Consider the following 123,948-nt stretch of genomic DNA (forward strand, 5'->3'; position numbering starts at 1 on the left):
CGTTCCGTAAGCAAACGCAATTGGGGAGCGGTGGCCAGGGAGCGGTGGCCAGGAAGCAGTGGTGTAGTCTAGATTTGACGTTTTCGTGACTGCAAGGATTCATAATCTTTGGTTTTTTCAGCACAAGTCACGTAGGTAAAAAACTGGAGCAGTTACACCTGATGACGGAGGCTTGTGTTGCTTCCGAAACGTCGTGATTTAATTTATTTATATTTTTTACCTACGTGACCAAAGAGTAGTGGCGTAGTCGTAACGACATCATCGGCTCAGGGGGTGCGGCAGTCGGTCAGGTGGGGCCCCGGTATTTGATTTGTCTCGCAAAGTCGCTCCTGGCGAAACATCGCGGCTCCTCTTGCCGAATCGCATCATTAAAAAATTTAATAAAAAAAACGAATATTAAACTTCGCTTTAAATAAGTGCTGTTCTTTAATACTGTTGTTGAGAACATACCTCACGGTGTTTGTCAGGGGGTCCCAACTCGTAGCTTTGGCCACCACCCTCGTGACGCGCCGTCCCCGCGTCTTGCCAGGAAAAGGGGAACGTGGATTTGGAACCCGGGAACACCGCGACCCCCCCCCCCCCCCCTTCACTCGACATTGGGACGAACATTGCATGCGTGATGCATCTCGCGAGCATCTCAAGGGCATCGCGTTGGGGTTCGCAAGAAGTGCGCAAAGTGCACTGAGCACATTCGTTTAGGCCCTGGAAATCGTCGGTGGGGCCCAGGACCATCTCGCAATAGGAGCCCAGCCTTGCGATGTTAGGCAAATTCCGAGAGAGAAAAGAAAAGCCCCTCGCGAACGCGAGAATAACACCGAACGTCGCCAGAAAGATCCGTAACCTACTTGCTCTACTGTCCACAACGTCTCTCTGTTTGTCGTGTGTAGATGGGTCTCGCGCACATTCTCTGCGCTCATCACGAACCTCGCCTCCTCGCCGCAGTGACGATGCAAAAAATGACACTACCACGAGACTTATCATCAACACCATCACGTATTCCCCATCGTCAGCTGCGGTATCATTATCCTCAATGAGCTCAATAGCCCCATTAACTGGCCGGCACTCGCAGCAGGAGGCCCGAGGCCACTGTGCGAGCCAATTAAGATGAGCCACCTATTGACCACTCGACACTCGACAGTGGAGAGATGTTTCCAGATTTCACGAGAGACGAGAATATTGTCACCCGAGGGTCCGGGCTTAAGCATTCTGGGTCACGGGAAGAATCGGCGTTATCTGTCAATTACCTGCTCGTACACACAGCACTTACCTCAAGACCGTTGTAATAACATCACCCTCCCTCCTTTGACGGCCTTGTAACCTAGCTGTGCGCTGCACAGGCTAATCCATACATTGTCAGATAATGGCTCATTAGCGGCATTGTCATTTCCGGGCCGTGTCACCGACGTCTCTCTGCCGGTGGGCGCCGCGTGGGCGCTGCCACGTGCAAACCGCTCGCAACTTGGTGATCAAAATGCAAACGAGGGAAAGACAAAGACGGTCGAACCCTTCACAACTGCGCGGGGCAAGACCCGGGAGCCAGGCGTCCGTCCAACGAAATTAAAATCCCGGCAACAATAACCCCCCCCCCCCACCTCTACTTAATCAGATTGCAGCCGCCTAATGAAAAGGGATGGCGGTTTCATTAAAATCGCAAATGCGTTTCGTGCACGGGGAGTGTCTGCGCAGTATCTGATGGCAGACAATGTTTGTGAGCGTTGATGGAGAGAGAATCAAAGCGCGATCCGGGTTGCAAGATTGGAATACTTTTTTTGTATTTTTTTTTCTCTCCTCTGATCTCTTTTAATTTCCTCATTCGTCTCAGCTCATGCAAATTGGGGAATCCATGCTTTTTGGCGCATCCTTGAGACCCTCCGACAGGCGCGTTTGCAGGTGATTAATTAAGAGCCCTTCTGGGAAAGAGGAAGGCCGGGTCGCGATTCCTTCTCCGCTGGGAGACTCCGGGCTGTGCCCTCTGCTCGGAACGGACGTCTGTTGGACGTCTGTGGGATCGCAATGCGAAAATCGCGCGCGGTTCCCAGCGAAAAACAAAGCGCACGTCGATTAAAATGTACCTGGGAGAGAGAATCGGCGCAAGCGTGCGTCGGGTTGCCATAGTTTTCTCTATCGGTTCACGTTGCAATGCTGCACTTACCGACTCTGTAATGCATTTTATTTGCGTCGGTGAGAGCGGATGAGGCGCGGTGAGTGAGTGGGGATAACGCCATCAGCACCGCGACACTGCCTGGGCTTGTACACAGCGGGAGGATTTCATTTTGTTTGCTTTGTGCCTTCGTTGACTGGAGCAATACCCTTGCTAAGCCCAACCGGCTGACAACGATTTCATGATTTTCCTCTGCTTCTTCTGATCTGTGGAGAGAAGGTCGTGAGGCGTGAGTGAGTCGGCGAGGTGGACTCAGGAATAGAGAAGTAGCGCTCACCGACTTCGCCGGTGACAAAGCGACAGCAATCAGGAAGGAATGGGCAGGAGGACTCGGGATGAGAACCGCTGATGAGAGACGAGAGAAGAAGCACGGAGTGGAGGCCGAATCGAGAAGGGAAGCGGAGGGAGACGGCGGAAGAGACGACATCGCAGAGTTCGGAGGTCACGACCGGGCAGGAGCGATTCCAGGAATGGAAGGAATGGAACAATGGGTGGAGGCTGTTGCCCAGTAGTAGGAGGTGACGGGCAGACAACAATAACAACAACATCAACGTGGATTACGTAAACCGCTGGAAAACACCGTCCATAACAACAACTGGGAGAAGCTTAGTTTGCACGAGTGTGGATTCTTAACGATGACCTTCATACAGGCATGTTTCATGGGAATTCCACAACTGGAGCCTCATCAATTAGCGGCACGGGTAACCGAGCACGTGTCGGATAAAAAAAACACACGTGAGCTCGCTCTGCCTCGTGTACCTGTGAAATGCGACGGCCGCCGTCAATTGGCTCCAAGACGCGAATTACAATTCACAGCCACGAGTCCTCTGCGAGCACGCGTCACCCACTCGCGCGCGTGTCACCCACTCGAGCGCGTGTCACCCACTCGAGCGCGTGTCACCCACTCGCGCGCGTGTCACCCACTCGCGCGCGTGTCACCCACTCGCGCGCGTGTCACCCACTCGCGCGCGTGTCACCCACTCGTGCGCGTGTCACCCACTCGCGCGCAACGTGCTGTCGCTACAAACCGGGTTTTCTGTGTCGGCGAGAGCAGACAATATTTCCGCACCCGGCACACCGCATCCAGAATACCTCTCGCTATGGCTGTGGCTACGAGTCACGTGCCGGCTACTCCAGCCTGGCAGCAACCCGGAACCTTTTCAGTGAGAAACTCAGCACTGCTGTCAACCCGAACGGTAACTGTAGCCCAGCGGTAGCCATGAACTCACTCACGGATTCCCCCACCGGTGTGTCAGGACTTGTGCCACTGCCAGCCCCTGACCGTTTAGTCTCATCCACGCTGTGTTCAAGCCAAGTTCTTCTACCGACCTCGCTCGACTCGGCAAACCTATTATCTCTTATCTACCGCACCCACTACAGTGCTGTTTGTTGCTGGTCACTTGGCATTTTGAGCCTGCGCTCCCAAAACGAAAATCTTCTCCTGTGAGTCACCCCCGAGTTCATGGCATTGGCATAATTTTCCACGCGGCATAAAATGATGGACTGGCAACAATGACATTGACAACATCTAGATAAATTCCTTCCTGTTCCGTGCCAGCTGACAAATGGTTTGATGATGCCGTTTCTTTCTCGAGTGTGACGTGCACACTGAGAGTTCGCGCGACACGCCTGCTCTTATCTGTGCGTGAACAGGGTGGCCTCTCGTGCAATCAGTGTGTGTGAGTGGTCAGTTGTGTGCAGTGCCGCCTTCGTCGCCTCACATGACACACACTCTTGCTTAGATTTGTCAACATCGCGCAGCAACTCATTACTCTTGGCTTCGACTATCCCGAGTTCAACGGTCTGTGCACCCTCCTGTTTTGAAATGCATTTCCATAAAAGTAAGCTCATCGTCATGCAGTTGTTTTATTCGATGCGAGATGAAGGCCTCTCGTCACGGCTCAGCGCTAACCAAAGCCCCTCTCGCCGCTGCACATGGACGGATGTCATCGCTCGGTCTCATTGTTTAAGATTTCACTTTAAATCCTGAGCACGCTTTGTCTTCGTCTGTTTCCGGAGCAATCTGTGCGGTGTGACGCACGCGCGCTTGCTTCATGCAGAAACTATCTTGCATAGATTGTGTGAGCAGCACATCAATATCCGACGGTGTGGGGAGAGATTACGAGCAGGCTTTCTGCAGGATTGCGCCTGCAAATGTAAAAGTTGTTATTTTTTTTCGGCACCGTGACGCATCATGACCTTCAAGTTCCTGACGCTACAAAAGAGAAGTTGCGGTGCAAATAGGGAAATGTTTCCACGTGAAATAATAATCAGGTGAGCTACATGGCGCATTCTGATACCGAAGAGCGCACGGGCAGAAATGTATTTAAGGGAAAAACAAACTTCGCATCTTTCAAAATTGAGTTCCGTGGCCTCTACCCGTTTGAGTTCCGCCGAGCATTTTTTTGCTTTCTTTTATTTGTCCGTAAAAACAACCAATGTTTTCCGATGCCGGATGCTTCTTGGATTTTGGAAATGACAAAATGATACCCCCACTGTCCGCCCTGCAGGTGTCATGCGCGCACAATGCCGCCCCACGTGACTCGCGCGCCAAGCGGGAGAGGAGGAGGAGGCGGCTGGAGTGGTGAATATTCTCGGCCCGACGTAGCCCCCCCCTACCCCCACGTTCGCCGCCTGTGATTCACGGAGCTAGATATTTGGGGGCCGGGGGGGCGTCTGTTGAATAAAACCGAGTCGCTCGTGCCCCCGTCAAATGAGCGCGGAGGCGTTGCTCGCGCACCGGTTGTAACCTTCGGCGACTGCAAATTCCACATTCCCATGGCGGGGGCGAGTTTATAAAACAACCACTGTTGACTTAATCACAACATCGTACCTATTTTATCGACCCCGAAGGAATGATGGCTAACTCCCAAACCGGAAATTGAACTCAACATTCCGCTCACTCAGAGTTAAATAATATTAATAATGCCGCCCTTTTGTCAACATACTGCTGGATGAGGGCCTTCCCTCGCCGTGAGGGCTATTTGACTAAACTTCACGCAGGTCAGCGCGAGTTGGTGAAGGTGTGTGGAGCATAGCAGTGCAGCACAACAATTGATGTTTGCTGCACTGCCTTCTGTCCACCACTTATAGCAACCTGTCTGTGTGTGTGGTGGCCCTCAATCCCTCTGCAGACTCAAACCTGCGTAGCTGTTGAGATCGGGACCCATCTGGCTGATTCAGTCATCGTATTTAAAATATATATTATTTTAAACAAGCAAATATTAAGCGAGCATGATATCATATTGTAGCCCTCCATAGGGCAATGGATTTAGAAACATGTGTTTAGATTATTGGCTGCAATACATCTCCACATGATAAGCCACTTGGTTAAGCTATCATTTGTGGCCAGGTCGCTTCTGAAAAAGAGCGATGTAGCTCAGTGGGCCTTACCTGGTCAAAAAAATAGTTCAGTTTTAGTTTAAGAGATCTAACAGAAAAAAAATAAGTGGATGTGGACAGGAGGTCCGTTTTTACCAGAATTATTTTCCTGGATCTCCCTCCTGCCCCACCGTCGCTTTGCTGTCTCGCGACTCCCGGGGTCTCACTGCTGTCGGGCCCAGCGAGGAGCGAGTGGCCACCACGCCAAGTGACCTCACGAAGGAGACCCGAGGGCTCTGGACGGGGCGACATCGATGGGCCGCAGGGGACATCGCGCCGGTGCCGTCGATTGCCGCCAGAGATTTTGCGCTCAATGTGACAATTTTGCAATTACAAGCCATCAGTGAAAGGTGGCTTCTGTGTCACCCCTCCCCTCACTACGCCCCCCCCACCCCACCTCGGTCCCATTCTCTCTCCCTACCTCCCTCCTTCCCTCCCTCCATCACCCGCTCAGATCTCGCTGCCACCAAATGCTCCAGAGGGCGAGTGCGAGTTGGACACGGAGCTTTCTCTGACACCGCCTGACGTGTTACAACAACTGGACTGATCTATCGTGGGAAGAAGGATATCGCACACTGCTAGGCGAGGGGAGGCTACGTGTAGATGAATGTGTCCTGAGACGTGTGTTATACTGGTAGGAACGAAGTGGACCAGACCACCAATAGATTAATGTGTCCGTCCGTCCATCCGTCCGTGTATCAACATCGCCCCCTACTGCAAACACTTGGCATGACCCTGTCCGACAAGATGGCCGCCCGCTCCCCCTGCGATCTGTCAACTAAACAAGATGGCCGTCGCTTCCGGCGCCTCACGGCAAAACTTTAAACTTCGCTTCAAAATTACTTTACTGAAACGCAGCACGTTTTAAAAAAAATTTACTTTACTGAAACGCAGCACTTTTTTAACAGACAAGAAACATTTATTAACACAGACGAGATACATTTAATCGCCTTATTTGTGCACGAAAAGCACGGCGCGAGGCCTAGTGCAGAAGGCTTCGCTAAGTCTACTGCAGAGAAGGCTTCGCAAGGCCTAGTGCGGCAGGCTTCGCGAGGCCTAGTGCGGGAGGCTTATTAACACAGACGAGATACATTTAATCGCCTTATTTGTGCACGAAAAGCGTGGCTTGGCGAGGCCTACTGCAGAGGCTTCGCGAGGCCTAGTGCAGAAGGCTTCGCTAAGTCTACTGCAGAGAAGGCTTCGCGATGCCTAGTCCAGTAGGCTTCGCGAGGCCTAGTGCGGCAGGCGTCGCGAGGCCTAGTGCAGAAGGTGGTGGTGGGGGGTGGTGGGGTTGGGTGGTGGTGGGGGGTGGTGTTGGGGGGTCTTTAAATCTCACAGCGTTTCTTGTCAAAACAAACACTTTTAATTAACGTTACACTAGAATACAGTTAAATTTTTTCTTTAACTCCTCTATACCCGGTCGATATCCCTGTACCGGTACTAAGTATTATTCCTACCAGCCCACCCCGCAGGGTCCTGTTATCGTCCGTCCGTTTGTCCGTCCGTCCGTGTAGCAACATCGCCCCCTACTGCAAACACTTGGCATGACCCTACAAAAACCTTTACACTCAGTGATGCTTTCCTGGCTATACAAGTGTAACATTCCCTTATAATTCCCTCAGATAGCTTTTAATTAAAATATTTAAATTAATGAGGCTTTCCTGGCTAAACACGTGTAACATTCCCTTATAATTCCCTGAGATAGCTTTTAATTAAAACTTTGAAATTAAATAAAAAAAACTCCCAGCGCCCTAAAGCCTACAGCTAGGCCTAAAGCCTAGAACTAGGCCACACACTCTCCCTTCGTATCGTACCCCCGCGTGTGTGAAAGGGAGTTAATGTTTAACAATGTTACTACATTCCCTCATGTTTTAAAAAGAAACATTTAAATTTAAAGCTTTTACATTAATAATTAAAACATTTAAATTACAAAATAACTCACAGCGACCTAAAGCCTACAGCTAGGCCTAAAGCCTAGAAATAGGCCTCAAAGTCTCCCTTCGTATCGTCCGATTAGGTGTAGCAACATCGCCCCCTACTGCAAACACTTGCCAGGACCCTACAAAAACCTACAGTGGGGCTTTCCTGGCTAAACAAGTGTAATAATACATTATGTTTATATTCTTTGGTTATTCGTTCCTACCAGCCCACCCCGCAGGGTCCTGTTTGGGGAGCAAAATAGATGGGCAACACACACATCTCTTTTGCACGTGCCCATTCTCTTGTTTACATTCTCGCTCATTATTACAACGGGTGCCGAACGAATACGTTATAGGGTCTAACTCACTACACAACGTGCTTGGCACAAATGAACCACGATACCTTGCTGGTCTCGTCACGGAGCATAAACAATCACGGGAGCTCCGGTCATCCTCGCAGTGGCTTTTGGTTATCCATCGAACAAAGATATTCACTGTATCACGCACTTTCACATGCGAGTCTGCGGCCGTCTGGAACGCTCTTCCTTCCGATATTAAGAAGCCACTGGAGCTATACACATTTAAATTATCTAGATTTAAAACAATTTTTTTAGAACTGTGTGTTGTGATTAGTTTGTGCATCTCCCGCACCTCCGATTAGTAGGGTTGGCTAGATACGATGCGAAAGAAGTTCAAAAGACAGTAATAACCAGAGGTGGGACAAAGTCATTGTTATGCAAGTCCAAGTCGAGTCGCAAGTCATCAAATTCATGACTCGAGTCTGACTCGAGTCCAAGTCACATGACTCGAGTCCACACCTCTGGTAATAACCGTGTTACTTCGGTGACATGGTTTTTCCTCCGAGTGCTTTGCAGCCCTGGCGTGGCACACTTGCCACCCGCTGTGCGCGCACGGTATTGCAGGCCTCGTTTATTCCCCATCTGCCACGACCTATCCACTGTTGGATAAAGGCGTAACAAGTCACTTCGGTTCCCCCACTCAACACCAGTGTAAGGCGGTGCTCGTGTTCTGTTTTTAGTGCAGAGTCGGTGGTGGAAATTCCACATTCTTATGGTAGAGGTAAGTGTATGTACGGTATAGGATACAACCATGCAGTGTTGGCTTCCCGCAAAAGGCTAATTCGTGTAATTGGCCACTAAGAGATGCAAAGCTGAGTTGACGCCCCAAGCAGGACCCGTAAGAGTTAACCACGCACGGAGACACTCTCACCCTGTCCGGTAATGCCATACTCGGGGAAGATTTTAAACCACTGATCCAGCTTTTAACGATCAATGATTTTTTTTTCTCCTCCCAAAAGCCTTTTTTTACAATGCAACTATTACAAGTCAATTTGAGAGGCGAGCACGTGGCTCTGGACTCGGAGCATTTGAATCTGGGAATCGGCCACCGCCCGTGAATGACGCCGCATTCTCGAGCGTAGCGAGTTGCCTACGCTTCGTTGCAGCCCGGGGCACTAATGACTGCACGCAAAAACATCCATTACGTTAGGTTTTATTATAATGTTGAATAAATTATATTGACCAGTGGCAATCCAATCTTTTTAGAGATTACACAAGCGGTGAGGGGCACTGTGGATAAAAGGGTCTACATTATTTGATTCTCTTCAAAAGTAATTACAACCACATTTGGTCATGTGATTTGTAACTTTGATTCTTACCCATGTATCAATAGTTCAATTTTAATGCGTGATTTTATTTAGGGACTGTGCGTTGTCTTGGTGTGGTCTGGGACTGTTTTGTGTTGCTGCCTTGCCCAAGATGGTATTTGGTGTTGAACAATCGGAAGGAATGTACGTACTTGTGCAAGTTGTACGCGTATACTTTATTTAGTGACTTGCGTCGCTTCCCTTTAGTTTGCACTCCTATCGGTTTTTTGTATTTTTATATTTTTTGTGGTAACCTTTTCACCCCTCCCTACTGGACATATGTGATACACTGCTAGCCAGCTCCGAGACTTACGTCTCGTGAGTTGACACGGAATACACAATTAGAATATAGTTTGTAAAACGTATTTAAGTCAATTAGTGTCGAGTCATCTTAACCTCGGCGTTTCCTTATTGTAATTCCAATCAATCGTCTTTAAACAAAGTGAGCCGAGTTTGATACCCAGCGACGGCTCACGCTAGCGGCGAGTTAGTCCTGGACGCCTCCATCGCCAACCCGCACTGACCAGCGTGGTGAAGTACGGTCAGACAACTCTCACGACCGACGGCGTGGGGAGGGAGGCCTTCACCCGACAGTGGCTTGGGAGCGGTGCTACTTCACCTTCGGTGCGTCGCGCTCGCAGGAAGATCAGAGACTGGGTCCGTGTCGAGTGTCGCGATGAAGTTCATCAGACAGCTGCTGAGTGACAGCAGCCGAGGCGCGAATGGCGTTGGGGCCAACGCGGCTTGAAGATGATCACCAGGGGGCCTCAGTCGCCCCCTGATGCTCGCTCTGCCCACGCTGTGTGGACCCCGCACGCCAAAGGGCCTCCCCGTGTAGCCGCCCGGTCGTCGTCTGGCGACTCGCGTGCCGTGCCCCCCCCCCCCCCCCCCCGTGTTGCATTCTGTTCCGACCGAGTACCAGAGGTGTGGACTCGAGTCATGTGACTTGGACTCGAGTCAGACTCGAGTCATGAATTTGATGACTTGCGACTCGACTTGGACTTGCATAACAATGACTTTGTCCCACCTCTGCCGAGTACCCCTCTCTGCCTGACCCCACATGGTTCCGAGAATTAAATGCGTGACTAATGCACGTCAATTTAACCAATTGTCCATTTGACTACTGCAGCCCCCCCTCCTTCTTCCCCACTCTCACTTTTACTGGAATAGCGACTACGCATGTGTTTCAACCCGTATACAATCATATGTCAGCTCTAACTATGCTATTTTAGTTGCACCGTGTATTGGGTTCAGGGGAAGACGGCAGTTTCACAATGAGCCTATTCATAACAAGATTTAAAGGTACAGTACGAATCACAATTAAGTGACCGTGCGTCTTTGCTGTCATGGCGAGGATGTCCTCAAGGGCGCGAGGTCGCGCTGCTGCTGCTGCTCTCTCGGTGCCAGAACTAGAAGCGTGAGTCGGGCTTGGCACGCGGTAGACCGCGGGTTATCTTTAATGAATCACTTTTTTTTCTTGTAAACTTGTTTCGCGTGTTTACCTGTTGATTCGCGGTTTCACGTGGGTGGCATCACGCTGCCCCCACGCCGTCCGCGCCCCTGTCTGCACGCGTGACGTAATTTACTCTCGCTCGTTGGTTACTCTTGGACACCCGCATTGTTTACGATAAATAAGTTGATAAAGATATTTTATATCGATCTAGGTTACCGTATGGATTCCCATTTGAGCATGGCACGTGCGGGAGGCGGTTTCCGAATGTGCCCGTCGACGCGTTGCTTCAAATCGCGACAATTGGCGCACGGCGACAAACGTATAAATAAGTATGTTTACAAACTTCTTTCGCGCCGTACGTAGCCAACCGCGCTAATCGGAGGTGCCGGGGGAAGGACAACGAACCGAACACAGAGATAATTTCTGAAGAAATGAGTTTTCAATCTAGATGGTTGAAAAGTGCATCATAGCTCCAGTGGCTTCCTGATGTCGGAAGGAAGAGCGTTCCAGACGGCCGCGGAAGTGCACGTGAAAGCGTGTGATGCATAGACCACCGTCTTTGTTTGATGGATCGCCAAGTCCGCTGCGAGGATGACCGCAGTTCGCGTGATGGTTTATGCTCCTTGACGAAATCATTTGTGGTAACCACTGTGATCACAACGCAATACAGCATTTGTTTAAACATCACAAGGGTTTTGGCCAATTCCATTAATGAGTTCCTTGTCGTGTGTGAGTTCCTACAACACCTTGCAAGCCCTGCGTGTGGGCATCCTTCCAGTACTGACCAGGAGACCTCACAGTTGGGCTCATTCAGGCCGGTTTGGTCGCAGGCAAAGCAATAGTCGCTCTATCCTTCCCTCTGCAGCTGCTTTCAAAAGTCAACGTGAGCTGTATGGTTTGTTAAAAAATGTAGATAATGCCATATTGTAGAGTGTTTACAAATTTTCACACTTAATATCTCCATCGTATTTCATTGCGATTCCTCATGATGCTGTAGCGGTCGGTGTTATGCTAAAGAGTCCGAGACGCTGGCACTGCGGCGGCCAGCAGGCAACCCAAGAGGCGAGGCGACGGGCGAGTTGCTTTACTCTCCCCGCTCTCTGTAGAATTGTGGTCGGGTGAAAATCGTGGGGGTTCTCCCACCTCTTCCAAGACATCTGTCCAGCATGGTAGACGATGCCTAAATAGCTTCTGGAAGGGCTCTCGGCATCACCCGCTGGTGGAGGCCGTTCCAGCAGCAGCCGCGTGAGCCAAGTCATTGCAGGGCTGCACCTTCACCTTTCTACTCAAAGCTACAGATTTGTTTTTCCAACCTCGATTTCCACTTATAAATGACTTCGCTGGGTCCTTGACTCGTCGAATCACGCTTCGCCGTGTGAGTTATCGTGTTTCACCGACTCGTTGCGTCTTCCCACAGCGTAGGAGGGAGGTGAATCTCCCCAGGCGTAAATGAGCGAGCTGAAGCACTAAGTCGGCTTCCCATCACGCGTCCGGGTACTGTGCCTTACGCTCGGCCCGCCGGTTGAGACGGGGGTGGGGGGGCTCTACTGTCCTCTCATTGCCATAAATGCTCAACCAGCGCTAAATATAACGCATTAACCCAGCGGCGGCGATGGTAGGGGGGGGGGGCATGGACACGGAGCCAGAATTTAAATAGCACGGCCGCACGGCCGCTGCCTCTGGCCTGGCTTTTATAAGTCAACTCCCCTGCTACCAGACGGCACTGCACAGCGGGGGTGGCATGATGGTCGCTGGTCGCGTGGCTGGAGGCGAGACCGCGGGGTCGGCCTCGCTGCGCCGTCCTCCTCGCCCCGCCCTCTGTGGGGTGTCGGCTCGTGGCGCGCGCGGTCGCCGCGATGCCCCCGACGTTTCGCTCCGCGTGCCGGAATTCCGTTGATCGGTTGAGGGAGAAAGTGAGCCGCTCGATTGCGTTCCCGAAGAAGCTCCCACAGTACGTGGAGCGGAACGTCGGACATAGTACCGGTTAGTTAAATAATTTACGCGATCTAACCCAAAAACCTCTGTTATGGATAGTGCCGGTTGCCGAACGAATAGATTATAAGGTCGCACTTATTACACAGTGCTTTCTAGCACAATACCTTGCTGATCTGGTCAAGGAGCATCAACCATCAGGGAACTCCGGTCACCCTCGGAACGCCTTTTGGCTGACCATCGACCAATCGACCAAAGACGGTCACCGCATCGCTCGCTTTCAGATGCGCTGCTTCTGCAGCTATCTGGAACGTTCTTCCTTCCGATATTAGGACGCCACTGGAGCTATACACTTTTACATCGACATTGACAAACTCATCTCGTAGGATTCATTTTTTTGTTTAGTCTTTGGTCGTTCCCCCGCACCTCCGATAAGCGCGGTTGGCTACGTACGGTGTGAAAGAAGTTCAACGTACTTTACAAACAACACGCGCGGCACGAGAACGCGTCTGGGAGCCGTGCGAGATCCCCCCCAGCTCATCCGTGAGTCGAGCGGTCGACCGTGGGACATTTCTTAAAGCGTCCCCCCTTGTCTAACGAGTGCCGTGCATTGCGCATTTCTTGTGCATGAGTGTTCTGAACCATTACCGGGAATTCAGTACTAAAAGATTAGTTTGTGTAACACCAGTTGAGAGCTGGGTCGAAATAAACATGAGACGAGACAGGTGCAAGTTAAACATGGCGACATGTGTGTTTAAACATCGTGACGACGTAAGGGTCTCGAGTGTGTCCGATCACAAGGGGACGAGCATTGTTGAGTTTTCATCCAAGAGGTTCAGGACCTCATCCCTCCATCTGTGCAATGCCTCCGGCACCCGCAATTCTCTTATCTCAGCGCCACTTAAAACCTCACCCGTGCCGTGATCTCGTCTCTCTCACAGGGCTTCCCCAAACCGTCACCTCCACACTCATTACCCTCGCACTCCGATCCCTCCACTGGTCCCCAGGCAAATTCGGTCTCAAATTGAAGATCACACACAGAGTCTTCAAAAGCCGACATGGGCTTGCACCTTCCAACCACTCCTCTCTCATCTCACTCTCCTCCACACACACTCCTACCTCTCCCCTCTCATCTCACTCAACTCATCTCCACACTCTCCTACCTCTCCCCTCTCATCTCACTCTACTCCCCTCTCATCTCACTCTACTCTCCAACGCACTCTCCTACCTCTCCCCTCATGTCACTCTACTCCTCTCCACACTCTCCTACCTCTCCCCTCTCATCTCACTCAACTCATCTCAACGCACTCTCCTGCCATTCCCCTCTCATCTCGCTCAACTAATCTCCACGCACTCTCCTACCTCTCCCCTCTCATCTCACTCTACTCCCCTCCACGCACTCTCCTACCTCTCCCCTCTCATCTCACTCTACTCCCCTCCACAAACTCTCCTGCCTCTCCCTCACGCGCTCTCTCTGTCCCACTACCCAGGCTTTCAGTCGAAATCCTTCTGCTGCCCCCATGGTCTGGAGCTGCTTTCCCTCAGCCCGCTGTGTTCTCGACTCCCCCTGTCAAGGTCAAGCTCAAGGCCATTATTTGCCTTTGCCAATGACTGACTGCCTCTTTATAAACTAAATATCCACGCTGTTTCAGTACGGCGTCCTGGGATGCGGTCACGTTTAAACAAAGCTTTTATACATCCACATTGTGTTATATAATGTTGCCCTGGGGAGATATTCCTGATGCCGGCACTCAGCACGTGAGCAGAAACGGGACATTTCAATTCCAGCGACAAACTCTCACGACCAACCATACAGTACTGTTGCACTGAAACATAGATGTTACATTTTTGATTCATATCACATTTAAATGTAAATAGTCAATTCTTAACAAAACACAACCTCTTACATAACCGCAATGCTAACATTCCTTAGTCAGGTGAAGAATCAACGCCCCGTACATGAGTGGTGGGATATTACTCTGGGTTGGTTCAGAATTCTTTGGTTGTGAAATGCCAATCACATTGCAGCACCGAACAACTGAGTCATCACTGTGTAACCGCAGTTGTTGAGTGCACACTCAAGAGCAGCCGTCGGCAAAGATCACGACTCGTTCTGAAGCAGGTTAGAGGAGCCTGGGAGGAGGGGTCGTGGGTGGCGCTCGAAAGTCGCGCAATGGAAGGCGAAGAGGATAATATTTGACCTCCTACAGGGGAAGTTGATTGAGCTCGGCACAGATCGAGTCCTTGAATGATGACGGCTCGAACGCAGCGATTTTGTTTTTAAGTGGGACGAGGAAGTGAATGGGAAGTCAACGACGACGTTGACACAACATAGGGGGGGGGGTGGCGTTTACAATTTGACTTTGAACTCTGCTGTGCTCGAAACACGGCGCCGCTGCGAGGACGAGGTGGGGGTCGAGGTAGAGGGGGTCGAGGTGGAGGGGGTCACGCAGCTCGTGGTGCTGCCGCGTCTCCTGGCGTGACGGCACCGCGAGCTCAGGTGTGAGGAGGGCTGCTCGGCAGCCTCCAGGTGCGGTCACGGCTCCACGACTGAAGCCTCGGCCGCGTCCCGCCTGCACTTGACGTGTCGCCTTAAACAACTCGCTCGGGGCGTCTTCTCACGAGACGCATCGCGGCCGCCTCGACGCAAGGTCTGAGCGTGACCTCGAGTCTTGACGGAACTCGCGATTCGGAGCTGCGCCGCGTGTGCGCCAACGCGCGCGGTGTCTCTCCCACGTGGGCAGCGCGCCACCCGCGATGGGCGTCTGCTGCGTCGCTCGCTCGGCAGGGTGAGCGAGCCCCTCGGCAGGGCCCCGATGGGCCCCGCTTCTCACGCCGCGTCCACTCCGCCTCGACGCCTGCGTTGTTTTAGACCCCAGAAAACACTCGGCGGGGTTTTGTCGGATTGAGTTTATCGAGGACTGTGGGTGCTCAAGACTTTCCCGTGTCGGGGTACTTTACACGATTGACATATAGGGAGCACTGAATACTTAACGCGTGGCCGTAAGGGTGGACATCTGTTAAAAAGTGCTGTAGAGCTCATAGGATTCCTCCAGTATACATCAATATTCTGATTGTGTGCATCTTTGGTCACGTAGTAGTTTGCGAACGAGCCCCTCTTGTTGACATTCCGTTGAGGCGTTTCCTTCGGTCCGGATGAGAACATCACGAAGCCGCCGCGCCTCACGCACCCAACGCACAATTCTCGATCGGCCCGCGGGTGGCACCGACACAGGTCACGGCGAGCGCCCTCGAGGTGCCGTGATCTGTGCCCAACGAGCGGCAGGAGGGGCAGCAGGAGGGGCAGCAGGAGGGGCAGCAGGGGCAGCAGGGGCTCCGTCTCTCTCTCTCTCATCACCCCTCAGCCGGGGCTATATCAAGGTGTTGCATCTGTTCGTGTCCATCACTGCGCGAGTGGCGGGGGGTGAGGGAGCCGCGGGTGGGGGCGGCGAGGAGGGCGCGATGTGAATGGTGGGGAGCTGCGGGTGGGCACTGTTTGGGAAAATGTCCCGGCAAAAATACTCCGCGGGCAACCTCAGCGGCAGGGCGAGGGGAGGATGCACCGCTCGCAGCGACATCGCCGAATCGCTCGACGATAAAATTTGATTTTGCGCGTGCGTGTACTCGCAAGCTTGCATCTTCCCGGTGAGTAATTTACAGCAATTGCCTCCCCCCTCCTCTCCCTACCAACTGCACCAGCAGACGTCGGACGGAAACCCGTCCGAGAGTCGCGGTCGTCCTCCATCGTCGCCGCCTCAGGCCACATCGGCACGCGTCGCGGGACTCTGCCCGCCGCTGATTTGACCGCTGCGGGCAGAGTCAGGCGAGGGCGTCCTGCACGCCGCACGCCGCCGGGGTATTTATAGGGAGAGCCGATGCCGCAGTGACAACGAAAAGCGTGCAAAGTGTCCCGAAAATCATTCCCGACACGTTTCGAGTGCAGGGGGGGATGAGTCGGTCGTTGTCTGCTGAAAATCCCCCCTCGTTGTGGGCTCTCCTCGTGCGCTCAGCGAGCGCGTTGAGAAATCGCCTGATGGGCGCGTGCAGGGATTTGCCGCAGAGCGTGGTGGTGGTGGTGGTGTAGATTAGTCGTTTTTTATCTTCTGCGATGGGGCTTATCCCTTGTGGCACAGCAGCAACGAACACACCGCGTGATTTCTGCCCTTTGCGGTAAAACATCTCCAGTGTTGATCTTGTGAAGTTATTGTTGATTTTCTGTTTTTATGTGTTTTACATGTTCATCTGTTAATGGATATCTCTCAGGCTATAGGCGAAAAGAAAGGTAGTTGTTTGTGACTTGTTTCCGATAAATTATTGATGACCGCATAATGAGGCAAGCGCCAGAATAGTTTCGGATCGTTATGGACAGCAGAGGTCAATTGCTGTACTGTACTATGCTCCCACGTCAATGCTCCCCCCCCCCCCCACATTCACAGACGAGCGTGGTGAAGTATGGCCATATCGTGACGCCCTCACGAATCGCAGTGTGGGGAAACCCTCACCCAGCGATGGATTGATGAGGGGGCTTTACGCGTAGAGATATATACTGCAGCGCATTACTTAATTTGTATAATCACGTTGTTTGCAATTGCAAGGTGTGGAGGTAATACATCGTGAGCTCTGTGATAGTAAAGTTACGTGCAGACGCAGAACCAGCCCTATCAAATGATACATTTCTAAATTCGTCCGTACTATTTGTGTATCTCCATGGGCATACATTCTAGTAATGCATACAGTACATCTTATACACATTTGTGCATATCTGTAGAGATATGTATCCTCGTATGTTTAGACTAACTCTTCAGAGAGGCTTAACCAGGCGTGAACTCAAACTGTGGCTCATTTATGGAAGAGTTTGACATTCGTCACGAACAATATTCACTATATTTAACGTTTTAAAATGTCCAGTGGATAGTGCGCTGCGCCATGAACTCTGTGAACCTGAGCTGGATTCCCAGCAACGGCTGCCATCGCAGCGAGTGACTTGTGAACCGATTCTGGACAGCCCCCTTCACGAACCTCAAGTCGCCAGCGTGGTGACGTGTGGCCAAACACTCGTCCTTGACCGACACGGCCTGCGGTGGCATTCATCCGGCAGTGGATTGAAGAAGGGCTGCAATTGTTATTATTATAATCGACACTTCCATTAAAACAATGTTCTTTTTTTAGCACTTGGATAAAATCTCTTTCCAGTGTACTCAGTCCCACAGAGTACAGAGGCCGCTGGCTATCCAGTTTCATGTATTAGGTACGGCCCTGTGAGCCACGCGGCTCTTGACTCGGGTGCAACCGCAACAAACTAAAACATGAACAAGAACAGCTTAAAGTGACGACGCGCAACAGAAACATCCAGGAAAAACCAGCAAAGTCTTCCAGAAAAAAGCACCGTGTATCACTGAGCCGTGCACCCCATTCGTTCGACGGGACTGGAGTGGCTCGCCGACACAATGCTGAGTGGCTCTGGGGACCGTGACCGGAATCCACAAAGTCCGCGCGCCGGTCTTTGAAGGTGCCAGCGCGCGCCCGCCCGCGTGCTATTCGCGTGGCTGATGGATCGGCTGTGCGTGTGCGAGTCTGTAAACAGCTGATGGCTCGATGCGTCTCGTATCGTCGTCTCGCTATCATCGGCAGCACCCCCGGCAGCACTGTGGATTTTGTAGATGCCCCCTCCACCCCCCTTATAAGGGATTCAGTGAATAACCTCTTCACCACTGAACATTGCTTTTGAAAAAAGCCCCGTTGCGTGGTTTGAATTGTAAGTGGTGGGCTGAAAATTTGTTCTACAAATGTTCTTTGTTTCCTTTCGTTCGTTCTATCACGGCAAACAGAATGTGTTTTTATAAGTTTGGTTGACTCTTTTATGTTATTTAAATCCACACCAAATTTCACAAATGTTTACGTTTCGTGCCCGGCCGCTGACAGCCTGAATCTACTTTGTTCTGGCAAATTGTCGATTCCTGTCAAACACGTGGAGTTGTGTGGTGCGCGCGCAGGACGCGGTGCATCTGGCACACAAACGTCGTCTTCACGCGCACGGTGCTTGCTCACGCGCGCCTGTGCGTTGCCCAGGCCTGGCCTGCACGGCTCTTCCCTTCGGCCACAGAATCCTACCTTGAGTCGACGTCAATCGCATTGCATTTGTAACGTAAAGGGGCAGCCCTGCAATTGCGCGCTCGTGTCACTGCTGGCAGAAAGGCCTCGACTAGAGGGGGCTCTCGAGGATACTCGGCCTACTCTTCCACGCTGGCCAGTACATCTGGGAAGAGGCAGGAGTTATCCACACTGTACCCCCAACTGTACCCATTGATACCGCTGGGCGGACAGATGTAGGAGGGATTTAAGAAACCTGCACCTTTGTTTTAGCGCCACGCCAGGGGATTGCACCGGCAATCGGAGACCCCTGGATTGCAAGACCAGCGTGCTAAACAATAATCCACGGCAGCAGCTGCAGCAGCAGCATCACGTACAGTTGCACGTGACCGGTATTGGTGTTTACACCTCACCCTTTGCCTGTGCTGTAAATACTTTCATGGCTCTGCCGAACATCGCCCCATCTCCTCAACGCCTGACTTCACTCGTCTTATCGTCTGTAGATGATTAGAAAAACTGATCATTGCCACTTGTTTCCCAGTTGACTATTTCATCCGTGGTTGTTGAAGAATGTTACTATTCATTATTAGTATGCAGACACTTTATAAATCACAATTGCAAAACACAAGCATACCTGTAGTCAATAATAAGTCTTGTCAAACATCGAGTCATATGGCCAGAGATTGGTTTTGTGTTTAGAGGAAACAGCTCACGAACAGAAGGTCGCGAGTTCAAATCCTTCCACAAGGTCAACTCAGAGATTCTACTTTCAGTGTCAAAAATATATATACCTCTTTGTGGGAAGCTAACAGTGGCTGTCCACTCAATCGGCTGGTCCCTATGTATGTTTGTTGAACTTCTTTTACACATACGTAACCAACCGTGCTCATCAGACGTGCAGGGGAAGAACAACAAACTAAACACAAATAACAACTGTAAATAAATAGGTTTTCAATCTAGATTTAAAAGTGTATAGCTCCAGTGGCTTTCTACTTTGAGGGAAGAGCGTTCCAGATGGCCGCAGAACCGCATCTGAAAGCACATGATGTGGTGCCCGTCTTTGTTCCATGCCTAGCCAAAATCCGCTGCGAGGATGACCGAAGTTTGTGTGATGGTTTATGTTCCTTGACGAGATCAGCAAGGTAAAAGGTCCCTGCCATGGGAATGTCGAATTTGCACCTCTGGCTTAAGACCTGCGATGACCGCTCTGTAAATCTCTCTTGAGCAGCAGTAAGTAGAACTTGCCTCCTTTCTTTTGACTATATGCTGCAGTGTACGTAAGCCTGCGACCAAGTCTCCCTGGACGCTGCCGATCTCATCAGATCTCAAAAGCCAAGCCGTACAAATACGGGGCGAGGACATGGTCCTGCAGTCGCGCGTTTGCTGCTCGTTGCAGAGATTTGCGGTTCGATCTACACAGCCACCATGGTTAATACTGCTGGTTTATTAACCATACAAGACACGCCGTCTGCTTCACAGTGGCATTTAAATATCCCACGACGTTATTCCAAAAAGAGTTGTGCATGTGTGGCGGCAACATGTTCCAAATTTGCAAAAAAATGTAAATCAAACGCATATTACTCAATTTCGAAAGGGCCACTTAACGGCATTGCGAACTCACTGGCAGATCAATGGCCACTTGCAGGCGGGGTGCTGCGTTCACCTCGTGCCACACGGGGACCGCTGCCCCGTGGGCCAGCCCCTGGGCCAGCCCCTGGGCCAGCCCCTGGGCCAGGCTGCCGCAGGGGCAGCTCGCGGTGTGTTTTACGCGACGGTGAGATGACCACGACCACGACGACGACGATGATTCTCGTCCAGTAGCCTCGGAGGTTCCATCCGTAGCAGAGCGCGAGATGCTGTTGCGATGACACAGGCCGCGCCGCAGGGGCTGCGAGTCCCCGCCGGGAGCCGTCGGAGCCGCCGTCTGCGTCCGTGTGTCTCCGTGGCGCCGCGGAGGAGCTCGCCATGGCTGCAGCGCTCCCGCGCGCCGAGCTGTGCGCCTACGCGGGCGTGCTGGGGGCCGCGCTGCTGTGGGCGGCCAGCTGGGTCGCGGCCGTCTCCGAGGGTGCGGCACCAAGGCGCGCGCACGCACACACCGATGCACAGACAAAGATCCCCCATGTAGCCCGTAACAGGCTGTTGGGGCAAGTGCTGACAGTGAACGCATATGAAGGCCGGCACAGTGAACCTATATACACGAGTACATGCATACACGAGCACGTGTATACACGCGCACACACATACCTGTGTATTTACACTATGCAGGTAGACTAAGACAAGATCCCCTGTATAGATGCACAGAGTGTTGGGGCAAGTGCTATCAGCGAGGAGAGAATATGAAGGACGGCACGTTCCACGAGGGGGTGGGTTGGCCAGCACGACACCCGGCCGCCTTTCAGTTCCCCGTGCTGATGTTTACACACCGCTCCAGATACTCATTTAAGGCTGAGTCGACCTGGGGTAGTGAATCTTGTGAACACCAATCCCAGCCGCACTGCAAGCACAGACCAAACTGTTAGCTTGCCAGGATGTGGTTTAATGAGCGGAGGGACGCTGTTGATTGTTCGAACTGGATTCGTGTCTCGTCTCAGAACACGGGGGACACTTCAAGGAAGGTCTGCAGGATGGATGGTCCTACTTCGGAAGGAAGAGGGTGGGTATCGCACGGCCGCACAGCCACACGCCCACGTGCCCTTGCGCCGGTGGGTGGGTGGGTGAGTGATTGGATGCATGGGCAAGCAGTTTGGTGAGTGGGTGAGTAGATGCATGGATGGGTGAGTAGATGCATGGGCGGGTGTGTGGGTGATTGGCTGGGGAAATTATTTGGTGGGTGGGTGGATGGGTGAGTGAGGGATTGATTGGGTGCATGAGTGAGTGGGAAGGTAGATGGGAGTAATGGTCGGTTGGGTGAATACGTGAGTGCATCAGTCATGGTGTGAGTGAGTGGATAGATGATTCACTCACTAACTTAGCATTCGCTCATCCATTCAGCTACCCACTCACACCCTCATTTATTGCACTCAATTATAGATGAGTTCGTAGATGGGTGAGTGAGTGAGGACGTCGTTGGGTGCATGCGTGAGTGGGGAGGTGGATGGGTGAGTGAGTGCATAGGTGAGGAAGTTCGTGAGTGCAGAGGTAAGGGAGTGAGTGAATGAGTGAGTGGTGGTGGGTGGGTGATCGAGTCCGTTTTTGAGAGAACGAGTAAACCGGCAATCGCGGTGGCCACGAGCGAACCATGGGAGAGGGAGCGTGGAGGAGCCGTCCCTCGTCACCACCCCGGACGTGCCTGCGTGACGACGACGTCTCCTGTCCCCCGCTAGGACATCGCGGACTTTGAGTGGCTCATGTGGTTCTCCAAGTGGCGGAACTGCATTCTGCTCGCCCTGTCGGGACACGTGCTCTTCGGGAAGTTCGCGTCGCTCCTCTTCCCCGAGGTACCCGGCACCTGCATCAGTGGGGGGGGGGCATGTGGGCAGGAGTTGGGGGGGCGGCAGCAAGTCACGTGTGGAACTACTCAACATGTGCAAAAATAGTTTTACAGCTCATCCGATTCCTCCAGTATAAATACAGATTATGATTCTATAAAGCTCCTTTAAGATGCTTAGGGTTCGTTTTAATGCCCCAGTTCTCACAACGCCAAGTTTTGGGAGTGGAATAGCCAATGGGAAATTCCTGATTCCCATCTGCTGCAATGTAGATTTTCCGGGTTGGACCCAGCTGAAATTGAGCTCCGAATAAGTCGTCAAACGTCGTTGATGACACGTGGGTGGCCTCGTGCCGAGCCAATTTTCATTGTGTTTAGTTTGTTGTCCTTCCCCCGCACCTCCCAATAGCACGGTTGGCTACGTGCGGTGCGAAATAAGTTCAACATAATGAAGAAACAATAGGAATAGGTTTTACCCTTTTCTGACAACAAAACAGTTTATTTCAGGTGTTGAGATGTTCAAACACCTAATAGATACCTATTGCAAAGCACCAAGTCTGCATTAACCACACACATTTGTGGCAAAACATGCAAACAGACATGCTCTGATAATATAATATAGACATTGTCTTCAAAACTGATTATCCTCCACCGAGACAGCCTTCTTCATGGGCTTGTCGCACCAGTGTTACCACAAGTGCGTGTGGTTCATGCAGACCTGATGCCTTACAAACGGTATTTATGTGGTGTTTGAACATCGTAACACCTGTTTTATTGCCCGAAAATGGCAACCCCTATGCTTCTTGTTTCATCATTTTGATGCTGCCAAAAAGGCCCCGTAGATCGAGTTCCCCGCCCGTCTGGTGTCCGCGTGCTCCGCAGCGCCGCTCGCTGGTGTACATGGCCTACGGCGTGCTGGTGGTCACCGCCACCATGGGCCTGCAGTACGTGCTGCTCGTGGCGTCGCACTGCCTGCTGCTCTACTCCGTCGGACTCGCCAAGCAGCGCTGGCTCTGCTTCCTCGCCGGACTCGCATCGCTCGCCACCTTCAGGGCCGAGCCGTTCAACAGCTGGCAGGTGCCACGGGGGGGGGGGGGGGGGAGATGTTAACTACCTCGCCCGCTATAGAGGAGTCAATCGTGGGTTCCATCCAGACCCTGACGCTTGTATACCTGGAGTTTTCGTGTCTCTCTGTCTCTCTCCACGGTCGCGTGGATTGTTCTCCAGGTCCTCCGGTTTCCCATCCACATTTAGAATCAACACGTATTTCGCTGTTGTAAATGTCCACATGATGATCCACTTATTTAGGATATCATTTGTGGACAGGTCGCTTCTGAAAAATAGCTATATAGCTCAGCGGGCTTTTTCTGGTCAAATAAAACTTTGTATATATAGTTCAGTTCGAATGGGTGGGATTGCTCAAAAGAGTCAGGATGCTCTCGGCGGTAGGAAGACTGGATGACGGGAGAAATACACATTCATGGTCTGGAGTGGTATCGTGTTATTTTTATGCAACTACGACAGAAGGGACTTTAAGTGTCTCGAGAAGACTTACATATTTAACAGGGCAGCTATTTAAAATAATAGGACGATCCTGGGGAGACCAGGACAAGGTTTAACGTTTTGGATTATTTTGTGTAATCAGGTGAGAACTGAAGAGACGAGGATAGGTCTCGTTTGCAAGGCTGGCCTGTGTCACAAGAATTACCAAAGCAAATAACATAAAGTAAATTAAAATGATGAAACATATACCAATCGGAGCAAAAACAATCAAAAAGCAATCAGAGCATAAACAATTAGAAATAAATGAGTGGCAACTCTGTGGATCGAGCTTGTTCATGCATGTCTCGTAAAGCTGTGACACCCTGTACAAGAGGATTACACGCATTGAATATTAATCCACTTGAGGTAAACAAGATTTTAAAAAAAATTAATGCGAGAGGTTAAAAGTGAGATCGTGTATATTAATGATGGAAAATGTTACTTTCCCGGTGATTTAAAGAAATCGTCACAATTCAGAATCGTGGTTCAACTCAAGAATCCATTGATTGACATTGCGGTGAATGGGCCACGGGGGTGACGTGAAACCATCACGTGACGCCGTGCTAATCAAACGCGCCTATTCGTACACAAAATATTAGATGTATGTAATGCATATTAATGATTCGATGCATCGTTCCCCAAATCAATCAAATAGGGAAGCCCCATATCACACATCAGCTCTGTGACCGTGAGCTTAATATAGAAACCCGCAGCTCCAGCTGCCAGGCCGAGTTCCTGTACCCACGCTGTGGCTGGAGGGGCCTGAGCCCCCTCCTGAAGACTCGGTTCCACCTCCTAAATACAACGATCCTTCGCCAACCGCGGGGGTTACGCTCCTGAAAACCGCCGTAGTTGGAAACCCCCCCCCCCCCCCCCCGGTTGGCAATTTCTAAGGCCCTATGGGAAACATGGGGTCAGGAAAACATGGGGTCAGGGCAGCCGTGGCCACGGTCACACTCGTCAAGGCCTAACCAGGTTGCCTGTTCCTTCACTCAACGCAAATAAAATAAACGGTAACAAAATACAATTTCAAATGGCATAATCAATAAAAACAAAATAATGTTATTTACCTTTCATACTGAGGGTTGAAGTTGACGAGGTAACGTGGTAGGTGGTTGTTAAAGGCACGAGGAGCTCTGCCCACTCTCCAGCTCTACCTGGTGGTGGGAGGAGAGCGGTGGCCGGGGCTGGAGACGAGGCGATGCATGGAGCGGACACCGCGATGTGGGAGATTCTCAATGACAAGTCGCAGTCGCCGTGATCAACCGCGGATATGCGAAACTCCATACCGCGGTTAGCAAATTGGTATGCCGAAGGAAAGACGTGGATACGTAAATACCGCGGATGCGAAAAACTCGGTTGGTGAGGGATTGCTGTACTGAAAGTCAAGTCAAAATGTTTATACAATATGTCCTCTATACACATCGGGTGAGAGGCAGCGGCATGCACAATCAGCAAGAGTGGTCCTTATCATTACTCTATTCAGCGGTTGGCTTTTGTTTAAATTGGTTTAATTCTATTTAACACGTAGGCTTTCGCGACCAATAATTATTCATAATAAAGGTTTCTGGGTTAGATCGCGTAAGTATAAACGACACATTTATTCTTAAGTATAAACGACACATATATACTTACGCGATCTAATATAAACGACACATTTATACTTACGCGATCTAACCCAGAAACCTTTATTATGAATTGGTTTAATTCTGCCGTGATCGCCATCCACCCTGGCTATGATTGAGAGCTTTTGCCCATGACGTCCGGATCTCTCTCCACCCCCCCTGTGTTTGATGCGCGGCGCAGAACGGCTTCGTGTCGGGCGACTTCCAGCTGCAGGACGTCCTCTTTGCGGGCGGCTCGGCCTTCACCATTGTGCGCTGCCTGAGCTTCGCGCTCGACAACTGTGATTACAAGGGCGGCAGCTACTCCTTCCTGGACCTGCTCAAGTACAACTTCTACCTGCCCTTCTTCTTCTTTGGGCCCGTCATGGTCTACGACAAGTTCCACGAGCAGGTGACGCGCCCCGACATCTGCCGCACGCCGAGGCCTCCTGCTTAGTGGCCGTGTGGCTCAGAGGTGCCACTGCTCGGATCTTGCGTTCGAATCCAGATTTCTGCCGCCTGCGATTTAAAACCAGGTACTCGGGTACAGTGAGTTAAATATTTTAGCCCGTCACCATCGACTGCACATTTACATTTGCCTTGTTAGATTTGGTTCTGCACTCTATATGGATATTAAATCATATAGGTTTGAATGTTGTGCCGTGAATTTAGCACTCCATAACAGATCGAGTTGAAAAGTGCTACCCACTCGTGTGGTGCACCAGAGGTCACTTGCAGGGATCTAAGAGGTAGTTTGTGATTTTCGCTTCCATGGGTCGTTCTCTAACACTCATCTTGGTAAACAGTCACGCGTTTAATTAGTCTGCAGCCCTTTGTCAATCCACTGCTGTGTAGAAGTCGGCCCATGCCATGGGTGTTTTTTTTACCATTCTTTGCCACGCTGGTCATTACGCATTGGTTAACGGTGCGCACAGGATGCATTCATTAATCAGCTGCAGTTTCATCGTATCTTGTTTTAGTAACACTTCCCACCGATGGTTTGTGCCCGCGAGGGCATTGGTGCGGCCGGAGGGAATGAGCACTGATCCCACGCGGGTCCCACGGGCAGGTGAACGACTCTTCGCTGGCGCGCAAGGAGCACGAGCTGTGGGGGATCAACGTGGGCGTGTGCGGACACCTCCTGGTCGTGCTGCTCGTGGACATCCTCTTCCACTTCCTCTACATCGTCACCATCCCTGCCGACCTCTCCCTGCTGGAGGACACCTCCGACTGGGGTCTCGGTACGGCGGTGACGCACCCTCCCTCCCCCCCTCCCTGCAGACCACGCGGGCAGCAGTAGAGAAGGAGCGATCCTTTAAATAGGATCGCAATTATTAATAACAATGCAATTGCAGTGACACAATGGTGCTTTCTTTTAAATTATTTAAATCATAACAAAACAGAGTCCATTAGAGTGTCTCCTCATTGAAGGAGGCCTGTCTGAAATGAAACGCACTCTGGGCTTCCCCCGCGTGTGGGTTACCCACGAGCCCCGTGTGGGTTATTTACATTCCCGTTGCACCGATTGAAACAAAACGCCGCCACAGTTGTCATAGTAATCAGCAGCAGCTGTCTATCCAATGGTGGATAAAGAACTCCCCATGCTGGCGCCATCCCTCGTGAGCCGGTGCGGCTGCCGTCCATCTCACTCCTGCACATAAATTGATCTCATCGCTTCACCTCCTCGGTGTACATCCCCATGGACACATTTCTCTGTTTTGACCGCCATTCTGTCCACCAGTTTTGCACATCGGCCATCACCCCATCTAGCAATGGGCCCTGCCCAATCGCACTTATTATTGTGCATTGTCAAAATGATGTCACGACCTGCATCTTCCACCTGATCGACGTCTTCCTTTTTCTGTGTCCCCGTTTAATTGCGAGCATGGATCCCGTCACAGTGCTGACGGCTAAATTCCGCCCTCTTGCTGCGAGCCGATGACCGAGCAGGGGCGGTTTCTTCATTAGGGCGATTGGGCGACGCACCACCAATCTCAGCCGTTACTGTGCCTCTGGATATAGTCCAATCAGTGTCTTGTCACGTTCTGTGGAGTACCGCCTCTTTTTGGGCGATTTCACTCTGGCTGAGAATCGCCCCGAGTGGTCCCATAGACTTACATTCAAAGATGTGTTTTTTCGAACGGCGGGCGCTGCAATGCATTCTCTATGGCTTCCGGGAGGGCTCGCACTAACGTGCTTACGTCATCATACGTAAGCACGTTTCAGTCAACAATATTATTTGTCGCCACCTAGTGGAATCTTTAATAAAAGAAACTGAGTGGATTGCAATAATAGTGAGATAGAAACAAACAAGATGTATTGTAAGAGTCACTTTATTTTTCATTAATATTAAAGAAGTGAAGTTGCCTTTACATGCTTAAGCTGTTAATTTATCCATTGCATGGGTGGACCTTATCCTTATCAATCATCCAGACATTTGCCCCCCCTGAGAGATTTTGCAGGAGCCGCCACTGTGACTGAGTCGTGTGCGGTGGGGGTTTCTGTCTGTCCTTCAAAGCGTTCCTGGCGTACGCAAACCTGGTGTACGACTGGGTGAAGGCTGCTATGCTGTTCGGCGTGGTGTGCAGCGTCGCCCGCCTGGACCACTTCGACCCCCCCAAGCGTCCCAAGTGTATCACCATGCTCTACGTCTTCGCCGACACGTGCGATACACCGCGCGCACACACGCACACACACAACAACACAAGGTCCCCCGTATAGCCTTTAACAGACTGTTGGCAAGTGATGTTAGCGAGCACCTACGAAGGCCGGCACGGCACACAAAGGGGTGGGTAGCCAGCACCACGCCCGGCCGCCCTTGTCTCCCGAGTGGCGATGTTTACACACCGCACCAGGTACTAATTTGAGGCCGAGTCGACCTAGGGAAGGCCCAGGACCACGTCAGATAATCGTCACTGCACACACGTGTACACACACATATACATGTAAACACTCTCACACCTATACACATACGAACATGTGTGCAAATACTTGTACACGCTCACACACTGATACACACATTCAAACAAATGCACGCGTACACACTCACCAGCATACAACTCAAATGAAATGATGCAGATGTAGTGGTGGTACGCGCTGGCAGGGGGGGATCGTGTGAGAGCGCGTCGGGTGTGGCTACATCGCGGTCCGCAGGCAGATGTCCACATCGCGGTCCGCATAGGCCTCGCCCCCTGGAGCGGAGGACTATTTAGGGCGATGTGCAGCAGCACTCGGGGAGTTGGTAACCTGTGAAGACAGAAGACGGAGGAGGAAGTGATAGGGCCCTGAGACCCCTAGCCCCGCTGTCCTTGTAAGGGCCGGGACCCTGTGTGGTTCAGAGGCGAGACCGTGGGACCCGGGGCCGGACGTCCTTGTGAGGGCCGGCTGTGGGACCCAGTGGTCGGGACCCATACCCAAGCCGGGGTGGGTCTGTGAGTTCCCCTGGAAGCTACGGGGCCGGAGAGCCCGTGTGTGTAGCCGGGTGGAACGCGTAGCGTAGGCTGTAGTTGGCTACACGTGTTATTGTGGCTAAGTGGGTGTTAATAAAAGTGTGCTACCCGTCAAGTGGTCTCCCGCCGTAATTACTATATTACACATTCACAAGAGCCAGAGATCCCCATATAGGCCAAGCAGGCTGTTGGGTCAAGTGCTCTTCACAAACGCCTCTTTAGGGCCAACGTGGTGCACGAGGGGGTAGCATGGCCGGAACTATGCTCGGCCGCCGTTTTCCTCCCCAGTAAATGTTGTATGTATGTAGCCAACCGTGCTAATCGGAGGTGCGGGCAAAAGACAACAAACTAAACACAAAAAGCAATGTTGACACCGCCACATCAGGTGTGAATTCGTTTTGAGGCCGAGTTGACCTAGGGGAGGTCCAGAGCAGAACTATGGCGGGGGCAACCTTGTAGCGACGTGCGCTGTCACTCGACCCGCACGAGTGGCGGGTGCCGCGCGTGACGAGCGGTGTGGGAGGTGTCGGGAGGATCGGCTGTGGAAACGCGCGCAGGCATGCTCCAGGTCGCAGCATGTGGGCACCGCATGTTGCTGCTTTAAAAAAGCGAATCGATAAACGTTGCTCCCTCAGCAGCAGAGGCATAATTATGAGACTACCTACTCTCCTTACACTTCGCGATTTATGGGGTAGCAACCTTTAAACACTGTTTATTTAAAAGAGTTAAATTAATCACAATTCTTATTTGTGTTGCAGTCATTTTGACAGAGGAATCAACGACTTTCTTTGCAAGTAAGTACCATTGTTATTATTGTTGCGGATAACTGATGGAGTATGATTTATGTGCCTAGTAAATTACCTATTTTTGCACAAGTTTTGTAAATCTTCCATATGAGGTCAAAGTGAGAGTCAAACTTGGCAAGGAGCTGCAGTAATTACATCCAAAAAGCAGTTATTGACTGAAGGAAATAATTAATTGGCACCTTTCCATTTGCCCCATAGCCATTACAAGACACATATCACGTAAAATGCCTGTGACCGAATAAGGTGGAACGTGCCCGGTCTCATCAGATCTTGAGAGTTTCAATGGGGGTGACCGCCATGCATAAGACAACCGGTGTTGTCGACTGGTGCGGGACTGCATTGTTACCAGAGGGCAGTGCAGCAAGATCCATTGTACTGTACTGGAAGGTATTGGCACTCGAAATGCATTGCGACAGAAGGATACTGCTGCATGTAAGCTGGACCCAAAGAGAAAGCAACATAGAAGTAAGAAAACGGTTGCGCAGAGAAGAAGACGACCTGATGATGCATGCAGTGATGAGAAGGAAACTGACACTATTTGGACACATATGTAGGATATATATATGTAGGATGGACATATGTAGGATGGACAACACCAGGAATTTTAAAAGTGTGTTTGGAAAAATGTAAGTAACTGGAAAAAAAGAAAGACCTGACAGAGGATGACTTGATGACAGAAGAGATTAGTGCCAGAAAGATGTACACTACTTGAGCATATTGGTACAAGACAGAGGAAAGTGGAAACAAATTTGGAAATGTGCAGTGGACACCTACGGCTGTCTGCCCAGGGATTGTGTTGATGATGATTGTGCTCCAACGTCTATGCTGAGGCACGATCAAATAACCTCCACGGCCCGTGTGGTATTGGAATGGTTGAGATGAGACATTTGGCACATTGAGTTGCTGAGGCATTAAAGCAAGTTTCCTCTCTCTGCACGCAAATCCTTATCCTCAATCCTGCGCTTCCCCAGATACATCTACGACCGCTATGGAGTCAACCACGACAACATCCTGAGGGAGCTGCTTGGCACGGTGGCGACGTTTGCCTTTGCCACGCTGTGGCTGGGCCCGTGCGACGTCGTCTACCTGTGGTCCTTCCTCAACTGCCTGGGCCTCAACCTGGAGCTGTGGGTGCAGAAGCTGTTTGCGCTGCCTGCCCTCACCCAACTCGAGGTAATTGCCCTCGAACAATGTTCACGTGATTCATAATTGATGTTTGTGTTTCCCCATGTAATGATCTTGACTAGTTGTTGTGACGTAACCCTGCACCAACCGACAAAGCTAAATAAAATTGTCATGTGCACAAGCGATTAACACACCAGGTATTATTGTTTAAGCTCACCGGTGAGTTGAAGAACAGTTCACAGAAGCAAACCTAGTGATTAGATGACGTTTCACTTGCAAATGTGTCAAACACCTTTAGGTAAAAAACTAGGAAGTCAGAATTACCTCCTGGAGCTGTGGGTGCAGGAAGGCAGAATTGTTTTCCTTGTATCTAAAGATCTTTCATGATATCGGGTGGTGGAGGGTTACACAACATAAAAAGTGGACAGTTCATTTGAGGCCTAACCCAACACTCGGTAATGAATTGCAGTTGAGTTGACCTGATCATATACATGGCCAAGGCTTCGAAAATCCTTCCCGTTAAGTGTTAATGTAGACGGAATTTTTTTAAAAATCAGTGAGAGTTATAGTCTCGTCAACATCAACCTGTGGAATATTTATGTGTACACCCGCGCGTGTGTTCGTGCGTTCCCATGTGGCTGCGCCCCCTAGGGCAAGCGGCTTACGCTGGAGTGGTCTCGCCGTGTGCGTGCCATTTTTGGGGCGGCCAACTACTGGACCATCATCCTGTACAACGTGCTGGCTCTCAACAGCACCGAATTTGCTGAACTTGTCTCCTGCCGCATTCTGCTCTACGGTCAGAGTCTACGCACTGCCGCACCGCAGCATCACAGCACCTGCACAACATTTCCCCACCACTCTGCATCTCTGACAGTTAACTGAATAAAATCATATGCAATTTGAATACTTATACAGAATCACGTTTGACGCAACTACATGTCGTTTAGGTTGTACTGTATAGCGACCCGATGTGTAATCGGGTTGTACCGCGTTTTGTAAAGTGTGATGCCCAACATTTTGCTCGACGTTCTGGTGGCTTCTACAAGTTCTGACAAAATTCTCGAAAAAGATCCCAGCAGGTGGTGAGAAACGTCGGACATCATACCCAGACAATACACGTTACAACCCTAAAACACATCAGATTAAAAAAAAATTAAAGGGTGAAGTGGCCACAAAATGCCCGTACACGCCCGTATTAATTTCCCCTTGCGCTAAGCACTGTCACATACTTTCTTGCTTGCACTCGGCGTTGACCACCACAACCACCTTTCTTGTGTGAGCCATACTCTGCGCATTGGCATCCTATTGCACTTACAGCCTTGCAGTTATGTTATATAACTCAACTGAGATTAAATGAAGAATGTAGGCATGAGGCACAAAACCTTTTAGGTATCTATGGCGGGAGAGAGGGCATGGTAGGTGAGACAGTTTGCCCTAGGCCTCCGATATGGAAGGGCCTCAGATCTGAGGGGGCCTCATCTTGCATTCTGCCCCAGGCTTCCATAAACCTTACAGCGGCCTTATAAACGGCGTCAGAGGTCTCACGTGACGAATCTCCATCCATCCATTCATCAATGACAAAGGCCTGTTGATGCTGTTTTGTAGGTTTTCCCTTCACCACCATCATGGTGTGGTTCATCACATACTGTGGGGTACAGCTTGTCATGGAGAAGGACCGTCTGGATGCTGTGAAGGAGAAGACTGAGTGAGGTGCCCCCATGTTTGAAGGACGCCGTGCCATTGTATGGAGTTCGTCAGGAAAGACTGACGTTCAGCTTGTAAATCCCAACTTATGTTGCCGACACTATACTGTCATGAAACCACGCGTAACATTTTATTTTAGTTACTCCACAATTGTATCAACAAAATATTCCTTGAAAAATGCAATGTCATGCCCCATGTCAAGTATAATTTTAATCTATTACCAAACTGTATGGTTAAACTCATTATTTAAAGAGGAAAATTTAATAATATTTAATCAATTAAATTATACCTTGCGAGTTGAGTTGTGGATTATCGCCAACTGTGGTTACTTTGTCCATGTTTATGAACATTAATAACACTCAGCAATGCACTGTGAAGCATCTGCGTGGCCATTACCTGCCAAACGTACCTGTGCCACTGTGTAATTAAACATTTGTAACTGTGTAGCTGTGTAACGCATTGCCATACTTAAAATTATTTACTGGTGCATGTGAAGCTATGAGAGATGAGAGTGAGGGGCTGGGGTGAGTGGCGAGTGGTGTGGGATGTTGCATTTAATTGCGTGTGACCACTGTCCACCATGTACACAACATATATGCAAATGATATGGTAAAGGTGAACTCTGGCTAATGGAGAGAGGAAAACTGTTCAATATGACAGTACAAATTCTTTAGAAAAAATTAGACGGTGAAAACACGACAAAAAAATAATGTATTGTGACCATTCAAGTTCATACAATAATTGCGGGGTGAATAGTTACATGTCTATGCATGAAACCGCGCGTACAATTTCTCCCTGAAGTCAAACCAACCCCACTCAAGCTGCACCGCTTGGTGACAAATCAACAGTGGTTGTTTCTACTCGGAAATTCACAGACAATGTGGAATTTCTAAAACTGCCTCCGGATTGCCAATAGATTTGAGCACCAATAAGCAAAAATATAAGCATTTCCCTTTTCCATTAGCATTCTGTAATGGACCCCCCCCCCCCCCTGGTCAGTTCTGTGCGACTTTTGCATTTGCCCCAGATTTTGCACAGCCTTCGTGAGGCCCCAAGGACGGTTCTCACGCGACATTTACTCGGGCACAATTTGCAACTCTACAAGGCGTCTTGCCACCTCCTCCCTCCAGCTTCTACCAGCAGCAGAAAGCAACGACAAGATCTCCACTGCCACATTGCATGTATGAATACATGTAAATTAAATACTTAGCACGCCACGGAGGTCTGCTAAATGTGGAATAGATATATTGTATTCCACATGGAAGCAGAGACGTAAAAGGAAAATCCCCAAGGGACATTAGCTTTTTAATCTTTTACAGGATATTATCATGTAGTGTAAACATAAGTAAATACTCAAGGCATGGAGTGCGATGTGATTGTGTGCAGCCGAATGGCCTTGCAGTGATAATTTTTGGACAATTAACCAAATCAACCCATACTGATCATGGATGCTGTGGGAATTCATACGGATAAATGCAATGTCTTATCTGAGTAAATATATGGAATGCAAGATAGCTCAGTTCACTCACTTCGTGGAAGATATGATGAGGGTTTTTACTTAGTGGTTCGTCCCCCCCCCCCCCATTTTAGTGGAATTAAACAACCAACAACCAAATATATATTCTCGACGTACGTGGAAGCAAGTGTTCATCTGGATTCATCCAGAAGTGGAAAAATGAAAGTGCTGGCGAGACAAGAGCATGAGTGGTGTTACAATTGGTGTCTCTCTTTATAAATTTGGCTTTATGAAGGATATATAAATACTGTACCGTGCACACAACAGTCCCCTATACCAAAATTTGTACAGTATAGAAAATTCATTTGCATATAAAATACTATAGATATTTTTAGACAGCACAGAGAATGTATAAAGTGCACTCAAAATCATGGGAGGTGGTGGTGGGGTAAAGTGTGAGTGCCCCCATTATTTCCAAATGTCTGCATGATGGTCGAATGTTTTGCACTGTCTAAATTTTGTGTTTATATTTACAAAAATCTGCATTACACTTCTGTATAGTGTACTGTACATGGAAAGAAGGTCCTGCATATTTATGTGATAACTGTTTCTATTGAATAATGGAGAGGCAATTGAAGAGACGAAAATGAAAAAGGGGCCGTGATTTAAATAGGTCAGCAACAGATGCAGTGGTCGATCTTACAGCTGGGAGATTTTGCAGCTGGCGTATTGGTCAAGCAGATAATATTGTTTCGCAGGCCATTACAATAGTGGTTATCATTATCGTGAATTAACTTAAGTCTGCCACACTTACATGTTTTGCCTCCGATTAGCATGGTTGGCTATGTACGGCGTGAAAAAAGTTCAACATACATACAGTATCCTGGACACCGGGAAGGAGACCGGCACTCTCCAAAGTTTAAATTGATTTCACGGTGTAGAATTTGACAACTAACGCTAAGCTTTTAAGTCATAGCTGGCATTGAAAACCAAAGGCCAAATCGACAGCATGTTGAATGTTACAGATATGAAATGACATCCGTAGAATTTAAGATTATTTTGGAATTAAGGCTAAATGGTGACATGTAATAACACGAAATCCGTTTTGAGTTGTAGGAAAATGAAACTTAATGGAGAATTATATTAATCACCAGGATAGTAGCTGCAAGTAGAGTGCATTCAGCCAGGTGGATCAGTGTAAGATAAAGTGGCTCGCAACTGCAAGGTTGCGAGTTAAAATCCTGGTTGGGGGTTGACTCAGCCCATCATCCCTCTGGGGTCAATAAAATTAGTGCCCCTCCATGTGGGGAAGTCAACAGCGGCAGTCTCTTTGGAGAGACCCACCTTGCCATAGGAATGATGAATTCCCACCACGAACTCAAGGCTATAAACAGATGAGCACGGCCTCATTTCTGAATTGAGCAGAAAATCGCTATTTTGACTTTCACCCGGTTGACCTGTTGCCCCAGTAAATAAGCCATGTTTCTCACATGACGGGAACATGTTTCTGCATGTCGGGGTGTAAACCCTGGTGTGAGACCACTTGGTAAACATCCCTGCTACGGCGGCCTTCTCAAGTCGGGGTTAATGAACTTCTGGGAGGGACACAATCACCGTGGCAGTCGGTACACTATCGGGGCTGTGAAAAGTTAAACATTCAAACAAATTTGTGTTCATATATTTTTGCAAATACATTCTTGGGTTGTGCCCTGGACTGCCTAGCTCAGGTTTAAGGCTTTGTTGAATGAAACAAACACATTTAAAGTCACGGTCAGGTGTACCATACGTGCCCCTGTGATGTCACTTTAATTCCATTACAGTATTTACATTTAGGGTTATGTTGCAATGACGTCTTAGAATGACTTTAAAGCTTTTTGTCTGATTATTGTTCTCTGGTATGAAGGACCATTGCCCGAAACGTCGCCATTTTACTTTTAGGATAGTGTTGCTGACGAATGTAATTTATTCTTTTAACTGGAGCTTTTCAAATGCTGAGCTCCGGAAAATATTCCACGAGAAAATGAGTCTTGGTTATGAGCAACAATGTTGCTGAAAATCTTCACCATTTAATTCGACTTAATTTAATCACCTCTGAGGGGAAGAACTCGGTTTTGGCGGGAAAGTCGCCACTTTTTTTGTTGTAACCACGACCTCAACGGCTCGCGGCGCGCGCCGCCGTCGCGTTCAAACGTCGCACTCCGATTGGTCCGCGGCGGTGACGCGTCACGCTCTCGTCGCATATAAAAGGGCGCAGCCACGAGCGCACGTGGAGCCTCGTAGCGTAGCTCAGTGGGGAGGCTTGCACAGATCTTGCAATGCTCACAACAGCAAAAATAACAACACAATGCCACGAAAATAACGTGCAAGGTGTTTGTTTCGACACGTCCCAAATGCCAATGAAATAAACGATGAGACCATCCACCATATGTACTCGTAGAGAAATTGTGCATCGAAATCGTTTCCACGACCACCCCCCTCCCGCGCCCACCCCGCGCGTTGGCTCCCGAGTCCCCGGCGCTGGAGGCGGCTGCGCGGCGCGGTGCTCTCGGCGGCGAGCGGGGGCGCACGCGGGGTGACACACGGGACGGGCCAGCCCAGCCAGGCAGGCGGCCCCAGCCTCTCAGCCATCCCGGTGAGCCCGCCCGATAGAAACGCCCGCCCGCCCGCGCTCCCCTCCCGTCCGCTCTCCCGCCCGCCCGTCCGCCCGCCCGCACACCCTGCCCGCCCGCTCGCCTACGCGTCCGCCCGTGCAGCCATCGCTTCGCACGCATCGCATCTCGGTAAATTCGGAACGAGAAGGCGGAGAGGAGAGAGGGAGTGGAGGCGAACGTCGCTTTAACGTTGCCGCGCGTGGTTTTTACAACGCAGCCGCGCCAATTGTTTTACAGTTCCGCGTCGTTGAATGCGATTCGCACATAAGAGTGGAATGGTCGTCGTCGGTGCGGCTTTGAGAAGAGATGCCCGTGAGTTTGTCGTGAATGTTCTCGCTGTAATTTAATTTTAATTGTAGCGAGGCGCGCGGCCTGGTGCAGCGCGGGAGCCTCGGAGTTTCCTGACCGCCATTCCGCCTCCAGCGACCTTCGGGGCCGCGGCGGCTCCGGGGAGCTCCCCCACAGCTCTCGCAAATCCCCTCCTCACAACATCCCGGCACAGATTATACACCAAGTACATGGGAAATGTACTACAAATACAGTGACTATAACATCAGCGGGACGCGTCGTGATCGTGGAGCGCGGCGTCGTCGTCTCGGCGGTAACGAAGCGGCAGTGGCGGTGATGGTGGCGGCGGTGGTGCGGGAAATGGAGGCGGCGGCGGCGGAGGGGACGCGGCCCCGGGGCGGCCGCCTCCGCCTCGCTCGCTCGCACGTTTATACCACGACTACCACCGTCGTGCGCGTGTCTCTGTGCGCGTGTGGTGGACGTCGTCGTCGTGGTGATGTTTGTGGTGGTTGTTGTTGCTGGAAGGTTTTTGTCGCGAGTGCGCGACCGAGAGGTTTTGGCCCCGCGCCGCGCGCCGCGGTCTCCTTTGGGCGACGGCCGCTTCCTCTCCCCCGTCTCGCTTCGGCTCTTGTGTATCCGTCCATCTTTGCCCGTGCCTATACTAATAGCATCAATAGCCTATACTAAGAGCATCAACAGTATATACTAAGAGCATCAACAGTATATACTAAGAGCATCAACAGTATATACTAAGAGCATCAACAGTCTATACTAAGAGCATCAACAGTCTATAGACCGTGTTTGTGCAATGTCCACGGTGGTGGGTTAGAGCGAGGCGTGGGGGAGGCTTTTGTTGTTGTCCGATGGAGTCGTCCCACTCGACCGCCTCCATCTCCCCGCAGCTGTTTCTGCTCCAGTCGGCCTGCATCACGTGCGTGTACATAGTGGCACTGGGGGCATGTGTATAGTCTCTCACACACACACAGGTAACGCGTGTTTGTAGGATATTGGCGGTGTTAGTGTGTAAACACGGCTGGCTTTATACACGACGGGGAGGCTCCGCGTAGCCGAGCTCCGCGGCAGTGGCGGGCGCCTCCTGTGCCACGCTGCTACGCCCGACGTTTCTACGTCTCGTGTTTATATTTACCATGTGAGTGCATGCTAGATGTGTGTAATACACACTGCTCTGTGTGTACACGAGGCTGGGTTTAATCGCGAATGGGCGCAAGCAGCCATCTCGCCGGCGTGGCGAAGTCTCCGCGGCCTCCCCCCGGGCCCCACTCACGGCGGCTTGGGCGGCTGTCTTTGTGGTGTTTTTTTTGCATTTTTTTCCGCTCCCGTTCATTTCCTTCAATTTTTTTGCTTACACGGCCATTCATTTATTGTGTCCAAAAGTATTTCGCTTACTTCTAACCGGTCGCTACTTATTAAAATAGAAAATGTGTAAGCATTCGCTTAATCGATTTCCCTGCGTTGCGATGGTTTGCGTGCGCGCACGTGTTTCGCGTTGTGTTCAGAATGGTTTCAAACTCCAGACTAAAGTAACTCAATAGTTGAGTGTTGTATCTCGACGTTTTGATGTAACGTTTTCAAATGATGGGGTCCCTGCAGAGGTGAGGTTTAAAACGTGTCTACTTTGGCCGTGGGTCGTATTAAGGTAAAGTTTCTAAGTTTCTGCTGCCTCCGTGTTTAGCGGCCACTTGTAAGCGCCGAGCTTCAACGCCGCGTGTCGGAGCGGACAGCTGGGACATCGGGCAAGTTCACGTCTCGCCTTTTAACCCACTACGATTACATCAGGATAATTAATACCTTGTAGATAAACGTATCAATTTGCATACATCGGGTCAATGTTTGGTTATCATAAGCTTTGTGTCGGTCCACTGCTAGATGAATGCCCTCCCCAAGCACGTGTTGTTTGACCATACTTCACGCTGGTCAGTGTGGCCCAAGACTGATTAGCATATCCACTCGCCACTGGCGATAGCTGTGGCCGGGATTGTCACTTAGTTCGCCTTGCTCAGAGTGCAGTGTGCTAACCACACCGCCACCGGTCCCTAAAAGCGATTCCAGTACGGTTCTTAAGAACATTACATACGAAGACACGTGCTTTAACTTGCGTACCAGACGGATACATGACGGGGTCCTGCACACGTCCAGAGTAATAACTCAAACGACACGACATTGTAATTGGTATTGAGTGTAGGGGGCTTGTGGCCCCGCAATTTGGACACCACGGTACGTTAATTACAAATCGGGAAGAGAAGAGACCTCCTTCACCCACCACCCCCATGGCCCTGGCCCCATTGTTACCTTTGGAGTGCAAGGGCTTGAAAATCCCAACCCATGTCATGTGCACCTTTGTATGCAGTTATGTAAAACAGCAGACAAGTGTGTTGGACATTGCTGCGTGCATCAGAACGGGCGTATTTTGCAGATGTGCCAGGGCATCCTTTGAGCATTCATCATATCATGGTCACTAACTCACCACCTTGGGCCTATTTGTTCAGCTCAGAGTAAACTTAAGTGGATATAGAGCTGTGAAGTGGATCAGATTAAACCATTTCCGAGGAATATGCATTAGACAGTTAAACGTTAATCATGCCACATTACTGTACAGCCAGCAAATCTTGATAAATTATTCCTTGACAGTTTTTGAATCTTAACAATTGGCAAAATAAGGAGTTGTCACTGCGAGTGATGATCTGCTGCCTCTAACATAGTGCAGGCAAAACGAGGCCTTCGCGGAGTAGCCACACTTTGAAGATTTCTGGGAATTTCCTTGTTATTTGCAGCTTGAAAAATATGTTGTTGCCACTCCTGCGAGTACACGAACATCTGCTAATTGGCAAGCAGAGCCGGCCCGGGCTTGGTATGCGGCATTCACATGCGGCGGCGCACTGCTTGCTGGCTGCTGCTGCTGCAGCCAGCAATGACGGCGGCTCCGCGGGGTTGACGCCGCCGAATGAAACGCTTCACCCGTTGCAAATTCACTCCACCTACCCCCACAGCCACCGCGACCCACGCCCCCACCACATGCGGCGGGCGGCAGCAGCCTTGGGGCAGAGCGGGGGCAGAAGAGGGAAGGGGGGGTAGGCTGCGAGCTGCAGGCGTCCACATGGAGCCTGCGTTGCCCCCAGCTCGGCTTGCCTCCACTGCAGCCGCAGCCGCCTCTAAAGGGGGGGGGGGGGGCACCGACCGTGCTCACACTAGTCCAGCGAACGCGTGCTGCGAACGCGCTTGTTTTTGTTGTTAGATACGTTATGCGCTGTTGAAGTATACTCGAGTGTTAGGCTTTTTTTGTGACCAGGATTATCCATAATAAATTGAAAATGTTGCGGGTGTACTTTCCGACACACCGGTGTGTGCTGTGCTAGTAACTAATTGGCATGTTTGTTTATGTGACAAACCTTACTAATAGGCTGTATCGGGTGGTGGCGGGTTTAACGAGACATATTTACGCGATCTAACCCCAAAAAGCTTCATTATATCAGAGTGGTTAATTTGGTTGTAAAAAAATTGGCAGCTGCTTCGTCTGGTGGTGCGCTTGTAGGAAATGCTGAAATGCTTGGTGGAATTCAACACTGCGCGTGCAATGAGGCACTTGCAGCCCGCACAGAGCAGCAGCAGCAGGTGGTGGTGGCCTCTCGCGAGAACAATGAGAGGCCTCTCGTGGGTTAAAAAATAACAAAAAAGCTATTTCCTCGTCAAATAATTTAGTCGACTATACGTTAAGCAATTAATGAAAGTGTGTTGCTATATTTGTTTAGTGGCGAGTTTTATCCTTAAAGTTACTTTTTAGACGAGGTTTAGTTGTGGCTACTTCTTGCACTGGTGGTTAAAATGGCTCTTAACATGGTGTGCATGAAACTCGGCCAACTCACTTCCTGTCATGGAGTTTCCTTATGTTTTTCGGAAACAAAATTCGCCCCTTTATTTTAAGAAAATAACCTTTCCCTTTGTTCTCTTAATGTTCTGTGTAGCAGAATATAACATGACATCCAAGTCGATGGTAATAGTTGTATATTTGCTTCCTGCTTCATTCCTGTGCTGTTGATATTGCTACAGTGCTATTTACTTCCTCAATGATAATTGCAGCACAGCCTCACTGACAACCCATTCCAATTGACGATTAGAGGAAAGTGACAAGAGTCTTGGTCTAATCCAATGTTGACGTTTATCCAACTTGCAAAAAATTTGACCATTAGCTAATTACAGCCTAGATAACTGCCCCTCGCAGATGGGAACTCGCCAGTAATAAAAAGCGGCTGTAACACAGGCGTTATTGATAGTACACTTTTGTGCATGACAGCTGCTGCAAGTGCAGCATTTGTTCGAGTCACAGTAAGCCACCAGATAATTATTTACCATTGAAGGAGTTATAGTCCATTGCACTGCTTGCTACTGTTTAGAGGTGAAGATGTATGAATGAGGATTTTGAGCATTCCTGCATGCGCTGCTCAGTTGGCAGTAGACGTCACCTTGTGGTTAAGGGCTGCCCCCTAAAGATATCAGCAAGACTGCGTCATCCTGTCTGAATTTCTGATGGATTTATTACGACGTTTAAAATGGATTACTGGTTTCCAGTGGTTTGTGATGTCAGAGTATGTTTGGTCGTAAACATTGGTAAACAATAATAATGGTGTATATTATTACACATTGCATCGAGCCTTTTGTGATGTTTGGTCTGAAACCTTGGCACTGATGAAAATCCTAACTGCTCATTATTTGTTTTAAAAAATCACACATTGGGATTCAGCCTTGGACCACAGCCTCTTTTTGGTGGTGGTGATGGCGACAATGGTGGTAAAAAGTATACAACAGTTTTGGTATTTGCCTTGTTATTTGTTGCGGCTTTGTGGCCGAAGATGGATTGTGACAACCCGTAGCAGCAGCAGCATTGTTTTGTGTTGAACAGACCTCGAGTGGAGTGACGCACACGGGGCCAAGAGAGGCTCAATCCCACTGGGCAGGATGAATGGCGAGATGAAAAACGAGGCAGCCGGAGAGTCCCCTGCCACCGCTGACAAGGACGCTGGTAGGAAGGGGTTTAACCCTCTTCAAGCGGGACTGTCATAACAGCGAATGCCCCAATACATGCAGCACATGAAGATTGAGTGTATGCTGTGTTTGGTGTGTTGTGTTCTTGGATCTAACATTGTGGCTTTAAAGCAACATGTGAAAGCCCTTTAAATAGTTATTTATCAATGAAAGCCTCAGGGTCTCCATACATTTTAAGGAGGGTGCTGGTTGGTAATTTGCACCAATTGTAACATATATTTATTACACAGTATAAATATATTTTATTTGTCATACATTTTTTAAACTTTACTTTCAAGTCATAAGATTGTTGTGGGTCAAGAATTTTTTTCCCCCATATTACATGTTATTCGTCAATTTCCGCTATGCGGCTATGGATATGTTTTATTTATCATAAAAATTACAATCCTTTACGCCACGTTGGAGGCCATTGATTGTTATTCATTATGTTGTTCAGAAAAGGCTTGTGGCCAATTCTATAAATACCTAAAGTGGCTTTTCCCTAATTATTTTATCTAAAGCAGTGTAAACTAAGCTTGTGAACAGTGTTCACAGTAATTGAAAATACATGTTCGCGTTTGTTGGCACAGGCACTGAATACAACAAAACATTTAACAAAAGTACAAATATTAATACTGCTTATGGTTAGGCTCTACTCAAGCCGGAAATCGGGGTATGCCGAAAAGGCTGCCTGAATTGTTTGTAAAAAAACATCCTGTCAAACACTATTCTCATGCTAAGGAATCTGTACTTGCAAGGATACTGTGATCTGCAGGCATTCCAGGTGGGGCCCCTGAGGGCATGAGGCTACCCCTCGGTGCCTTGGTCTACTACGTCTTGTGCCTGTGGAAACTCAATGCAAATTTTTGCACTTTAATTGTCTCAAGTAAATTTTTGTAAATGTGAAATTTTGTTAAATATTATGCATTACATTATTGTGTAAATAAAATACCGGAAACACATTTCGCAAAACATGAGTAACTAAATGTGCTTTTCTGACTGCAACAAGACCATACCATGTCCAAGTAACAGGAAAGAAATGTGTGGCTCCGGTCTGAAGAAACATTTGTCCACTGAATGCTCTCAGTAATGGCGATGACATTATTAAAATTAAATGCTTGAAGTGTATTAGATTTTATTTTATATCTACGTGACTTTACCGAAAGAACCAAAGAGTATGGATTCCTGCAGTCACGAAAGCTTCAAATCAAGATTGTAATTAGATATTAGTTTAAATTGTCAATTAACAAAGTGTCAGGTGTAAACTACAGCACATATAAATGGGACAATTATGTAATTATTTAAAGTATGATGGACATCCTTTGTCAGAGAAAGGCTCTTCCCCCAATTAGTCCAGTGCAGAGGTTGTATTGTGTGTACATGTGTACACACACTCAAGTGTGTATGCAGCATATAAATGAGCAACTCACCAACCTTAACCTCTACGAAAGCAGACTGGACCACGTCCAAATGTGTCGTTTGTGAACAGGAACATATGGTCTACTACGTCGGCCTTGAATGCAACCACTGTTCAAATATATAAACTTTAGAAATGCATCAAAAACAGGTCAGGTCACAAACCATTCCAGTAATGTTAATTGGACATTTGGAAGTGATTTACACTTACCTGTGAGCATTATGTGCTTTGGAAACATTCTTCCAAGTATTTTGTTGCACAGTGGTGAATGTTTGGTGCATTACATAATGGCACAGTAATTTAAGTAACATTTTGTCCTTATTTTTGTAGTGCAGCACAGTGATATTAATCCTATTCAGATCCAGGTCCAGGACGCAGGCACTTTGTTCATAACTGCAATAAGATGTAGCCTTTTGGTGTACATTCCAAGTAGGATGAATTGTATAATGAGTAAAGGTGATAATATCAATAATAGCAATTGCGGTAATTTTCCTGGTATTGTGCTTATCATTGGCTGAACAGTTTATATAATTGTAACAGTGTGTGATATGATAAATGTAACAGAGGTGGCCATGCATCCCAAACTATGGACCATAAAGTAAATCACTGTAGTCTGCACTCATTCAACGGAGGATAATTAGCAGAACTACACAAACTCTCTCCTGAAGCCCTCCCCGTCATGGCTTACAGACCTTGACATTATCATCTATCACCTGAACATTGCCATATGCAAGAATAGAATGGAATAGTTCATGGTTAACAACATGAACAAATCCAGATTGGTATAATGGGGTTTATTGGACAGTACAAGTTTTTGTTTGCATAATTTTTAGATTTCTTTTTGCAGTTTGCACAATCGTCACCGTCTTCCGAGGAAGTTTTGGGTTTTTGCTTTAGTTTCACTGATTTCCCCATTGTCTGAATGCTGCACCTGCTCCCGGTGTCTGGTGTCCGATCCCCCAGAGGATGTCTGGTCCAAGCAAGACTTGTTCATGCTACTGGAGCGCATGAAGTCTGTCATCCCAGAGAATGACAGCATGAAGTTCAAGACAACGGAGCAACACCTCGATTGGGAGAAGGTTAAATTCTCCAACTTCACTGGGGACATGTGCAAGGAGAAGTGGCTCAAACTCTCCAGCGAGGTCTGTGATTATCCCTGGACATTTTTGTCAGTTTTCAGTATTGTTAAAATTGTTTATTTGTATGGAAAAAAAACTGTTAAAATATCACTTACTAATAGACGAACTCCCTGTTCTAAAGCCACAGTGGATAGAACTCTTTAAAGCCTCCTTGTTAGGTATGTGTGTATACATTTTATAAAAATATCGCTGTGGGTTAGTACCTTGGAACAGGGACAGAGGGTAATAAGAGACTGCTATTTGTGGTTTGTTGCTTCAGAATTTAGAGTCTTGGGCTCAAGCAGTGCCACAGCTCATTAACTTTTTGATGGATTGCTTAGACGTAGCCAAAACGACTGCTGTAGTTTGTGATTCAGTGTCATGTATGCTGGCAATTGCCCAGGTCAGGCCCCATGCACTTGCAGACTGTAAAAAGTGTGAGGGTGTGTAAAGTATTCCTGAAGTATCTTTCATTTTAGTTTCCTGTTAACACTCCTCCAGGAAATGAATTTGCTATCACAGTATTTTGATAATTTAATGTACAAATTGGTACCGCTATATTGCTGCAAATGTAATTTGGAGAGAATATTGCACTACATTTCAGGAAAATTTACATGCTTTTTTTTATACATGTACTTCAACCAAATTCAGCTAATGTCGAACCATGCGTGATCTTATTGTAATCAAATATTTTTCACAATAGAACCCCTTTTGTAACTGTATTGATATAAACTCTGATTAATGGACCTCAAGGACAATACTTGTACCTATTAATCAATGGGTTGGTAAAAAACATGTACTTGCTCTTAAATGCATAAACAACATTCATAAATATAAGGGCAAGGATCAGTTTTTACATTGCACCCCTCTTCAGTACCCAGGCCCCCTACTGAGGAAGCTAATGATCCAACCAGCGGACATAATTCTGCGAGCTTCAACTCTATAAATCCTGATCTTGCCACCACCTGCAGCTCTCTAATGTAGTGCAACTTCCCGTTCCTTGCTGCTGGTGCCACGATTGAAGGTCTGCGCAGCTAAGCACAGTTAATCAGCATTAACACACACACTAATAAATATATGCATTAACAAATCTAACACATTTAGGCACATGTGTATATAGGTGCATGCAGTATTCATTTGAATACAGTTTGTTTTATCGATACAGTATACTGTGACTGATTGTTTCCCAAGGGTTATGTTGGGCAGCGTAACACACTAAGGATTTGATGAGCATGCATATCTTGCAGATTCGTAAATTCCGCACTCTCACGGAGCTCCTGGTGGATGCGAAAGAGCACGTGAAGAACCCCTACAAAGGAAAGAAAATCAAGGTATGCTACGATGCAATGCACCTTCCTCCTATACACGGCTGATTTCATTGCTTCATCTCCGCAGTGAATATTCCTCAGGCGCATTCTGTCCCTTGACTACCATGTTTATTATTCTTGACTACTGGCCATCATTCCTTTTAGTGGCGTGACCTGCTCAAGTCCACTATTCTTAATCGGCAATATGATGTGTCTAACTTTTATATGTTCTCCGATTGATGTGTTTCTCTGACATTTTTATTTTTGTTCCATTTATTTGTCAATCCTCATTGATGACCTGTATGTCATGAGAGGTGAACTTGGACTTCGGTCACCTTTTTAATGCATTTGGGACCCATATTATAAATATGTCACTGTGCGTGTGTTCTGCAGAGCCACCCAGACTTCCCAAAGAAGCCGCTCACGCCATACTTCAGATTCTTCATGGCCAAGCGTGCCAAGTATGCCAAGATGCATCCTGATCTCACCAACCTGGACCTCACCAAGATCTTGTCTACCAAGTACAAGGAGATGACAGAGAAGAAGAAGGTGCTGACTTGTGCTATGTAGTCACTGACTGTTAATGGGTTGGTGAGGAAATGTGAGATGGAGTGGTTCTTAGAGACTAACTATATGCTGAAGGAATTGTTGTCATTCTAATATTTGTATTTTGGGGGCACAGGCCTCATCTTTAACGTAGGGGACACCTCATGCTGTTTTTAGTTACCCTATGTTTTTTAAAACTTCAAACCCATATGCATAATATTCCAATGTTCGCAAGTAACTGGACAATACACTTATAATTTTAGTTACATTTGTGGATTTGCATTATTGTCCACGTGGCCGTAAAAAATTGCTGAATTTCGTGGCATAGTGCAATAAATTATTTGTATATCAGGTTAAAAATAACCCCCCTTTTTTGTTTTAATTTACAGTCTTAAAACATGAAAGATAATTAAACGTACACATACAGTATTGCTAAATTTCACTTTTTGTTCCTAATTCTTACCTTGTAAGAACACGGTAATGTGGATGATTTAGGCAACGTCATGACAAAATACTTAATGTTAATGTTTAATGTCCATTTTATATTATATTTACGAATAGCCTTAACTCCCATACCGTAACATTTGAAATTTGTTTCTAATTCCAACAAAACAGCAAAGCAAAACAGAAGTGGACAAAACAGGATGCACTTTTTATAACTGTGTAATCATTGAATATATATAAATATTACAAGTTAAACGACAATTCACTTGAGGCAGTGTAGTTTAATGTTGCGTGAGTTATCCGGAAATCAAATAGGAAACAAAGTCGTACATTGAGGTACATTTTACATATGTGGTTGAAATCCCCCTTATAACTGCATAAACACATCTATACATTAAACACTAATGAATACAAGTTAATCATAAGATATGTGCCATGTCAAACAGGCACAATGTGAGAGTGAGCTACACATGACTGAAAAGGACTCCCTCGAGATTCTTGTTGGGTATAACTCATCGAATGTAAAAAATGACATACAACAAATAGTAGGTGTCCACCCTGCCTCTTATGCTCAGACAATTACAGACAAGTCACTTCATGCTGAATCCCCATTATAATCCATGCCCTGAGGCCTGTTGGTCATATGAGGCAGTAAGTGTTGAAGTGAAGCCTCTCAGGCTTAAGTACTTTCAATTTCACAAATCTATACATGTCCTTCGCTGAGAGCCTATGATTTGGGCTGCTTAAGCTGTCCATTGTTAAACATTGCAGTACATCAACCGACATGGTCATTTAGCGGGGAGAGACATTTCTGGAACCTAGTTTTACTGTGAAATATCCTGTGTATTTCATCAATATATATCTTATGCTCATGGGTATATGGAGCTAGTCTTTTGAATGTTGTCCTCGTTTTGTTTTGTACAGCTGAAGTACATGGAAGATTACCAGCGAGACAAGGAGGAGTTTGACAAAGCTATGGCCAAGTTTAGGTGAGAATATAGTTATAGTTATTTGTGAATGCAATTGCTTGTAAATATAATTGTTAAAGTGGCTGTGGGCTTGTTTGTGTGTTTTATGGATCCTGAGGCACCACTCACAATATAATATATAGATTGGTGTCACTGCATTGCATAGTTTTCCAGTATTAATGGTAATGTGTGTGTTTTTTAACACGCATGATGCAGTCATGTGTACATTAAATGTCTATGATGAACTTAGCTACACTTAACTGTAGATCTTTTCCTGAAAGGTATGAATAATTATTGTATCAGATTGTTAAATGTGGCAATAGTAGGGCCCATAGAGTAAAACTTACACAATTTCGTTGTGACGCTTCGCATCAGGTATTTAGTGAACCTAATATGGGGAAGAAATCGATTTAAAACGTCTGCAGCAGTGATGTCTCTTGACTACAGAGCTGCCTTGTGTAAGTGTCTTATCTCGAATCTGGATATGTGCATGTGCATCCCGCTTGTTCTCGCAGGGAGCAGCACCCAGACCTGGTGGAGGTTGCCGTGCGCAAGTCAGACGTCCCCGAGAAGCCCAAGACACCGCAGCAACTGTGGTACCACCACGAGAAGAAGGCCTACATAAAGCTTCACCCCGAGGTAAACGAGCCAGCCTTTAGTTAGGGTTCACTTTGTTCATGGATGATGAGATAAGAGGTCTCTAGAGACCATCTGGGCCCTTCCAAATGTTGCCACCACGAGACTGGCATTAAAAGGTTCTTTACCTAATGCTCGCAGTCCCGTTAATGAGCCTTTCCTTCCATTATTAGGAGAGTAGTTGAGGTGGGATGATGCTATGGATATATTCTTATTTGGCTGTGCACTTTGACACTTTTAAAAATGTCAATATTAGATGTGTTAATATATGTCATATAAATTTTATTCAACTTTTGTAATTTTCTGCAGAAATTTCTAATAATCTTACATGCATGCATGTTAGCACCTTTTTCGTCGAATCTTGGAAATTGATACAACACTAAAGAAACGTTGCATACCAAGCACTTGCATACCTAATGTTGTTTACCAAGCAAAAGGTTTAATTTTAATACAGGTAGTCCTCTACTTACGATGGAGATGCGTTACGATGACCCCATCGTAAGGAGAAAAATCGAAGATGGCCGAGCCTACCCAGGAGTCTTAAAGAATGGTGATAATTTAGCAAAACAGCAATTTACAGTACCGTACTCTATAAACTATATACTGTATGTATTTATTAATTACAATACTGTATTGCACAGTAAAATATAAAGTAAAAAACAAGATAAATACCTCGTACGCTGCTGCGTTTGCCTGCCGCGCGAAATTTGTAATATTTTACAATTTTGTTGTATCGCCATCGTAAGATCGAAATATCCTAAGTCGGACCATCGTAACTCGGGGACTAATCTGTAATTGCAGCCCCTTTTGTCAATCTGCGGCTGAATAAATGCCTCCATTCCTTGTCAGTCGTCCGAGTTGTCACCATATTCACCACACTGCTCAGTGCAGGTGGGGGGAGGTTCAGGATCCAGTTTAGATATCATTGTCCACTGATATAAGCTATGGCTGTGAATCTAAATCGGATACTGTATATATATTTATAAGTGTATGATTGATCGCGCAGTGCAAGAATCACTGAACCACCGCTCCAGTCTGGGTTGCGTTAAGAACCCGCTTTTTCTGTTCTTTCTTTTGCTTCAGATGAACCTGAAGGAAGTGAACGAGACACTCAGACGCCAGTGGTCGGTGCTTCCTGATAAGAAGAGGCTCAAGTGGATCGCCAAGGCCCTGGAACTCCAGAGACAGCACGCGGTTAGAGCAACCCCCATGCTAAGCAGCGAGAAAGATGCACTGAGCGTGCTCAACATCTGCTGAAAACAGTTTCGCACTCATTTTCTAAAAAAATAGCAGCCCTGCACCTACCTCCCTCCCTCCCAGCGAGCCCAGCCAAATCTTTTTTTATATGATAGTGAAAGTTCCTGTCGTTGAATGATGGTCCTCCCCCACTCCTGGGTGCCCCCCACTCACATGTAACAACCCCCAGGTCACCCCTACCACCCGCATTTCACGCTCCTCCTCGCGCACTTACCCCCCACCTTTGCTTCCCGTTGGTGCCGCGGCCCCCACCATGCACTCCCACCCACGCACCCCCTCTCCTCTGCACGCTGGGTGGCGCATGGCCTCCAGCCGGTCAGAACATGCGCCGGGCAGTATGTGGCCAGCCAGAAAAACTTTTTTTATAACATACTATCATGCATAAGTGTGCCTATTTGTTAACTATTATGGTTGTAAAACGTCATTTGTGCTTTTGTCTTGGAAATTTGTGTTGATCAGTCTGTTCACTTGCTGATGGTATATACAAGTAGCTATGTCCTTGCAGGCGAGATGGAAAGTAGGTGAGTGTGCTGCGTATGGCATGATCTAATATACATGTTGACCGCATTCCTTTCCCAGTTGGAGCTGAAGGAGTACATATGCACACACCCAGAATATGTGCCCAACGACGCCAAGTCTGTCCTCTCCAAGGCTGAGTGGCTGCTCAAGGACAAGCACGATGGACGGCCTACCAAGCCACCCCCGTAAGCACGCACTGACCCACTCAATCGCCTGCCTGCCAGCTCTACACCGCAATATCTGCTTTTATTCATTTTCGGTAAAGTCACGTAGATAGAAAAATAATCCAAAATAAAGTGAATATAAATATTAAAAACACATAAAACACTAATGTAGACTGTAGCCTGGTTCTTAAGTTTGGTGAGTGTACTGGCAGTCTTTAATGTAGACTGTAGCCTGGTTCTTAAGTTTGGTGAGTGTACTGGCAGTCTATAATGTAGACTGTAGCCTGGTTCTTAACCTTGGTGAGTGTACTGGCAGTCTGTAATGTAGACTGTAGCCTGGTTCTTAACATGAGTGAGCGTACTGGCAGTTTATAATGTAGACTTATTCTTGGTTCTTTCAGTAATTTAAATATAAAATATAAAAACAAAAACCACGACGTTTTGATCGCAACACAAGCTGTTGTCATCAGGAAAAGGGGGGTTATCCTCTAAAGGCAAACTGTTTATAAAGGTTTATAGATGGGCTCTCTCCACCCCTCTCGCCCTGTGTCCAACTTGGGCTCTTGTTTTATTTTACACAAATGCATGCTGCAACAGTCCAATTTTTGGAAAATATCTACCAGCGTCACTGTGAATATACTTGGTGTGAGATTCACCTCGTATTTTGTTTATTCACGCAAAGAGTTTTAATGTAGGCTGTAAACTAAATTCGGTTCAAATGACAGTGCCTTTGCAGACTATAACCTACGTCACAATAAGTGGCCACTTTCTTTGAGGGCTGATTTCAAGCTTGGAACAACTATCGAGTTGTATGTGAAATTATAGCTTGTGAAAATATCAACAAGTGTCCTGCAATTAATACACTACATTTGCACGTATTTTAGCTGATAGTCTTACGTAAACATTTGCAAGTTATTGAGAACTTTGCATACAGTGGTTGCTGCCGCTTATACACCCACTCAGGAACGGCTACTCCCTCTTCTGCGCGGAGCTGATCGCGAGTCTCAAGGATGTCCCCAGCACGGAGCGCATGCACGAGTGCAGCCGGCAGTGGAAGGTGCTCTCGCCCAAGGAGAAGGATGCATACCACAAGCGCTGCGAGCAGGTGAGACCTGCCAACCACAGCCCTGTCGATCATTTTTAACAGCGCCGTACTCCTGTGCAGTTAGGCCTGCTGCTGTCGAGTTTATAAGTGTGCGATGACACCTGTGTAGTGACGTAGTATGGTTGGAATGGACCCAGGTACAAGAAATTATACCGGGCCTTGTGTCCCAATTTCTCTCTGCTTTGTTTTTCAACGACTACTAGAAACTATTTTAAATCATTACGAGTTAAGGCCCACTGAGCTATACATCTTTTTTTCAGAAGTGACCTGGCCACAAATGATAGTTCAAAGAAGTGGATTATCATGTGGAAATGTATAACAGCCAAATACTCTAAGCGCATGTTTCTAAATGTGGAGGGCAAACCCGGAGAGAACATGCAAACTGCAAATATACAGGCGTCAGGGTCAGGATCGAACCCACACACCCTCTTGCATACCAGGCGAGACTTTACCGAAAAAACAGATAACATCTCACCTACCGTGGTGAGATGCCTGGGGCCCCCTTCTTTCCGTGGGCCTCAATGCACCTATAACACTGCCAACACACTATAGCTATGCCGTTGTGTTCCACTGAGATGAAAAATATTAATTACATTCACTGTACATGTTGACCTTTATTTCCATGAGGATGAAAATAATGTGAGATATACCTTGTCTGTGTATATGAATCTGGAAGTGACTTGAAATCGTTGTAGATATTAGTTTTGAATCCTTTGTCTGATGTGTTGTGACTTTGTTTCTTGCAGAAAAAAAAGCAGTATGAAATTGATTTTCAGAAATTTGTTGAGGTAAGGATTACCCATTGTGTGCTAACTGCTTTCTATGTGTGGTGGTACATGCTTCATTCTGGCACTTTTGTAGTGCAGTAGAACCATGCGGAGACGAGGAATTCTATAAGGGCTGTTGTCGTTTAATCAAACACTGTCACACTCGACATCCTACACTCACACCAGTGTCGGTGCACTCTATCTCGCTCCTTCACCCCGGACACTGAATACTATTTGGACCCTACCCTCGGCTACCCTGTGGGCTCTCTCACTCGTCTACCCGGAGCGGGTGTTCAGCCAACACCGCTCCGCAACGAGGAGAGAGACCCTCTTCCAGCCGATTCCTAAGACAACCCCGCCTCACCGCAGAGAACTGTAGTGTTACGACCGCACTCTATGATAGCTGACACCAAACTGCTACACGCCCTCCCGCATGGCCTTGTGGGAGCCTTGGTACCGATAAAGTTATTTTATTTCTAGTTTTTCTTCAGATTCGGCTCTGATGACGTACACATACATGTACGTCATAGGAATGGGAAAGGGTTAATCACACGCCTGTCCCACCAGATGCCACATCGTTGTTCTGACTTGTCATGCACCCATCCACCGCTGGATATGCAGTTTGTGGAGCACATTGCATTGAGCCCTGTTGCCTATGGAGTGTTTCTAGAAGGACTTCTTGCCACATTGTGCAGAACCTGACTGACGAGGAGCGCGAGCGAATACAACTGGAAGAACGGGCCAAGGAGGGTGGCAAGATGGCAAGTCTCGCAACAGCTGCCGCCTTGGGAAAGGACATAACCAACTCCCCGGGACCCACTGTGAGTCGGCAGCTGCATGAGGAGGCACCTGGCAGTCACGCTTATTGAAATAAATTGCAAGCAGTTGCATGTAGCTGTTATTAGCTCTTCCAACTAATGTTGAAAACGTTAATGTATTTTATCTATGGCGGAGAAATACATTAACTCTCGTAAACATCCAATTTAAATACATTTCAGTATGATGTGTTGCTATTTAGGACTTACCTTTGAGAAAACTGGCTAAAATAAAGGGTTTTCTCAAAATTAGAAATAAAAAAACCAGCATATAAAATGGATTAACCTCTTCGGCCATAGCATGTTGACTTTCATCAATATGCTTGCCTCCCCGTGGCGTTATTATGTGTGACATAATCTCGCAACGTCATGCGCTGTGTGACATCTCGTGTGGATTTAAGTGTAACATTATTGATAATTAAATACTTAAGAGTACAGACCCTTGTTCTAAAGTGTTACAGGATCCACGCATATGCAAGATGTTTCTTCCTTGTTTGCTGTTGCAACAGAGCGCTGTAGATCGGCCTCAACGCCCCATCTCGGCCATGTTCATTTTCTCGCAAGAGAAGCGCAAGAAGCTGAGGAAGAAGAACCCAGACCTCCCAGAGAGCGAGCTCACACGACTGCTGGCTCGCCTCTGGAGCGAGCTCTCGGAGAAGAAAAAGGTAAAAGGGGGTGGAGCTGGGCTGCAGGTCCGTGAGCTTGTGAGCTGCTGTATAACCAGGTACATTGGCTGTAGTGTGGATGCATGCTCACGATATGATGCACATTTCCAGGCACGGCGTCATTGTTGAGAATTGCCAGATTTACCTGTACATTGACTTTTGCGTAGCTGTGTAGGGGTAAACCAATAGGTGGCGTCGCCTGGATGTTTGCAGGTTGAAATGTGCCCTTTTAAAGTTCTCGTAGGGAAGCCTTGCGTAGCATTTATGGCTCGCTTGAAATACAATCTTAAACCAAAATTGCAAGGGTTTGTTTGGCATCTCATCTAGTAAAATCAAGGACAATCAATTCGTATATAAGTAATGCACAGCTAAGAACCAAGCATTTTAGTGGACTACAAATTGACACAAGTTTTCATTGTATTCCTGACATCGTTTCATGAACATACAAAAATCCAGGAGAAATACAAGAAGCTGGAGGCAGCCATGAAGGCAGACTACGAGCAAAAGATGCAGACGCAGCTCAAGGAGAAGAAGGATTCTGCCAGTAACAGCAGTGCCCGACGTGGCCGCATGCCTGATCCCCCCAAGACCCCTGAGGAGCTCTTCCAGATGAGCAAGCTGGAGGAGTACCTGGCACGCTTCAAGGTAAGGGCAGCGTCGTAACTAAAATTGTATTTAGGCGGTATTGTGGCACAGTGGTGACAGTCAGAAGGGCCTAGGTTTAATTTCTGACTCGGGCACCTTTCTCTGCATGGGTTTCCTCTGGGTGATCCGGTTTCCTCCTATAGCTTAACAAAAACTTACAATATAACTAGTACTGGACAAACATCCTAATGTGCAAAAAGTTTACCTGCAAAATACTCTATTGGGATTACATGGCAACGTCACCCCCTCCTGTAAACACTTGGCAGGGCCCTTTTGGAACAGTCTTGAGACTCGGTGAGCCTTTCCTGGGTAAACAATTCACATTGGAATAATGCACAAAATATATCATCCTGAAGAGGTGCATTGACGTGACTTCAGAAGTAGTTCTGTGTTGTCATCTTCCTGGTCTTGTCTGTCAAACAGGATGGTCATCTGTTTGCTGCGAGAGTTCTGAGTGGTAATTTCGTTTCCTCATCATGCGGCTTAAATGGTACTCAGTTTAACACGTAGGCTTTCGCGACCAATATTGTTCATAATCAACGATTTTTGGGTTTAGATCGCGTTATTTATAAATGTGTCGTAACCCTCATTTTTAAAATGTAAAATATGAACAAACATGTCATCCAACAATCAATTACTTGCCAAATAAGCCAACAGATGATTCCCAAGTTCTTAAAGAAGCTCAAAGGGATTGCAAGAGACTGTGGCAGATTTTTTTATAAAAAAAATGCCCTCTTGATGTTTTTGAATGGCTTGTGGTAGAATGACCGAAAGAAGACGACTCGGGCACTTGAGGTGGAGTGGAAGGCTCTTGAGAAGAAGCAGAAGATGCCCTGGATCAAGGCGGCGGCTGAGAGCCAGAAGCGATATGATGTAAGTCCGAATATATATATGAAAAATAACTCAACGCATTTGTCAATAACAATGGCTCAAAAAGAAAAAGTATTTAAGAATATTTAATAGGTGGCATTTTGGTCATTGACCCTTAACAGGACATAGACAGGCCAGAGTGGTGGAGTGAGACAGTGACTCTGCCTCTCTGGTCCTCTCTGTGCGCTTTGAAGGAGAAGGGCCATTGCCTGAAATGTCGTCTGTTATGTACCTGTTTTTTTAAGGCAGTGTTATTGAAAAATGTGAGTTTTTGTTAGTTGTACTTGTACACCACTTCCAATGCAGTATTATCACGAGTAGATGCAAGTCCATACTTTTTCCTTTGAGCATCGCATTGACATACAGTGACAGCTGTGGACCACATACATTAAAACAATGAATAGCATCGAGATGGGTTAGCGATGTATTCATGAGAGAGGAGAAATGTTGAAAAGAGAGAATTACGAGATAGTTTAGTAGAAATATAACATATATAGAGGAGAAAACATTTAGAAGAGAGAATTGAGAATGATTTAACAGATTTAATCGAAGGAGGAATATCAGATATAACTCTTTATTCAACAGTGCTATAAGAAAGGCACATTCAGAAGAGAGAAGTTATTGGAGAGATTTGTTCAGAATAGACTTATGAGAGCTCAGAGAATATATTCAGATGGGAGATATGACAGAGATAGGTATATTCAGAGGAGAGATATGAGAGATCGGAGATGAGAGAAGAGAGATCTATTCAGAAGAAGGAGATGGAAAACGATGTGATCAGCAGACGCAAGCAAGAGGAGAGTGATGCACAGTAAGGGATGAATCGGTGGTTCCAGCTTCCGTTTCACCCCCACATGCCCACGTCACATCACGAAAGAGCCTATTATTTTACACAACCTATTACCGGATTTGTTATTTTAGACAGTCATGTGAAATAATTAACTTCGTTAATTAAATTTCAAATCTGCGGGGGAAACCGCTATTAATAGTAAGTTGGAGTGACGCCATGGACTACATTAAATGTGTGAGGGCTGGATTTGTCCAGTGGTTACGTAGTCTTGATAATCCTGACAAATAAGCTTCTCTTTGCATAACGCCGGATGTTTAAAAAAAATGCTTGAATGTTTACATGAAAGGTTGTCGACGGTCCAGGTATTTATTTTACAAACTTGTGAATCTACTACTGCATGAAGACCCTCCCGGACACCGTATTGGCCATGGAGTTTGTTTGACCACACTGGTCAATGCAAAAGAGATATTAATTTTTGAACGGGTTTAAATGAAGTGACTGTTTATCAACAGAAACAAGTTGCTGAAATGAAAACTGCCCCTGCAAAGAAAGCACACTTTGAAGGGGAACCCAAGAAGCCACCAACGTAAGTCATCTCCAGCCACCATCTCGACTGAATTTTCTCTGTTCCTTTCGGGAATGCCGTTTATTTCAGTATCTGCTGCCACCAAGTGAGACTCGGCGCTAATGAGCCACGTGCAAACTTGTCTGCCGTGTGCAGGAGTGGCTACCAGATGTTCTCACAGCAGCTGCTGTCCAACGGGGAGCTGTCACACATCACGCTGCGTGAGCGCATGATGGAGATCGGCCGTCGCTGGCAGAAAATTGGCCAGGGGCAGAAGGACCGCTACAAGCAACTGGCAGAGGAGGCTCAAAAGAAGTACAAGGCTCAGCTCGAGGCCTGGATAAAGGTAGTGCCCGTAATCCACTGACATTTTAATTTTATAATAATATTGTGGCAGTGTTGGGGGAATTGCTTTGGCATTCCCACTGAATCTGCCAAATAAAAGCACCTCAAAAAATATTAACTGGAAACAGCTAAAACTGCACTATTGATCATTTCATACATGTTTACAATTTTGGATTGTGAAAGCAGTTACGTTGAGAATATATCGAATGATAACATAAATAAACTGTTATTTTGGTTCTAGACGCTGCCCGCAGCTGATAAAGCCCTGTACAAGGAGTTCGTCACAAATGTAAGTATTTGATGTTAGCCTTTACTTTGAAAGTGGTTGGAAGGGTCATTGTTTGATAACATTTTGGTCAGGGACATGCTGCAGTAAGTCACTCAAGATGTAGTTTGTCATGTTCTTTTCATCTTGTGTTATGTGTTTTGCTTTCGTTTGTGATTTGCTTTCCTTATGAAGAAGCGAAAAGGTTCAGCAAAGCCCTCGGCCGTAACCGCAAAAGCAAAACCGGCGAACAAAAAATTGAAGAAAGAGGAGTCTGTAAGTAACCTTCTTGGGTGCCTTTCACTACATTGCAGTGATCCACCATATTCAAGGCTCAGACACCATCACCCTGTATATTCTGGCCATCATGGTACTTTGTTAACCTTGTATATCGTTGCTGGACTATTTTGTTTTGTTATAACAACAAAGTTGCACATACTTAATGATAACAAGTAAAATAATGTGCACTTGCCACATTTGTTTCTAGCCCTAGTCTGGCAACATTTTTACCTTTCTCACCTCATTCCCCCCCACCCTATTCTCTGGCAGTCCCCAGCATCCACAAGAGTGGGAAGTTGGCACCCTAATATTTGGCAGCTGTTTTATTATATTTAATTGTAATTACCTGCAGAGAGGTCACATGTGAATGTTTAGGACATGGTTACTGTGTGCATGAGGCTACTATGCTTGGAGGAGTTACTGTGGACACTTAAGGCAGTGAACTTTAGGTCAGCTAAAGTGGCCTTCGAGTTTGTAGCCACAGTGCATTTGTGACCTAGTTAATCACTTGTATTTGATACAGGAGGATGAAGATGATGAGGAGTCATCAGAAGATGAAGACGACGATGATGAGGAGGAAGGGGATGGCCAGGAGGAGTCTTCAGAGGGAGATAATGACAGCGATGATGATGACGATGATGATGACGATGAGGTATACATTTTTCACTTTTACCAAAGTCGTGCTCCTGTACGTCAAATGTGTGCTTTTGCTTCATGTTCTCTGTGGTGTGTGTGTGTTTGTACTCTAGAATGAAGACGATGATGAAGAAGATGGGGAGGAAGGCAACAACAACAGCAGCGACAGCGAATCATCGTCCGAAGAGGGATCCGATTCGGACTCTGACTGAACCCAGAAATGTTGGCTGAAATGTCATTCCTGGCAGCGGTGCTCCTCATAGTAACAAAATGAACTTCAATAAATGTAACTGACCAGGTGGTTTAATTCTTGTCTCATGTGGAGCATCAGTTAAATGTCACTTTATTTTACTCGCCATGTTTCAATTGATTTTGGCAATGCTACAGGACAGCAAAGTCCGGCAACATGACCAGATGCCGATGTTTAAGGAGTAATTTATAGAATGGCTACCCAATTGCAGCCATTGTCATTAGTCTTTTATTTATGGTCAACAGGGAGAAATAATCCCCGAAAACCTCTTTTACACATGACTAGTTGGCCTCTGGCCGCATCTGGCACGAAAGGTATGGTGCCTGCTGGAGGTATTTAACTCTACGCTTATATTAAATTGGGAGTTCAACCTCTGCAGTGGAACTGTCTCTTCACGGTCATGCCCTTCCTCGTTATGCCCCCTTACTCCTGAGGGCCCAACCTCTTTCTATTTAGGCCCCAGCTCTTCCTCGTTTAGTTCCACGCCTTTCCTTTACAGGACCCACCCCTTCTTTAGGCCCTGCCCCCTTCCTCCAGACACAAAGCTTCGGCTGGATTTGGGAAGTGGTGGGGGGGGGGGTGGAAGGACTGGAGGGGTTGTGCCGTGGTGGGTGGGGACAGTCAGGGTAGGGGTAGGGTGCCTTCACTAAGATGTCCAACATCCCTCTTCAAACATTATAATAGATAAGTTATCTTAGCATCTATTGTATATCTTGGCCATTACAATTTTAAATTTCGCCTAATAATGTCAAATATTGTTACATTGAAAGAATAGGAAGAAAGTGTTGTATTGTGTTTGAAATACACGAGACAGTGGCATGATTCAAAGTTTGTGGTGTGTTGGTGAAGGGAAGGCCTGACCAAGACACGTCATTGGACATTTGTCATCATGCATTGCTGAAATCTGTTAAGTGAGCTGGCGGCTGATGCACCATACTGGGTGAAGGTTTATTATCCACCCTCCGAGTATGCGAAAGGTTCGGTGTCAAGTCCTGCCTGCCTGCAGGCTTGGTTAAGTTAAAATACTGTAGATCAAAATGCAATTTGTTTCCAGAATACTTTTACATTTAAGCGAAAAGGTGAATTGGTGATTTCCTACAGCGTGTATAGCATGCAGGTACGTCTGTTACCGATCAACACCACCTGGTATACGTTAATTGAAATTCATAAAACAATCAGGTTAAATTGTAGCGGTGTTTTTATAATTGTTTTCATTCCCCTTCGCTTTTGTTTGTAAGGACTGTGAAGCTTTTTTTCAAGCTAACAAAACAAGGAAAACTCATTTTGAAAGTAAAATACACGAGCTTCGCAACAAGTTTTTGATCGTACATCAGTCCAGAGTATTTCCTTTATAACTGGGTTGTTAATTGGTTCTTTACCCTTCTATCTGGCAACAAAACTGACACCTTTTTACAAGGAGTCATGTTTGCATAGACTGCAATACCTGCAGTCATAATACAAACAAAAGAACATAACTCTGATAATGTGCACTGTCCTTAAAGTTGATTGATCCACACCCGAGACAGCTTTCCTTAGAGCCTAGTCTCATATGGGTTGGACCAGATGACGCCAAAAGGCGCACAACTCAAAGACAATGCACCATCAGGTTCCCATAGTGTAGATGCTTGCCCCGAGCTCTCATACTCTGATGGTGCATTGTCTTTGAGTTGTGCGCCTTTTGGCGTCATCTGGTCCAACCCATATGAGACTAGGCTCTAAGGAAAGCTGTCTCGGGTGTGGATCAATCAACTTTAAGGACAGTGCACATTATCAGAGTTATGTTCTTTTGTTTGTATTATGACTGCAGCTATTGCGGTCTATGCAAACATGACTCCTTGTAAAAAGGTGTCAGTTTTGTTGCCAGATAGAAGGGTAAAGAACCAATTATCATACTTTTACTGGCAAATGAGGTTCCCATAGTGTAGAAACTGGGTTGTTGCTTGCAGATGGTCATTTACGTTGTTACTTAATTTGTATTTTTTGTTGCACATTTATTTTACATGTGTAAATATTTTAGGTAAATAAGTTCAGTTCGTTTTTTTAAACAGTGTAATTTGTATCCTTGGTCCCTCCGTTGAAATGTGGGTGGAACCACAATAGTTATTCACATCTAATTTAGCTTATGATAATGGGCCAATGTGTTTTTTATTGTTTATCATTAGAAGTAAAAATCTCCTGACCAAGCAAAACAACTCTTTATATTCGCTACCTGTTTAAATAAAACAAAAAGTGAACTATTAATTATTTTTGTTTAAAGCAAGGGCCATGTTTATAAATATTTTTTAAGATTTTTTAAATCTTTGCAAACTCTTTTTGTGTGTGGGGCAAGTCACCTTGCACATCTTTTTCCTGACCTGTACGTAAAAGTGGTAGCACAGTAGGTGGTGTCAACATGTTCGGCGTTCCTCAGTTTTATACATACAAAAAAAGGAAAAATATTGGTGTTATCATTTTATTAAAAATGTTATGTGATTGTAAGATATAGAAACATGTTTGAATACTTGCATGCTGATATGTAAGAAACGTAAAATAAATAACTAAAGGTTACATTTTACAACAAGTCTGTTACTGTTAAGGCTCGCTTTTAGGAAATTAAGGCGCTTGTTAGGTACAGGTGTGTCCGTTCAGTAAGAAATTTCCCCTATCACGAAAATTACTCCAGACCTCACTCATTCAATGACCTGGCTGCAGCTGTAGCTTTAGGCAATAACAGCGTTAAGTTTAATATCTTCCTTTTTAAGTAAATGGAGGCTGTCACTTCCATTATTTTAAGAAAGGCTTGTACCAACATTCACAAAGGTTGGCTGTGGCAATATTCTAATACTAAATAACCAGTCTCAAAATGTATTGCTCACAACAGAATGGCATCAGTCTCAACAGCGGCATGTTCAGATGTGGAATTTCCGTGTTCCATTTTTATGCATCAGTTATTACATTTAAAACCTCAGTCTTGGCTCATCTATGAACATGTCCACTCTGCCTACTTTGCAAGCCCTGCATTATCTCCCCACTTATGGTTTTCTCATCTGTTGACTTTAAAATAAAAGTGAACAAAACATAGGTGGTTATCTCATCTGAGGAATGGTGCGCAATCGTGTAATTCCATTATAAATCCAAATTGTTAAGAATATTTATGAGTTATGTTTTACTTGGAAGTATAACTTTAATAGAATGTAATCTATGCATTGGCAAAGGTAATCTTTTAAACGTGACAGGGGTTAATGACAAGAATTTTGGCATGAAACGTATACATGGCCTGACCCAAAACGTAGGGGGTCATATATTGGAATGTTTCATTCACTTCGTTGTTGGCTTAAATAAAGGGACTACATTTTTGTGTCTGACATTGCAAGGTTTGGACGCAAGGTGTGTTTTTCCTTTGCAAGTTTAAACAAACGCTTTTAAGAAGTTGTCAGCAGCTCCCATTGGCTGCGTTTCCGTTAATTTTCTAAACACAAGTAGGGCCCTGCCTTTTGTATTATGTAATCGAAATGTTTTATTGCCATTTTCACTGTGCTCATGAAATTTAAGATCAATTGTGAGTCATCACATTATAGATGTGCATTTTACGTCTTCATTTAGCTTATTAAAACTTACATCTTAGTGGACGCTGTTTTGCTTCTTGGGTGAGTTGTATAGGGAGCTTAACTTTTGACAAAATCTACAGGAATTGCCACACGAACAGATCTTTGAACATGGATTCAGGGCTTCTGAAATATGTGGGCATTTGTATATACAGTAAATAAAGCCAGAACAGTTTTCCATTTATTTGAAATGTGTTAATTCTTTGAAGATCTCCGCCCTTTCAGCAAGTGTTTCATTTGATGTATGGCTTTTCAGAATGTTGGTATTTTGTCTGAGGGCTTTGCATACATTTTACTGAGATTTTGATAATACCGTAATTGTAGATTTTATATACAAAAAAAATCTGCCTTTTTCAAGTTTTCTGTCTTATCATGTAGACTCTTTTTTTGACTGGAACTGTAATACCGACTTTAAAATAAAAGTGAACAAAACTTCAAATATCGTCACACTTTTTTAATGCTTTTCTACTTATGCTAAGTGGTGTTTTTTAACGTTTGCGTTTGTTTGTGCACAAGGCAAAGTGACGTTTGAACTAACGTGGTAGTAATTACCACCAACCCCAAATTTGGTGTTAATTGCACAAGTTTAATATGCATGTGCACCCCTGTTGTCAATCCACTGCTGGATGAGGGCTACCCCACGTCGTGCAGGTAGTGAAATGTTATTTGACCATTCTTCACCTTCGTGAACAGAACCGTTGGGCCAATGTTGGCCCAACGGTTCCAATCTCATGCCCAGCGTCGCATGTTTACTGGGACGCTGGTCAGTGCGGCTTCATAAAGGTGTACAGCATAGACATGGGGACCCAGAAGTGCAGCACAACAATGGACTTTGCTGAATTAGCCTCTGTTGCCCACTTTGTAGCCCTGTAGTAACCTGTAACAACCTGTTACGCATGGTGGTCGGTCACCCATTCATCCACGAACTATCCAGGCTTGCTTGGCTTGGTTCATTCCTGGTGCTAACACTGTAACAATTTATTTTTAGTTCCTGGGTAGTAAGTGTTATGTCCTAATTGCTTATGCCTCAAAAGTACAAAAAATGGCTATTATTCCCCACAAACTTTGCTTTTGTGACCAGGACAGTGATATTTAGAAATTTACATATTTTCAATCCTAAAACGGGGGAATTTGTGTCTTAGTTCACATAAAGTCAGAAAAAACGACATGAATGAAAATGAACATGTATTTATACTAAAGTAATAAAAAAATGACTACAAAAGATTTAGAAGTGAGTAGATGGAAACATCACAGCCAGTTATGACTTAAACTGGTTGATGACGTCCTTTCAATGATTACCGTATTCGTCGTCCACATAAGGCAGATTTTAAACACGGGAGGACCCCAACACTTCAGCCGTAGCTGATCATTGTTTTAATGCGGTTGGCTCACGAAATTGATTTCTCTAAGACGAAGGTACGTTGCAAGGCCACTGGCTATCAACAGTGATTCGTTCATGAAGCCATCCATATTTACAGACATACACAATTTCAACCGAGAGGATGGGTACAAACTCAGCGATCATTGGAAGGACGTCAACTACCAGTTTAAGTAATAAATGGCTGTGATGTTTCCATTTAGTCACCTTCCAATGTTAGTTGTTATTTTACTAAAGATGGGATAAGCAATTCCAGTCCCTGCGGTGTCGCCCCTGCGTTGGGCGTACCACAAGTTGTTAAGTTCTCCACGGCTCATGCGTCTACCCTTTTCTTGCTATCCGATCTGACATTTACATAACCATCTCCGCTTGTGCTGGCCCCAGGGCACTTCTACCCATCCACTTCGTTCTGATACCAGGACGCTTGGGCTACGCCCATTATAAACCTTGAAAACAGCTTCCCTTTAGTGGCTCCCCCCCCTCCCCTTTCTCACCTGATGACAATTGCTTGTGTTGCGATCGAAACGTCATTATTTTTGTTTACTTTTTACTATTTTTTTACTTATCTGTAGTGGTTTAACGCGCGCCAAGGGGGGTAATTGTACACACGTGCGGGTTGGGAACAGTGGGGTCGAATCGGGACATGCTGCTGTTGCTGGGGGCCAACGAGTGAGTCAGAGACGGCCGGTTTGGCAATTATAGTGCAGGGCAGTGATTGGCCGGTTGTTGTTGTTGAGTACAAAGTGGCGCCTCCAAGTCTGGGAATAGAGACAGGTGGCAGCAGGGGCCGGGGGCGCGGGGGGGAGGGCAACTAATTAATTGGGAATTAATGAGGAGGGGGATAAATAAGGGAGCGTCAGAGAAAGACGGGGAGTTGTGCTGGGAGCTGGACGCAGTTGGTCGAGGCAGAAGAAGAAGCATAAAGTAGCAGTAGAGAGAAGCATAGAGTAGCAGTGGAGAAGAAGAAGCATAAGGTAGAAGTGGAGTAGAAGAAGCATAGGGTAGCAGTGGAGAGGAAGAAGAAGTGTAGGGAAGTAGTGGAGTGGAAGAAGACGTATAGGGTAGCAGTAGAGACGGGGAAGCCGAACGAGAGTGATAGTCGAAGTGAGACAGGGAAGCCGAATGAGAGAGACAGACGGAGAAGCCGAGAAAGAGCGACGGCTGGAGTGGGACAGGGAAGCAGAGAAGGGAGTCGGGAGAGAGGGAGAGAAAGAGGGAGGAATGGAGCGAGCGAGGCCCGGCGGGGCGTGGCGAGCGAGCGGAGATAGTGTTAAAGAATGGCGGCGAAATGTACTGTGTTGGACAAATAAAGTGATGACAGAAACGAAAGAAGTTGTCTGCGTAAAGTTCAGCACTACACCTATCTACGTGACTTACCGAAAGACCCAAAGAATATGAATTCCTGCAGTCACGAAAGTCAAGATATAATCTCTAACACATTAGCCATGGGTGAAATAAATTTATTTTTGTAGGATGGTACAGAGTCGAAAAGAGAGCCATGAAGTTCGCTATCCCAGGAATTTGGAGGGAACCCACTGACCACTCAAGCAACTGCTACTTCTGCATGGTGGACCCTTCCAAACGTCGGACTGGCAAGAATGCACCTGCTATCACGTATCCAGACCTTCCTTCATCCATCGCCCCGGTGCCACACTGGCATGAGCTCCCCGTACCCAATCCACCGGAGAGAGAGCAGCCATCTTTAGAAGAGAGCAGCAAGTCAGAGAGCGAGGAAGATGTAGATCCAGATGACAATTTCAGAGGTGGAGCTGAGGAGAGAAACCCATACTACCCCCAACCAAAAAGATCTCAATGACTTGATCAGAGATCTTGGTCTCAACAAGTGCAATGCTGAGCTTTTGACGTCTAGGCTCAAGCAGTGGAACTTGTTGGATGAAAGTGTTTGCAACTTCTTCACCCGTCAAGATGGGCTCTGCTTCTGCCACAATGTGACCAGTCTGTTTGAGGCCATCGGAATCACCTGTAACCAGAATGAGTGGCGCCGTGCTGCTCCATAATGGTAACAAGGACCCATCTCTTCCCATGGCTCACTCGGTGCACCTCAAAGAGGATTACAACAGCATCCAGACCTTGCTGGATGCCTTGAAGTATGATGAGTATGGCTGTGAGGTCATCGGAGACTTCAAAATGGTGGCATTCCTGATGGGTGTCCAAGGCGGTTTTACCAAGTTTCCCTGCTATCTTTGCCTTTGGGACAGCAGGGACACCAAGGTGCACTACCACATGCGGGACTGGCCACAGCGGACCGAGTTCTCTGTGGGGAGGAACAACGTCAAGTGGGAGCCACTGGTGGACCCCCGGAAGGTGCTGATGCCACCACTGCACATCAAATTGGGCCTTATGAAACAATTTGTCAGAGGTGTAGATAAGAAGTCGGCAGCCTTCAAGTACCTTCAAGACTTCTTCCCTAAGCTGTCTGAGGCAAAGGTCAAATACGGTGTCTTCGTCGGACCACAGATAAAGAAGATCCTGGAGTGCGATTAATTTTCTAAGAAGCTTACTAGTAAGCAGAAAGCGGCTTGGAACAGCTTTGTCGCAGTGGTTCGTGGCTTCCTGGGCAATCACAAGGTCGAAAACTATGTGGAGCTGGTTGAGACTCTGGTGAAGAACTACGGCACAATGGGCTGTAGAATGTCCGTCAAAGTCCATATCCTTGATGCTCATCTTGATAAATTCAAGGAGAACATGGGAGCGTACTCGGAGGAGCAAGGCGAGCGCTTCCACCAGGATATACTGGACTTTGAACGCCGCTACCAAGGACAGTATAATGAGAACATGATGGGAGACTACATTTGGGGGCTGATTCGTGAAAGTGATTTACAGTATAATCGTAAATCTCGAAAAACTACTCAATTCTAAATCTTTTGTAGTAATTTTTGTTACTACTTTAGTATAAATACATGTTAATTTGGATTCATATGTTGTTTTTTTCTGACTTTATGTGAACGAAAATACACAAATTCGCCCGTTTTCTCATTGAAAATAGGTACATTTCTAAATATCACTGTCCTGGTCACAAAAGCAAAGTTTGTGGGGAATAATAGCCAATGTCTATGCTTTTTAGGCATAAGCAATTCGGAAATAACACTTACTACCCAGGAACTAAAATTGTGTACCAGTGTATTTGCTCAGAGGTCAAAGTCAATTCCTCTGCTGCGGAACGTGTGCAGACGATATGACGTCACTGCGCATGTGTAGAATGACGTCATGCAACACTATGGGGTGACGTCATTCTGCGGGATTTTGGCGCGAATCTCACATTTTGAGAAACCGCGACGATGATGGAGTCAACGACCCTCTCCTGGGGAGCCACGGCGGGCGCGCTCGCTCACCTCGAGGAGCTCTTGGGATGCGCGCTCTGGTGAAGTCGCTGAGATGTTCAGTATTCATTCGAATTTTGACCGAGGCGTCCAAATGGCGAGTTGTTTTGGGGCGGGGAGGAATCGCGGCGTGCCTTCTCGCCTAGTTCTCCCGCGGTGTTTGGTCGCCCCTTTCCGGCTAAGCCGTAGACACCACGTCGGTGTAGGCCTGACCCGTCTCCCACTACAACACAATCGCTGCGTAGCAAACCTCTATACTGTAATTAGCACAAATGCTCACAAGCCTATTGCGAAAAGTATTGTTGTAAATAGTGAAATACGACTGTTGTGTTTAAGTATGCATAACTCAAACCGCAATACGCTGACGTTTTACCACTTAAGCCCACTTTAGAAGTTAGTGCGATGTCTATGAAACGCAAATTACATTTGTATTAATTTTTGACTCCACGATTAAAGCCCACTGGGCTACCCAACTTTCGTCATTCTCATCCCCACTGACCACCGTGTTGTCTAATAACCTCTGGCCAGCACGGTGGAGGAAGGCCGCCACCCAGCAGTGGAGTGACATAAGAGCTGTACGGTACATGTACTCGTATAACATACCTCAGCACATTGAGAGTATCGATATCGTAGGTATCGCTGCTATTGCTGTAACTTGCGACACGCATTCACCGCACCTGCTCGTGGTTTATGTTGATGTCTATTAATCAGAATGCATTTTGTCAAACATCCCAATGCAAGACTCCTGAAAACGTCTCTGACTCATTGAGGCCTTTATGGATATATCAATGATAATACAAATTACGCCCAACTTACGATTAATGGGGTTTGAATTGCATTAATTGTACTGTCCATTGATGGTATACGCAATAACGGTAGCGTAGTGACGTTTGCATTGTCAATCGAGCTTAACATTTTACCACTAAGTTATGTTTAAAGTAAGGGGTTTTAAAAGCAATTTTCCGTATCTTATCACCAATGCCTTCAACACCAGAGTACGTCACTTGCACAACTATAAGCGTGACATGTCAACTTTGGACGCTGTCACTATCTCTACAAACTTTGCTATTTAAAACTAAATGTGTTATTGCGTTGTTTAACAGTTGAATGTGTTCTTGTATGCTGCTAAATAAGGCTAATATTTGGCATTTTACAGGACTGGAATTCATTACGAACATTTTACCAATTCCTTTTTAAGGATTGTTTTGCATGACAAATCCGAGACCCCCCCCCTCCTGGCTGTCCTGTCTCCTGTCCACCTTGCAGCTCAACTTAACAGATTTGGGAATCTCATGAATCCCCAATTCCCAAATCTTGTTTGCAAAGCGTTGGATTGCAGGCGTAAATTAAGTACCGTACTTAACTGCCACCCTGGCAAATATTTCATGATGAAACAGGGAAAATGCGATCCCAAATAATCTCCAACTCAGCATCAGGGCTTCTTTTTGTGCAGCTCTTTATGTTATCTTCGCGCAAGTTTGGTTGCATTAAAGAGCATGCATTTCCTACGGATTCATGCTTTAACTTATGTCGTGTCGCCCGTCTGCCTTGTGGCTTGCCAGTGGAGGCACGCTGTGTGAGCCGTGCGGCTTGGGAGGCTGTGAACACGTTTTCTGCCGGTGAGTTTTATTGATTTCTTACACGGCTTCATTGACACTACTTTTGTGCCTCCCATTGAACCCAAGCAAAGAGCAATGCCTATGCTCGCTTCCATCTTGTATTTCTTCCATGTCATTGTTATAACGTGATATGGTAGCATTGTTTTGCCTTTCATTATTTTATTCCGTATTGGGATGTATTGTTACTCTTATGATGTAAATGTTATGTTAGTTTAACACGTAGGCTGGTGAATTGCCCGATGATGCTGGATGCAATTACCAGCGAAACGTCATACTAAAAAATTGTAAATGTTGTGGTTTCACGCTTCAACACACCGGTGGGCTAAAGTAGTGAACTATTTGTCTTTTGTCAACGTGACACTTTTTTGCTGATTGGCCGTGTCGGGTGGTGGAGTGTTACGACACATTTATAAATAACGCGATCTAACCCAAAAAGTTGATTATGATTATGAAGTTTAATATGTTCTCAAATGCCAGTCATTTATAAGTTGATCTTTACCTAATTATTTGTATGTTAAACGACTATCTCGTGACTTGTATTAATTAATTACAGATAAAGGAGAATCATGTTTTGCATTAACCGGTCACCACGTGAAAAAATGGGAAAAAACAGTTAACGACTTGCAGCACATTAAGAAATGTCGATCAACAACATAACATTTTTACCTTTTCAACTCCGAAATAAAGGAGCTTCTGTGGTGTAATGGTTCACACCAATGCATTGAACCAAACTGGTTTTCACCGCTTAATTTTTGGAGCAAAAACTGGACCCCTCTATCTTTTCTTGTCATCCTGGTAATAAGTAAAAAAAAAGTCTGCAATCTCTAGTGCAGTGGTTCTCCGGTACCACCAGTGAACGCTCCGCGACGGTCCTCCACATGGTCCTTGGGTTGTGATGCAAACGCAAGTTGATTCGGAAATAATTACAACGTTTACCTTTTATTTCAGACATTCATTAATTTTTTACTTTTGATTTTAAATAAATAAAAAATGAAGTTGTGTAAACTACTCTAATAATAGCCCTACCATAACCCATCTTAATCCCCCCCTTCCCCCAGAAAAAATTATGGCTGCATTTAAAAAATAGTTTTATGTTCCAGTAATATGCATTATTTGGTATTACTGAAATGTATAGAGATCAGTGAATGCGTTTTAACACCAGTGGTGGGGGACTGGGTGGTCCGTGGAAATTTTGGGATCGGCTGAGCAGTCCACAGGCCAAACAAGTTTGAGAAGCACCACTCCAAACCAGTGACACTCGAGGCCACCTTGACCATTATCACTCAGTCACGAGGTGAAACGTCTTATGCACAGCTACTTACTACGGCTGTAAACGAATCTGCACGTCGTCGAAGCAAGGGTTGAGGGTGAGAGGGTTACACGGAGAGTTGGTGATATAAACATAAAGTCAAGATGCACAAAATTGCAATTTGTAAACGTGAGTTGTTAACTAGCGATAAGTAGAGGCGACTACACAAACATTGAAATAGTCCGTCAAGTATATATGAAGGATGCTGAGCAATGTGTATTGTTGTATGTTATTGCTGACCATGTTTGTATTATTTTTTGTACTGTGCTTTAGTGCTTGCAATTAAACAAACATGACGACCAATAAAACATAGCAATACACACTGCACAGAATTCCTCATTCTTTCATGATTATTTTATTGATTAACATGTAAGAAAGACAGCAGTTAATTCTATAAAATGAACATTAAAAAAATATTTATAATATAAAATGTATGCCGAGTGTCTGCTGCTGCTGCTACGTCCTGTACAGCGCTTTGAGATCCTTTATGAAAAGCACGATATACATGTAATTATTCTTATTATTTAACTAACTATTTTAGAGTTACATTTTACAGTTTGTCATTGCGTCTCCATTTGTGTCTCCATCTAATCGCTTCTTGCAAGTTGCAACAAGCGTGAGTACAACACAGGCCTCAAGTTTATCTATGGGACCTTTTTGCCAGTATCCAAATGATGAAAAATATGAATTGGGGTTTACACTTTCTGGCACTGAAACAGGTGTTAAGATGTCACACATTTAATTGGTGTTTGAACATCTTAACACCTGTTTTATTGCCAGAAAGGGTAAAACCTATTCCTATTTTTCACCTAAACTGTAGCCTACATGGTTGCATGAACTATAAACTACACGGGAGCTCTTTTTTTCGAATTTAATATCCAAAAAAGGCCATTTTTATCTAGTTGCACCGTATCCAGTTCATAAGTTTGATTCCCAGGTTTGCACGCTACACTTGCAATCCAGAGGTCGCCGATTCATTTCCATTGCCTGTTGCGGCAGTGGAGACAATGGATGGATGCCACAACTCAAACTCGGGTTACTATGTTCACGGCACAGCCACTCCCCACATTTAATGTGTTATCTTGGATTATTTGCGTCATGATGTACATGTGAATGTTGGAAAACATGAAAAATTTAATGGAATAAAAATGCACCTCTGCAGTCGCTTAAAGCCATGTCCCTTCCTGTGTTCATGAACGAATTCCTCAGGGGTTGCGTGAGCGATCATGTCGGCAACAGCTGCCCCATCTGTCAGGCGCCGTCCTGGGTCAGAGATCTGCAGGCAAATCGGCAGCTTGCCGGCATGGTGACCCTGTGCCGGCAGCTGCGTGAGCTCCTGGCAACCGACACTCCACCCTCTGACAAAGCGTGTTCATTCTCCCTACAGCAACCAGGGCCACGTGAGTGAAACATGCATATATACCCATTTACATGGAGATACAGTGGGGTTATTTTGCTGGGCGGTAGAGGGCAGGGTAGAAACATCTGTTGTACTGAACTAAATTAATCCTGCGCTCGCTGCCTTCACCAACCCGGACTGACCAGTGTGGTGAAGCACGATCAAATTATCCCAAGACCTGCACGGTGTGGAGAGGCACCTATCCATCGTTGGTTGACAATGGGCTGTATGTGTACTCTTTTGCCTAAAATATTTTATTTTATTCCATAGTCTTTTTAATCAAAGAATTCTGTTGAGTACATTGAACAAATACATTTAACAACATTGACCCAGCAGCAATTGAATGTAAAATACAGATATTTGAATCAGAATGTTAACTGTAAGAATTTAAGTAAATTGAGATTACTAAGGGGAAGAGATGTATGTAATTTCATCCTTCAGAGAATGGGAGTGAATCACTGTGGATTAGTCAGATGTGACACTTGTGTTTTGTACACAGGAGAGAAAGATATCAAGCCATCACCTGAAATTATAAAAACGCCGGAACTGACCAAAAAAGCCAATGTGGTCAGCATGCAGTTCAGTCCCCGCAGTAGGCAGGTGCGTTGCCGCATCAAAAAGCCCACTCAGCCACTTGAGGACAAGGAGAATGCCAAGACCAGTGCTGCAGATGGAAGTTACGCATCGGTGTATGACTTCCAATCCTCCCAGTCGTCTCCTGATCAGACACCGATTCATCCACCACAGCCCAGGAAACTAAAAACGGTACGGAAGAGGCTATCGGCTATTAACAAGTCATGGGGTTTTGGCAAAAAGCGGAAGAAGAATACAAGCGAGAGCACAGATGTTGCCAGTACGATAGAAGTTTTACAAAAAGATCCGGCTGACAACCGCCTCATCTCGTTTGGCCCCGAGCAAGTGTTTCTAATCGATAGCAGTAATGTGACATGTAGTGCTGTAAGCGCGAGTGCCACTCCATCCCCGGACGCTACCAGTGCCGTGGCCGCTGGAAGTACAATTTTCCAGTCATTGTGGAGCCCAACGATGTCAGGAGAGTCGGTCGAGAGCAACCCATCAGGCGGAAACTCTGAGTCAGAGAAGACGACAACTGACTCTGCCTTGGGAGCGACGAGCAAGCGGGCCTTGGAGGAGCCGAGCGGTGCAAGTCCTTCAAAGGTGTGGCTGTTAGGCGCACAGTTGACAGATACAACGGTTAGATACATAATTTGATGTTCCTTAAATGCTACATTTTTTACATCGTACATTAACATCTGTCTCATTCTCACTGCTGATCAGCACTCCGTCACTGACTATACATCACTATTAGAAAATATAAATGAAGTTTATTTTTTTATTTCATTGCATGGAATTTAACTCGTACTTATATATGTAAAGTGAGGTACGTTGACCAAAATGCCATTAATCCCTCAAGGTCCAGGGGTTGCTGTGTACCAGTGTAGGCGCTTATTTATTATCTGCTACAGAAAGCAAAGAGTAGCTGGAATGGAAGCATTTTGCAAAAGTCGCCCCCTGGCGTTGGCGGGAGGCGGAAGGCCGGGGGGAGTGTGGCTGGCTCTCCCGGGACCTCGGAGATCCTGAAGAAGAACCGAAAGGGCGAGACACCGCTGCACGTCGCTGCCATCAAGGTGCCATGACTTAAATAATACTTTACCCTTTATTTCCTCTAAAATGAACAAATGTTAGTTACTAACTTTACACATAGAAGCCACGTCATTCAATTTCAAGCACTTGTTTTTTGTTACTTAACATGAGCAGATTATATCCAGGTTGTGGATTAACTGGTATTGCAAAATAAAGACCAAGAAATGTCAAATCTGCAATTCCACGCTAATTCATGCCTTTTACACATGCTGGTGCTATTATTAGCTGCTTGCTAACTCGTGTCAATTACTTTACGAAACAACACAAACGACACATTACACCTTCACCCAAAAACGCACATTATCTATTTTGTAGATAATGTGCGTTTTTACACCCGAGTTAACATGTTTGGCATTGTCTGTTTTTGTTTTAGCCATGCTATCCCTTCCCTCCATTTGGCCCAGATAATTTTGAGTTCACTGGAGCATTTTTGTGTTAAAAGTGTTTTAAGTGCTGATATTAAATTTTGCTGTCATGGTTCGTGAGCAGATCTGAAATCGTGGGAAACTTCACAAGCAAAATGAAAGAAGCCAGTGCAGTAAATTACACTGCAATGTTGTCAAGCCCCCGTTGCCAGGCCCTCGTTTCAATCTGTTGTGTTGCGGTCCACTAATGTGTCTTGTGTGCAGGGTGATATTGATGGAGTTGAACACCTTCTAAAGAATGGTGCAGATCCAAACATCAAGGACAATGCTGGATGGACCCCTCTGGTATGTAGAGGATAAAATTATCGCAAGTTTATGTAAACCTTCTCCATTGTCTAATATTTTAAGCCACATTAAAATTAATGTGTGGTGCTGTTTACCAATGAGGTTAAAGGTATCTCTTATGATACTGTGTCATATTTACTTCTGAAACTATAAATTGGACTGTAGCACTGTGTCATCCTCTACCCAACTGGCTATATCAACAAAAAATCAAATGTTTGAACCTACATACAAGGCGTCATCCCCTCCACGTGGTTTATTTTAATGACGCTTGTGGATGCATTTGTTTCGTTTCATAATTGCTTTATTCTGTGCGCACGCGCGCCCTCCCGTGCCGCCCGCACAGCACGAGGCGTGCAACCACGGACACGCGCGGGTGGTGGAGCTGCTGCTGGACCATGGTGCGTTCATCAATGCTCCGGGCTACGAGAACGATTCCCCGCTGCACGACGCCGTCTCCAACGGGCACACGCACGTGGCTGGCCTGCTCGTGGGTCGCGGGGCCGACCAGCACGTGCTGTGAGCGAGCACGCACAGCACAACCCTTACTACCTCTTTTTTTCCACTGAACCAACCCAAGCTGTGCCGAGCCAGTCTTGTGCCGGGTTGTTTTCCCACTTCTGATGCGGAGATGTACCGTTGACATGACGCTCAATGATCGAGTCCAGACACTAATTAACTGACTATTTTTATTTTACCACTAAGGCCCACTGAGCTATGTAGCTCTTTTTTTCAGAAGCGACCTGACCACAAATTATAGCCCAGCAAACTAGCTTATCATGTGCACATTTATTGAAACTAAATAAATACTCTAAATGCAAGGAGATGACAGCAATAATACTACTTTCATTATAAATATCGTCATTCATGCCAACAGCATCCTACAACGCTGTACATACATTTTACATAAGGACCAAATTTCATATACGCGGTTGGCTACATATGGCGCGAAAGAGGGCCAACACACACGTACATACCAAGTAAATGAAAACCCTCCTGCCAAGCTAAATAAAAAATAATAATAAACAAGTTAAGATATTGCATTAAAAAAACCATGAACAAAAAACGTTTTCACAACAAGATTAGCACCACAAAATATTTATTTACCAACTGACTCCTCATGTCTGGGCTTTCACGTTATTTTTTGTTCAAAGCAAAATGGATTTAATCCTGTGCAGGAACATGCTGGGCTTGCAACCGCTGGACTATGCCAAGAGTGAGGAGATGCGCACGGTGTTCACCAGCCAGCCGTTGGAGCCCAGCACGCTGCCCTTCAGTCTGCCCGCGAGCGTACGTACCCTCACCACACAGCCTCCCGATGCCTCATCTCTCCCCACAGGTGGAGGGCAGCTAGCACTGTAGCGTACAGAAGCTTGTCCGGAATGGCTCAATGCTGACTGCTGTTGTGATCATTTATAATCATTGTCAGCCATTGTCTATCCACTGCTTGATGAAATGCCTTCCCCACGCCATTGACATCCCTCATGGTCCAGGGCTATTGCTATCCATCTCACTCCTGCGCATGAGCTGAGCTCATTGCTCCATCTCCATGATGGGTCATCCACTTGGATGCATTCTCTCCATCGGCCACTATTTCTCGTCTGTATTCCTTATGATCCCAAGCTCTGTTCCCTCATCCGTATGTTCCATATTCTGTCTCTCAGTGTAATTCCAAGCATGCATCTCTGTAATTCATACTTATTTAGCATAATTACAGATATCAATTGCTTAGCATCCGCATGAATATTCAGGTACTGTAGTGCAGCAGTCATAAAACCACAGTACCAGAGGAGACCGGCAGAGGGGGTGTGCTTATATTTATCGCGGCACAACAAGCTGCCTGACTTTAATCTGAAAGTGAGTTGCAGTTGAGGATTGGTCGACCAGAACAACTGGTTCCGGTTGTCGAAAATGTCAGGCAGGCTGCTTTAACACGACGTTCGTAATTGATTGGTACTGTAGTAAAATAGCACTAAAGTTGCACCGAATTTGGCATAGCCAAGGATTTTATTGGAAAGTTATGATTTAAACATTGCATTTAAGGGGTCGTGTTGCTGCATTTAGTTTTGTCCAGCAGTGTCCCTCCCATTATAAACAACATTTACATGTCTGTGTGCACGCACGTCTGTGGTGAACACTGTGAAAGGATCGTGAAATAGTGCCGTGTTACACCTGATACAGCCGCCCATTACCACTGTAGACAAGATGAGACAGTGGAAAGATGATACGTGCTGCTTTGAGAAATAAACAATGCATTGATGTCATGTGGTGTGGATTGATGCATAAACCTATGGGAAAATATTTCCCATCAAATTTCTCAAGCCGCCCATGAATAGCCTGTTGCATTTAGGAATAAGGCAACTGCTTATGGGAGAATCACATATTTTGAACACGGCAAGCGGAGCACAATTAGCCGAAGCAAATGGCTACTGTAGAACCAGTGTGTTTTATTTCGACAAAATAGAAAAGTTGAATGAATACTGCCGTTCCAAGCAGCTGGTAAGAGGGTGAGTACACCATATCGCCGGCAGTACCATAGTTCCAAGTGATAACACAAGTCTTAGTACAATGACATGGTATGTAGTTGAAGCTTGTGGATAATTAGAGTTTAAAATAAAAATTTGTCTGCAAATTATCCCTCACTACGTCTAACAGCTTGTATTTTTATGCATCGACACAGAAAGTAGTACATGCCACCTCACTGGCTTTGAGAATCAACCATGGGTTTGATCGTTGACAATTGAATGGCCTTGTCTTATGTGCTCAAGTGGTTCACAGTCATTTTTACAGAAACATAATAGCTAGAATGAAGGTTTTTATTTTTCAACTATAAATCTATCACCTGTTACAATCTATGCGTGGCGAATGCCTACCTAAGCTGTCTCCATCGCTTGTGACCTTGCGGCATAACAGTCCGTTTTCACATGGGCCTATTTCTCACTTGTTCGCTCCTTGGGCTGCCACTCTGTCGTTAGCCTCAACCATCGGCCATCGTTCCTCCCAGCAGCGTCTCATACTGGAGCACAATTACCTTGGTGGCGTCCTTGCTGAGCCTGGCCCTGTATCCAGACAAGGAGAACGCCGGGTTCTCTTTCCTGGCTCGAGTCTGGGATTCACTTCCTCCGCTCACTGTGCACATCCACCTCTCTCACTGTCAGTGTTGTCCTTCTGTCAGACTGACTTTTTCCTGAATATATTCTCCCACGCCTCTGAATGTCCTTTTTAAGTTAAATTGGTGTGTTATAAAACAATTAATGAATGTCATATACTACTGTATTTATTTTGAAAGGATGTTTTCTATATTATGCCGTTCATGAATATCGTTTTTCATGTGGCTTTGAGCATGAAAAACGAAGAAGATATAGCCCATCCTGAATAATTGCCTAGCCCCTCAGGTAATGACTTCAGAGTTTAAACGATTCGAGGATACGCGTTATATGATATGACAAATTCAATATTTGAAAGTGCAGCCTGTTTGGAATCTACACAAATGTATTCCTTCCAGCCACCTGGCCAGACACATTTCTAGTTTATGTTTAGTATTTAATGGCACGGATGTCAAATATTGCAATGCTACCAAGGGGGGGGTATGGTAGCCATTCTTGTTTGTACTGCATTTTAATAAGATACAAATGTGGATACATTTTCAGTTAATGAAACAATCAGTATTATTTAATGTTTTGAACAAAGTTTAGTCATATTATTTGGGTCTTTAAAGTATCTCGCTTGTGTCTCTTGATCATATTGAATGCGAGTGTTTCCACGTCACCTAACTTTGTTCATAGACGTTACATAACCCCCATTTATATTTCAGGTATATTACAAAGGATATGCATCAGTTTTCCAATTCATAATTTGCAAACTTAACCAGAAAGATAACTTGGGAGTTGGAGAAAAATTGCGATTTTGTTGTTGTTGGAAATCTGGCACATGAGACGAGGTATCTTCCCAGACTATTACTTAGTTGGAATGTCAACCATCTATAAATAGTTTTGAAGATACTTGTCATTATTTGAGTGTGTATGGCCTGCGAAAATCAGTAAAATCAAACTTGAGTCGGGCGTGGGGACGCACGCAATGTAACCCAGCACTGGAGGTAAAGGTTGGTGTATCGCATGGATTTATAAAACTTCCAAACTGTAAGGGGGCTAAAATAGTACAGTACAGCAAATTAGATTGTCAACCTACCTGTACATACCTTAGTGTGTTATATTGTATGCATGTGGTTTCTCTGGCTACTCGGGTTTCCTTCCACACAAAAAGCTAATTATAATCAAATTATCCGATCATTCCATTAGAGGACCCTCCTGAAAAGAATCTTGACACTCGGTGAGGTTGTCCTATATGTATATATGTATATTGTAACGATACTGCTATTTAGTAGTTGCTTCATGACCACTCAATCATGTGCCTTGACAGCTGCAGTGCAAGATGCTGATATTGGTCAATGTGGCTGAAAGACCACCCAAACTCTTGCTTCACAGAAGTTTGTCCAAACCTCACTACGGGTCCTCGCCCCTCTTTATTGGCTTGCCCTCGCTGAACCACAGCAGTGTAACCTGGGGGGCAGCATCAATTCCATAAACATTTAATCGGCAGCATTAAAACTTTCTTCTAAATTATCGAATCGGCTAAGAAGCCTTCCTCTATCGTCTTAGCGAGCCTGATGGCATTACAGTTGTGGATGTAAAGTGTAAGCACATAAAGTGTAGCCCTAATGGCAGCTCGGGTATTTTATAGTTTTTTTTTATTGCTCATGACTCCACAAGGTTACGTGCAATAAGTAACCAGGCAGGTTCTGAAACCCGGCCATGTGGGCCCATCTTCCCTATCTTAGCCTTGAAAGGGACATGGGAGAGACACACCCAGTTTTTATTTTTACGCCTACGATTTGAATAGATTGTGTGGGCTGCTGAAGTGTACCACAAAGCCCAACACGAGATGGAATTTTGAGATTGTAACCACTGCCCAGCTCATGCCAATTCTGAATGTAAGGCAGTTCATTTTACTTTAAAGGTGTATGTGTGTGTGTTGGTATGAGTGGGTGTGTAATATGTGTGTGGGTGCGAGCAGTAACACAGCATGCTGTCCTGCAGTCCCAGTCAACTGGATTACATGCTGTACCAACAGAGTGAATTGTTATCTTACTTGGCACAAGCCTTCTCTCAGTTGACCGTGTCTAAAATGAGCATGCAAATGCCAGCGACATTGAACGTCTCCAATGTATGCATTCCAATCAGATGTTCGCTGATAGCATACATCCAAATAGTTTAACCAGGATAAAAAGGTTAATGCGTGTGTGTTTGACCTGTTTCAGCTTCCGAGTGGTCCCATTGGCCCCATGGTTTTGCTGGACAGCAGACTGTCCGAGCATCAGAAGGAGTCCCTGAAGAGAGTTGCCACAACACTGGGAGGACGAGTCGTCTCCACGTTCAACAACTGTGGTGCGCTATCTCTCACTACAGTCCGCAGTCTTGAGAATTCCTGTTGTTAGCAGAGGAGGTTGGGTGCCTCCCAGGCTGTAAAGGAATGTTCGAGTATTGTGCCAGCACCAATCAGAGCTTGGCTTTGATTCCTGGGCTCCCACCCACGTTTGAATTAGGTTCAAAAGTATGACCTGTTAAGGTTCTCATCTCGGTCAATGATAAATATGTAACATTTCCCGCATCTTTCTTTTTTGATTCCCACTAGGAGTAACGTTTCTCCCAGCCCCCTCGGGTTCCCATGCACGGCTTTCTACAGCTAGCCATCCTCGAAACACCCTTCCATGCAGATGCTCCTACAATTCGGGAAAGTTATATGAGTCACTGGGAGCTGGTCTGGAGGAATAGGCAGGATGCGTCTTCTCCAGTTTCCTTGAAGCGGCCTCTTTAACTCTCGCAGTGTGTACTGCGACACTGCCATTCAGAAACCACAGTGTGGTTCTCATCTTTCCGTGGAACTTTTCTTTGATCAATTCATGTGGTCGGTGAAGCACGTCTGTATCATAGTGACCTTTGATCATCTCCTCAAAGTCAATATGAACTGCACCTTTAGCATACCAAAATTAGGTGCAAGTGATCTTGCCTGCATTGTGTGCTGACTTGGATTTCTTGCGTGTTGGAGAAGTTGGATTTTTCCATTGCATCGACTGCCATTTGGACTTTGGAGTCATAATGGTAAATCCGGGTCTCATCACTGGCAATAAATTGATCCCTAAAGCTGGCCTAGTTTGCCTTCATCAGACCAAGATAGTCATGTGGAGTTATCAGACGCTCCCTCGTAGTGTCACGTGCCAGCATGCTGGGGCTCGTATTTTTAGTCGGCATTCGTAACGATTTCCTTTGTTTCATGTTCTCTAGCGTCATAAATTTTATGACAGCAAGATAATAGATGTATTTGACATTTAGCATTTATTATTGTTTACCTGCAATAGATGACATGTAAATTATGAACAAAGCAGTCCAGAATGTTGTTCCCAAGTTGTTTGGGTTTACTTATGTGGACTATAAGTAGCTGCGAGATCGGTCGTCTCTGATTTTTCTGTATTCGGCTCAAACTTTTTGTACCACCTACGTCAAATTATAAGAAAACTCGGCAAGCTTTTGCACATTTGTAGTAATTACATCTGATGCACACAATGGTCCAACGATTCATTACAACACAATTTAATTCACGGTCAGATTTTTTGTGGAAAATGTTTAATACCATATATCTTCGGGCTGTATACATACAACAGTTTGAATGTACCTTCATTCTTATTTGTGTAGAACTGTAAACCTTTATCCTTTCCCTGTCAACAGCAACTCACGTCATCGTCGACTCCACAATGCAAATTCCCCGCACCATGAAATGCTTCTTGGCCATCCTCAACGGCTGCTGGATTATCGGCTTCCAGTGTAAGCATCACCTGCACGCCTCTCCAGTTGCTCGCTGTACAAACTGAGCGCGTTTGCTCTGAAGCCAGGGGCAAAGCTTGGTTCACCGACTGCTGCTCGTTGATCAGGGAGTTTGCACGCTGCAGCACTCTTGTGTGGAGAAGCCAAGCAGAAATGCACAGTTTGTGTGTCCAGAGTCTTAAAGGGAAGGTCACCGGAGGATATTGTCTAGCTCTGTGTGCAGGGGACATTTGTGGGCTCCATTGTTTGTCATGGGATGATCCCTGTAGGTTTAAAAGACAAACATAAGTTAGTTTCAAAATCTTTATTTAATCGTTCTGTTCTTAATACATAATTTTTTAGGTCACATTTTGCATTTAACAGTTTGTGCCGCCTAAATGCGCATTGTTTGCTATCGAGCACTATGCATAATTGCTTAAGGCGGACAAACGATCACATTTGAGATGGCACATTTTTTTGTATCCTGTATAAATATACATTGAATTAAGTACATTTAAATCAAAGGATTCCTTGTCATCGTCACGTTTGTTTGTTTCAGGGGTGCAAGCCTGTCTGGCGAGGCATGAGCGCGTGCCAGAGCAGGACTTCGAAGTGAGGGGACGTGACGGCTCCCTGCCGTGTCGTGGTCCGGAGAGAGGGAGACTCAACAAACTTCAGCAGGTGATCATCATCATCAACAGCCGTGGTCAATCCACTTCTAGATGAAGGCCTTCCCAAGCATCTGCCACCTCCCATGATCCTGCCGTGCAATAATCAACCTTGGACCTGCATTTGAACTAATTCGGTGAACATGACAATGGCCAAAATGGTCTGTCGTGACGTCGCAAGGGATTGTGGGGGTTTTCTATGATGCCGCATCCTTAAATATCTTAAACATGAGCATGTGTTTCAAGGCATTACATGCCAATGGGTTACTACACAATTATACATTGATTGGTTCTGTCTGTGTTTTTGTTATATCTGGGTATTCGTAGTGACTTGCAAATGGCCTGTTGTACTTTGGCCTGTCATTGTCGGGCGTGGTGGCGCATGCCTGCAATCCAGCACTTTGGATTGGAGACAAAGGCTGGTGGATCACGCACACTTCGCCTAAACTGCTGGCCTACGAGAATGACCATACAGTAAATGTGTTCCTGAACCTATCTCTGCAGACCTTACGGTGTGTAAGATGCTCAAAAGTGTCAGTTTCCAACCACACGCAAAATACTGCTGAAAATGGAAATCGGGCAAATTTTCCTAATGCTGGATCCTGATTAATAATATCCTTGAGATTGGGTTAGACTTCTAGTATAAATATATAGATTAACTTTATATCCAGTAAAAAGACCATTGAAACCATAAGTCTCCTTTTTAATGAACATATAGGTAAAATCTAGAGGTACAGCCCTACAATTCCTTGCTCGTGACACTGCTGGCACAGGGGACTCCACTAGATGGAGCTCTATAGAATCCCTCGAGAGGGTATTTGGCCTACTCTGCACTGGCAAGATGTCTGAGAAGAGGTGAAAATTTTCCACGCTTTTCCCTACCACACATGATCTACCGATTGATCAACTCTGGGTGTATCCATTTAATTTCTGCGCCTGGAGATCAAACCGACGACATCTGGATTACAATTCCAGCGTGCACACAATTACAATTGCAGCAGCATATTTTTTTTCATTAACACCTGGAGATGAAATAACCACAACAAATAGAGAAAAACAAATCCGAATGCTGCGCTGCTGATCTTTTGCGTGAGCGCAGCTTCCGGGCCTCTTCGACGGTTGCCACTTCTTCCTGGGTGGCCCCTTCGACGAGCCCTGCCGCTCCGACTTGGCAGAGATGGTGCGCGTGGGCGGCGGGCACATGCTGTCGCGGCAGCCAAAGCCCGACAGCGACGTGACGCAGAGCGTGCGCCGCGCCGCCTACCACGCGCACCGCCACTCGGACCAGGAGTTCTGCACGCACTACGTGGTGTATGACGGCGCGTGGCTGGGCGGCCGCAGCGGAGTGTCGCGGCTCGGCAAAGTGTGGACCGTCCCGTCTGGGTGGTTGGTGGAGTGCGTGCTCGCGTTCGAGCTCTTGCCGTTTGACGTGTAGAGGGGAGAGAGGGGGGGGGGCGTCGCGAGAGTCGTTGGGTGAACACGGAACAAGGCCTGTGGTGACGGATCGATGTTATTGGGTTGTTAAATTTCGTGTGCACTAAGCCTGCCAACTATTTTTGTCCTTTTGGAAAATTGTCTTTAACTTGGCTTTGACCATTAAGGGCAGGTGATAAGCACCTGGTTGTATGTTGAACTTCTTTCATACCGCACGTAGCCAAACATTGCTAATTGGAGGTTGGCTTTTAAAAAGCAATGATGGATACATCAATTGATGTAAGACGTGCAAACTCTACTACGTTTAAACAACAGTCCACCTCAACCACACTTTGTTCAACATTATCTGTGTCGTTAATCACTTCACAGCTTGGAAAAAAGCATGAGACACAAATCTGAAGGCATGTGATTGCAGTGGGGGGGGGGTATGTGCAGTCCCTCTGATTTTTGTTCTACATTATTGTCACGTGATATTTGTGTGGAAAAGGGTTCATAAAGATCACAAATTGCATACTTCATAGTAATACAGCACTGCTTATCAGAAGTTTTGATTTTGACATCATCTAATGTGTTTTATCTATGCCTAATTTACCAGTAGTAACTTGTTTTGTCTGGGTGACTTTAAAAGTTATTTTGCACCGTGCTAATCGGAGGTGTCTGGATGTCCACTGAGGAGATGGAGCAATGAACTCAGCTCAGGTGCTAGGAGGGAGTGTTACATCTCAAAACTAAAAGTTGGCAACTCTTTGGAGAGGCCTTCATCCAGCAGTGGATTGATAATGGCTGATTGTGATGACAAATGTCTTGTAATTACTTTGAAAATCAAGCTTGCACTTCAATAGTAATTTCCAGCTCTTTGTCAGTCCACTGCTGGATGATCGCTCCGCCCCACTCTGTGTCCAGTCATGGGGGTAGTTGGACCATACCTCACCAAGCTGGTCAGTGTGGGTGGGTGATGAAGCTCGTACAGTACTCTGTACTGAATATTTTCTTTTGATTCATTTTTATGCCTGGAAATTGTCAGCCGACTGGCCGGTTGCCCTGCTGCTGCTGCTGTACAAACCAAAGTGGAAGTCGCTCAGGCCCCGGCAGCGATATCCCACCACAGGCTGGCTGAAACAACTTTTCCAATGGAAGAGTTTGACGGTGCAGAATTTGCAGTGAGGTCTGATAGCAAACATGTTTTTTTGAGGTTTTACAACTGCCAAGGCAACTGGCATGGACAGCAAGTCAGGTGTGAATTGGGTTTTTTTTCCTTGCATTTTAAATATTTTGGAGGTTTTTATCTTGGTGTTTTACTTACTCAGGTTGCCTTGTAACCAAATACAATGTTGGAGCCTTAATGCATAAAATGCATAATAAAACATTTTTTGCGTTTGGAAGTGACTTTACTCATACAGCTGGCGTTTAGACACTGCCCCTAAAACGTGACAAGCTCCCACGTGGGGAACACGGTCATCAACAGCCATGATCCATCCACCGCTGGATGAAGGCTTCTGAACATCATTGCTATTGGCCAGTCTCGTGAAAATAATCTTGTTCCGACTTCAGCTAATCTCATCGCTGCATCTCTGCTAGTTTTCCTCTTGGCTGGATCTTTGCCTGCCATTATCATCTGTCTTGCCTACATGACGTCATCCCTCTTAGGATGTGTCCTGCCCAAGCCCACTTTCCAAACGGTCAATATATCTAATTTGTTTTTCTCTGATGTATGTGTTCGACTTGCTCTGAAATTTAATGTTGTCCATGTGTCAGCAGACAATTTGCAGTGATTGAAAACGTTCCTCTTTAGGCTTTTTTTTAGTTTTTTTGTTAGTTTTCTAATAAAGTAAAAAAAGTACACCCTGCCTCTGTTTGATTCTATTGTATTTTGATCACGGTTTGCCTTCAATCATTCATTGGATGTGCAGTACCTCTACGTATGCCGTGCGTTTAAATATTGTTCCTCCAACTTTTAATTTACCAAGTGTATTCATACTTGTTCTTCGCACTGCCCTGTATACTTTACAAATCACTGGGTTTCCAATTAAAAGAATCCATAATAGAGGGTTTTGGTTGGATCGCGTGTGTGCTGTACGAGTGACGAATTGGCATGTTCTGTTTACGTGGCAACCCATAATAGATGGATGTGTCGGGTGGTGGCAGGTTTAACGACACATTTACGTGCTCTAACCCAAAACCTCTGATTGATGATAAACCAATTAAAATAAGTTCAAGTTTATTTCCTTTAACAAGCTGAGAACTCAATAGACGGTGGCGGCGCATGCCTCTAATAAAAACCGAGGCCAGGGTTTTGGTGGATCGCACAAATGTGATACCCCCTGTGGGCGTTGAGGTGCCATACCCTGGCTCACCATGAGAAGGCAGTAGAGCGAGTGGACTAATCGCCATCTGTTTCTATCGCTACCGGCATAGTGTTGCCCCCTTGTGTGTGTGGGTGAGCTCCTGTTTCCTCCCACATGTATAATAAACAGGTCAATAGGCTGAAAACATCTTAAAATGAATACTTAAGAGTCCAATTCAGTGGGGCTATCTTGCGTAAATAATTAAGAGATGGGTCAGGATGAGTTTCTTTTGCAATCGTGATGGGTTACCAAAATGACAAGCAATTGAAAATAGTGCAACAATTTGGAAAGCAAAAAACTTACATTATAAGTCGAAAATATTGCAGAAACAAATCAACATTAAATAATAACTTGCATGGGTTAACCTATCGTGAAATTGATGAAGTCGAAACAGTGCATAGGAATAAATGTTGAGGTCGCAAGAGTAAGGCTACGTACGTTTAATTTATCAGAACATTTGCAAAAAACATTCAACAGACGCCCATGATCAAATCGCCTGGAATACGCCAGATTTCGGGAAAAAATCGCTTGGATGGGCGACCGCCAATGCATACCACACGGGTTGCAGGCTGCTGCGAGACTGTCGTGGGTAACAGTGCAACAGGGGGGAAACATTATACTGTACTTCTGTGCTCCTGGACTTTAGCACCAACCCTCTCTGGCCAGCGGGGTGCAGTTGGGTCAGATAACCACTCGCGACCCGCGTACGGTGTGGGGAGGCCGGATCGACACAAGCGGTGAAACAGCAGCACGACACAGCACTTGCCAAACAGCGCTAAATGCGAGCAAATGATCTCATTGGATCCTCCCTCGATTGACGGAGTTCCCCTTTGACCACGAGTAGAATGAATGAATGAATTGGGAACGGGCATTGGTGCCGCTAACGAGCCGAGAGGAATTGGGCGTTGATCCCTCCCAAGTGTGGGAGCCACGACCGGCGCTGTGCGTGCGAGGGAAGGGAGCGCGGGGAACGGCGACGACAACGATCTTGGTCGAGTGGCGGTGGAGGGCGGTGCCACGCGGCTCACTGCGCGCTCTCCGAGCCCCGCCGGGACGGACCCCGCTCCACCGCCACAGCCCGCAGCTCGCAGCAGCAGCAGCAGTAGGTGAAGCAGCAGCAGCAGTAGGTGAAGCAGCAGTAGCAGTAGGCGCAGCAGCAGCAGCAGGTGCAACAGTAGGTGAAGCAGCAGGTTCAGCAACAGCAGCAACAGGTGCAGGTGCCTCCCGTGTCCCGGGGCTGTTCCGGGAGGAGGCGGTGGGAGGCGTCGCGCTCTCGGGCCGGGGCACACGGAAGTGCGGCCCGGGCACGGCACGGCTCCGAGGTACGACAGCGCGCACACACACACAGACATACACACACACACACTCTCACACATACACACACTCTCACACATACACACACTCTCACACACACACACACACTCTCACACACACACACTCTCACACATACACACACTCTCACACACACACACTCTCACACACACACACACTCTCACACACACACACTCTCACACACACACACACTCTCACACACACACATACACAGACACACACACTCTCACACACACACACACTCTCACACATACACACATACACAGACACACACACACTCTCACACACACACACACTCTCACACATACACACACTCACACACACACTCTCATACACACACTCGCACTCTCACGCTCTCACACGGGGTACGTACACACACTCTCACACGGGGTACGTACACACACAGTACAATGTGTGTAGGATACACGCGCGTGGTATACACATAGAGGTTGTACAGTATAGTAGACGCACGGTACATTAGGGTACATGGTACACACAGTACCTATACATAGGGTACATAGCATACACACTGAGTGCAGGTAATAGGGCACATGGTATGTGTGCATGCAGTACACGCACACACAGTACATGCTCATACATAGGGGGTGTACGTTACATACTCTACATATTTACGTAGTACATCTGCACATGATACAGAATACAGAATGCATGCTTAATACCTGCACACACGGCGTACTCAGAGTGCACAGCAGATTTACACAACACAAATATATATGGTGTAGACAACACAACCTGTGCATCACATACACAACACAAACACACACTGTGATTAGTGAGTGTACACACTATGATTAGTGAGTGTACACACTGTGTTTGTATTAGGCTCACGCGGTCGAGACGCGTGCACGCCATGGGAGGACAGTGATCACCTACACACCTACACTACCTACTACACTACACACTACACTACACACTACCTACTACACTACACACTACCTACTACACTACACACTACACTACACACTACACTATACACCGACACTACACTACATACTACACTACTGTAAAGGAGAGCCGACACAAGGTTGCAGGGGGTTCATCTTTTAATCCTTTTCTCCCATCCACACCTGTCCCCAGCCGTCCCAATCTCGTTCCCGCCAAATGCCCCTTCTTCCCGCCCGTTCTCCCCTTATATCTCCTCGATCACCCCTCCCACTAACCCTCCTATTGGTGGGAATCCTTCCGCTGACACCCCTACATCACCCCCCCCCCCCCCCCCGGAGAAAAAAAAACGTCCTCGGTTCTGCCTCCTCCATGGACCATTTAAGTCTCCCCATGCCTCCCCCCACTGACAGTGACGACCGCCCTTAACCCCCCCACAACCATACAATGCAATATAACGCAACAAAATCAATTGAACGGCCTGCCCGGGTCTCCAGCCAGCGTCCCGTAGCAGCCCGGACATCCACAGGCAGCAGATGACCGTGGCGGCCCCCTCTCGTCGCGGTCCCTGGTTCGGTGGTGCCGGTGTCGCCTCCCAGTAGCGCCGCGGCAACGGCTCGGCGGTTCCCCCCCGCCGCGCCAGCCACCTGGCCCACGGGTAGCGTCCGGCCCATGACCTGTCCGTGGGCTTGGATGGTCCAGGCAGCCCACAGCGAGGTGCGTTCCCCCGGGGTCACCACGGGTATTACAACGCCAGCGCGGCAAGCGTAGGCGATGAGGTGCTCGACCACGAGGTCCTCGAGCGCTTCTTCAGCCAGGCGAGGGAAAGCCCTCCTCGCCAACACGAGCAGCGCACCCCTGTAGGCTAAAGGGGATTCTCTAGCCCCTCGCTGGCGGTCCTGGAACCGTTTAAAGGCGCCTTCAGCTGGGCAGTAGATCTCCCCCAAAGCCTCGTAGGCCGCCTGTAGCGTGGTCTTGCTGTGCGAGGGAAGGGAGGTGTAAGAGGCGAGCGCATCGTCGTCCAGTACGGATGGCAACGCTCGTAGTGCCTCTTCGTCTGACCACTCGAGAGCGTGGAAGGCAGCCACGAATCGGCGGACAAACGCCTTCCAATCTCCTCCCTCGGCCACGAATTTCTCGACGGGCCCCAGCCGACGCGCCCGTCCTGCCACCTGCTCCCCGTGTTGGGTGTTTAGCCCTGGGGGGTTTTGGCGGCAAGCGGCGGTGGCTGGCGTGACGAGGTTGGTTGCGGCTCCTGCCCGGCCGGCTGGTCGGCCTCCGGGTCCCGTGGCCCCTCCTCCCGTAGTACGCGTGGGGGTGGGGGTCCCGGTGTCGGCGGGCCTCCCATAGGGAGCCTCCGCGGTAGCTCCTGGAGTGCCCTCTCCACGCGGGCCATGCGGTCCTCCATGCGGTCCTCCATGCGGTCCTCCATGGGGTCCGGGCCTCCTGCTGCTGCTCCTGGTAGCAGGCCCCCGTGTTGCCGGGGATGGGAAGGATCCCCGGCACCTGCTTCCTCTTCCCTTGGCTCTTTTCCGCGGGGATTCTTCTTTGTAGCCATTGTAGATCCTACCGCTGCCACCAGATGTAAAGGAGAGCCGACACAAGGTTGCAGGGGGTTCGTCTTTTAATCCTTTTCTCCCATCCACACCTGTCCCAAGCCGTCCCGATCTCGTTCCCGCCAAAAGCCCCTTCTTCCCGCCCGTTCTCCCCTTATATCTCCTCGATTACCTCTCCCACTAACCCTCCTATTGGTGGGAATCCTTCCCCTGACACCCCTACACTATCTACACACTACACTACACACCACACTACACACCGACACACTACACTACACACTACACTACACACTACACTACACACCGACACTACACTACACACCACCGCACGCGTTCCCACTTCACGTGCAAAGCCGCACGTTTACCCACGGGGAGATCTCTGTCTCGATTCCCCACAGAAATAGTAGGAGATTGATCATTATCAAACAAGCCTCATGACACTCAACACGCTCTCCGCGTCTCCCGCCAATCTCGACGCAGACATTGCATCTTCTCACATTGTGGGGAGATGTGGTGGAGACAATCGTGATCACGATATTTGTCAGCTGCTGAGAAGACGGTCATTAGAATCAATGGGGTACCTAATAGGGGCCATCCATTAGGGGCCATTCATTGACTACGTACGCATGGAGGGGGGAGTAAGTAAACCCAAACGCGTTCGCTTGCGTATGGGGGGGGCTACTGACAATGTTCGCATAGGAAACGGGGTGAAGCCTCGATAATAATTTGTCTCCATTGGCCTTCAAGTGAGTTAGTTAGTCCGGCGGTGGACCGTCTGAAACACGTTAATATTATTAATCCTCGATCGTTTCTGCGTGGTTTAAATATCGGCCGCTCTATAGGATTCGGGGGGGGGGGGTCGAGGGGGGGTCAAGTTGAGAGATCTTCGTGGACCGACTCATTACGCCTGCCATGATTACACATCGCCACCAAATTACTAAACATGTAGACATCACGAATGCGACGTGCACAATGTTGACAGTCAGTCCCCACGGTTAGCCTGACCATGACGCCCGTGATAGGAATGTGGAATTTCCTCCACTGGCGCTCTTTAGTAGGGCTCGCCAATGGATGGCCACGGGTCGTGAATGCACACGCACTGCCATAATGTCACACACGCAGTGCCGCAATGTCACACACGCAGTGCCGTAATGTCACACGCATGTATCGGCACACACACAAACACCGCGCACATCACACACGCGCCACTCGCCAGGCCGGGCCGGTGCCAGGACGGTCCCAGGCGGGTTGCGAGATCAAATCCTGCTTGGTTGGGGACGGGGTGACTCGGCCCATCATCACCATCATCCATCCTGGGTCGATAGCAATATGTACTATTCTGTGGGGAAGGCAAGTGGTTGTCCTATTGGATAGACTCGCCGCCGCCAAAAGGAATGTGGAACTTCCACTACCGAGGGTTGTCAGCGGCAGATGATCACTTGAGCAGGACACCACTTTTAGGTGTTTCTTGGTAAAAAAAAACTCGCAAATTCCCATGGAAATGCCTCACAGTCCGTATACAGCATCTCTGATGTACCTTGATTCCTGGTGTATCATTAGTAGTAGTATTGTTGTTGTTGTTATCATTGCGTTTGTCGACTCGGAGAAGCCACGCCGAGTCTCAAGACCTTTTCAGGAGGGCGCTGTAGGGCCGACTCTGTCGTTTACGTCAATCTTTCAGGATTGAGATTGTTCGGTCAATCACATTGACATTGCGCCTGTTTTGATTGAGCTATGGGCAGCTAACCGGATAAACCCTGAGCAGAACAGGGGGAGAAGTTACAAACTTACAAACGCCTCCACACAGAAGGGCGCCCCAATCGGGAATCTCACCCCGGCTTGTCTTGGTGAGCCTCAAGTGACAAGCCACGGCGCCGGCCTCGATTGTAACCCGACTTGTCATGTCCGTGTATGTTGTGGACATGCACGATGCGTGTATGTTGTGGACATGCACGATGCGTGACACTGCTACCTGTGTGATGCTGCAGCTCTCTTCTCAAGTTGTGCGCTCACCTGTAGTGTGAGGACACCTTGGTTGCAAGGATACCTGGATTATAACGAGTACCGTACACTCGTGTATTGCATATCTGTGTTGTAAGCTACATCTGTTTTGTAAGGATACTTCGCTTTAAATAGCAGCTGTGTTATAAGTAAGGTGCTGTAGACTTGTATGGTAAGGATATCAGAGTTGTAACGATACTTGTTTTATTAGGATACCAATATTGTCCGAATACCGTTAATGCATTAAAATTAGACCTTTAGTGAAGGACGCCTGCGATTGTGAGTACGCGTGTCATTGTAAGTATCGTACACCTTTATTGCAAGTACTGTACTGTGTAACTGTGTTACAGTGTTAGGATATCTCAGTCGGTATACTGTAGCTGTATTGTAAGAACACCTCTATTGTAAATAAACACGTATTATAAGTGTAATGCGGGCTTAAACGACCTTCCGGATGTGACGTCATGAGGGGAGGAGTTACGTCACATGGGGGAGAGGGTTCAGGTCTATAAGGGGAGAAACCGGAAGAGGAAGGGGAGTGATTGGAGACTGGGAAAGAGTGAGGCCACGCAGGGCGGAGAGTGAGTGAGTGGCGAGATCGCCACATACACGGAGAACGAGGTTCGGCACCGTCGGCCAACGGTGACCGACCCCGGAGCAGCAGGAGCAGCGAGGAGGCTGCAGGGAGCAGCGGGTCTGCAAGGGGAGTTTGGCAGCGGGAGTCTGCACACAGAGTTCAGCAGCGGGTCTGCAAGGAGAGGAAGGAGGCTACAATAGTGACAGCAGCCTGGGGCTGCAAGCAGAGGGTCTCTAGGGGAGTGCCGTGAGGGAGTGCCGTGAGGGAAAAGCTGAGAACCCAAATAAAGGACACGGAGTCAGAGAGAAGCGTCCGAGTCTTTTATTACATTGGAGTCAGAAGTGTAACGGCATGGCAAAACAACTGAGAAAAAAGAATATTCCGTCTCCAGCATCGGCTTCATCTTCCGACGACGACGACCTTCCTCCAGCGGGGGACCTGACTCCAATGGAAGAGGAGATGCGTGCTGGGACAAGTGCGGGTCCGGGGGTCCAAGATGTCGCCGCGTCGGCGGACCCTTCTGCACCGCAGGACGCGGATTTGAGATGGAGTCAGATGGCGGAGCAACTTGAGGCACTGAAAAACGTAGTGGCGCAGTTGTGCGAACTCGTCACGCCGAAGACGGCGTTGGGAGGAGACGTTGGTGGGCCGCAGGACTCCGCTTCAACGCCATCGGCCACGCGGCACGAAGACGCCATCTTGGGCGGGGCAGGCGAAGAAAGGCGGGAAGCCGCCATTTTGCGCCCTCCGCGGCGAAGCGCCGCCATCTTGTCTACACCACGTTGCGACGCCATGTTGAACATGCCACCAGAAGAGTCATCGGCTGGTGAGGGCGCGCCAAGAAGTCGCAGTCGTCACTTAACAACTGTTAAGGAATTCTCCATCGGGGGTGATTGGAGTGCGTTCGCCTGCAGATTTTTGGCGGCGGTGCGCTCGGCGAGGTGGACTGACGCGGAGGCATTAGAAGTTCTGCCGACTCTTCTCGACGACGAGTCGGTTAGATTCTTTCGCTCTATAAAGGCCGCGAAGAAGAAAACATTGCGAGGTGTGTTCGACGAAATGGCAGACGCTTACGAGCCACCGGATGATGCCCATCGCCGGTTTGTTCAACGACAACGAGCACCCGAGGAGTCACCGGTGGCATATAGGGGCGCGGTGCTGGAGCTGGCTATGGCCGCTTACCCGGAGACGGAGCCTGACCTGCTGGAACCTCTCATCCTGGGGAAGATGCTGGAGTTGTCCCGGGATCTCAGCATTCCTATGCCGGTGTGTGGTCATGAGAAGCTCACATCCCGGGCTGCGGCTAAATGTCTGGACGCTCAGTTTAACCTTCGCCGCTGGAAACAAGTTACGGCGTGGACGGGTGGGCCCATCGTCGAGGGGGGAGCCTTGGGGTGGGACCCCAAAAAGGCAGTGTACGTGCCTGACGAGAGCAGCCAGCAGGAGCTGTCAGCCGCCTCTGCTCCGTGGCCGGCCCGCGGTGGGCCGGGGCCGCGGGCTGCGCCGCCGATACGGCTGCGTCGGGACGGGGTGCCCGCCGCGCGCCGCAACAACATCGATTGTTTCCGCTGTGGGCGCAAGGGCCATTACGCCAGGTACTGCTGGGCCCGCGTTCCTGGTCCGCCCCAGCAGGAGGCCTTGACAGCGGACGCTCCAAGGAAGGATTCTCCAGCACAGACAAGCCGGCCGTGACGCCGCAGGAGGGAGGAGGCTCTGCTCGGGGGGTGCCTACCACGGCTGCGGAATCTCCGAGACCTGCAGCCCTTCCTACCCCGCCGCGGACGCGATTGTGGGACACCTCTGACGCTGGGCCGTCAGGAATACGGGACCGGGACGGTGGCAGGCCTCCAATAGCGACAGACGAACTTTATCCTGTCGCTCTCAAAACCCTGCCACGTTCCCGCTCGGCGGGAGGGCCGCCGACCGTCCGGGACGGCCTGGCGACCCGCACTCGCTCGAAATCCCTCACATTTCGTTAACTTTTGTGTTGTGTTTTTGTTTCTGTATTGTTGTTGTATGCTTCGTGTCCTTTAACGTATTCGGTATTTTTCGCTCGCATTACTTGTTGGAGTTGTTGTTCAGCCGAGGTCGGCTGGATTTTCTCTACGGGGGAGGGTGGTGTAATGCGGGCTTAAACGACCTTCCGGATGTGACGTCATGAGGGGAGGAGTTACGTCACGTGGGGGAGAGGGTTCAGGTCTATAAGGGGAGAAACCAGAAGAGGAAGGGGGGTGATTGGAGACTGGGAAAGAGTGAGGCCACGCAGGGCGGAGAGTGAGTGAGTGGCGAGATCGCCACATACACAGAGAACGAGGTTCGGCACCGTCGGCCAACGGTGACCGACCCCGGAGCAGCAGGAGCAGCGAGGAGGCTGCAGGGAGCAGCGGGTCTGCAAGGGGAGTTCGGCAGCGGGAGTCTGCACACAGAGTTCAGCAGCGGGTCTGCAAGGAGAGGAAGGAGGCTACAATAGTGACAGCAGCCTGGGGCTGCAAGCAGAGGGTCTCTAGGGGAGTGCCGTGAGGGAGTGCCGTGAGGGAAAAGCTGAGAACCCAAATAAAGGACACGGAGTCAGAGAGAAGCGTCCGAGTCTTTTATTACATAAGTACAATATAGATGTGTAGTAGAGTGTGTGCACGAGTGCTGTATGTCTCCCTGCAGTGTGTATATTGTATACCTATGTCTGTAGGTGTACTGTGGGGTTGTGTGTGTACCTGCACCGCATGCATACCTGTAATGTGCATGCCTTTAATATTTGCATACCTATAGTGTGTGTACCTGGAGTGTGTGTAGCTACAATAGTAGTGTTTGTGTGTGTGTATCTCTAGTGTGTGTAACTACAGTAGTAGTGTGTGTGTGTACCTGTAGTGTGTGTAACTACAGTAGTAGTGTGTGTGTGTATACCTAGAGTGTGTGTAGCTACAATAGTAGTGTGTGTGTGTGTGTACCTGGAGTGTGTGTAACTACAGTAGTGTGTGTGTGTGTGTATCTGTATCTGTAGTGTGTGTAACTACAGTAGGAGTGTGTGTGTGTGTGTAACTACAGTAGTAGTGTGTGTGTGTACCTGGAGTGTGTGTAACTACAGTAGTAGTATGTGTGTGTACCTGGAGTGTGTGTAACTACAGTAGTAGTGTGTGTGTGTAGCTGGAGTATGTGTAACTACAGTAGTAGTGTGTGTGTGTGTATCTGTAGTGTGTGTAACTACAGTGGTAGTGTGTGTGTGTACCTGGAGTGTGTGTAGCTACAATAGTAGTGTGTGTGTACCTGTAGTGTGTGTAACTACAGTAGTGTGTGTGTGTGTACCTGGAGTGTGTGTAACTACAGTAGTAGTGTGTGTGTGTACCTGGAGTGTGTGTAACTACAGTAGTAGTCTGTGTGTGTCTACCTGGAGTGTGTGTAACTACAGTAGTAGTGTGTGTGTGAAACTGGAGTGTGTGTAACTACAGTAGTAGTGTGTGTGTGTCTACCTGGAGTGTGTAACTACAGTAGTAGTGTGTGTGTGTGTGTACCTGTAGTGTGTGTAACTACAGTAGTGTGTGTGTGTGTACCTGGAGTGTGTGTAACTACAGTAGTAGTCTGTGTGTGTCTCCTGGAGTGTGTGTAACTACAGTAGTAGTGTGTGTGTGTACCTGTAGTGTGTGTAACTACAGTAGTAGTGTGTGAGTACCTGGAGTGTGTGTAATTACAGTAGTAGTGTGTGTGTGTGTCTACCTGGAGTGTGTGTAACTACAGTAGTAGTGTGTGTGTACCTGGGGTGTGTGTAACTACAGTAGTAGTGTGAGTGTGTACATGGAGTGTGTGTAACTACAGTAGGAGTGTGTGTGTGTACCTGGAGTGTGTGTGTAACTACAGTAGTAGTGTGTGTGTGTGTCTACCTGGAGTGTGTGTAACTACAGTAGTAGTGTGTGTGTACCTGGGGTGTGTGTAACTACAGTAGGAGTGTGTGTGTGTACCTGGAGTGTGTCTAACTACAGTAGTAGTGTGTGTGTGTAGCTGGAGTGTGTGTAACTACAGTAGTAGTGTGTGTGTGTGTACCTAGAGTGTGTGTAGCTACAATAGTAGTGTGTGTGTGTACATGGAGTGTGTGTAACTACAGTAGTAGTGTGTGTGTGTACCTAGAGTGTGTGTAGCTATAATAGTAGTGTGTGTGTGTACCTGGGGTGTGTGTAACTACAGTAGTAGTCTGTGTGTGTCAACCTGGAGGGTGTGTAACTACAGTAGTAGTGTGTGTGTGTCTACCTGGAGTGTGTGTAACTACAGTAGTAGTGTGAGTGTGTACATGGAGTGTGTGTAACTACAGTAGTGTGTGTGTGTACCTGGAGTGTGTGTAACTACAATAGTGTGTGTGTGTACCTGTAGTGTGTGTATGTACCTGTAATGTGTGTGTACCTGTAATGTGTGTGTGTACCTGTAGTGTGTGTGTGTACCTGTAATGTGTGTGTGTACCTGTAGTGTGTGTGTGTACCTGTAGTGTGTGTGTGTACCTGTAGTGTGTGTGTGTGTGTACCTGTAGTGTGTGTGTGTACCTGTAGTGTGTGTGTGTACCTGTAGTGTGTGTATGTACCTGGAGTGTGTGTGTACCTGTAATGTGTGTGTGTACCTGTAGTGTGTGTGTGTACCTGTAGTGTGTGTGTGTGTACCTGTAATGTGTGTGTGTACCTGTAATGTGTGTGTGTACCTGTAATGTGTGTGTGTACCTGTAATGTGTGTGTGTACCTGGAGTGTGTGTGTGTACCTGTAATGTGTGTGTGTACCTGTAATGTGTGTATATGCCTATAGTGTGTGTGTATATGTAATGTGTGTGTGTACCTGTAATGTGTGTGTATGCTTGCAGTGTGAGGATGCCCGCAGTGTGTAGTGGGTGTACTTGTAGTGTGTGTACCTGGAGTGTGTGTGTACCTGTAATGTGTGTATATGCCTATAGTGTGTGTGTGTATATGTAATGTGTGTATGTGTAATGTGTGTATGTGTAATGTGTGTGTATGCCTATACTGTGTGTGTATATGTAATGTGTGTGTATGCCTATAGTGTGTGTGTATATGTAATGTGTGTATATGCCTATAGTGTGTGTATATGTAATGTGTGTATATGTAATGTGTGTGTATGCTTGCAGTGTGAGTCTATTCAATCATCGCGTTCAACAGCCTCTCTCCACGAGAACCCGACGCATTGTAGTGCGCGGTTCCCATGGCGAGCCTCTAACACACACAGCGACACACAACTACACACTGACACACACAAACACACACCGTGAGACACACTGACACACACAAACACACACCGTGAGACACACTGACACACACAAACACACACCCTGAGACACACTGACACACACAAACACACACCCTGAGACACACTAACACACACAAACACACCCTGAGACACACTGACACACACAAACACACACCGTGAGACACACTGACACACACAAACACACACCGTGAGACACACTGACACACACAAACACACACCCTGAGACACACTGACACACACAAACACACACCCTGAGACACACTGACAGACACAAACACACACCCTGAGACACACTGACACACACAAACACACACCCTGAGACACACTGACACACACAAACACACACCGTGAGACACACCGACACACACAAACACACACCCTGAGACACACTGACACACACAAACACACACCCTGAGACACACTGACACACACAAACACACACCCTGAGACACACTGACACACACAAACACACACCCTGAGACACACTGACACACACAAACACACACCGTGAGACACACTGACACACACAAACACACACCCTGAGACACACTGACACACCCTGAGACACACTGACACACACAAACACACACCGTGAGACACACTGACACACACAAACACACACCCTGAGACACACTGACACACACAAACACACACCGGTACGTCTCACAGACACACCTACACACTGACACACGGATACAGTGTAGCCACACAAAGCTCCCCCGTCCAGCCTTAACAGACTTTTGAGCAAAGTGCTATTAGCGAGCACCTATTAAAGCCGGTTCGGTAGACGAGCGGGCGATGTTTACACACCGCTCCAGGTACTCATTTAAGGCTACGTCGACCTAGGGGAGGCCCATGACCGGTTCAGAAAATCGTCACCGGTGTTGGCCGTGAGCGGGAATCGAACTCGCGTGGCCGGCTTCGTAGCGCAGGGAAGCGCTCCCCAAACTCGCGCCCCTCCACACACAGAGAGAGACGTCTCTCACCACCACCAACACCACCACCACCAACAACAACACCACCACCCCCACCACCATCAACACCACCAACACCACCACCAACACCACCAACAACAACACCACCACCACCCCCAACTCCACCAACACCACCACCCCCACCAACACATCGTCGTCTCTTCCTCCTCCTCCTTCCTCTCTCTCGCCGCCGTGCGGGAGCTCAGGGCTACCGGACGCGTTACCTGAAAGCGTTACCTGCCGGGGGCCATCCAGCAGCAGCAGCCGCCGCCGGGGAAACCTCTCAGGTGCCAGCAGCGCCAGTCGAGCGGCAGCCCCGTGAGGAGGCGGCGGCGGCGTGGCCGGCTGTGTGGGCACCGCGCTGGCTACTGGCAGCAGCTGCGGCAGCAGCAGCAGCAGGAGGAGGAAGAGGAAGAGGACGAGCAGCAGTATCAGCAGCAGGAGGAGGATTATGAGGAGGTGTGGACCCTGACTCGCACACGCTGCTCAGCCACATTCGAGCCACCTGAGTTCGCATCGAGCAGGACGCGACTGCGCCGCTGGGGACTCGAGTTGAGTTTCGCCGATGGGATTCGCTTCGACTGCGTGAGAGATCGGGTTAGTCCGCCCGCCCAGACGACTACACGCCGGCACAGGTGAGGCAGACGGACAGACTAATACACACAGACACAGACTAATAGACACAGACACACAGACACAGACTAATAGACACAGACACACAGACACAGACTAATAGACACAGACACATAGACACAGACTAATACACACAGACACACAGACACAGACTAATAGACACAGACACACAGACACAGACTAATAGACACAGACACACAGACACACAGACACATAGACACAAACTAATAGACACAGACACAGACTAATAGACACAGACACACAGACACAGACTAATAGACACAGACACACAGACACATAGACACAAACTAATAGACACAGACACAGACTAATAGACACAGACACACAGCCACAGACTAATAGACACAAACACACAGACACAAACTAATAGACACAGACACACAGACTAATAGACACAGACACATAGACACAAACGAATAGATGGACAGACTATGGGGAGTGCGAAAGGGCGGATGTGCGGGTGGACAGATATGCGAAACGGATTCTGTATGACACAGAACGTCCTCTACATGTGTGCCGTACAGGTAACCCGGACACTGTCATAAAAGTGTTCGTGTGCAGGAGAAGTGTGTGAGACATGTACATATAGAGGTGTGTGTAGAGGTGTGTGTAGAGGTGTGTGTGTGTGTGACAGGTACATGTAGAGGTGTGTGTAGAGGTGTGTGTAGAGGTGTGTAGAGGTGTGTGTAGAGGTGTGTGTGTGTGTGACAGGTACATGTAGAGGTGTGTGTGTGACAGGTGTACAATGCTGTGTGTGTGTGACAGGTGTGTGTAGAGGTGTGTGTGTGTGTGACAGGTACATGTAGAGGTGTGTGTGTGTGACAGGTGTACAATGCTGTGTGTGTGACAGGTGTGTGTAGAGGTGTGTGTGTGTGTGTGTGACAGGGTGTACAGTGCTGTGTGTGTGTAGAGGTGTGTGTAGAGGTGTGTAGAGGTGTGTGTGTGTTACAGGTACACTGCTGTGTGTGTATGTAGAGGTGTGTGTGTGTGTGTGACAGGTGTACAGTGCTGTGTGTGTGTGTAGAGGTGTAGAGGTGTGTGTAGAGGTGTGTGTGTGACAGGTGTACAGTGCTGTGTGTGTAGAGGTGTAGAGGTGTGTGTAGAGGTGTGTGTGACAGGGCTACAGTGCTGTTTGTGTGTAGAGGTGTAGAGGTGTGTGTGTGACAGGTGTACAGTGCTGTGTGTGTAGAGGTGTGTGTAGAGGTGTGTAGAGGTGTGTGTGTGTTACAGGTACACAGTGCTGTGTGTGTGTAGAGGTGTGTGTGTTTGTGTGTGACAGGGAAGCGGTAGTACAACGGTTAGCGCGCTGTGCTACGAACCCGGCGACTCGAGTTCGATTCCTACTCATGGCCAGATAATGATCTGAATCGGTCATGGGCCTCCCCTAGGTCGACTCAGCCTCAAATGAGTACCTGGTGCGATGTGTGAACATCCCTACCCCCTCCTGTGCCGTGGCGGCCTTTTATAGGTGCTCGCTAACAGTACTTGCCTCACCAGTCTGTTAAGGCTATACGGGGGATCTTTGTCTTTTGTTTGTGTGGCAGGTGTACTGTATGTGTGTGGGTTTTACAGGTGGTTAAGACAGGTGAGATAGGTTTATACAGGTGTGTGAGGCAGGTGTACACAGGTGTGAGAGGTGTATACAGGTGTGTGAGTCAGATGTACACAGGAGTGTGAGAGGTGTGTATGAGGTGTGTGAGACAGGTGTACACAGGTGTGTATGAGGTGTGTGAGAGGTGCGTGAGGCAGGTGTACACAGGTGTACATAGGTGTGAGGCAGGTGTACACAGGTGTGAGAGATGTACACAGGTGTGTGAGTCAGATGTACACAGGTGTGAGGCAGGTGTGTGAGGTGTACACAGGTGTGTGACAGGTGTACACAGGTGTTTGAGTCAGATGTACACAGGTGTGTGAGACAGGTGTGCGAGGCAGGTGTACTGTGTACGTGAGGCTGACAGGTGGTTGACACGTAGTATACTGTGTCAGTGAGACGGGCAGGTGAGTCGCTACTGTGCCGCAGTGAAAACATTTCACGCCTTCCACCAAGTCGCCATTCAGCATCCCAACAGAGTTCATTCCACTGCGTGGATTTCTAGGAACTTTTCCCCATTATGAACCTTTGACAAACGAGGACATCCCCCATCTTCCTCCGGCGGTGGCAGATTCTTTATTTCCCAATGCCTGACACTGACCCTGACTTATTGTATTTGAACCTATCTACGTGACTTTACCGAAAGACCCAATAATATGAATTCCTGCAGTCACGAAAGCTTTAAGTCAAGACTGACCCTGACCCTTGCCCCAAGAGTCTTCCTTGGGCTTAGCTCGAGAGCCACTTGACCAGACGTGTTTTGTGGGCTGTGCACGCGCACAGGTCCGCGTGATGGGGTTTGGCGAAGTGTCTGCGAGACTTGCTACGCAGCCTGATGTGTACGGCATATTCTGCATGAGTTGAGTAATATCAACCAAGACCCCGAGAGCTTTGCTATTGTAGGGAGTATTCATTCGAGTGTAGGGTAGTGAGTCACGTGCCATGTTTGGACACCTGGATATAGAAGTAGTGTACAGGACATGCAACGTTAGGACGAGGATAAACATGACACTCCCTATATGTTTATGAAGCTGGATTCTCCTGTTCGTTTGGACTAAAATGCCCAACAGCAATGTTGCCGTGTGGCCTCGCAGATGCTTTGGTGTAGAATTCTACCGATGCAATTGTGGTGGTGGATCGGGTGGCCCGTGGGTTGGTAGTGCACTGCACTTGTAAACCCGGCCACCTGAGTTCGATTCCCGGCCTCCGCTATTGCCTGTTTGCGAGTGGCATTTGAAGTGGTCCTGGGCACTATCCCATTCACCAACCAAGCCGCACTGATCATCGTGGTGAAGTATGGTCTTTTTATGGTGATTTGAGAATGACTGGAATGTATGATATTTCACAGTTTGTGTTTATACATTTTCCAATTATTTTACAAATTATCTCTTATCGATGACAAGTATAAAACGTTTATGGTCCCTGTAAAATAAGATTGTTTATACGTACGCTAAGCTGGGTTTAATACGTGCCCCAATACGTACGAATAAACTAAACTCCTCCATCTGTTAAATCGAATTGGCCAATATTCTTAAAATGACAGGTCATATTTATCGCGTGCGTTACGCCGGACACAAATGCCACGTGGTAGCTGCTATCAGCTCCGATCCGTGCCAGTGATGGGAGGAACTGGTGAGGAAGAGGCCGGTGTCATTCTCCTCTGAATGACAAACGAATCGTGGTGCGCGCCTGCAGTATGCCCGTGTGCCAACAACACATTGTGACACGGCCATCGGGGATGGAGATCGCATACTGTACACAGCAGCTGTGTTACAATTCTGTTCTTGAAGCCGCATGCAGAACGTTTGTCTTGTCGCGTTTAATTTTCCCTTTCCAGCTCCAGGCTCGAGTTTGCTCGCAGGGGTTTTTGCCCCATGAATTACTTTTGAAAGACTTGGAGTAACCTTTGTAAAGCTCCACACTTTTTGTGTTTAAGTACTGTACAAGTTTGACCAAACGCACTTCCCTGTTGTATTCTCTTTGTAACGCTTCCTGCTTCGCTGTCTGTGTGCTGTGGTCGTGGGCCACAGCTATTGGTTTATCATCTCCTCCGCGTGGGATAAGGAGTCGTCTGTTGTTGCTATAGAGGGTGCCCTCTGTCAGCTATCGTGTGTGAAGTTCAATAGGTCAAATGAGTACACATTTCATTTTAAAACAAATAACTGATCGGCGTGGCGGGTGTAGGGCGAGTGAGTTCGTGTCACGGCGCGCCTCTGCACGCCGTGACGCGGTGTTGGGGTCGCCAGGAAATTGTTCAACCACTGGGTCCATCACTCCGCTGTTCACGTGCAGGGCGGTGGGTGAACGAGAAGCCGCGCGTCTCGTCGTTTGATCATGGAGGCAGCCCAGACTAAAACGTCACGGCCAGAGCCAGGAAGGGCAAGCAAGAGAAACCAGCCAGCCCTCTGACACCGCCTCACTGTGGCACTTGACAAAGCAAAGCTAATTGATGATTGCGATGGTGGTGGTGTGAGACTGGCTGGAGACAATCCCTGGCTTGCCGTGGTGCCACGTCGCTTGCGAGGTGCCCCATCAACTGCCACCGCCTTGTGAAAGGACACGGAAGCTCCCGGCCTTCTTCGTCGAGACCCGGCTCCCTCCCTCCCTCCCTGAGAGAAGTTCGGTTGTCCGTGATGCCGTGCTTGCTCCTTGTCTTGTTTGCGTTGCTGCGCCTCCCTTGTTTTCACAGTCCGACATTTAACATTGCATTGGGGTGACCTAAGAACATTAACATTCTTCTTGATTCAAACAGTCTCGTTTTCTACACAATTGCTTCGGTCCCGAGCGCAGCCATAACCTCATGGGTGCAATAGTCATATCCAGCGCCTTTAATAGTACAGTACTAATCGGCACTGCCGTTTATACAGCAGTCGAAGCCATTGCACTTTGCGCCCACGTTAAACTTTTACACTTTGGCAATTGTTTTTTTTTCAACTGCAGAGTTCATTTATTTTATAGCATTCTCGTTTTTTTATTTATAGCACATCCCCGCTCGTCCCTCTCTATGAAGCTCTCTCTGTACATTGCGGTATCCTGGAGACGTGTAGGAGCTATAGGACCTGTCGGTTTATGTTTGAAATCGGTGGGATATCTGTGAAGGTCCTAGACTCACAGTCTCACGGGTGTGGCCTTGGGAGGCTCGGTGCGTCTGGCTTTGCAAGAGGTTACCACTTGAGCTCGGTGACCATTTACATAGCTCAAATAAATTGACGTGAGCTTTGTCTGGACCAGCCACGTGGATTGATGGTGAAGCAATTGTCTTCCAGGGGTTACGTTGACCCCCAGTTGCTGCCCCCCTTCTAGGGTTATTACTATTCATAATTATTGATGAGTGGTGGCACTTTGGTTTTCACACTGCACGATGAGCTCAGACGCAACGAATTCGATTCCTGGCCAGTGCTGTCGTCAGTGGCAAGTGATATCTGAACGGATCCTGGCCTCCCCATCCATCACCAACTCGCTCTCACTAGTGTGGTGAAGTATGGTTAAACAACTACCACTGGCACAGCATGAGGGAGCTCCTCATCCACCACTGAAGGACTGAAATGTGATTATAGTCGTTGGTAAAATATATTTTGTAAAGCCCTCTCTTTATGTTCATTAGTTAGCCTTGCAGTTATTATGATTTATAATTTGCTGTGTATTCTAGGCGGTCTGTTGAGGCTGCTTTAAACTTGGCCAACGCACCACACAAATGTGTGCAGGGATAAGTTCAACTGCATGTCGGATGTCCCAGTGTCTCGTCTGTTTCTCCGTGTCTCTGTGCTTCCATAACCGCACTTGACTCGGGTGTAAGATTGAAAAATATATACACGAAAATGTCGTTTCACTTTTAATCGGGCTCGTCGCTCTGTGATGGAACACTCATCTCACAATTGAAAGGTTATAAACAAATTTCCTGTTCAAGGTTCATTCATAATCATCTACACCATCCCACCAGGATCAATAAAATGAGCACCACTTAGTGGGTAGGCAGCAGTGCTTGTTCTGGGTACGGACTTGCCCCTACATTGGGAATGTGGAATTTCCACGACTGACTCAGGGCTTCCAATGAAGCGGATCATCACCCAATTCTTGTGCAAGCATGGAGAGATACTTTGGGCCCGGTGCACATCTTGGCGAAACGGCCCATGTTTGTCGGTGAGTGATGGAGACATTGGCACACCTCCGAAAAAGAGACACCACTACCACCACCCGGTTGGGACTATTTTACTCTTTTTACTTTTACGAACCAACCCAGTCATTCTGGAAAACACCCCACGACTGCCAATGCTGCTGATTAATTGCGAGTTGGGGACTGATCGGCTTGCGAGCAGCAGCCCCGGAGCTGGGGCATGTACGTGCCCCATGCCACGCCGAGCGACACCCGCGGAGTGTCCTAAGAAGCCCTCGCCACCCTCGCCAGCGCCGATGCGTCACCGTGCCGCCGAGGGTAAAGTTCCCGCAGAGCGCGTCCCGGGCAGTGGCAATCGCGTGCTGTATCAGGGGACGCGCCGGCGACTCGTAAAAGCTAATATGTCTCCAGCTTTACGTGACCGGCACCTCGACGAAGGATTAGAGTGGAGATAGCGGGCGGGCGGGCGGGCGGTGCTGGGTGATGTCGGAATGTGGTCGTGGCTGGCGCCCGCTTTCTATTCCTGTCGGGACTTCACCGCCCCTCGCGTCTGCATGAATGGATGGCTTAGAAATGAAAAAAATCCTCTCCTGATGCAACCGGTCACCTTTTCTTTTTTAGTTTTTTGTTGTTCACGCAACTGCTTTAGGCTTGACGGTTTTTGTCACAGGTCACGCCAATGAAGGGCGGTAGCAGGATCACGAAGGTGCGGTGACGGCGCACTTAGCAGCGCTGCGGTTCCAGTTTGCGCGTAAGCATTTGATTCACGTTAAGATGAGTTCGGGGGACACTTTAAAGTTACGTTGCTCATGGAACGGAAGAATAGGGAGTACTTGTGCTGACACCATTACGTTCTGAACTAGATGGCCAGGTTATGTCCCTGTATTCCTGCATCGGGTGATTATCTTCATCTAAATTTAGCACTTTAAACAAAATAAACAAACAAAGCAATGACTGGTTGCAGCCAGTTCCTACGGCACAGCCTAAGCAGCCGAGTATTCTTTCTGCCTGGTGTCTCCAGTCCGCACTGTTCCACGCTGTGACGATAATGCCCTTCATGTTTCCAGGAAATCCTTGCCGAGTCTCAAGACTTGTTTCCAGAGATGTTTGGCTAATTCCTATTTTCAAGCAGTACTTTGCATGTAGGAGGACACTGTCGTGCCCGGAGAAAGCCCACCATGAATACGAGTGGATACAACTCACGAGTTCCTTATTCAGACAAATTCATGAACCCATTTGCTCTACTGCCATCTCCTCTCTACCGCATAGCCCCGTCTGTTTTTGGAGTGAAATCTACTGGATTGACCAACTTGTGTCTCCAGAGCTGTGGATTACAGCCATGTGCCACCACGCTCCAGCTGGGGGGGGGGGCACAGTAGAGCTGGTATGTGGGGGGCCACGATAATAACGGCGATTGACCGCTAAGCAGAGTGAACTCAGCTGGTCCAACGTTTGGTGACGCAGGGCTCTCCCCAGCAACCCGCTGGCATTGGCCTTGCACCACACTGGGAACGAGGTGAAGGTCAAAATTGGATTTGCGAAGCGTGTCGGATCTCGGCATGTCCAGATTTCTCAGACGCGCACGCACGCGGCTCTGTGTACGCAAGGAGCAGGTGATGTGTTTTGATAACGCGACGCAGAAAAAGTCCCGCGGAGCCTAATGCACGTCTGTGGACGCGTGGTCCCGTCTCGGTAATTTGACACGTGCTACGTGTTTGTCGTCTTGCCTCAGCAGCATGTTCGGGTCGCCGTTTCGTAAAGTCATTTACCCCGTACCCGGTAAAGCGCGCGCCCCGTGCGAGCACGCTTTTCAGCCTCGTTGCCTGGGTTCAAACGCGCGCTGCGCACAGCCTTCCCAACAAGAGCGCTCGCGGTCGTTTTTACCACGCGTATCAATTTGCCGGTCATCCTTTGCTCACTGTTGGCCACGGTCGACATGTCTCACCGGCGCTGGTTTCATCAGGAAAAAGCACCGTCGCCGATTCTCCACAGCCAAACTCGACTTCAAAGGCCACGGCACTTCTGCTGTGGTATGAAATGGGCTCCCGTGATAATTCCTACGGCTGATAGCTGCTCCGATATGAGATGCTGTGCAGGGAAATGCAGGCCAGAGTGTTAAATGTCGGAAAGTTAAGCAGGTTGGTGAGTGTGTCCCACCTTTGCGGTTTGTGTGGGTTTAGTGTGCGTGTTTGTGTGTATACACGCGCGTGTGTGTGTGTGTGTGTCTTTCTGTATGTGTGTCTTTCTGTGTGTGTGTGTCTTTCTGTGTGTGTGTGTCTTTCTGTGTGTGTGTGGCGAGCGACGCTATTGTGGTTAACGCGCTGCACTACGAACTCGGTAACCTCAGCTCAATTCCTGCTCACGGTCAACATCCGTGTCAAATACCTGAACTGGGCTTGGGCCTCCCTTAGGTAAACTCAGCCTTAAAATAGTACCTAGTGCCGTGTTTAAACATCACCACTGGGGAGACAAAGGCGGCCGGGCGTGTTGCTGCCCACCACCCCCTCGTATGTCGTGTCAGCTTACATATGTGCTCACTATGCACTTGCCCAAACAGCCTGTGTTGCCTCTATGGGGGATCTTTGTACGTGCATGTGTACTTTAATTCCTCATCGTAATTTTCTCATCAAGGAGCGTAAACCATCACGGGGACTCCGGTCATCCTCGCAGCGGCTCTTGACTAGCCATCAGATGCGCTTCTGCGGCCGTCTGGAACGCTCTTCCTTCCGATATTAGGAAGCCACTGGAGCTACACACTTCTAAATCATCATCTAGATTATAATTTCATTTCTTTAGAACTGTCTTTTGTGTTTAGTTTGTTGTCCTTCCCTGCAACTCCGATTAATTGGCTACATATGGGGCGAAAGTTCAACATGCGTACAACATACATCTTGCGCACTCGTATAGTGGCGAATTGTATTTTAAAACCAGCTCAGGTCTCCCCTAAGTTGGCTCGGTCCAAAATGAGTACTTGGTCTACTCTTCCGTGCTGACCAAGAAGTCTTGGAAGAGGTGGGAGTAACCACACTCTACCCCACCACACCCGACCTGTCCATTGACTAACTGTGCTATTCACATTTATGGACAGAGGCGGTGGTGGGCGGGGGGGTGTTTCAGAAACTTGCAACGTTATTTAAACTGCCACACCGGCAGATCGAACTGGCGACCTCTGGGCCACAAGTCCGGCGTGCCACCGGTTGCTGCACCGCTGTGGCAGCATCCCCGCACGCCGAATTGGCACAGAGCCGCGTGTTCGATTTGTGCTGCACTCGGAGCGATGTTTGTGACGTCGCCGGGGCGAACGTCGTCGCTCGGTAGGAAGTGACGCTCAAACAATGACTAATTAACTCCGCTGCATACCCGGAACTTTAATGGGCAGCCAAAGGTCAGTCCACAAGTGGTGGCCCCTTTTGTCTTTATGACGCTAATTATCTGTCGTTGAGAATCCCTGTAAAGATTTATAGCACAAGCTGTAGAGTACAGGCCTTTACCAGTCCACTGCTGGATGAAGGCGTCTCCAAACCACGTCAGTCGTGGGGGTTGTTTGACAATATGTCGCCACGCTGCTCAGTCCAGGCGAGGGTGAGGACCCAGGCAGAATTCAGATATCACTCGCCACTGTTAGCCTTGGCTGGGATTTGAACGGTGGTTGCCTAGTTTATAGTGCAATGCACTAACGACTGCACGACAATTGCATTCCAAAATACAATCATGCATACCACTTATTTTCAGGGGTATAAAGACTTTAAGACAAACTAGGAGAACTTTTTTGAGATATCTCTTTTGACGGAGATGTGGGACAATGCTGTGCACGAATGGGTAAGAGCAGAGCCGCCCATAGCGAGGTGCGGGGCCCAGGGAAACTCACATCGTGTGGGCCCCCTGACACCTTCAAACTAAACCAGCAGTGTTACATCTGACACCACCGTGATGTCGAAGCGCGGGGCCCCCCAAAGCACGGGGCCCGGGGAGGTCGCCCCGATTCGCCGTACCCTAGGCATGGCTCTGAGTGCGGGCGTGACACAGAGAAGTGAAAATATTTCTGCGAATCTGCGTTTCCTGGCACAGAGTCGGAGTTCAATTAGGAGGGGATGTGGTGCGTGTGTTGAAGTTTACGGCGCTCTGTCGGAGGGTGTCTGTGTCCTTGTCCTTGTTGTAGCTGTGAATCTGTCTTTGGCCGAATCACAGCACATGTGTCAATAACTATGTGGTCCTAAAAGGAAACAAAAATGTATTTCAAAGGAGTAATTTTGGGCGATGGTTCTTCTTTATAGCAGCGGGTGCGTGCTCTCGTACATTTTACGTCCGATCGTTTGCTCCCTGCGTTGTGGCCATGGAGATCCATTGAGATCCGAATTCGTCGTTGACAACAACAACAGCGTTCATTCATCAGACGCCAAATCACCGAAACAAAGTCTCAAAGCGCCACACGATCGGCGGTGCCGATGGCAGTTGGAGCTAAAGACGACATCCGCAAGATCGGTGCCCAGTTGCATCTCCACGCACTCTCCTCTAGCCCTCTTCCGTGTTCTTGTCGGGGTGTTGATGGGGGCCGCTCCAGGCCTCTTTCCCCTGCTCCTGCGTCGCACCAGCCTCACGGCTTCCTGCACTCGTCGCCCTCGTATTGTTCTAGATCACTGGTCCCCCGTGTCGATGCAGCAGGCATCTTAGCTCCACCTCCATTTCTATGTCTGTGTGCCGGTGCGAGCCACGTGTGGTCTTCGTTCCGGATTCGTTCTGGACTCATGTCCAAGCCACCCGAGTCTCCGAACATTTCACCTCCGCTCAAAAACCACCGACAACAGACAACGCGCACGACGGTACATGCAATCATTGCACGTGGCCCACCTGCACAAACATCTGCTGTCAGCAAATTGGTGAGAATTGTTTTCTTCTAGATTTGTTTTTCCCTCCTTGCATGACAAATGCAGGGCAGTTTCAAATAACGTTTTTTTTATATATATAACAATTTCCATGCCTTATGTTTGTGTTGCTGCTGCTTTCTTCCGTGTAGCAAATCATAGCATCTCTGCTCCTTCCTACTGGGTAAGGGGTCATCGCAGAGTCACGTGGGTGAGTGGTGACAGCTCCCTAACCGCTGCCCCGCCACTCGCTCGCCTCTCCCTCGCATGTCCCATCTTGCATTGCTGCCTATGTTGATTTTGTGGTGAGCCCTAATTAGGCGATTATCCGTCTAATGGCACATAATCACTACCGAGGGCTCGTCGTCCCATCTGCCCCGTTGGCCTGCAACTTTCTGTGACCGCCACACTCGACGGAATCGGTTGACTGACGAGACACAAAGCAGTCGAAGTCGGCAGCTTGCAGATAGCTGGGTGGCAGTGAGTGGGCACAGCGGGAGGTGTGAGCTCGCCCGCGCTGCCCGTGGTCCGGGCCTTCGCCGAGCGTTGTTGATCGTCCGGGAATCTCGTCTGGTTGAAGAGGGGCAGATCTAGGAGTTTGGACGTACCTCTAAGACACAAATTTTTCTTTTAATAATTTCATTTAATAAATTGTATTCAGTTTATTTTTATTTTATTTTTCTAATTTTATTGTTATTATTTTTCTATCTACGTGACTTTACCGAAAGACCCAAAGAATAAGAATTCCTGCAGTCACGAAAGCTTTAAGTCAACATTAGCGATTATTGCGTCATTTATTTAGCTATTCGTATAATTTTCAAACATATATTTGTTTTCCGATTTGCGTTATGGAAACCCAGTTGAGAATGAAACACCGCCGATAATCATAATAACTAGAACAGCAGCAGCTGTCTGCTGCCTCGTTTCCAAGCAGAGCCATCAGAGATGCGGTTCGCGCACGGACCGTGGGGGAATAACGGAAGGGCGTTGGACGAGAGGCTGTGCAGAGACTCGAGCTGTGATTCTCCGGCCCACAACGCTGCACGGGGAGAGGGGGGTTAGCGACTTAGTGGCGCACCAACCCCGGCACGGAGAGGGGAGACGCACGGGCTCGCCATGTTCCATCCTCACGTGGCCCGCCAGCCTCTCGAGTGGCCGGGTTTACGCTCGGCGAGCGCCAGCTCTTCCGTGCCCTCGCATTCTTTAATAAAACTCCCCGAAGATCGTTGTTTACCGAGAAATAATATGACACCACTACAAAGAATGCCAACCTGGCAGCATATTAAGGCGCAAGAAGCCAGCTTACATATGCAGCCCGGCGGTGTTGGGGGGGGGGGTGGAATCTGTGAAAGGGTGTGATTCTTCCGACAAGATGTCACAGCTTTTTGATGTAATAAAGACAGCACTGGCATTCCTAGTTTTTACTAGAGAGTCGTTCTGAGTAATTCTGGTGGTTTGTATTTTTCCGTCAAGAAGGGAAAAGCGTGCATTCTTATCGCGTGAGTTCTCACTTCCAGGTCTCTCTACCAGCCCGGCCGCCACTGCCACCACGAGATGCCTCTGCATGCGTCGCACCTCCCGGTTCGCGCCACGCGTCCCGGTTTGTTTGTCTGGAAACTAAGCGCGGATGTTGCCGTGAGGTTGGTGGCTTCTAGAGTCCTCGATAAATGCCGCTTCGCGGTTATTTCTTCTCATAAATTCCAGTTAGCTCTGTAAGTTTAGATTAACATTTCAATGCAACCCTAGCACAGCTTGTCCAGGTATAATTATTAAACCGATGCATCAAGTCCACCGTGGTCGACGCCTAGGGTTTTTGCGACCGCTATGAAACTGCGTTACACGTTTTGAACAGGTACATGATTTTCTATGGTGAATGGAGGGGAATCCGTTGACTCTTAAAATAAAAATAAAAAACTATTTTTGTTTTAGTTCTTAATCGTGAACGAGTCGGTTTCCTAAAAATGAAAACTTGGAAAATGAAAATTTGGAAGTTTTCATTTTTGTTTCTGCCGCTCAGGAGAAGCTCTGCACTCGCCGGGCACTGGCGCCCCAGCTGCGCCGCCGACAGTGACGATGTAATGAAGTGCCATCAGGCGTATTTTATTTTATCTTAAGTGGCCGATTTATTTAATGCACACTCTCGTGACCGCAAATCATTCGGCTTCCTCTCCGCGGCAGCCCGATGCCGAGTGAGCGTCGTGGGGAGTAAACGGCTTTGGATCTCGGCGTGCGACACGTTTGTCAGTGGAAGCGCGCGCGCTCAGGTGGTCCCTGCTGTGAACGTGCGGGGCGCGATGCTCCGGCGTGTTGCGTCGGATCTTCGTGGTTCGGATCGTGGATCTCGGTGCGGCTGACGAGCGTGAGGTTATTATCGAGCTCGTGCCCGTAGGTAAACGCAACCGCAGCACCGGGTCTCTCGGAAGGTCACAAGGTCAGGTCATCGCCGAGCCACGGGCCGGGCGCTCTGTGCTCGCTAATCTTGGGACGTGTTCGGTTTTGTTTGGCATTTAGAGAGAGAGAAAAAAACCGGCTGTTTTATAGGAGCATTCTATTCCATTGTAAATCTGCAGCATGGAAATGGAAAGCTCGGTGACCGCACAGCCCTTATCAGATTCGTGCTATTGCTTATTTGTTTATATATTTAAACATTTTAATAAGGGGAACCGTCACCCGACTTCACTTGAGCTGCTGTCGCCTGCTGATGGTATCGCGCGCGCGAGCGCGTGCCAAACGGAGCGCACGGCTTCTGGGTGCCTGGCTGCCATCCTCCGTTTAAACTGCCAGCCTCGCCCGTCATGACGACTCGAATCTCTTGCGAAGGAGCCTTTGGATAAAAGGGATCAATCCTGGGGCAGGGGTGGGCAGCGCAGGTGTGGGTGCAGGGGTGACTTCACAATGCACGTCGGCCGCTGGGCAATGCGCAGAGCCCGCTGCTGCGGTGCAATGTGATTATTGTTTTATTGCTATCACGCTTGTTTACCAAGTGAGTCTCAAGAAACTTTTTCAAGAGGGTTCGGCCACTTGAGTTCGGTATTTGCAATAGGGGGCGACGTTGTTCCGTGTCAATCCCATTTAAGTGCATTTGGAAGTGATTTTTCAACATTGGGATGTTTGGCCATTAGCAGACGACAATAATGATTAATACAAATACAATTTATAATGCGTGCATATTTCTCGAATTAGATGCAATTTTTTTGATCGAGCACTCGGAGGCACAGAGCCAGAGCTTTCCGGCCCTCGTACTCCTGCCTGAATACGTTGCGTTGTGTATGTATGCATGTTGAACTTCTTTCGCGCCGTACGTAGCTAATCGTGCTAATCGGAAGTGTGCTCTCGATAGCGATGGGAGGAGGAGAGTGGAGAACCTGGAGGAAACTCATCCAGGTCAGGGGAAGAGCTATGCAGTCTCCACACAGCCAGGCGCCAAAGTCAGGAGCCAAACCAAAGTCCCATCTTGCTGTGGGGCACGGAGTGTTGGGCAATGGCCCTTCTTTGTAGCACATAGAGAGATCAGAGAGAAAGAGTGGATGATAAGAATTGGAGACTGCACGAGTTTACACCATAGCGCCTGATAATAATTGTTGTAAAATATTTAGTGTTGAGCAGTTTGTAAATTGGCACACGGATAGTTACCTAATCGTAGCTACTGCATAACATCTTTAATAAAAATGAAATAAAGAAATACGACGAAATCATCTAACTGGTATGAATTCATAAAATGTTGCCGGGGCACGATGGGAGGACCGGTTGTCGTGAGGTCAGTGGAGTGATCATTCGCATCATCCACTGAGTGACTCGCTCGACAGCCCTCCACTAAATGACAGTGAACTCATGGGGTTCAAGTGGAGCGTGGCGTGCTGCCTGATAATAAAACAAATTGAGCTGTTGTATTAAATTATTTAAACTATTAAACTATTTATTATTTTATCAGATCAGGCCCACTGAGGTATAGAGCTTCTTCAGAAGCGACCTGGCCATGCGACCGCGGAGACAACACGCAAACTCCAAATACACAGCAGCAGGCGTCAGGGTCGGGATCGAACCCACAACCTCCTGTATACCAGGCGAGGTAGTTAACATCTCATAGCCACCGTGATGATGATGAGAGAGAGACACGCAAACTCCAAATATACAGCAGCAGGCGTCAGGGTCGGGATCGAACCCACAACCTCCTGTATACCAAGTGAGGTAGTTAACATCTCATAGCCACCGTGATGATGATGAGAGAGAAAGACGCAAACTCCAAATATACAGCAGCAGGCGTCAGGGTCGGGATCGAACCCACAACCTCCTGTATACCAAGTGAGGTAGTTATCATCTCGACACCGTGGCGCCCCTTCTGTATAACAAGGCCTGATTAATATGATTGGGCAATTATACAGAAAGGCACTAAAATCGGGAGTCGAACCCAGGTCCTTGTTGCTGTGGTTACAAAGTGGGTGACTTGGCCGGTCTGCTCTCCGGTACCATGCCAAAACTTGCGACGATCTCCAACAAAATCAAAACAGAGTCCACACGGACTCCCCGTGGTCATGTCGATTTTTCTCCGGGTCCTCCGGTTTAGAAACATGCGTTTCGAGTATTTGGCTGCTATAAATGTATCCATGATGAGTCACTTCGTTGAGCTGTCATCTGTGGCCAGGTCGCTTCTGAGAAAGGGCTGTGTAGCTCAGTGGGCCTTACCTGTTAAAATAAAAATAGTTTAATCGTAAATAATTAAAAACTGTAAATGCTTCGAGAGGAATTGTCGAGCGAACAGAAAAAGCCACGTTCAGTCGTGGTCGGTTTTTTTCACTGTGTTAATTTGTCTTCGAAAAATATGTATGATAGGGATTAACAGCCGCACGCACGCACGTGGGCTGAGATAGAGACATTCCGTGTGGTTCACTCTTTCCATGGAACGTGTTGCTGCCTCGCAAGCGCTGACAACTGGGAGACTGCACCCGGAAGAATGCTTTGTACGGAACAGCCCCGCTCGCACGAGCTGCAGCAGCAGTCGCAGCGGTAGCAGCAGCATAGGCAGCAGTCGCAGCAACGGCAGTAACAGCAGCAGCAGTCACAGCAGAAGCAGCAGCAGTCACAACAGTAGCACCAGCAGAGGCAGCAATCGCAGTATCGGTAGCACCAGTAGCAGCAACAGCGGTAGTATCGGCAGTAGCAGCAAGAGCTGGTTCCCCCTTCCCCCCTCTCTTACCCCCCCCCGCCCCAAGGCCGGAGTTACTTCGTGAGGCACACACAAGTTTTTTCTTGTTATCGCGGTTGCTGAGCACAGGGCCCAAAGGTCCAAAACGCCAAGCGGTCGGGGAAAAACAGCACTCATGAAGGTGTAAGAGATCAGGATTTATTTGTTTCCTGAATTTGAGCAATGTTGTTTTCATAAGAACTTTGTAAAATAGAAGATGAAGCGTTGCGGTTGAGCACCGTGTGCATGAGACGAGCAAGGCGGAGAGTAGACCCCAGTCCTCAATAGGGGCGGAGGAATCAGTGAGTGAAGTTCATGGCTAACGTTTGGCTGGAGTTGCCGTTCAGGTTGAATGTGTTCCGGGTCGCTTGTAGACCGGAGTATGCGGCACGTTACTAGCAGCCACGGTGAGAGAGACACTGGATGTGATGTGCCGGATGACGAAATATTGTCCATATCGCCAACCCTGACCGACCCGGCTGGTTTGAAACCCTGGATTATGGAGACAAGACTCTGAGCATGAGTGTGTGACAAGTGTTTGAAGAGGAGGTGGTGATTGCTCATGAAGGGGGGGGGGGGGGGGTGACGCTCGCAACAACGAGTGGAGCCCCGGGGCGGCTAAAACGCAGAAAGGTGGCACAGTGTGGAGTGCAGTTGGTGCATCTGTCAATCATCTCGGTGAACCCATAACAGCCGGGCCTGCTCCGTGACCTCCAGGGAGCCTTCGACACTTCCCTTGGCTTCGAAGTGTACCGAGTATGGCACAAGCGCCTTGGTGACACAGCCTTCCCGTTGTGGCGAATGGTGGTTCATGTTGTGTAAATGTCAGTAAATATATGGAGTGTGGTAGTAGCAGTAGTGATGGGGCAGAGGGGCTGTGACTACGAGTCTAGGACATGAAGGATCTGGGGCAACCGGGTAAGACCAGGACGCAGAGTGACGATGGAACTAACCTGGGGTTGCGACCTGTCTGGGTTTGACTCGTGCAGTCCGGAAATTGGCATCTGTGTTCGGGTGACAGTGATTGATTCGTACGGCGATTTGGTACCGGTGTTGTGTGGAACTTTATCACAGGAGGCTGCATGGTGTTGATAGACCTGGTACTGACTGAGAAATGTGCCCACGAGAATGGCTCACTGACGAGTACTTGACGGATTCCCTCGATACAATCTTTGCGAGAGCCCACCGAGATGGTCCGTCTCTTCTTGCAACGGAGCCGCGGAACTCGGATCTCACGACATTGAGTTGCTTCTCGCTATCATCAAAGCTCGCTTCCATGCGCGTCAGCAGCTCCTGCCTTCGCCGTGGATGTGGGGATGAAACGTGAGATGGGCTCTGCAGCCGTGGTTGTGCTGGGAACAGCTAAACCAGAGATTAGTATCAGCCGGGTCCATCCGGGTGAATAACACAGTAAAATATTTTCGCACCCGGCACACCACATCCAGTATAGCTCTCGCTGTGACTGTGCCTAACCCAAGGGTCGGCAACCTGCAGCTCCGGAGCCGCATGCGGCTCTCTAAGGACCTCTTAGTGACGTTATATATTAAGGACCATCGTCTCGTATTCACGTGCATTGAAACATCGAGTTTTCTTTTACCGAATATAAAAACAAATATCTCTTCTCGTTATTGTGATTGCCGAGCGCCGGCCTAACCAGTCACGTGCCACCTGAATATATCCGGAGAGAAATGAGGCAGTGGGCCAAACGGCGCGTTGTTGTGCACCGACCGGCGCGAGCGGGTTTCGTCGTATCCGGCAAGCGCCGTGGAGCGCCCCGAGAGTGCCACGGCAGGGAGCGGCAGTCCGGGCAGAGCGCCGGCTGGCGTGGCAGAGTAGCACGCACGCTCGCGCGTTATAGCCATCGCGCATCTCGGCTGAGTGGTGTCATACATACATTATCATTTCTATAATGGAGGTTTTTTTGGGTTAGATCGAGTAAATATATAAATGTGTCATTAAAACCCGCCACCACCCGACACAGCCAATTAGTAAGGGTTGTCACGTAAACAGAACGTGCCAATTCGTCACTAGTACAGCACTAACCGGTGTGTTGGAGAGCCAAGCCACAACATTTACAATCTGAGTAAGACGTTTCGCCAGTAATTACAAACAGCTTCATCATTGTAAATGTTGTGGCTTGGCTCTCCAACACGCCGGTGTGCTGTACTAGTGACGAATTGGCACGTTCTGTTTACGTGACAACCCTTACTGGTTGGCTGTGTTGGGTGGTGGCGGGTTTTAACGACACATTTATATCTTTATGCCATCTAACCCAAAAAAAACTCTGATGGATGATATTGGTCGCAAAAGCCTACATATTATAAATTATATTAAGCGCTTCTTGTTTGCAACATACGGAATGACATTCACATGAGTGGCACCTATTTTTGTTAAGTTGGTTCAGTTTTTAAACATGCAAGATTGCACCCGTGTGCATCCTGCGCGCTAATGCCGGATTCGCGACGTCGTAGAGCGTGCGCGTGAGCGCGTGCGTGATGGAGGAAAATTGGACAAATACTGAAAAGTGCGCAAAGAGGCACGGAGAGATGCGTGCTTGTAATTCCATTAAGAGACAGAGGAAGAGGAGCACACAGGTGAGGAACTTCGCATTGACCGTCAGGATACAGGTGGGTTCTTGCGGGACGCGTCGCTAGCAGGGTAGGTGGCAGCCGACAGTCGAGGATAATGACGGAGTGGGAGCCGAGGGAGGGAGCGCGCCCTAGCGACGTTCACTGCGGAGATGGAGCCATGATATCGGCTTGCGTGCGGCTGCTCGGTAGGATAGCACGTCGCAGGATCGTGAGAGAAGGCAGCAGTGGTGGCTTGGGGGAACCCTTCGTCCGGCAACGGATTGAACATTGCTGACGACGACGATGTTGGATTTGCGGCGGCGATAAATTCCAGCGGAAAGTGAATAATGAACGCAATGTCAAGAGGCGGCGAGGCGATGCGCCGTGCATCGCCTCGCCGCCTCTGTGCTGCACGTCTCGGCTCGCGTGTTCACGCGCGAGCGCACGTGAACACGCGCGCGCACGTGAACACGTGAACACGCGCGCGGCACGGTACTGTGCCGGCACGGTTGGTAAACATTCAGCGGCGAACAACGGCAGCGGGAATAATAAAACGTGGCTTCCATCGTCGCGGTCGAGTTGCGACATTGTCGGAGCTCGCGGAGGGGTGGGGGGAGGCAAGCAACCGTCTCGTGATGTCACCGAACGCCCGACGGACGTTGGGTTGGCGCGGCGCTCAGTGGCCTGGCCAGGTACAGGCGTCAGGCGACAACCCTCACGTCCCGAATGACTCGGCTGCTCCGGCGGTGGGACTTCGCGCGGCACGGTGGGATGCCGCTTCACCTCCACCGTCGCAGCGCCGGTTATTCTACGGGCGTGGACTGCCCCCTCCCCCGTCCCCAACCCCAGCGATACGAACGTAGAATCTCCACCCCTGGCGTTAAGGGCAGTCGGTGGAGATGCGTGCCGACAAACGCTCGTTTGAGCGGACGGAGAATGCGTGATTGAGTTTTCAGGTGTAAGGGTGGCGTTAGGGGTTTACTTGTTTTTGTCTGGAATGATGGCCGGCTATTTCGTGGGTTACTGTTCGGGCGTTCGCTTAATGCCTTGACAGGCTTCACGAAGACGCTCGCCACCGTGCCGCGTGCTGGAGAGTTTTGGTAACTCGGGGTTCGTTTTTCGCGTCGGCGGGGATTTGAGGAAGGCGTTTTTCTGGCGCCGAATTGCACAGCGGGTGTTGTTCGCGCGTTCCAGTTTGACTGCCTTCAGCGAGAAGCTGAAGCTGCGGGTTTAGATTTTTTTGCCTAAAATAACCCTGCCGCGTACGCGGACACGGATGCGCCCCCCGAGTTAACGCGCTGCCGTGGACATGCACGTGCCCCATCGTTTAAATACAGACGTAGACGCGACGTCCTTCTAACGAAAATTGACTCGCCAACCAGAGCAGAGGCTTTCAATGTCATCGAAAACTTCGGTTAAAGATAATATCACAACGCCGTCATCACACTTTGCGTGCCGTGCCTCGGTTTTATATTCATATTCTAGTTTTAGCGAATTTTTTTTTACCTTCAGCCATGGATACTGTGATAGGCATTTCCTAAGAGAGAATTTAACGTTCACTGAAGAGGTGGCTGGTTGGTGACTCCAGCGCGATATGAGAATAGATGTGGAATGGGAATCTCCAGCGAGAAATCTGAACCCGGCCATGACCGCCACATCCATAATTCACGGCGGCGGCGGGGGGGGGGACCTCGAGACCTGAAAATGAATTCCCGAGCGAGCGAGCGGCAGAGGGGAGAGTCGTTTCGCAGTCTCTCATTCGACGAAGGAGCCGCTGCCAGTTGATTGGTACCGCATTATTACGCCATGACTGTCAAGAATTAATCCTCGCGTTGAATGTCTCTTCACATTGATGATGTATTCTAGTGGGAAACATTCACTTGAGCTTTATCCGCGACCTCAGTCCCTCTGGAGCCGAACCCTGGGACGCCCGTCAGGGCAGTCCTCTCGCCGTGTTGGTCGCGTTTTGCAGCTCGTTTTTTCGTGTTTTTTTGACTGGGATGATGGGGGGTGAAGAACGGCGCCGTGGCGGTGTCGGCGCAGCGCCTCCCCCCCTACAGGAGGGGGGGGGCAGTTCGGCCCCCGAAGCGCGCGATGGAGAAGCGAGCTCTTCGCTCCTCCACGACGACGAGGACGAGGAGGAGGAGGATCCGTATTGCGAACCCCGTCACCGCCCCGTGTCGGATCCCCCGAGGCAAAGCGCAGAGAATTAAATTAAAGGTGTTTCGACATCTTGGCTGGCATGCGATGCAAATTAAACAATTTCCACCACTTGCCCACAGCGAGCCGTCTTGTAGCATTTTTCTGTTCCGCCCCGATATATGTTTCTGTGCGCGCGCGTCTTTTCTGCCTGATCATGGAATGTTTCGGCCACTCCTATGAACAAAAATATTCCACCATTCCGGCTCGGCGGGTTCGGGCTTGGGGCTGCTGGAATAAGCGTGGAGGCTGTGCCTGTCTTACGCTCGTGTCTGGGTTTTTTAATTATTTTCTATTATTTTATATTTTATTTTAAGAGCGAAGAAGCGAGGTGCCGGCTGTGATTTTACGGCACCAGGGAATTGTACCGATTTAAGAAACTCAGAAGTACCATCTCGAGAGCTTAACATCTTTGGCAGGTACGTTTACCGTGACACACAAGAGACAGTGTTGTGTTGAACTTGCTGTCATGTGAACGTCACGGAGGGGGGTCGTTTGTCTATTTTCTATCGGCTTAGGCACTGCTTGATTTGTACGGGCATTTTGTGAAGCTGGCTGAGAGCGTCGGTCAGCGTCGATAGTTTTACTCACAAGCTCCGCAGATTTAATCGCGTATGATTAGAAAAGCAAGAGAGAAGAGATAACACAGCAACGTAAAAAAAACTCTCAAGCTCAAGTTCGCCGAGCTCGGGCGCTGCAAGATTTTAGCCATTTCGCGTCCGTCCGTGCGAAGTGTGGATCGCGCGGCACGGCGGCGACCAGCGATAGCGAGCCCGCGTCTCTGCGCTGCGGTCGGCGAGCGCGTTTGCCGTGGCCGCGCGTCTGCCACGGTCCGCGACGACGAGGAAGGGGAAGTTCGCCGTGGCCCCGGACCCTGTGCCGGCAGCACGCCGAGAGCCCCCCTGACCCTCCGGCCGTCGTCGCCGCCGCTGCCGCCGCCGGTTGTTTGCGTCGAGCGAGCGCAGTGGTGCAACCGCGTAATCTTTAGTTTGCGATCTTCGATGAAGTACAGTGACTCGTTTAAGAAGATTTGACCGAGAGATTTGAGGAGAAGCCCAAAAGACTTCCGCCCGCGCTGCGCCCACTCTGCCGTGAACTGCGCCCGCTTCAAGTGCCCCTCGAGGCACCTGAGCAGCAGTCGCTGCCGCCGTGGATTTACAAACGCGGTTCCAGCCGTCACCTTGAGTTCTACTGCTGTGCTTCGCACGTGCCTCTGATGATAGTTTTTTTTCTTATTTTATCAATCGTTGTGGAGCACACAGAGCGAGACGTCCACTCCGATTGAACCACCCTCGAGGCCGGCTGCTGCCTGAGGCCGGGCGGCGTCTCAGACTCTCCCGGCAGCGCAATGTTCGATCTAGAGTCTTGCGTTGAATAATAGTATTTGATTGTACGTTGAACTTCTTTGGCGCCGTACATAGCTCACTGTACTAATCACAGGTACGGGGGAAGGACAACAAAATTAACACAATAATTTCTCAAGAAATTAATTTTCAATCCAGATTATTTCAGAGTGCATAGCTCCAGTAGCTTTCGAATATCGGAAGGAAAGCGCGCGATGTAGTGGACCGTCTTTATTCAATGGTTACCTAATGATAATCATAACAATCATTGTGTCATTGTGTATCTTGGAATACCTCACCGGGTCTCGCACCGTGAGGGGAAGGTCCTGCATTGGGATGTTTGTCCATTTTGCATGAGTCGACGTCTTTCGCAACAGAAGATGGCATCGTCGCAGGACCGAAATAAATACTTTAAATAATTTTCTCCACTAAAGAATGATGAGAATGTCGAGATCTCTGGACAAGTTAGCAGTCGCTATTTCATCAGGGGCACGAGGAAACGACTCGCGACAGAAAAAGGAGGTGAGGTAAATTATGCCAATGCCATGAACTCGGGGGTGATTCACAGGAGAAGATTTTCGTTTTGGGAGCGCAGGCTCAAAATGCCAAGTGACCAGCAACAAACAGCACTGTAGTGGGTGCGGTAGATAAGAGATAATAGGTTTGCCGAGTCGAGCGAGGTCGGTAGAAGAACTTGGCTTGAACACAGCGTGGATGAGACTAAACGGTCAGGGGCTGGCAGTGGCACAAGTCCTGACACACCGGTGGGGGAATCCGTGAGTGAAGTTCATGGCTACCGCTGGGCTACAGTTACCGTTCGGGTTGACAGCAGTGCTGAGTTTCTCACTGGAAATGTTCCGGGTTGCTGCCAGGCTGGAGTAGCCAGCACGTGACTCGTAGCCACAGCCATAGCGAGAGGTATTCTGGATGCGGTGTGCCGGGTGCGGAAATATTGTCTGCTCTCGCCGACACAGAAAACCCGGTTTGTAGCGACAGCACGTTGCACGCGAGTGGGTGACGCGTGCTCGAGTGGGTGACACGTGCTCAAGTGGGTGACACGTGCGCGAGTGGGTGACACGTGCTCAAGTGGGTGACGCGTGCGCGAGTGGGTGACGCGTGCTCGCAGAGGACTCGTGGCTGTGAATTGTAATTCGCGTCTTGGAGCCAATTGACGGCGGCCGTCGCATTTCACAGGTACACGAGGCAGAGCGAGCTCACGTGTGTTTTTTTATCCGACACGTGCTCGGTTACCCGTGCCGCTAATTGATGAGGCTCCAGTTGTGGAATTCCAATGAAACATGCCTGCATGAAGGTCATCGTTAAGAATCCACACTCGTGCAAACTAAGCTTCTCCCAGTTGTTGTTATGGACGGTGTTTTCCAGCGGTTTACGTAATCCACGTTGATGTTGTTGTTATTGTTGTCTGCCCGTCACCTCCTACTACTGGGCAACAGCCTCCACCCATTGTTCCATTCCTTCCATTCCTGGAATCGCTCCTGCCCGGTCGTGACCTCCGAACTCTGCGATGTCGTCTCCTCCGCCGTCTCCCTCCGCTTCCCTTCTCGATTCGGCCTCCACTCCGTGCTTCTTCTCTCGTCTCTCATCAGCGGTTCTCATCCCGCGTCCTCCTGCCCATTCCTTCCTGATTGCTGTCGCTTTGTCACCGGCGAAGTCGGTGAGCGCTACTTCTCTATTCCTGAGTCCACCTCGCCGACTCACTCACGCCTCACAACCTTCTCTCCACAGATCTCTTGCAAACCTGTCGCGTGTGCGTACACGTTCAACCAAGTGACAATAGCCAAGTCGAATGAAAACGCATCACCTTGGGGATTGCGCTCTGGATAATTTCCATTTGTCGTAAAAATATAATGTTTTATTATTCGGTGAGTAGAAACAAGCACTAATGTCGCCCGTTCCTTGAGCTGTAAATGTTTTAAGTTGTGAAAATGTGACCGCTGGAGTTAACATGGGTCCTGGTGCAGAAAATTAAATGCCCCCCCCTTCCCCTCCTTCCCCCCCCCCCCTCCTGACCAATTTGTCCCTCTCTTGGTAGCCCAGCCCCTGAGCCCCTGTGCAGTTGCACCAACTGTGCACTCCAAAAGCTGTGCCGCTGTTCGACGTGTATGCTCAGTTAACTATTTAAAACTAAACAATCTTTACTTTACCAGAGCTATATAGCTCTTCTTTCAGAAGCGTCCTGGCTATCACGAATGATAGATCAACGAAGTGGCTTACACGTGGAAAGGTATAGCAGCCAAATACTCAAAACGCTTGTTTCTAAATGTGGAGAGAATAACCGCGACCACGAGGAGAGAACATGCGCAAACTCCAAATATACAGCAGGCGTCAGGGTTGAGATCGAACCCACGACTCCCTGTATACCAGGCGAGGTAGTTAATATCTCGCCGCCATGGCACCCAGTTCTTCGATGCCAGCAGCCTTGGGTGCTCTCGACCCATTTCTCGCCGCAGTATGGGCACGGCGCTCTCCCTCCGCACGTTCAGCAGTCTACGTGGTCGCCGTCGTGCGATGCGTCTCAGCACGGCGATGCTCTCCAATTGATTGAAATTCACTCCTCCCAACGAATGCCCTTCTCGTGCGGAGGAATCACGTCGATGTTATTACTTGGCATCAAACTTGCCCACTCCCCGCCCGCCCACCCGCCTCTATCTCTCGCTCTCTCCATGAAGCATTTGCTCAATTGGCCTTACCGCATCCCTTTTGTTAAATAAGCAGCTTTGGCAGTGGTGCACAAGCCACGATGAACAAATACTCAACACATTCGTCAATGGTGCTGCTCTCAAATGAAAACTACAGTAGACGGCGTTTCGCGCAGTTGCCCTTTTCTGTAGCAGAGATCTCTGTGCAGAGATCGCAACTTGTTATATATACAGAATCTATTTTTCGTTTTGGAGCAGTGTTATTGATGAAAGTGTTCAATAATACTTTTCCTACTACTATAGTGTCGATTCCCACTCCGATCTCTAGGTAGCATCTATTTCCCTCTTCCTGTTTAAACCGCCCCCCTCCCCTCCCTCAGACTCTGTGCGCGTCGTGTTGAGTTTCGGCCGCAGCTCAAAGCTTCGTGAATCCGCCCTGTCTCGCGTGCAGCACCGGCGTGGCGCTCGCTGTCCTTGGGGATGGGGCGCGTCGTTGAGGCTCCGGTGCATTGCTGCATTGATTTCATTTGCGCATTTTGTTGAACTTTCTCCTCCCATGTGTGGGTTTTCTCCGGTCATTCTGGGTTCCTTCCACCGCCCAAACACTCGTCAATGGAATTGGCCAAACGTCGGCGTGTATCAGGACCCTCCTGAAAGAGTCTTGAAAATTGAGCAGGATTTCCTGGCTACATTTCTTTTAGCCAAGCTTTTATGGCTAAAAGAGCGTATTATCCTCGTCATAATCATAATCGTCATCGTAATATTTCTACGGATGATATTTCTACTGCAAAGTAATTGCTTTCCTCTGCATGTCAGCAGTGAAGTAATTTACTCCAAAGGTCATGTAATATGCCTGCACACAACACACACCATTCTTTTAATCTCGTTGACTTATCTGCATTTATGTTTGCTTGGGGATACGCACATCCGTTCATCAGCAGTGGCATGGCTTTGTTCATATAATCACCCAGTCACTCAGTTGGTATTGCTTAAAATGTTTACCGTGGTATTCATAATTTCGTGAGGTGATTTTATTTCTCTTACAATAAAAAAATTTCCAATTTACAGCCGAGTGGAAACTGTGCAGTCAGCCAGATAGGGGTGGGAGTGGGTGGGGGTAACGCAGGGATTTAGGGTGGGAGTGGGGGGGGGGTAACACAAGGATTTAGGGAGGGAGTGGGGGGGGTAACACAAGGATTTAGGGAGGGAGTGGGGGGGTAACGCAGGGATTTATGGAGGGAGTGGGGGGGGTAACACAAGGATTTAGGGAGGGAGTGGGGGGGTAACGCAGGGATTTATGGAGGGAGTGGGGGGGTAACGCAGGGATTTATGGAGGGAGTGGGGGGGGGTAACACAAGGATTTAGGGAGGGAGTGGGGGGGTAACGCAGGGATTTATGGAGGGAGTGGGGGGGTAACGCAGGGATGTAGGGTGGGGGTGGGGGGGTAACGCAGGGATTTAGGGTGGGAGTGGGGGGGGGGTAACACAAGGATTTAGGGAGGGAGTGGGGGGGTAACACAAGGATTTAGGGTGGGAGTGGGGGGGGGGGTAACACAAGGATTTAGGGAGGGAGTGGGGGGGGTAACGCAGGGATTTATGGAGGGAGTGGGGGGGTAATGCAGGGATGTAGGGTGGGGGTGGGGGGGGTAACGCAAGGATTTAGGGTGGGAGTGGGGGGGGTAACCAAGGGATTTAGGGTCTTCAGATCCCTGGCCTCGAATTTCGAGGCCCACAACTCTCCTGAACAACAATATCGCAGCAGCAGCAGCAGCACTAAGCTGTAGCGCAGCACTGCCGCTTGTATATCACAATGT

General features: G+C 48.1%; 3 protein-coding genes across 7 annotated transcripts; all 3 read left to right on the forward strand.

Moving 5' to 3' along the window:
• The first annotated feature begins 15,946 nt into the window (after nt 1-15,946).
• On the forward strand, nt 15,947-32,536 carry HHATL (hedgehog acyltransferase like). Of its 2 annotated transcripts, none has more exons than XM_078871163.1 (12): nt 15,947-16,157; nt 20,476-20,667; nt 21,194-21,255; nt 21,926-22,039; nt 22,912-23,106; nt 25,378-25,587; nt 26,245-26,416; nt 27,694-27,838; nt 29,383-29,418; nt 30,402-30,603; nt 31,207-31,351; nt 32,161-32,536. In XM_078871163.1, exons 2-12 carry the CDS (start codon nt 20,568-20,570, stop codon nt 32,262-32,264), a joined length of 1,485 nt encoding a protein of 494 aa, XP_078727289.1. In that variant the 5' UTR covers nt 15,947-16,157; nt 20,476-20,567; the 3' UTR covers nt 32,265-32,536. The 2 variants fall into 2 exon arrangements, with proteins under 2 accessions (XP_078727289.1, XP_078727290.1); XM_078871164.1 differs by lacking the exon at nt 15,947-16,157 and adding an exon at nt 16,327-16,368.
• Nucleotides 32,537-36,224: 3,688 nt separating this feature from the next.
• LOC144943409 (nucleolar transcription factor 1-like) lies at nt 36,225-59,518 on the forward strand. 4 transcript variants are annotated; one of them, XM_078870788.1, is made up of 21 exons: nt 36,225-36,347; nt 41,570-41,689; nt 44,072-44,250; nt 45,474-45,557; nt 45,927-46,082; nt 47,448-47,512; nt 48,007-48,130; nt 49,211-49,321; nt 49,964-50,088; nt 51,031-51,172; nt 51,919-51,960; nt 52,635-52,760; nt 53,264-53,419; nt 53,876-54,064; nt 54,827-54,937; nt 56,237-56,310; nt 56,446-56,635; nt 56,876-56,923; nt 57,095-57,175; nt 57,702-57,830; nt 57,928-59,517. In XM_078870788.1, exons 2-21 carry the CDS (start codon nt 41,626-41,628, stop codon nt 58,024-58,026), a joined length of 2,295 nt encoding a protein of 764 aa, XP_078726914.1. In that variant the 5' UTR covers nt 36,225-36,347; nt 41,570-41,625; the 3' UTR covers nt 58,027-59,517. The 4 variants fall into 4 exon arrangements, with proteins under 4 accessions (XP_078726914.1, XP_078726913.1, XP_078726912.1 ...); XM_078870787.1 differs by lacking the exon at nt 36,225-36,347 and adding an exon at nt 36,414-36,495; XM_078870786.1 differs by lacking the exon at nt 36,225-36,347 and adding an exon at nt 36,522-36,678 and having other exon boundaries at nt 57,928-59,518.
• Nucleotides 59,519-66,324: 6,806 nt separating this feature from the next.
• On the forward strand, nt 66,325-83,852 carry BARD1 (BRCA1 associated RING domain 1). The gene is made up of 12 exons (XM_078870791.1): nt 66,325-66,408; nt 67,930-67,986; nt 70,505-70,695; nt 71,194-71,870; nt 72,179-72,340; nt 72,986-73,066; nt 73,410-73,582; nt 74,242-74,353; nt 78,381-78,507; nt 79,846-79,941; nt 80,480-80,601; nt 81,688-83,852. Exons 1-12 carry the CDS (start codon nt 66,326-66,328, stop codon nt 82,021-82,023), a joined length of 2,217 nt encoding a protein of 738 aa, XP_078726917.1. The 5' UTR covers nt 66,325; the 3' UTR covers nt 82,024-83,852.
• The last annotated feature ends 40,096 nt before the right edge of the window (nt 83,853-123,948 follow it).

This window comes from Lampetra fluviatilis, chromosome 31 (genome assembly GCF_964198595.1).
Source record: "Lampetra fluviatilis chromosome 31, kcLamFluv1.1, whole genome shotgun sequence".
In the NCBI taxonomy this organism is placed as follows: domain Eukaryota; kingdom Metazoa; phylum Chordata; class Hyperoartia; order Petromyzontiformes; family Petromyzontidae; genus Lampetra; species Lampetra fluviatilis.

Bases quoted from the DNA above. Each gene is read 5' to 3' on its own strand.
- HHATL (XM_078871163.1), top strand. From the start codon at position 20,568: ATGGCTGCAGCGCTCCCGCGCGCCGAGCTGTGCGCCTACGCGGGCGTG. The intron at 21,256-21,925 runs GTGGGTATCGCA...GTCCCCCGCTAG, and splicing joins CCTACTTCGGAAGGAAGAGG to GACATCGCGGACTTTGAGTG. The intron at 22,040-22,911 runs GTACCCGGCACC...CGTGCTCCGCAG, and splicing joins CGTCGCTCCTCTTCCCCGAG to CGCCGCTCGCTGGTGTACAT.
- LOC144943409 (XM_078870785.1), top strand. From the start codon at position 36,892: ATGTACTACAAATACAGTGACTATAACATCAGCGGGACGCGTCGTGAT. The intron at 45,558-45,926 runs GTATGCTACGAT...TGTGTTCTGCAG, and splicing joins ACAAAGGAAAGAAAATCAAG to AGCCACCCAGACTTCCCAAA. The intron at 56,311-56,445 runs GTAAGTCATCTC...TGCCGTGTGCAG, and splicing joins GAACCCAAGAAGCCACCAAC to GAGTGGCTACCAGATGTTCT.
- BARD1 (XM_078870791.1), top strand. From the start codon at position 66,326: ATGATGGAGTCAACGACCCTCTCCTGGGGAGCCACGGCGGGCGCGCTC. The intron at 72,341-72,985 runs GTGCCATGACTT...TCTTGTGTGCAG, and splicing joins TGCACGTCGCTGCCATCAAG to GGTGATATTGATGGAGTTGA. The intron at 80,602-81,687 runs GTGATCATCATC...GCGTGAGCGCAG, and splicing joins GACTCAACAAACTTCAGCAG to CTTCCGGGCCTCTTCGACGG.